This window comes from Labeo rohita, chromosome 7 (genome assembly GCF_022985175.1).
Source record: "Labeo rohita strain BAU-BD-2019 chromosome 7, IGBB_LRoh.1.0, whole genome shotgun sequence".
Lineage (NCBI taxonomy): Eukaryota > Metazoa > Chordata > Actinopteri > Cypriniformes > Cyprinidae > Labeo > Labeo rohita.
Genome location: NC_066875.1, coordinates 45,870,590 through 46,014,768, shown reverse-complemented (window position 1 = coordinate 46,014,768; position 144,179 = coordinate 45,870,590). Strand labels below are relative to the sequence as shown.

At 33.9% G+C, this 144,179-nt stretch overlaps 8 protein-coding genes and 1 non-coding gene across 25 annotated transcripts in view; 3 read left to right on the top strand and 6 right to left on the bottom strand.

The window, feature by feature from the left end:
• The window catches only part of clcn3 (chloride channel 3), a 49,496-nt gene extending 24,678 nt beyond the window's left edge, over nucleotides 1-24,818 (top strand). For 3 of the 6 annotated variants that reach the window (XM_051114503.1, XM_051114504.1, XM_051114505.1), the window contains 13 exons: nucleotides 1,193-1,359; nucleotides 2,778-2,877; nucleotides 5,765-5,952; nucleotides 6,789-6,911; nucleotides 8,762-8,968; nucleotides 9,092-9,172; nucleotides 9,430-9,682; nucleotides 11,329-11,621; nucleotides 12,644-12,830; nucleotides 12,919-13,317; nucleotides 14,895-15,111; nucleotides 18,030-18,105; nucleotides 22,721-24,818. In XM_051114503.1, coding sequence (XP_050970460.1) covers nucleotides 1,193-1,359; nucleotides 2,778-2,877; nucleotides 5,765-5,952; nucleotides 6,789-6,911; nucleotides 8,762-8,968; nucleotides 9,092-9,172; nucleotides 9,430-9,682; nucleotides 11,329-11,621; nucleotides 12,644-12,830; nucleotides 12,919-13,317; nucleotides 14,895-15,111; nucleotides 18,030-18,105; nucleotides 22,721-22,885 — 2,456 coding nt within the window. In that variant the 3' untranslated portion in view covers nucleotides 22,886-24,818. Of the gene's footprint in view, nucleotides 1-1,192; nucleotides 1,360-2,777; nucleotides 2,878-5,764; nucleotides 5,953-6,788; nucleotides 6,912-8,761; nucleotides 8,969-9,091; nucleotides 9,173-9,429; nucleotides 9,683-11,328; nucleotides 11,622-12,643; nucleotides 12,831-12,918; nucleotides 13,318-14,894; nucleotides 15,112-18,029; nucleotides 18,106-20,154; nucleotides 20,201-22,720 lie in introns of all 6 variants that reach the window. The other 3 variants (XM_051114506.1, XM_051114508.1, XM_051114507.1) reach the window with 2 other exon arrangements.
• A 5,858-nt stretch (nucleotides 24,819-30,676) lies between these two features.
• On the bottom strand, nucleotides 30,677-38,862 carry mfap3l (microfibril associated protein 3 like). The gene is made up of 3 exons (XM_051115575.1): nucleotides 38,558-38,862; nucleotides 37,323-37,745; nucleotides 30,677-33,460 (listed from the first exon to the last, which is right to left on the bottom strand). Exons 2-3 carry the CDS (start codon nucleotides 37,642-37,644, stop codon nucleotides 32,574-32,576), a joined length of 1,209 nt encoding a protein of 402 aa, XP_050971532.1. The 5' UTR covers nucleotides 37,645-37,745; nucleotides 38,558-38,862; the 3' UTR covers nucleotides 30,677-32,573.
• A 2,741-nt stretch (nucleotides 38,863-41,603) lies between these two features.
• aadat (aminoadipate aminotransferase) lies at nucleotides 41,604-59,535 on the bottom strand. 5 transcript variants are annotated; one of them, XM_051115779.1, is made up of 15 exons: nucleotides 59,438-59,452; nucleotides 58,016-58,070; nucleotides 57,828-57,898; nucleotides 57,582-57,750; nucleotides 55,690-55,822; nucleotides 53,575-53,649; nucleotides 53,258-53,467; nucleotides 51,089-51,154; nucleotides 50,819-50,901; nucleotides 49,123-49,219; nucleotides 47,582-47,643; nucleotides 47,256-47,320; nucleotides 43,622-43,728; nucleotides 42,900-43,001; nucleotides 41,604-42,256 (listed from the first exon to the last, which is right to left on the bottom strand). In XM_051115779.1, the coding sequence occupies exons 3-15, from the start codon at nucleotides 57,892-57,894 to the stop codon at nucleotides 42,215-42,217; spliced, it is 1,278 nt and encodes a 425-aa protein (XP_050971736.1). In that variant the 5' UTR covers nucleotides 57,895-57,898; nucleotides 58,016-58,070; nucleotides 59,438-59,452; the 3' UTR covers nucleotides 41,604-42,214. The 5 variants fall into 5 exon arrangements, with proteins under 5 accessions (XP_050971736.1, XP_050971735.1, XP_050971733.1 ...); XM_051115778.1 differs by lacking the exon at nucleotides 59,438-59,452 and adding an exon at nucleotides 59,162-59,431; XM_051115776.1 differs by lacking the exons at nucleotides 58,016-58,070; nucleotides 59,438-59,452 and adding an exon at nucleotides 59,457-59,535.
• Nucleotides 59,536-59,932: 397 nt separating this feature from the next.
• On the top strand, nucleotides 59,933-65,064 carry ino80b (INO80 complex subunit B). The gene is made up of 5 exons (XM_051116118.1): nucleotides 59,933-60,288; nucleotides 60,454-60,646; nucleotides 61,950-62,107; nucleotides 62,211-62,383; nucleotides 64,020-65,064. Exons 1-5 carry the CDS (start codon nucleotides 60,246-60,248, stop codon nucleotides 64,482-64,484), a joined length of 1,032 nt encoding a protein of 343 aa, XP_050972075.1. The 5' UTR covers nucleotides 59,933-60,245; the 3' UTR covers nucleotides 64,485-65,064.
• A 2,189-nt stretch (nucleotides 65,065-67,253) lies between these two features.
• On the bottom strand, nucleotides 67,254-100,441 carry intu (inturned planar cell polarity protein). 4 transcript variants are annotated; one of them, XM_051113910.1, is made up of 16 exons: nucleotides 100,054-100,441; nucleotides 96,538-97,106; nucleotides 93,696-93,781; nucleotides 86,382-86,579; nucleotides 81,497-81,615; nucleotides 81,093-81,182; nucleotides 79,272-79,349; nucleotides 79,009-79,192; nucleotides 78,720-78,773; nucleotides 76,695-76,757; nucleotides 74,194-74,412; nucleotides 73,519-74,052; nucleotides 69,181-69,275; nucleotides 68,816-69,005; nucleotides 67,774-67,913; nucleotides 67,254-67,508 (listed from the first exon to the last, which is right to left on the bottom strand). In XM_051113910.1, the coding sequence occupies exons 1-16, from the start codon at nucleotides 100,143-100,145 to the stop codon at nucleotides 67,397-67,399; spliced, it is 2,823 nt and encodes a 940-aa protein (XP_050969867.1). In that variant the 5' UTR covers nucleotides 100,146-100,441; the 3' UTR covers nucleotides 67,254-67,396. The 4 variants fall into 4 exon arrangements, with proteins under 4 accessions (XP_050969867.1, XP_050969865.1, XP_050969868.1 ...); XM_051113908.1 differs by lacking the exon at nucleotides 100,054-100,441 and adding an exon at nucleotides 99,285-99,520; XM_051113911.1 differs by lacking the exon at nucleotides 100,054-100,441 and adding an exon at nucleotides 99,285-99,520 and having other exon boundaries at nucleotides 74,194-74,349.
• A 1,923-nt stretch (nucleotides 100,442-102,364) lies between these two features.
• On the top strand, nucleotides 102,365-102,577 carry LOC127169040 (small nucleolar RNA U3). Its single transcript, XR_007828181.1, has one exon. It is a non-coding gene; the product is annotated as a small nucleolar RNA U3 (small nucleolar RNA).
• A 3,949-nt stretch (nucleotides 102,578-106,526) lies between these two features.
• trmt10b (tRNA methyltransferase 10B) lies at nucleotides 106,527-115,290 on the bottom strand. 5 transcript variants are annotated; one of them, XM_051116173.1, is made up of 10 exons: nucleotides 115,219-115,290; nucleotides 115,071-115,123; nucleotides 114,830-114,967; nucleotides 114,638-114,743; nucleotides 110,603-110,730; nucleotides 110,337-110,501; nucleotides 109,748-109,826; nucleotides 107,227-107,294; nucleotides 107,015-107,138; nucleotides 106,527-106,914 (listed from the first exon to the last, which is right to left on the bottom strand). In XM_051116173.1, exons 3-10 carry the CDS (start codon nucleotides 114,953-114,955, stop codon nucleotides 106,778-106,780), a joined length of 933 nt encoding a protein of 310 aa, XP_050972130.1. In that variant the 5' UTR covers nucleotides 114,956-114,967; nucleotides 115,071-115,123; nucleotides 115,219-115,290; the 3' UTR covers nucleotides 106,527-106,777. The 5 variants fall into 5 exon arrangements, with proteins under 5 accessions (XP_050972130.1, XP_050972131.1, XP_050972129.1 ...); XM_051116174.1 differs by lacking the exon at nucleotides 115,071-115,123 and having other exon boundaries at nucleotides 115,189-115,289; XM_051116172.1 differs by having other exon boundaries at nucleotides 114,830-115,266.
• A 4,241-nt stretch (nucleotides 115,291-119,531) lies between these two features.
• cxcl19 (chemokine (C-X-C motif) ligand 19) lies at nucleotides 119,532-123,023 on the bottom strand. The gene is made up of 3 exons (XM_051114637.1): nucleotides 122,897-123,023; nucleotides 121,398-121,533; nucleotides 119,532-119,965 (listed from the first exon to the last, which is right to left on the bottom strand). Exons 1-3 carry the CDS (start codon nucleotides 122,949-122,951, stop codon nucleotides 119,857-119,859), a joined length of 300 nt encoding a protein of 99 aa, XP_050970594.1. The 5' UTR covers nucleotides 122,952-123,023; the 3' UTR covers nucleotides 119,532-119,856.
• A 10,591-nt stretch (nucleotides 123,024-133,614) lies between these two features.
• cxcl8b.3 (chemokine (C-X-C motif) ligand 8b, duplicate 3) lies at nucleotides 133,615-134,516 on the bottom strand. Its single transcript, XM_051114638.1, has 3 exons — nucleotides 134,338-134,516; nucleotides 134,048-134,186; nucleotides 133,615-133,957 (listed from the first exon to the last, which is right to left on the bottom strand). The coding sequence occupies exons 1-3, from the start codon at nucleotides 134,399-134,401 to the stop codon at nucleotides 133,885-133,887; spliced, it is 276 nt and encodes a 91-aa protein (XP_050970595.1). The 5' UTR covers nucleotides 134,402-134,516; the 3' UTR covers nucleotides 133,615-133,884.
• Nucleotides 134,517-144,179: the final 9,663 nt, after the last annotated feature.

Sequence of the window (144,179 nt, the reverse complement as noted above, 5' to 3'; positions counted from 1 at the left end):
ATGATTGGCGTTTTAAATATTGATATTTTTCTTACAAAAACACATCGATTCGCTACAGGAGACCCCCGGAACCTGTATGAGGCACTTTTTATTATGGATGGATGCACTTTTTTTTTAGACTTTATTAGACTCTGATTGCATTTGTCTGACAGAAGGAAGTCACATACACCTAGGATGCATGGAGGGTGAGTGTTGGGTCCTATCATCAGCCTGTGAGATCGCCGATACATGATATTATCGTGCTAATGTATTTAAATATTTTACATATTTTGTTTCATTGCCCGAAACCAGCTCCAGCATAAGGCTAAAAGCAGCCTAACATTATCAAAGAACATCATCAATGATTAGCCTAGCCTATTCTAGTGCAAGTTTATGCATTTTAAAAAACACTCACGTTATAAGTGAAGCTAACGTTATCTACACTGTATGATGAATAAATTTCTTACCACACAGCACGTTATGGCTCCTACGTGGCAACCGGAGTAGATCGCGGCTTTGGTATGTGTTTCGAGCCCCTGTACTGCACACGTCTGCGGTGCGTTACTACTCTGAATCGGTCACTCTAGTCAATGCTTGTGTTTGTACCCGCCGCGCTGCGGCTCGTTGAAGTGGTTTTCCACGCTGCATCGCTAAAGTTAGGCTAATCCCCCACCTCCTCCCTACCCACCCCCCAACGATTTGAATTTCTGTGGGCGGGATTTAATTTAATGATATTCTAATGGACCGCGTTGTGACATCATTGCATGCGGAAAACAAATGTTGTAGTCCAAAGGAGCCGTTCGTTGTAGTTCTTGGAAAGAGATTTTTTAAAAACAAAATTTCGAGATTTGTAACTTTGTAGATCTTTTTTATGTCCAGAGATACACACCACACACTGACTAAAATTCAAAAAGCATATTAGCACCCCTTTAAAAGTATATCATCTTTTATGTCGAATTCGTAAATAATTATATTTTATAAGCTTTTAAAAATTTCTGATTAAAACAGCAGAATACAAACAAAGCTTAATTAAACATTAGGTGATAGATCAGGAGAAGGGCTTAGAAAGTACGAAATCAGATTTTTAATCAACATCAAATCTCATTGTGAATCAAAAATCGTTCCTGAATCGATTTGAATGTACCCAAAGATTCACACCTACTACGGCTCTTCTGAAAGTGATTTTTTTTTTTTTTTTTTTTTGGCTCATTAGGGTCGAACTACGCCATGTCTAATGGAGGCGGCGGAGGCGGGGCCAGTAGCTCCACCCACCTGTTAGACCTGCTGGAGGAGCCAATCCCAGGTGTGGGAACCTACGATGACTTCCACACCATTGACTGGGTCAGAGAAAAGTGCAAAGACAGAGAACGACACCGCAAGGTAATGCACCAGCTGCTATCTGTGTGCGTATATGGGTATGACAGAAAAATTCACTAGCTTTAAGTACTACATTGTTTGTTTGTGTTTTACTACATTGTTTGTTTGTGTTTATTCATTCATTTTTTAATTTATGGAAACTTGAACTCAATCCTGTTTTTTTTCCCTTTTTTTAAAAACTTTATCAGTTATGTATTTATTCTCTATTATTATTATTGTTGTTGTTGTTGTTGTTTTAAATGATTTATTAACTTAAAACATGAATTTATCTGTGTATTTTTGAACTCCATTTTGTTTTTGTTTTTTTTATTGATTTTTGCTTTGCCACATTGAAATCATCTCTATTTATTTATTTTTTAATTTTTTTATTTACTTTTTTTTTTTTTTTTTTTGGAAATTTAAACTCCATCTTATTTATTTACTTACTATTAGTTTTTTTTAAATATAATGCAATCTATATTTTATGTATTCTTATTTTTTATTTTTTATTTTTTTTATTTATTTAGTAGTTTATATTTGGAAAATTAACGTGATCTATATTTTATGTATTCTTATTTTTATTATTTACTTATTTATTATTAGTTTAATTTTGAATATATAGCGTGAACTATATTTTATGTATTCATATTTTTATTCTTTATTTATTTATTTATTATTAGTTTATTTTTGAAAATATAGCACAATCTATATTTTATGTATACATATTATTATTTATTTATTTATTTATTATTAGTTTATTTTTAAAAATATAACTCCGTCTATATTTTATGTATTCATATTTTTATTATTTATTTATTTATTTATTATTAGTTTATTTTAGAAAATAATGCAATCTATATTTTATGTATTCATATTTTATTTATTTATTTATTATTGGTTTATTTTTGGAAATATAATAATCTATATATTATGTATTCATATTTGTATTATTTATTTTTTTTTTTTTTTTTTTTTTTTTTTTGTTTATTTATTTATTATTTTAGGAAAATTATCGCAATCTATATTTTATGTATTCTTTTTTTTATTATTTATCCTTTTTTTCATTGTGCATTTATTTGCAGAAACTCAATGGACGCAAAAGATGGAATAATAAAAAAGTGCTTCACTACTTTTTCGTAATTCAACAAATATGATCAGTACTATAACTGTAAAATATAGTTTTCTGTAATGATTAACTTCTGTAATGATTTTATTAGTTTGTTACTGGTGCTGGTGCTGCATTAGGCCTATTTTCTAGAGCATGTGTATTCAAGCGTAAAACATTTGAATGGACGTTTTTTTGTGAACTTCCTGCTTGACTGAAAGTGATACTGCGGTTTGCAAACTGACCAGCTGCAGGGATCATGATAGATAGAAACTTAAGATCCTGTATCAGCAAGTTTGTGGATCTCTATTTACTCGTGTTGTGTTTGTCTGTGTAGATAAACAGTAAAAAGAAGGAATCAGCATGGGAATTCACCAAGAGTCTATACGACGCGTGGTCCGGGTGGCTGGTGGTCACGCTAACAGGACTAGCATCGGGTAAACACACACACACACACACACACACACACATTCACTTACTGTTTCTCTTTAGTGGCTGTTCAGACTCACATTCACACGTCAGTCTGCCCACTATAGTTTCTCTCACACACACACACATTGCATGAATAGAAACTGTTTCAAGTTCGTCAGATACTAGTGCAAGCGACACTGTAACACAGAATATAAATTATTAAAAATAATCACTGAATACAGTAAAGCAGTGCAGTGGAGAATCCTAAAGAGTTGCAGAGCAGTTCTGTTCATTCAGTTTAAAAATTAATCTATAAATTCAGTACCCCGATGATCTTTCAAATGACTCATAACCAGAAACCGCTCTGTTAACCAACTGCAGCTATAAAACTAGTTCAGAGGATACTATGTCATTGACATTAACATTCATTCAGTCCTGTTTTTTCATACATAGGGGTTTGGTAAAGTTGTTAGTGTATCCGGGCTGCATTTCTTTAATCACAAATACAGTAAAAACAGAAAAATTCTGAAATATTATTACAACTTGTTTTCTATTTGAATATATGTTAAAATGTAATTTATTGCTGTGATGCAAAGTTGAATTTTTAGCATCATTACTCTAGTTCTTAGTGTCACATGATCCGTAAGAAATCATTCTAATATGCTGATTTACGGCTCAAGAAACATTTATGATTATCTTGTTTTTGTACTTCTGTCTTTATTTTGATCAGTTTAATAAGTCCTTGCTGAATAAAAGTGTTAATTTAAATTTAATTTAAATTTAATTTATTAAAAAAAATCTTACTGATTGGTAACTTTGAACTGTATATTTTACTTTTAACATTTCTTTGAGCATTTTATTACTGAATTTATCATGCATTAATAATAACAGAATATTTATCTTAATAAAACAAACAGTAAAATGTTGAATTAAATGCATGTCTTATTTAGACTGTTTTTTTTAGTTTTTGTAAATATTAGCTTTGAAAATTCACCTACACACAGGAAATAAAATGTTCCTCGACAAACCTCAATATTGCGGACACTTAACACCCACACCCACCCAGACACACACACACACACACATATATATTTGAGCTGTAAGTCACAGTATAATCTTCTGAACACATTATGCTGAACTCTTTATTTCTTAAATCACCCTGAGGTTCAGCATTTGCACTTTTGCTTATTTGTCAGACATTTATTCAAAGCTGCATACAGTAAAACCTACTACAGGAACAATCCCTGCCTCAGAGCAGTTTCACTGTAAGGAAATGTTTTACTTTTACTGAAACAAGTAAAAATGCTTCAGTGAAAACTTGCATAACTAAGAGTTTCCTTACCATATACAACAAAAAACTGTAAATGGTTTAACACTGCATTATATGCCATGTTTTATCATTTGTATTTCTATATATTATTATGGTGGTAATCAGTGCATTTTAATGTAGAAAGCAGATTTTGATCATTTTTACAGGGTTTCTGATGGTGTTTAAAAGTATCAGTTGCTCTTCCACGAATGAAGGCCTAAAAAGTCTTTAAACGGTGCAGAAAGTCTTAAAATTATAAAGTCATGGCATTAAATGTTGCATGTACTGCAAAAAAAAAAAAATATCATTCTTAGTGTTTTGAGTTATTTCCTCATTCTAGTGGTAAGGAGGTATTTAAACCTCAAGCATTTATTTTTTCTTCCTGTAAAATGATTTATTTTCGAATGTTGAAGTGTTGCTGATGCAACACATTGCTTTCCTTAATTTTCTTGGTCTTACAAAAGCCTTAAGAAGCCCTGTTTTGATAGTATACTGATATATGTGACCCTGCACCAGTCTTAAGTAGCACGGGTATATTTGTAGCAACAGCCAACAATACATTGAGTCAAAATGATCGATTTTTCTTTTATGCCAAAAATCATTGGATATCAAGTACAGATCATGTTCCCTTATGATATTTTGTACGTTTTCTACCGTAAACATATCAATAGTCAAATGCATTGCTAAGAACTTCATTTGGACAACTCTAAAGGTCTATTTTGAATTTAGAATTTATTTATTTATTTTTTGCACCATCAGATTCCAGATTTTCAAATAGTTGTATCTCGGCCAAATATTGTCCTATTAAATCTGTTTTATTTTTTTCCAAATTCCGTTTTTTCGGTTTTAGTTTTTCTTGATTCCATTTTTTTCCATTTTAATTTTTCTTGACTCAAATTTATTCAAATTTATTCTTAAAACAGCCTAATGAAATGGGGTTTTTTTTCCCTCTGAAATTCGGTGTGGTCCATTTGTCAGCTATTTTCATTTATCTGTTAATTACTGAAAATTAAGCAAACTTTATTTTTTGGCAAACAAAGGGGATTTACAATTAAAATTAAAAAATGGAAGAAGTGTTATGTGATTATACCCTAAAAAAATAATGTTTGTTTCATTTTAGTAGTAGTAGTTTTCTTTCTGGCACAATGTCTTTAAATTAAACCGGGCTTTTATTTTGACGGGTTGCCGTGAATAGCTTCACAGTTCTGTGTATATATGATATGACTCTAGTTTTACTCAAATGGAATGATCAAATGTTCATGAAGTGACTCTCAGAGCAGTTCTGGAGATGTTTATGTATTTATGTCCTCATTTAGTGAGATGACAGTTGCTGAAATCACAGTGAGCGTCACGTGCGCTTCAGTATGCGTGTAGTAAACAAAACCGTGCGTATGCGCCATTCACAAACACTGAGACACGCAGAACATTCGAGATTCATATTTAAGTAGCATTTTTGCGGCTTATTACATTACATTGAATGAAATGCTGAAATATACTGTTAAAATACTCTAGGTTATTTTTACAGCGTTCCTCAAGGACACAGTGGCTCTACTTTAGTGCATCATGAATTGCATAAACACAGATTTTCTTCGTTGTTCTTTCAGGAGCGCTAGCCGGAGTGATCGACATCGCGGCCGACTGGATGAATGACCTGAAGGAGGGCGTGTGTCTCAGTGCCATGTGGTTTAATCATGAGCAGTGTTGCTGGGACTCCAACGAGACCACCTTCGCCGAGAGAGACAAGTGTCCTCAGTGGAAGACGTGGGCCGAACTCATTCTGGGTCAGGCTGAGGTCAGTGTCTAACTATATATACACTACTGTACAAACCTATTATGTAAGGAATTGATACTTTTTTTATTTAGGATGATCAAAAAAGAAAACATTTATAATGTTACTAAACATGTCTGTTTTTTTAAATAAATGTTTCTTTCAACATTAATAATAATCAGGAATGACTCCTGAGCAGCAAATCAGCATATTAGAATGATTTCTGAAGAATCATGTGACACTGAAGACTGGAGTAATGATGCTGAAAATTCATCTTTACACCACAGAAATAAATTATGTTTCAAAATATAGTCACATAGAAGACAGCTCTTTGAAATTCTAAAAATATTTCACAATATTACAGATTTTTACCTGCCGTAATGGTGAATAGGTGCTTGTTTTAAAACAGGTTTTACCTGATATTTTTTTTCTTTTCATGTGCTTTCCAGTTTTTCTAGTGGCTCATTATTAATGATTTTTATACAACTGGTTGACAATAAGGTTGACAAATCCTGAATTAAATTAATCTTTGAACTGAATTTCAGTTTTAGTTAAAGGTTATTCACTTGTGTGACACTGAAGACTGAAGTAATGATGCTGAAAATTCAGCTTTACATCACTCGAATAAGTTACGTTTTACAATATTTTCATATAGAAAACCGTTATTTTAAATTATAATAATATTTCACTATTTTCCTGTTTTCATTGTATTTTTGATCAAACAAATGCAGCTTTGGTAAACGAAAAGGACTTTTTTCAAGCACATTAAAAAGAATTTTGCACACTATAGTTCACACAGATGAATTCATCATAATGTTTAGTTTTTGCATTAATAATCGCTTTGGTCTTTTGTCATCTAGGGTCCAGGCTCGTATATAATGAACTACTTCATGTTCACGTTTTGGGCGCTGTCCTTCGCCTTCCTGGCTGTGTCTCTGGTGAAGGTGTTTGCGCCGTACGCCTGCGGCTCTGGAATACCTGAGGTAATCCTTAACATCAATAATACAGAACAGACATTGTCTCGAAACAGGTTTTACCTGATATTTTGCGATGAATGTGATTTTTAGGCAACCAGTTTTGCTAGTCGGTCGTTATTGACGTATTGATCATTTTTGTATTATTATTTAAAAACTTACCATAAAAGGCAGGCAGATACTAAAACGAATAGCTTTTATATCACTAACAGAGTCACTGAATATTTGCTGAGTATTTGTGAAACGGTGTGTGGGGGATTACTGAACGCGCTTAAGAGGTCAGGTGACCACTGAGAATGAAGCAGCATTAGCTCTGATTTTGTCACTGTTTCTATGGTTACCAAACGTGTTATGTAAGTTTTACAATAGCTCAGTTTAGTCCAGAGGTTTTGTTCTGTCAAACAAAGAGAAGCCACTTTCCAAGAACAGGGTACAATGGTCATGAATGGAGGTGTGTAACCTTCAGAAAATGTTACTTGTCAACATCAGGTTAAACAATGCATGTTTTATTTATTCAGTGATTTCAATCCATATAACACACACACACATACACACATACACACACACACACACAAACACACACACACATATAGATATATATATATATATATATATATATATATATATATATATATATATATATATATATATATACAGTAGTCAACATTTGAAATGGATCAAAAAAGTTGATCAAAGTTGTTTTAAGACAAGAATGGGTTTTGTTTTGGTTTGAGGACAACTTTGAAAGGTTTTGATCCACTTCAAATGTTGACTACTGTACAGGTGCATCTCAATAAAAAAAAATTTGAACCAATAAAAACTTGAAATAAAAAAAATGAAGTAATAAATATAAATAAATATAAATAAAAAAAATAATAAAAATATAATAAAATAAATACATAAAGTAATAGTAAAATATATATACATATTTAAAAAATATATATTAATAAAAATAATAATCATTAAATAAAAAAAAAACATAAAAACCCACAACAAAATTACTAAAATGTTAACTTCAATTTTAATGGGAAAAAAAAAAAAAAAATTAAAAAATGTTAGTAAAAATGGCATCTCAATGATACAAATATAACACTGGCTATTAAATAACATCAAAATTACATTATTACTTGGGTTACAATCTTGAAGAATGTTTTTGTGTGTGTTAATTGTGTAAATTCATGCATAATAAATATAGGGTCCCACTTTATATTAAGTGGCCTTAACTACTAAGTACTTACATTGAAATGAATCATTTGATAGAATGCACTTATTGTGTATGTACATGTATTTACATTGTACTTTGATTTTAAAAATACCTGCATGTCATTACATCTGTAATTAATTTCTGTGATCATTTATAATTACACTGTTGACCCATCCCTTACACCTTAACCCACCCTTAAACCTACCCATATCACCAGACCTCTTCCTAAACCCACCTCAATAGCAGCAAAAGTGTTTTGCAATACAATATGAACACAATAAGTACATTGTACTTATTTTTGCATGTAATATTTTGTACATAGTAGTTATGGCCACTTAATATAAAGTGGGACCAAATATGGTCAGAAAGGTCAGATCTTTGAGGCCAGTGTTGTAATTTTAAAAAGTTCTTACATCAAACTACTTTTTAGGTTAATGTTCTTTTATATTTTCTTTAAGATTAATTAATCTAATATTTTTAATAGTTATAACAGCTGCAACAAAACATGGGATTTGTGCCTGTAATGCTTTAAAAGTCATGGGACACTCAAATTTTAAGTAGAAAATTCCAGATGATATTTGAGGGTTTATTTGATGGTCATACATACGTTTTGTAATCATACCTGATGTCTTTGTCTGTCTCTTCGATCCTGCAGATCAAAACCATCCTGAGTGGTTTTATCATCCGCGGGTATCTGGGCAAGTGGACTCTGATGATAAAGACCATCACTCTGGTTCTGGCCGTGGCGTCGGGCCTCAGTCTCGGGAAGGAAGGTCCGCTGGTCCACGTTGCCTGCTGCTGCGGCAACATTTTTTCCTACCTCTTCCCCAAATACAGCAAAAACGAGGCCAAGAAACGAGAGGTTAGACATCATTAGTGGGCAAAGCTTCATTCTATTACATAGAAATCTGGATGTTACCTACAAACTCAAGACGTAGATATAAAAGAATGAGTTTTCTGCATTTGTTCGTCTCTATGCTTGTAGGTTTTGTCGGCGGCGTCGGCCGCTGGTGTGTCTGTGGCTTTTGGGGCTCCTATAGGAGGAGTTCTGTTCAGTCTGGAGGAGGTCAGTCTGCATTTATGTGAATAAAAAAATACAGTAAAATTGTGAAATATTATTAGAATTTAAAATAACTGTTTTCTGTTTGAATGTATAGTAAAATGTAATTTATTTCTGTGATGTAAACCTGAATTTTCAGCATCATTACTCTAGTCTCCAGTGTCACATGATCCTTCAGAAATCATTCTGATATGCCGATTTGAAACATTTCTGATTATTATCAAGTTGTGTATGTACTAATGTAATCTGTTTCTGTCTCTCAGGTGAGTTATTATTTCCCTCTGAAGACTCTGTGGCGCTCGTTTTTCGCGGCTCTGGTGGCGGCGTTCGTGCTGCGCTCCATCAACCCGTTCGGGAACAGTCGTCTGGTGCTATTTTACGTGGAGTACCACACGCCCTGGTACCTGTTCGAGCTCTTCCCCTTCATCCTGCTGGGTGTGTTCGGTGGCCTGTGGGGAGCCTTTTTCATCCGGGCCAACATCGCCTGGTGCCGTCGCCGCAAATCCACACGCTTCGGTACGTACATGGTGTTTGCGTTAGTGTCAGTGTGTTAGTGTTGTTCATATGCTATTATGGGTTTTGTTAAGATTTAGTGGCCAATTTATTTACATTTTGTGGCCATATATTTTTTTTAAAAACACAAATAAAGATTTTTTTTTTATTTAATGGCCATAAAATGTAAAAACAAATCTGTAATCCATTTTAATTTATTTTATTTTGTATTTTAACAGATTACAAAATGTATGTATCTGTTAAACAAGTTACATAATTTATGTATTTTATTTATTTACATTTAATGGCCATACAATTTTTAAAAAGTGTAGCTTTTATGTATTTGTGTTTTTAACAAATTCCACATTTGTTATCTTTTATTTATTTTAATATGACCAGAACATTCAGAAAAGGTGTCTTGTTTTTGTTTTTAGCAAACAAATATAACATATTATTTATTACATTTACTTATTATTATTATTATTATTAATATATGTATATATATAGAGAGAGAGAGAAAGAGAGAGTTTTTTAAATAAATATTCTATTTTCTGGTAAATCTTGGCTAAAGTTGTTTTAATTTTTTGTGTTTTTGTCATTTTTATTAGTTTTTGTTTTTCAGAATATATATATATATATACATGTGTGTGTGTATATATATATATATATATATATATATATATATATACATGTATATGTATATACATATATATGTGTGTATATATATATATATATATATATATATATATATATATATATATATATATATATATATATACACATGTATGTGTGTATATATATATATACACATGTATATGTATATGTGTATATATATATATATAAAATTTATTTATTTTGTAGCAAATTGTATTTATTTCCCTGTCAGTTTTTTTTTTTTTAAGTACTTTTTTCAGCTTGACAGAGGACTACAATATTTGTAAAAAATTTCGAAAATGAAAAGGAAAATTATCAGGGTTATTTACGAAAGATAAACATAAAAAAAAACACTGAAATAAAATAAATACATAAAATAATAAAACTATATAGACATATATTTTAATAATAATAAAGTAATAGAATAAAATAGGACTTTTTTTTAAATAATAATTATACAAATAAGAACAAATTGAATAATAATAATAATAATAATAATAATAATAATAATTAATAATAATAAACCCACAACAAAATTGCTAAAATGTTACCTACAATTTAAAACAGAAAAGAGAAAATACAGACATAAAAAATAATTCAAGATATTACTAAAACCTTTGGGTATATCATTTTAGGTATGCAAGATACAGACATGATGTTTTTAACTAACTAACTACTAACTAACTACACTTTAGGTTCATGTTCTTTTATATTTTCTTTAATATTAGTTCAAGGTTAGTTCATCTTTTTTTAAGTTTTCAAGGTTTTATTTTTAGTTTACATTGTTTCATTTTTTTTTTTTAAATAAATTTTATTCATTTCCCAGTTAAAGTTCTTTTTTGTATGTTTGTAGTTAATAACTTTTCTTTTATTATTAAGCTTTAACTTTACTTTAAAGAAAGTTTGATTTTTTTTTTTTTTTTTTTTTTTTTTTTTTTTTTCAATGGTAATAATTTTAGTTTTAGTTTATAATGGCCCTGATTAGCATTTGACCTGAAATATGATCATGTTTTTAGGTAAGTATCCAGTGTTGGAGGTGATCACGGTCGCTGCCATCACGGCCATCGTTGCGTTCCCGAACCCTTACACACGGCAGAACACCAGCGAGCTGATCAAAGAGCTGTTCACGGACTGCGGCCCGCTGGAGTCATCTCAGCTCTGTCAGTACCGCAGCCAGATGAACGGCAGTCAGGCGTATCCGGAGGGATCGGACGCCGCCGCAACCCCGGGCGTCTATTCGGCCATGTGGCAGCTCAGCCTGGCGCTCGTCTTCAAAATCATCATGACCATCTTCACCTTTGGACTCAAGGTCAGAATCCATCAGAATCATGTTACTACCAGTTTTCAGTTGTCCGAACCAGTACTGATGGAATTGTGAAAATTCTTGATAATAATTTCAATGCTACAGTTTTTCAAACAGAAAATAATCAAACGCACTTATTTATTTGAATTATATGCAAAACAAATGTACATTTAGGTTGTGTTTCATGGCTCTGGATGATTTTCTTGATGGCTATTTGTTGTTTTAACAGAAGCTCCTCAGCATCTATGTGCTAAGAACACAAATACAATGAATAAAATAGACATTGTTTTAATTGTATGACCATAAAATGTAAATATAATCTGTAATCTTTCTATTCTGTGTATTTATTTTATTTTGAACAAATTTATTTTATTTTATATTAAATCATGGCCAGGCTGTCATTTATTTATTTATTAGTTTGTGTGTTTGCACAGAATACAGCTTTTTTTTTTTTGTACATTTTATGGCCATGTTTTATGTATTTAAATTTCATGGTTATATGTTTTTTTTTTTATTATTATTATTTATTTTATATTATGTGTGTTTTTAACAAATTACATATTTATTTCTATGATATATTTTATTTGAAATTTTGGCCATAAAAAGTCTTTAGTTTATTTGCATTTTTAACAGATCACAGATTTACTTTTTTTGTTTTTTTGGTCATAAAATTTAAAAGTGTCTATTTTGTTTATTTTATTCATTTTTTATTTATTTTTTCCAGATTACAGATTTGTTTTATGTATTTAATGTATTTAATTTAATATTTAATATTTTATGGTCATACAATTTTTAAAAAGTGTATTTTATTTATATTTATTTATATTACTTCTAAAAGTCACACCAATTATAGTTTGTATCTCCACTTAAAAAACATTGCTGTGTTATTGTTAAAAAAAAAGGCTTTATAATAACAATAAATAATAAAATATAATATAAATTTAATAATAAAAGAATAAAATAAAATTTTAGAAGGCACCGACATTAATTTTCCAGTGATGTTTTGCTTGTGTGTTTGTTGTGGTCAGGTGCCGTCAGGTCTGTTCATCCCCAGTATGGCCATCGGGGCGATCGCGGGGCGAATCGTGGGCATCGCTGTGGAGCAGCTGGCGTATTATCACCACGACTGGTTCCTGTTCAGAGAGTGGTGTGAGGTTGGCGCCGACTGCATCACGCCGGGACTGTACGCCATGGTGGGCGCCGCCGCCTGTCTGGGTGCGTATGCTTGCATGCTTTCAGCTTTCTCTGCATGCTTTTCTCTTTCACAGACTCTGTGTAATGTGTGCGGCTGTGTGGTCTGCAGGCGGCGTGACGCGTATGACGGTGTCTCTGGTGGTCATCGTGTTTGAGCTGACGGGCGGGCTGGAGTACATCGTTCCTCTCATGGCGGCCGTCATGACCAGCAAATGGGTCGGTGATGCTTTCGGAAGGGAGGGAATTTACGAAGCCCACATCCGTCTGAACGGATACCCCTTCCTGGACGCGAAGGAAGAGTTCACGCACACCACGCTGGCACGGGAAGTGATGCGTCCGCGCCGTAACGACACGCCGTTGGCCGTGCTGACGCAGGACGACATGACGCTTGCCGAACTGCAGAACATCATCTCTGAAACGAGTTACAACGGATTCCCCGTCATCGTCTCCAAAGAGTCGCAGAGACTGGTGGGATTCGCACTGCGCAGGGATATAACCATCGCTATCGGTAACTACACTTCACATTTCAGTCTGCTTGATCGCAGTTATTCTCATGTTTCTTATTACTGTGAAAATTACCTTGAAGAAAATTAAGGCTGTTTTAGGACCATTTTTTTCAGTATTTTCTGTCAAAAATTCAGATTACTGCAACATAAAAATATCTTGTTTTCATTCATGCAATGTGAAAAGTAGTATTATAAAAGTGTTGTAGTTTTAACAGTTGAAATTGGCATGAAAATAATTTTCTAAATGCGTTTTAAGTCTCTTGTGTTCACCAAGGCTGCATTTATTTGATCAAAAATACAGTAAAAAATGTAAATATTATTTAAAAAATAAATAAATAAATAAATAAATAATCTAAAAATAATGTTTTAAATGTGTGGCTATAAAATTGAAATAAAATCTGCAATCTTTCTATTACATTTATTTATTTATTTATTTATTGTGGTAATTTCATATTCAATCACATAAATTCAATCATATAAATTTATATTAATAATTTATTTTATTTTAAATCATAGCCATAAAATTTAAAAAACCTCTCTTTTAATTATTATTGTGTGTGTGTGTGTGTGTGCGCGTTTAATACATTTTAAAGTATGTCTGTTTTGTTTTATTTTATTTTAAATCAAATTACAGATTTATTTTATGTATTTGAATTTTATTTATATTATATATTTATTTTATTTTAAATGATTAGAAATGTGGACACAAAAAGTCTATTTTATTTGCATTTTAACAGACTACATATTTCATTTGTTTTATGGCCATACAGTTTAAAAGTGTCTATTTTATTTATTTATTTATTTCCCAGATTACAGATTGATTTAATGTACTCTATAATGTAATATTAAAAGTACTGTTGTCCCACCACATGTCCTATTAGCCATAGTAGACTTACCAGTACCATAAAATGTGTTAAAAACAAAATGAAAGAAACTTTTTTATTTAATGGCCTCAAAATGTAAGTGAAATCTCTAATTTCTCTCATTTTATTTCTTTGCATTTTTAACATATTACAGATTTATTTTATATATTTATTTTTTTTAAATCAAATTACAGACTAATTTTATGTCTTTAAATTTTATGGTCATAAAATGTTAAGAAAGGACTGTACTTATATTATTTGTGTTTTTAACAGATTACATGCTTATTTATGTTATATATTTATCTTATTTGGTATTTTGGCCATGAAAAGTGTTTGTTTTACTTGTAATTTTAACAATTACATATTTAATTTACATTTTATGGCCATAAAATTGAAAAAGTATTTATTTTTATTTCCAGTTTACAGATTTGTTTGATGTACTGCATTATGTAATATTAAAAGTACTGATGTCCCACTATATCAGTCATATCATACGTATCATATGTAAAATCAATCTGTAATCTGCTAAAAATCCAAATAAAATATGGCTAAAATTTCAAGTAAAATAAATATATAATATAAATGGAAATGTAATCTGTTAAAAACCCAAATAATATAAATAAAATACACTTTTTAAAAAATGTATGACCTTGAAATTGAAATACAAATAACAAATAAACGCTTGAGCGATGTTCTTTTGTTTCTGGTCTTTTCAGAAAACGCCCGGCGCAAACAGGAGGGAATAATGCTGAACTCCCGGGTCTATTTTACCCAGCATGCCCCGACCCTCCCGGCCGACAGCCCGCGGCCGCTGAAGCTGCGCAGCATCCTGGACATGAGCCCCTTCACTGTCACCGACCACACGCCCATGGAGATCGTGGTGGACATTTTCCGCAAACTCGGCCTGCGCCAGTGTCTCGTCACGCACAACGGGTGAGTGTCCGCCGGGACCAACCATCCATTCTCTCTCCCTCTTCTGTGTCCTGTGTTTGAACTAACAAACGTCCCGTCAGCAGACACACGCGCACGTCTGCTGATGGGCTTCGCTCGTGACGTCACGCTTCTGAGGATTCACATGCCTCTCATCTGCTAGTCTGAGACCAAACGCACTTTACACGCTCACACAAAGAGCCTTCGCAGGATCCAGTAGGGCTGGATGATATTTTTTCTAAGGCTTTTAATTGTACATGTAAGTTTCCTAAAAGTGTCTTTAAATTAGATTCACAATTTCACACTGCCTCATGATTTGCAAGTATAAACAGTTAGACATAAGTTAATCTTCAGTTAAAATTTTGGATTAATTACTACTTTTATATATTTCTTAGGTTCACCAAGATGGGAATAATAAGTGGCTTCTGAAAATTCAGCTTTGTATCACGGGAATAAATTACATTTTAATGCTTATTAAAATAGAAAACAGTTATTTTAAATTGCAATTATTTTTCATAGTATTACTGCTTTTAATGTATTTTTGATCAAATAAACAGCCTTGGTGAGAAAAGAGACATTTTTCAGACATATTAAAAAATTAAAATGAATCCAAATGTTTGGACAGTGGCTTATTTTATGCAAATCCGTTCAAAGTACTTCAAATCTATGATTAAGCAAGTATTGACTTTTTTCTTATAATTTCTGTACTTATTTTAACAAAAAGGTAAATATAGTTTATATTTATGCATTTACCAGGTGCTTTGGTATATTGGTATATATGCTTTGGCATATTGCCCTGCCTTGTGTTGCACATTCAAAGACTGACAGTCTTCTTTTTTAGTACATTCTAAAAAATTCTTTAGACAAGTTATTTACAGTCTTTACAGTAAGAAAGAGCAAACAAACAAGGTATGAGCCTGATCAAATTTTGCATGGTATGTTTATATCAGGCTTGTGTTTCTCATGGTTGCAGCTAGAGGGAGTTTTAAGGAGTCAAATAAAGCAGTTCCTCTAGAGAGATCCCTGCTGTGTGCAGGATGAACTGTGCAGATGATCAGGTGCACCACCACCAACAACACAAAGACCCCCCACACACACACAAAAAAGCATGTAAAATGCCTTCAAGCAAGATACAAAAACTGGATCATTCAAATGCTTTTGCAACTAATAACGCATAAGAAAATGCAAAATACACATTGCATTAAAATGAAGCAATACAACTTATTTAACACAATTTGTTTTTAAGGAAAATAGCCTACTGAAAATAGCTGTTCGTACTGAATAGTAGCAATGCGCCAAAATGTTTTTGTACTAAATGTGAACAGTTCATCCATGCAAATGTATGTGGTTTATTTTTGTTTTTGAAATAAGTCTCTGCTCACCAAGGCTGTATTTTTTTGGTCAAAAACACAGTAAAAAAACTGTAAAATTGTGGGGTATAGAAAATAACTGTTTTCTATCTGAATATATTTTGAAATGTAATTTATGTGATGCAAAGCAGAATTTCTAACAGCCATTTTACTTTAGCTTTCATTTAACCAAATTTATTTAGTAATCAACACTTAAAAAGAATGAATATAAACATTTACATTTAAGCATTTTAATGATAGAATTATGTTTCTAATTCAGTTTATTCTTGAAACATAAACATTTAAACAGTGGCTGTAGGACTGCAACGATTCCTCAATTTGAATATTCGATTTTAAACAATCCTCGATTGCATTTTGCACGTGTCGAGTAAACGGCAAAATACCAGAAGTGGTGCATTCCACATATTAAACCCTTTTCATAATAAAGCATAATGCTTTTGAGAATTCACAAACGCTACTCGGGTTTAATATACGCATTTATGCACTTCAATTATTTTTGTGCGTTTAGGTTACGTATGTGCATTTCAGAGCGACTCCACAAACTGTTATCATTTACATGTGTGGAGCGTCTCAAACTCCATCTCTGCATGCTGTTGTGAGTTTGGGTTTATTATGACGTTCATCTGCGAACACAACCGGTGTTATTTCATCAGATTTGTAAGGTAAATCATTTATAAGCTTACGCAAACAGGAGAATGCGTCGGCATCTTTCTCAATATGCTAACTGTTCATCGCGATTTCAAAATAAAAGTTTTGATGTCCAAAAATTTAAGAAATAAGTTTCAGGCATTTGTTATAATGCATAATGCACATAAACTCTATTGTTTATAATAGATTTACAATAGAGCAGTTTTGTTCAATAAACCATATGATTACTTGCTTTTGATACCTTATTTGAACTAATTATTATTGCCTCATTGCTATTATATATGCATTTTAAGTCACTTTAAAGGTTATTGTTCACTTAGGTCTATTTTAATTACTACAAAAAATATGTAATTATCCAATTACTCGATTAATCATCAGAACAATGGACAGATTACTCAGTTAACAACATAATCGTTAGTAACAGCCCTAAGTGGCAGTTATAACTTGTTTTCATGACAGAATTATTCAAACATACATTTTAATTTAATTAAACCTTTGGTCTTTGGATTGCAAAAGGACACGCTAATTGAGCCTAGAACTTATTTTGAGTTACAGATAATGGTACCTTCTCCAGAGAAAAAATAATAGCATGACTGCAGAAATGATCAAATAGTTTTTGTTCCTGTACGGTAAAGTCGCTTTCTTCCTAATCCTGATTTAATCATAGAATCATTTTTGTTTCTTACACATGGTGGCGGTTGATATTTACAGTTTGATTCTGTTCAGTTCATTTGTTTAATTGCAACTCAGCACCTGATTATTTTAATGATCTTAGTGAATTTCTGTTCATGTTGCTTCTGTTGTCTTGTTACTCTTATGTTGTTTTAATTTCTATTTGTTTGTACTTGAGTTGTCGGTGTAATTTTTGTTGCTAAGTGATGGTCGTCACGGTGTGTGTTGCAGGATTGTATTGGGCATCATCACAAAGAAGAATATTTTAGAACATCTGGAAGAGCTCAAGCAGCACGTGGAGCCCTTGGTGATTAGCCCCTCCCACGCCCCTCCCACTCTGCCTGTTAGACTCCGCCTCTTAGGAGGGACGCATGAAACTTGAGTGAAAAAAAACAAAAAAAAAGTTCTGGATGATGGTCGCCCTAAAATACCAAAGTCGCAATTTCAGCTAGTTAGAGATTAATAAAATTTACATGTGAATTGGATAAATTTATTCTCATTTCTAATCACTTTCGCTGATGTCTGTGAGAGTTTTTATACCACCTATTTCGAAACCAAATGCAAAAACATACTGTGTGACAAATTTAAATAGCAGTTCTTTTGAGGTGGTGGAAGGGTTCTACATGTGGGGTCCAAACACTGAATAACATGCACCAATTGTGATCAGTAATGCTTATTATAGGAATATTTCACCCAAAGAATGCTAATTTTATAAAAAAAAATGTATCCTCAGGCCATCTAAGATATTTGTTTCATCAGAAAAGACCAGTGGATCCTTTGCAGTGAATGGGTGCCGTCAGAATGAGAGTCCAAACAGCTGATTAAAAACATCACAGTAATCCCCAAGTAATCCACACAACTCCAGTCCATCAGTGAACATCTTGTGAAGTGAAAAGATCCATGTTTGTAAGAAAACAAATGTATCATTAAGGCGTTTAACTTCAAATTGTTGCTTCTGGCTGAAATATGAGTCCATAATCCATTATAACACTTTCTCCGGTGAAAAAGTCCATCTTCTGTTGTCTCTCACATCAAAATCCACTCCCATTTTTGTTTAGAGCTGTTTTCATCTGTAAACAGTGCTTGATCTGTGTGTATTTCTCTCCTGATTCATACAAGATGACTTTTTCATTGGGGGATATTTTACTCGTTTTGAATTGTTTCTTATAAACACACAACTTTTCTCTTCCTAAGATGTTAATTGATGGACTGGAGTGGTGTGGATTACTTGTGGATTATTGTGATGTTTTTATCAGCTGTTTGGACTCTCATTCTGACGGCACCCATTCACTGCAGAGGATCCATTGGTGAGCAAGTCATGTAATGCTACATTTCTCCAAATCTGTTCTGATGAAGAAACTCATCCACATCTTGGAAATTTTCAACAAATTTTCATTTTTGTGTAGGGTTGGGTATCGCTTGAATTTTATCGATTCCAATTCCGCTTATCGATTCCGATTCTTAACGATTGCATAGTTTTCTTTTTTTTTATATAAATAAAATATGATTAATCCTCGTTAAAGTTACAAAAGATATTCAGTCAAGATCAGTGAATGATGACAGGCAGCATGTTTATTAGCAACGAACGCATGCAGATCTGAAAATACTGTTACTCATGCGTTTTCTTTTCTCATTTGTTTACTTTCACTTTCAATTTCGACAAAAACAGCTGTGTTTATGATGATATACTGATGTATGTTTGTGCATATTGGGCGGTAAATGTAACAGAAAAGGCAGATCCTGTTCGGAACAACCTTTTCTGAATGGTTCGAGAACGGACACGGGCCGGGACACGGCTGTTCACTGTACTCACGCTTCACAAACAGTGCACAACTACTTTTCCTTCCTGCGCTTAAATCGCTTAATTTTAAACTTTAAACTCTCATTCAAATGTGAACGCAGGAATTGTTAAGTGGAACCTAAATGCACGTGTCTTATCGAATACCCGAGTTTTTGGAAATTTGGATACCCAACCTTATTTTTGGGTGAACTATTGCTTTAAGAAAGTAGAATGGGGTCAGTATTCATTTCACATTTTGGACCCTGCTTCCAGGACTTTATTCCTCCGCAGACATCACGTTTCTTGTACGATTTGCTTTCACTCAGATTGTTGCTCCTGTCCTCGGCCATCCCTGCAGGGTAGACTAGTCTGTCACATTAGCCGTGGTGTCTTTGAAATGCACCTTTATGTAGCCCTTCCCTTTCAGTTCTGCATTGTGCACGTGTACTCACAAAGCACATCTAATACACATGCCGTGATGTCCTTCATCTGAATTTTATTTCTTTGTTTGTTTTCCTTTTTGTTTATTGCTAAATTCCTCTCGGGGGCGCCTGGTCTGCGTCCGCTGGGCTACAGATCGATGACATCTGACCCCTCGCGCAGCTCCGCCCTTAAACGATTGGCGAGTAACTGTCGTGTGTAGCGGACTATTTTCTCATTCACCAACATATCTATTCATCTCTGTAGTCATAGTAGCTGTTACTAGGATGCTGTGTTGTTACCATGTCGATTTGGTGTGACTCTAGAATCCTAGCACTTGCTGTAGTATGTAGTCAGCAGTTCCTGTCCCCTAAATCAACAGTCCTCACCTGTCTGAAGTTCCACACCCCGTCCTCTTTCAGTTGTCTGATGTTTGACCTTTTCACTTTTCTTCCTGTCGCAAACATCTTGCAGGCATTTCACGAACATTTCACAAAGGTTTGACAATCATTTTACGAGTGTTTCATGCCTCTGGTTTGGATGGACTCTCGCAATTCCAGCTCTCGTCAAAATTGTCACTCCTTTTTTTTTTCTGTGATACAAACTGTCATCAAGCTTAAATCCCTTTTTCAAAAGCAAAATCAAGAGCATATTTAAAGTGAAAAGTTTGAAGAACTACATTCAAAAGTTTATCAAGAGAAATTAGTGTTTGTGTACAGACACCGTATCAATTTAATTTAAAAAGGTGTTGGGGTAAGGCGTTACATAATCACATTGTTTTAGAAGAAACAAGCTGCTAGTCATGCAAGGTATCGCGTTACTTTTTTGAATTCACTCTATAATGCTAAAATAGTTACTTTTATACTTACAAGTAAATAACATACAAAAGTAAGGTATAAGTAACAATGTAGTGTTACTATAGCTTTTTGAACTTTTTCTGTAACATTTTAAGAAGAATGCAACACAACTATACTATTTTAAAAGTTTGTGTAGGGAAATATATTTTTGGGTACAGATGCGGGTAAAGCATTACAAATAACATGTTACATAATTACATTAATTAAGAAGTAATGCACTAGTTAAAAAAGTATTGCATTACTATTTTGAATTCACACTATAATGCCTTCTGTAATGCAGTAATATCGGTCCATTGTACGTGACATTTTGTCAAATACCTGTATTTTTAAAGTTATACAAAAAATGAGTGTTTAGTTACAGATTTTTCATTTAGAAAAACACTTGCGGGTAAAGTGTTACAAATAAGTTACACAATCAGATTGTTGTAGAAGTAACATGCTGCTAGTTACGCAAAGTTTTGCATTACTATTTTGCGTTCACACTATAATGCACAAAAGTTACTTTTGCACACTTAATTAACATACAGAAGTAGGAGAAAAGTTACAATGTTGTGTAACTAATTGTTTTTTTAAACAAAGTAACACCTGCTGTAATGTTGGTACATTGTACATGATGTCATTGAACTACTACATTTTTTAAAGTTAAACAAGAAAAAAGTAGTGTTTGGTTACAGACAACTTTTCCAGTTAGATAAACACTTGTGGGTAAAGCGTTACAAATGACATGTTACATAATCGGATTGTTATAGAAATAACATGCTGCTAGTTACACAAAGTTTTGCATTACTGTTTTGCGTTCACACTATAATGCTCAAGTTGCTTCTATACACACAAATAATTACAAGGAGGTGTAACTTGTAACTAATTGCTTTTTTTAAAAATAATACTTTTAGCAGTAATGTAACACCTATTGTAATGCAGTAGTGTCTGTACATTGCACATGACACTTTGTTGAACATCTATGTTTTGAATGTTTATCAAGAAAATTAGCGTTTAGGTACAGATACCTTATTTAAATATACTGCTATGGGTAAAGTGTTACAAGTAACGTTACACGTTACAAGCAACGTGCTGCTAGTTACACAAAAAAATGAGCACTTTAATGGCCAAGTTACTTTTGTACTAGTAGTTAATACACAGAAGTAGGGCAAAATTAACACTGTGGTTACTTCTTAAAATAGGAGTAATGTAACCACTACTGTAATGCAGGTACATTGCAAAATGCTTAGTCCATGCTACAAGTAAGTGATCTGACTCATTTTTTATGTAACACTTATGTAACACTCATTCTGCTTGACATGATGTCTATGCTGCAAATGAGCTATGCAATATAAAATGATTTTTTTTTTAAAAAATAGTAATGCAATAGTACTTCAAGTAGCGTTCCCCAACACTGTAAACAAATGAAATGCCCAATTTCCATACATCCTTTAAATATGCTCTTGAATTTGTGTTGGAAAAAATAACTTCACTTTCTTGTTCTCCAAGGCCAGAGTGTGTGGATGAGATGGAGGCGTTCACTCACTCTGTTTCACTGCTGTTTCGCAAAACACTTGCTTCTCACTGTGTAGGTGCTGTCGGCTCTTAGAAGTAACGTAGTGTTTCCTACCCTGAGTAACATAGCATAATCTTCCACACTCTCTGCCCTTCTTCAAAGCAGAGACTGTCAGCTGTCTGTTGCCAAGACTGAAGTATGGAGTCGTCAAAACTGGAGCAAAAATTGGATTCAGAGTCAAAACAGCAAAATGCATTTCGTTGGGACTTCTTTGCGAAACTTGGCAACAGAATAAGACGTCAGTCCTCTGTAAAAGTATCAAAGATGCACTAGTAAATTTCTCTACCTCTTCTTCTCTCTCTTTTTATAGGCGCCTCCTTGGTATTATCACAAAAAAAGATATCCTCCGTCATATGGCCCAGATGGCAAACCAAGACCCCGAGTCAATAATGTTCAACTAGCGTCCTCCTCTTCCCGCTACGAGGAAGATGAGAGCGAAGAGGAGGTCCGATTACTGGACAATTCATCCCTCTGACCACACGCCCCTACGGTACCCTAAACCGCCCAAGTACAACACAAAAAAAACACTACGCCAGATGGGAACCCACCCTGGTCGCATCCTCTGGATACTTGCACAAGACTCCAAAACGAGTCTTTCGAGGAAGAGCCTGGCTGCTTGAAAAACTTAAGAGTTTTGGGAGAAGCTCGAATTTCGGGAGAGCCTCAAGTGGAGGAATTTCTCCAAATGCTAACATGCTAAACTAACTCACACGCGCATGCAAAAACACCTAAGACACCTTGCGGGTCCTGCTTATTTGACCTTAGCCTCCTGCCTGAGAAAATGCATCCTGAAGAGGTGAAAGGTCAAGATGAACCGCTCCAAACGCGAGGAGGGACCTTCACCACCGACCGCCGTGACCCCTCACTGCCCCACCACAATCTAAAACGGACTCTATAACATTGTTTACTTGTAGTGTGTGTGAGAGATATAAGATGGTGAACGAGATCGTGTTTAAACGCACCCCAACATTCCAATCGGGATCTGATGCTGTAAAGCTAAAGAATCGTTCAGTGTCCCATACGTAATGGATACGTTGCCCGTGCAAGTGGTTTTTGCGAGCGATCTGCAGGGATCAAGTATTCAGCATTGCGAAATGATCAAACAAACAAGTGTGGGTTTTGTGCTACCTAGCGAAAGGATGTTGGGAGGAGAACAGGGTGAAAATCGTCTTCATTAATCGTCTTCAACCTCAACACTACGACGGCCAGTCTAAACCGCAGTGGGATTGTAGGTATCGAGCCAAACGAGTCTGTCCGACAGGTATTTGAGTGCCCACATTTTATGAAGTTTGTGCTTTTCTTTTGGGAATGAAAAACCAAGACGCTTTTCTTTTTCAGCTGCTATCTATTATATTTAAATGTACTAAGCAACTCCTAATAGTTTGAAAATAAATGTGACTTGACCAACTTTTTTTTTTAACTTTGCAAACGCATAAATGTTCAAGCTGGTGAATGTTGGCTCCAGTGCAGTTTAAAATTGCCATTCTTTGTATGCTCACATTTCATCTCATGTGATATATAACAGTGCTGTTCACCTTCATCTGACTAATCAAATGTTTGATGGTCCTGAAATTATACATTTAACATCTCAAATAGTTTTTTCGCATCTGACAACTATATAACAGGCTAAAGGATAAATCCCACGAAAAATGCGTCTCGTATTTCATCCCCAGCCTATTTGAGAGTTTATATATCTATATATATATATATATATATATATATATATATATATATATATATATATAGATATAGATATATATAGATATAGATATAGATATAGATATAGATGCCAAACGATTCGGCCACGACCTCACTGAAAAAGCGATGAAATGTGACTGTTAGAGATGGTGAGAATGGAAGCTCTAGTTCATTTGTGATTGCTGCTGTTGGCCCCTTCATATTTTTTTTTTTTCCTGAGAAATACATGGAACAGTTTTGCACAAATTTGACACTTGTGGTAACCATTGCTGTGTCCCGTTCTGTATGTTAAACTGCATATTCTAATCTGCCAGCTGCACTACGTCTCTTACATTTAATTTTGAATTACATATTCGCATGTCATTTCTTTTCCGAAACAAGGCCGAAGTGTTGTCTTTTATCTGATTGGTGAAATTCTGTCCTTTCGCTTTTTTTCCATTGGTGACCCGGCATTAGAACCTCCCCCCCGCTGATTGATTGACACTACATGAGCCGGTGTGGGCGGGGCCTGTGTGTTCTCATTAGCAGTCGATGTTCCTCTGTTAATCAATGAAGAAAACAAAATGTTGTTATATATTGATCACATTTTTTTTTTTTATTTATACTAGTGCTAGAGTTGTACAATATGGAGAATTTTATGTATGATTGATGGTTTGATTGTACATTAAAAAACAAATATGTAAAGATTAAATTGTTTTAAATGAAGTGTAGATCCGTTTGCACTGTCTTGCTTTCTCAGACTGCGTAGCATGATGCCAACCATAAGCACAGACATCGAGATGCTGCTCTCAGGTCAGTCAGAGTAAAATGTATGTGTTCCAGTCCAGGAGTATGAAATCCTCAGCTTCAGTGTTTATTAAATGACGTGTCACAGGAAGTTTAATTTGCTGCTGTTATGTTTTTACATGAGTGAAGTGTTTGTTCAGAGGCAGACGGGGAGTGTTTCAGAAACCTGTTCAAAAAGGTCAGTTTGGCGGCGACAGTCATTTAAAAGGTACAGTTGAATAAGGTACAATAGGGCATACAATTTCTTCAGTTTATTGATAACATTAAAAATTAAAAAATAAAATGGTAGGCAAATGATGGATGATCTAATTAAACTGACACTAGTTTCCATACATTTCCAGAACAAAAAATCTGAACATAGTTTTATTTTGTTGACGTATTTAGTGTTAAATGATTTTGCATAAGGGATTTGACGCTTTTTTTTTTTTTTATCACTTCATACACTACCAGTCAAAAGTTTTTGAACAGAAAGTTTTTTTTTTTTAATGTTTTTCAAAGAAGTCTCTCCTGCTCATCAAGCCTGCATTTATTTGACCCGAAGTACATTAAAAACTGGAATATTTTTACTATTTACATTAGCTGTTTTCTATTTGAATATATTTTAAAATGTCATTTATTTTTGTGATTTTAAAGCTGAATTTTTAGCATCGTTACTCCAGTCACATGATCCTTCAGAAATCGTTCTAATATTCTGATTTGCTGCTCCAAAAACATTTATTATTATGTTTCAAAACGGCTGAGTAAAAAAAAATTTTCAGGTTTCTTTGATTAATAGAAAGTTCAGAAAAGTAGCATTTATCTGAAATAGAAATCTTTTGTAACATTATAAATGTATTTATCATCACTTTTTTATCATTTTAAAGCATCCTTGCTAAATAAAATTTAAAAAATAAACAAATAATTTCTGTAATTCCTTTCCCAAAAAAATATAGTTTTTCTCCAAGTTTTTTGGTTTAGTGTATAATGTAAGAACAGCTTTTTATTTCAGATAAATGCTGATCTTTGGATCTTTCTATTCATAAAGAATCCTGAAAAAAAAACATGCTCAACTGTTTTAAATATTGATAATAATAATAAAAACAATAGTAATAATAATAATAATTATAAATATTTCTTGAACAGCAAGTTGGCATATTACAATGATTTCTGAAGGATCATGTGACACTGAAGACTGGAGTAATGATGCTTAAAATTCAGCTTTGATCACAGGAATAAATTACTTTTTAAAATATATTCAAATAGAAAAGTTATTTTAAATAGCAAAAATATTTCACAATTTTACAGTTTTGCTGTCCTTTGGATTAAATGCAAGCTTGTGGAGCAGAAGAGACTTCTTAAAAAACATTAAAAATCTTACTGTTCAAGAACTTGTGACTGGTAGTGTATATCAGAAAAAAAATGCATTTTCACTATTTTTATGAATAAAATGTATAAAAATGATAAATGAACAAAGCAACAAAAACCTATAAAGATGGGAATAAACAAGTTTAGTCTAAGTGCTGCTAAGGCGAAGGAAAAAAATATTTTGAGTAAAAACCACCTTTAAAGTATACATTATAATTGAGATCTACAGACTCAAATAGAGAGTGCAATAAAAAATCACTTAAGAGTTGAGCAGCCTGTTATAAAAAGCCAAACAGCCCAAGTGCATTAAAAATGTTTTTGCTTGTAGTGTCTTGACTTATTATAAAAAGCATAAACATGCTTATATTAGAGATATAGATAAATATTAATAGTAGCACTGGTTAAAAAAAATACAAAATACTACACTACTGTTTGGGGGCAACTAAATGGTCTCTAACCTGCATAAGTTTTCTTACAAACATGAAAAGTGTTAAAGACAGCAGTGGTCTATTTAAGTGACAGCTAATGTTACAATGTAAGCTGAAAAGAAAATTCCCGCTATCTTTTTTTTAAAAAGTTTCATTAATGAATCCATACAGCAGTCAGAGGTTGTACCGTGAGCAAGTGTATGGTTTCTCAGTGTGGTTGCACAGGTCATTAGCGTCAGTGCTAGACTTTCCTGCCTGAGGACAGACTGTCTCGATTCACACGCACACACATCAAAATTTGTTTAATGCGAGACGAACTGCCCAAACCTTCAGAAGGGAAGACACCTCGTGTGATGACAGACAAAAATAAATCAGTTTAAAGCTGGTTTCTCTTCTGCTTGATTGCTGGTTCATTTGAAGATCAGCACATTTTTAATTCTCTCCTTACAGGATCAAATGAATGTGGATCCCATGTTCTTGAATGTGAATAAATATTTTGAGTTTAACTATTTGAGGTCAAATTGAATGCTAAATGTTCACCTTTTTTTTAGCCTTTTAATGGATTCGATTTAAAACTTAAAATGGTTTATGCTTGCTTGCTTACATTCGGTGTCTGTTTCCCAGCAAATGCAAATTGCTCATTTCCATAAGCCAAAAACCTATTAAAGCACATTAACATTTATTTGTAAGCTATAATGAAATTTATAAATTAAATTAATGCTTCACAGTATTTAGTCAAAATTTGAGATGTGTTCATTTGAATTATTTAAACAAACAACAAAAAACAATACAACATCTCCCCGAAATTAATTTTAAATTTGGTAACCAGCTTTTTCCTATGTGGATCAGTACATGAGTATCGTTTTTTTCACCGTCTGGCTGCTCAAAAGGACTCTTCCAGTGTGTTTTTGTCACTGTTCCCAGAGGAAACCTCTTACATTTAAAAGCCTCTCATTTGAATGGGTTTTCAGAAGAGCTTTCAGTCTCTTTTCATCTGCAAATGTTTTGCTCTCTGAACATGTAAATGGAACGTCGCAGTGTTTGTGCAGGTGGAGCTGCAGGCGCTCTGGACAGGGGAAATGATACCACACGCAAGAGGACTGTCTTTCTTTTCTATAGTCTGTCAGTCTATATAAACCTCAGAATGTGTTTTAAGGTAGCCCTTTTTTGACAGCTAATGGTTACTGAAGTCTTTACCACACACTGTAAAAAATAGTTTTAAGTAGACTTAACATTTTTAGTTTAGTCAACTAAAATATTCCAGTTATGATTTAAATTAACATTACGTAACTTTTTTTTTTTTCAGTGCAGTCAGATAAGGCTTTTAATATCTGGATAAAGTCCGTTAACAGTTTTAAATGTATTTATTTATTTATTCAATTTGTAAAAGAGGTTTGATTTGGCAACGTGACATCAATGTTTGATTTTGTTGCACGGAGACACTCCTACCATACTGAAGGCAAAGGTGTCGTTTCTCCCAAGGTTGAATATAAATTGTGTAAAGTGTTCATGTCTTAACAGAATTTACCATTCTAAAAAGTTATTTTAAAAAAATCCTTTCAAACATCTTTGATTTATGTTAAATAGCAAACTTTTTTTTTCCCTTGCATGTAATATTTAAAGGGGTCATCGGCTGCTAAGTTCACTTTTACATGCTGTTTGAACATTAATGTGTGTTGGCAGTGTATGTACAAATCTACCCTGTAATAGTAAAAATCCATGCAGTGGTTTTTAATTAATCTGTGAAAATAATATCCCCTTTTTCAAATCGAGCCGTTCTCAGATGCCTGTCCTTGTTGTGTCACACCCACAGAGGCCGCTCCTATGATAGTTGATTGACATGAGTGTCTTTCATTCATTCGTGATCCAGCTTCACTTACAGCCGAAGTGAGTTTAAGGGTTTTTTTTTTATGAATCTTTGCGATCGCCTTTCCTAATAATGTGCTAGTTAGCAAGTTTAGCAGCTAAATGCAGCTAAAGTAAACAGGCTCGTCACTCCACAGAGAGAAGAGAGGGGCGGGGCGATCAGAGCTCATTAACATTTAAAGCAGCTTCGACCAGAATGGGATGATTTTTGCAGAGCTTATTTTGGCAAGGTAAAAAGGGTGTTGTTTTACACAACCATTAAGAATTTTAAACCAAAGTATATTATAGACTTTTCATTAAGACCCTAAAGAATCATATCAACTTGTGGAAAATGGGCATCTGATGACCCCTTTAAAAGGCAACTTCACAGGTAAACACGTTTGCTAGATAATGCACACAGGAATGATACTCCTCTTTGGAAACTTGCTTTTAGTTTTTAAGACTATAAATTTGTAATACACTGTCTTGTTTGATAAATAAATTATGCAGGCTTTACATTTAAATGATCATGCCTATTGTTAAAAGTCTGTAATGAATTTCAAAATGACAGAAATGTCCACACTTGTTAAAAATGCAAGTTTTGCGGGCGTTTCTTATGAGTCAGATCAAAACTCTCACTGAAGGCATGAGTATGGTTTCTCTCCTGAAGGTCTATGCTCATGGCTTCTGAGGTTTCCAGCTTAAGTGAAAGCTTTGCCACACTGACAGCTTTTACAGTTCCTGATCTCATTGTGTTCAGATTTCTTTACCTGCTTGTGAGTTTTTGAAAAATATATTTGGTGGTGGTATAGAATGGGAAGAGATTTTATTCTTCAAAAATGATTCTTCTTAACTAATAAAGTTGTTAAAGTCTCTATCAAAATTATCCATAATTGCTACCCGGTAAATTACAAACTTGCTCAATTTAATAATAGTATTTCCCCAAATGCTTCTTTTGTCTTTAGTCTGAGGAAACAATCGTTTATTTTGGGACTGTGCTTATTGTAAAGTGTTCTTGACCAATTTTGTTAAAAAATATTTATATCCAAACTTCTGTACCCTTACTTCAACCCTTCTTAATGAAATGTATTATTAATTTATTGCTTTTTCTTGCTAAATAAGTGTACATTTTCAAGAAAACACATTACTTTTTTGTTTTCAGGAAAGATTTTGATATGTATGTAAACTTTTTAAAAAAAATTGTTGTTCTTTTGTTGCATAATAAAAATAAAAATAAATCTTTCACTGAAGATCTAACGTCGTTCTCTGAAACGACTTTCCTTCTCAGCTGACTTTATCATATGTAAGCCCATTTCATGCCTTAAAAGGTCAAAATTATGACATACTTAAGTCATAATGAGCTTAAGTCGAAATTATGACTTTAAAAGTCATAATTACGAGATAAAAAGTTAAAATTGTGACCTTAAAAGTCACAATTATGACTTAAGTCTTCATTTCGACTTTTTATCTCATAATTTCGACTTAATTACGAGATAAAAAGTCGACAATAAGTCGACTTATGACTTAAGTATGTCATAATTTCGACTTTTTCCGTAGTGGAAATGGCTTTCATATTATCATGATGACATGAACAGGAAAAATTCAGATTATACTCTATATTTTACTCCCTTAATTTCAGTGAATGCTGTATGATTTTTATTTTACGACAAATCAAATGTTTCACCTAAATAAAATATATATTAAATTCTACTTGCGACATGAGAGCAAGTAAATAATTGCTCATTTTAATTTGCATTAACTACTGCTTAACATCAGACATTGAAGGACACGTTCACATAATATGCAAATCAATGAGCACTTACCCACACGAACACAATCAAGGCCGAGTTCAATAACGCATTCAGTTCAATACTTTCCAATGCACTCCAAACGTCTGAATAGAAACATTACCGGGTGTTTTATTCAAGCATTTCAACACTTGCATTCCTAACACATTTTGTTTCAGCATGGCTGCTGTAACCTAAAAGCAACTCATGTGAAAGCATATTTCAAAATATACTTTGGGTGGAAAAGACACAAGAAGAAAAGCACTAGACGACTGATCTGCAAAAGATCAACAAGTGCCTACAAAGCGTTATGATGAAATTTTGATGACACAAAAGCTTCTCGAGATCTTGAAAGAATGAAGACCAAGACACAGGGAATCATGGGTACACAGCAGCTTTATTTCACTACTTAAAAAAAAACAGTGTTTCGAAGAGCACCGTGGCCATCGCTTCCTCTGACAATCCTGACCAGGAACATTCGTAAAGACTAGTGCTTAACCTGTTTAGCTAGCTATCAGCAGTGCAGTGGACTGATAGCTTACTCCGGATTTAAAGTCCCAGAAAAGCAAGATCAACATTGAAAAATTCTAAATTGTTTGCGCTAAAACTAAAAGGTGAGCCTTTATAAGCAAAACTATGTATGTCCAGTGTTTCTGGGACATCAGAAGAGATTAATCATTATCATTATTAATGGGGCTCTGTTATAAAGAACTCTTTGCTCAAAAAGACAGGTTAAAATAAAACAAAAACACTCAAAAGAAAGAAACCTAGCTGTGCATTTGAAATCAAAAGTAATACTTACTTTAGTACTACTAGTGAAGTAATAATACTATCATTAATTACAGTAACAGTATAAAGACTCCAGTGGATACTCATCTGAATAAAATGCCTCGAAATCTCAAAAATTTCTACAATGTTATTCAAAGTGTCAACGCCATGTTTACCTGACACAAATGATAAATAACACATAGCAGACAAGATCACACAAACAAAGGTTTTGTCTCTCCGAGTCCAGCATTGAAAACTGATCGACATGCATTCTTCATGCATTAGAAGAGGGAGTGAGATCGTCGAAATTACTGTGCACATCACTATTTTCAAAGATGTTTGATTTCTATTGAATGAAAAATGCACTTCAGCCTCAAACAGTGTTTTACTTTCAGCCAAATGTATTAATCAGTCGTTCGTTCTCATTCATTCGTGAAATGGATCATCCGTAACTACATCCAAGAACTACTACACTGTAAAAAAACAATTTGTTGAGTCAACTTAAAATAATTTGTTACCTGGCTGCCTTCAAAAAATTTAAGTTCAGTCGCCTCAAAAAAAGTTTAGTCAACTTGAAATGTTAAGTTGTACTAAGTGACAACTTAAAATTTTAAGTTGAATCAACTCAATTATATAAGGCAGCTGGGTAACAAGCCCAGTTTTTAAGTTTATCAAAAGTTGACCTAAATTATTTGAGTTGACCTAAAATGTTATAGCAGCAGGGTAAATATTTATTTTAAGTTGACTCAACAAATTGTTTTTTTTTTTTCTTTACGGTGTACTTTCTGTCTGCCGATTAAGACGCAAGATGTGAGCTTTGTATCCCTCAATAGCCCTAGTTTCTGATAATTATGCAAAAAAAAAAAAATAATAATAATCATGGGCAAACCTGGATTTTCTAAATAAATAGAGAACTTCGCCCAAAATACATTCAGCATGAGTATTCATTGTCATGGGAAATATAACTAATAAACAGGTCAATCTTACAAAAGAAACATCAAGGTTATATTTTACCCCAAGAAGAAAAAACATTTTGGGGATTGTTAATTTTTAAGCATATAAGCATCAATTTTTAAGCATATTTGGCCCACAAATTATCATCACTTTAATGCAAAATATATTTCTTTTTTTTTTTTTTTTATTTACTTTTTGTATTATTTACTATTTTAATTTTGTTCTATTTGCTTTTTTAAAATATTTAATATTTTAAATGTGATTTGTACAGTAATAAGAACATTTTATGAATTACAAAAGCTTGAAGGGTTGATGTTATAAAACCTATGAAAAATGGGCTGTTTTATGCAAAACACACTCAATTAATTTTTAAGGTAAAATATGACCCAGGTATTTGAGTTTTGCGAGATTCACCCAAACGCAGCTATTCTTCATCTTTCCTAAGATGACTAATAGAAAGCAACTTCTGAGAAGAAAAAAAAAACAAACAAACCTTGACCTTTTCGTTCCCCAAGAAAATGCATAGCGAGGTCATTATCCTTCCTTCAGGATATTACACATGGCTTTCATAAATGACTTGGGTTTTCTGTGTAGCATCACCCCCTTCCACAGGCTCTGCCTTGTTTTCATTCTCCTCAGACTCCGCCTCCAGAGGCAGCTGAGCCAATGGGGGTGGGGAGGGGACTACTTTGGAAAGAGGCGGAGCTTCCATGTTACAGCATCCTGCTGCAGCTAACGGCGGATGAACCGAAACCTGAATGGCTATGTGTTGAGGCTGCTCGTGAAGCGACGCGTCGTCCGAGTCCGCGGCGGGAGAATCGCTGCGTTCCCTCTCCCTCGCCCGCTCTCGTTCGCGCAGGATGGTAAAAACATCGCCGGAAGCGCCTGCAGCCACTGCACCGTGACTCTCAGGCGCTTGTCGGACGAAAGTGTGTCTCATTTCCTCCACGCCGACAACCTCGAGAATCTCCTCCATGAAGGTGCGGCAGTTCATGATCAGCGGCGGGAGCGGTATGCTTCGTGCTAGCTCTTCGATGTAGCGCGCAAACTCCATTGTTTTGAACTGCGTGACCTTCGCTAGTTCCAGCGTTTTTGCTGAGGTAATGATAGGAATGCGCTTCGCGATCTCGAAGGCCTTTTGGAGCTTTTCCGCACCTTCCGTGCGGAAGAACTCGTTGATGGCCTTTTCGGTTTTCTTCAGGTGGCTGCTCATCATGCAAAGGCGAGTGATGTTCAGAATCATGATGATGGTAAACGTCACCAGACACACCACCATGTAGTACACGCCCATATCTCCAGTGGTGAAGACCACGCGCAGCGTCACCGTGCAGTTGGCCTTGCCGTGAGTGTTGGAGGCCACGCACGTGTATTTGCCACGGTCTGCGAACGTGATACTGGTGATGTTGAGGACGCCACTGTCCAGAATCCACCATTTACCATCTGCAGAAGAAAAAAAAGAGAGAAAAATTACTTACTGGAGACTTGAATGTTTGATTTGTTCATTAAAAACAGGTCGAGCAAACTTGAGTGACTCTGAGTATCACTTCATGAGCATTTTGCTGTTTCTTGTGAGAAACAAACCTACCATCATATCATTACAAACAGAAACTTAAAGGTCTTCACAGCAACCCGTAAAAACAAAAGTTTGGCTTAACTTGAAGAAACTGGCAGAAATATTTTAATTAATGTAATGACACTACTACTACTACTAATAACAATACAATTACTATTAAAACATAATTTTAAGGAATATTCACTAGAAAGATATAAAAACAGCATTTCTGGGAAAAAAAAAAAAAAAAAAAAAGAGGAATCCGGAAAATTAATGGAAAACAGAATTTTGTAAAAATAAGACAAAATATAAAAAGAAAAAGGAAAATAAAAAAAAATGAGTAAACTTTTAATAAACTGCTGTTAAATTGTGCAAGTTTTGTGATCTTAATTAATTAGACATTGTTTTTAGTTATTAAAATTTACAACATTTTTTTCCTCAGAATTGTGTGATAAAAACTTGCAATTCTGATTTTTTCTCAGAATTAAGAGAATTCTAAGAAATAAAGGCAGAATTGCAAGATATAAACTCATGAGTTTATGCACAATTGTTTGCGTACATGACTTTTTGACTTTTCCTCAGAATTAAATTTTTTTTCTTGCAATTGTGACTTTTTTCAGAATTGCGAATTTATATCTAGCACGTCTGATTTTATAACATGCAATTGCAAGTCGGAATTGTAAGACGTAAACATATACAATTTCCCCTCAAAATCTGACTTAACTCGCAATTCAAAGTTTATATCTCACAATTCTGAGGGGGGGGAAAAAAAGTCAGAATTGCAAGAAAAAGTCAAACTTGCCTTATTTTCTCAGAATTGCAAGTTTATATCTCATAATTCAGACTTCATAACTAGCAATTGTGAGTTTATATCAAGCAATTATGAAAAAAAAGTCAGAGCTGCAGGTTTATTGCAGGAGAAAAAAAAAAAAAAAAAAAAAAGTAAGAACTGTGAGATAACATTTATATCTTAATAACATTAAATTTATAATTTATATTTATATATTAATAACATTTTTATTTTGATTCAGTGGTGGAAATGGGCTTCCATAGTTTATTTGTAACAGGCTATATGAAAAAAAAACAAGGAGAAACGTGTGTAGACTTTGCAAACATGGATTCCTGCTCATCAATATCTAGTTTTTCTTACTAGTATTTTCTAAGATCTGAGACCTGACACCATTAACCCATCTGCAAAACTGCTGAAAATACTAACCTGCTATCTTGCAAACAGTTTCATAAAGTCAACCAATTGTGCCAGATCACAATCAAGATGCCAGGACAAATGCGTCCCATTTTTCTATGTAATCTGCATCAGATGTAACACATCGATAACGCAAGAAAGACATTCTGACAATACAACAAAATAAGAAAAAGATGTTCTCACTGAATAAGCTGATGGGGGAGGTTACATGCAAAGTGAAACTGTGATCAAAGGCAAGAATTGAGATGTCCAAATCAGGTTTGGCATAAACAATTTACGACCTTTCCACTAAATAAAGAGCACAGCTGAAGACAACATGACTAGACACATTTCCAAAATAACTAGTGTACGACAGTGCGTGTAAACACCCTTTTTCTAAACATAATTCCTCAAAATGAAAGTACAAAACATGAACAACGCGGCCAAGATTAATCGACTTTGCATAACCCACAGACACATACAGACACTGATCCAGCATCAGTTTTTGTCTTGTTTGTGTAGAAACCCGTAAACCATCTGAAGGACGCACATACATAATGCACAAGCTGCCTGTGTTTAAAGTGCTGATGGGAATTTTTAAACTCTATATGAGTAACTCTTTGGCACTGATCCACCAATGCATTACATATTGGCAGTAACCTGAGATCATTTAATTGGACCTGCACAAAACAATTCAGCAACACATTATGCAAGTAAAGCAAAATCATTTGATCTTTAACTGCTGACTATTAGCTGTTCGTGCAAAAGTCAATAGTACTAAATTAAAATGGACTATTTATTTCCATAATGTAAAATCCTGGTCTTACTGTGAATGAAAAACATGCGGTGATGAATTGAATTAGCTTTCCTTCAGCTGATATAATGTAGGCCAAAGTGCTGCTTATTTTCAGGAGTGCTGGTAGTCTATCAGGAAGTAGTTTTTCCCTCACAACACACTGCAAACAATTCCCGATAGTGAAAATGATGTTCCACTTCACACTTTTTCTCTTTTATATAATCAGCATCACTGAAAAATGGCAGGTTGCAAATGCTTAATATTGATTTAGAAACTAACAACTATATCAACCCATATTGTTTACAACACAAATGATTTAAAGGAATACGTCACTCAAAAATGAATATTCATCCTCAGTTTGCTTCTTCATCAGAACAGACTGTGAGATTCTGGATTACTTGTGGATTATTGTGATGTTTTTATCAGCTGTTTGGACTCTCATTCTGACGGCACCCATTTATTGCAAAGGATCCATTGGTAAGCAAGTGATGTAATGCTACATTTCTCCAAATCTGATGAAGAAACAAACTCATCTACGTCTTGGATGCCCTAAGGATAAGCACCTTTTTAACAAATTTTACTTTTTGGGTGTTGTATTCTTAACACACCCAGTCCAACTCACTTCACAGGCTTAACTGAATAGCAGGAATGTCACTTCAGTTAAAACGTTGTTAGTATTTTTCATTAACTAAGCATGCACGGCACGATCGGTAATCCTCAAAGTCACTCATCAGGAACTCGGAGTGTATAACACTCCAGCTGGGAATTACTGAGTCACGTTTTACATCTCCAGATTTAAAGATCAAATCATTGCATAACGGATTAATCTCAAAAGAGCGGATGTAATAAATAATGGAAAATATCCACTGTGGTCAAGTGTTTTCATATATTTTTTAAAAAATCAGCACAAAACACTATATTAAAGCCTTTGATCACAGAAATAAATTACATTTAAAAGTTTTTACTGTATTTTATACCAAATAAATGCTTCGGTGAGCATTTAAATAATCTTAAAGAGCGCAAACATCTAAATGCTAATGTAAAACATTGAATAGTAATTGTTTTGTCGTACTCACAAACCCTATAGGATACACTAAGTTAGAGCAATGACGAAATTCAGTCATACCTGCCATGTGTAACCCTGGACTACAAAACCAGTCATAAGTCGCACAGGTATATTTGCAGCAATAGCCACAATACGTTGTATGGATCAAAATTATTGACTTCTCTTTTATACCAAAAAATCATTAGGATATTACGTAAAGATCATGTTCCATGAAGATATTTTGTAAATTTCCTACCATAAATATATATATCAAAACTTAATATCTGATTAGTAATGTGCATTGCTAAGAATTTAATTTGGACAACTTTAAAGGTGATTTTCTCAATATTTATTTATTTATTTAATTTTTGCATCCTCAGATTCCAGATTTCCAAATAGTTGTGTCTCATCCACTATCCTATCCTAACAAACCGTACATCAATGTAAAGCTTATTTATTCTGCTTTTAGACAATGTATAAATCTCAACTTTAAAAATAATCGACTCTTATGACTGGTTCATATATACGATTGTAATGGAAGTAAACTCAATTACATGATGTGCACATAATACGGGAACAGTGGATCAGATTAAGTGTAAATGGATTATGCCTACAGAATCAAGTAATAACCCAACAGATCAAAATGTATAAAGTGACCAAGTGTATGCCTAGTGACATGAGAGAATTCTTCGCTGTCTGAAAGTGATTTTTACAAAATAAACATACCACTTCTCGTAGTGTCAAGCAAGTGTCCGTGCGAGTTGAACCACTGGATATTTGGAAAAGGGTCGCCGGTGATGTTACAGTCAATTAAAGCACAGTTTCCCTCACGGGCGATGATCTGGCTAACTTTGGTGAGCACCACGGGAACCGAGCCGCCACCATCTGCCTCGGTCCCGTTCTCTCTTCCGTCTCCGTCCGCCGCTGAGATGTTCAAAGCCTCTGCTGCACAGAAACTAATCATGGACACTAAATAAATGATCACGTATCCGTTCACCCCGTTCATTTTCTCTGGCTTTCGGTAACAACCCTCAGGATAAGATGTCATTCTCCACCGGTCCTCATGTTACAGTCACTGGTTATCTGCAAGCCGACCAGCACAGGGAACACAAACCGCAGGCGCACAAGGTCCTTCCTGCAGATGCATCACTGGAAAGACAAAATAAATTCAAAAACAAATTAATGAAAATATACTTGATTTGTCAGTGACGTAAGGACTTAATTTTGCACACAAAAGCAGTGACTCCTCCTCCTCCTGTGATCTTATCAAACAAGACGTACAAAAATAAGAAATGACTCATATTTGTGAGGCGGAAATTTTAATATAATGGTTAAAAACGTATGCTAATTTGTAACACGTCACATATTTAATCTGTTTGACGTTTCACACATTCAAACCGTTTGGAATCTTAATATTTTTACATTAAAAGAATAAATTAAGAGTTAAAAGGTGCATACATACATGTTGGTATGAGTTACATTAAAACAAATGCTGCATGTATTAGCTCAATGTCATTTTAAAACCTTCAACGCGCAACACATCGACAGATTTTCTAAACATTAACGTATAAACCTACCAAGACAAGGTTTATGTTGTTTGACAGTGATATTCAAACCGTTTTGATGCCCAAATTATATCTGACACGCTAAAATGTGTTAAAAACAGCTCAAGCTAACAGCGGCTAACTAACGTTAGTCATATGACGGGTTACCATCCGCTACGGAAGATATACAAAAGACAGATTTTTTCACATTCAACGGCTTTAACGATTACAACTCAACATTTAGGATTGAAGTATAACACTTTACATTTACATATATTTGAGGTGAACGTAAAAACACAATCGCATAGCCAGACGCTAAACAAGCAGCTAGCCTTACAGCCGCGTTTCCTTTTGTTAAATGTCGCTAAACGGTTACAAATTCGGCAATATTTACACGATTAACATCGTAAGACTTACACCATGATGTTCCCCCGTTGTTATCTCTGGATGTTCGTCCTAAAATGAGAAGTGTCCAAGCTCATTTAAAGCTCTGGATCGCGTGTTTTCTGGCTTTGACTGGACTGTGAGTTAGGACCCAATAATCTCTTGAGAAATTCACGGTCCCCGAAATATTGTGCTGTAAAATACGACAGACAGGAGATAGGGTAAAGCGTTATGTTCGGTCTTTAACCCCTCCTATCATCTCTGCCTATCTGCTTTCTATTCCTCCCCCATCTTTTTTTCCACTCAACTGACCCAGTTTTTCCTGTTAACTGGTTGAGAATTTGAGCTAACATTATCAGCCAGTTTGCTAACTGGTTTTGCATACAGTAAACGTGAAATATTTTTCTTATGAAAGACTACTGTGGTTACAGCAATGGCAGTACTACGGTAAAGTCGTATAATGCTTGTCATCCAAATTGGTTTATTTTCTAGTTAGCCATTTTATTCCTTAACTAGAAAGTTTCCCTTAAAAATACTGTGCTGGTAGCATTTTGGTATCAAATGTAGTCACGTCATACCATTTTAAGTATTTTGGAGAACTGTGTACACTAACAGTCAAAAGATGTTTTTTCACTTTCATCAAGGCTGCATTTATTTGATCCTAAATATGGCAAAAGCAATAATGTGAAATATTTTTACTATTTAAAATAGCTGCTTTCTATTTGAATATATTGTGAAATGTAATTTATTCTTGTGATCAAAGCTGGATTTTCAGCATCATTACTTCAGTCTTCAATCTCACATGATTATTCAGAGCTGTTCAATTTATAATGATTAATATTTAAAAGTGTTTTTTTTTTTAAATAAATTGTAGAAATCAATAGCAGGATGCTTTAAATTGATCAAAAGTGATGATAAAAACGTTTATAATGTTACAAAATATTTCTATTTCAGATAAATGCTGTTCTTCTGAACTTTCTATTCATCAAAGAAACCTGAAAAACAGTTTTCAACATATAATAATAATAATTTTTATTGTAATAATAATCAGAATATTTGAATGATTTCTGAAGGATCATGTGACTGTAATGATGCAAAAAATCAGCTTTGAAATCACAGGAATAAAGTACATTTTAAAATATATTCAGATAGAAAGCAGTTATTTTAAATAGTAAAAATATTTCAAAATTTTACTTTGGATCAAATAAATGCAGGCTTGGTGAGCAGAAGAGTATTCTTTAAAAACATCTTACTGTTCAAAAATAAAACACCATGGTAATCATTCATTGCCATCGTATATTTCAAAGTACAATGTGGTATTACCACTGCGCTGTTGTATTTGCATTCCCTTTGGACACATAAAAACACATTAACCTGTGTTTAAAGCGCATACCATTGTTTTTCAACACAAACAACCCTGTAAAGTCAAGCTAATGTGAATATGCTGTGGTCATGTGTATCCATTTATCTTTCCACCTCTGTCACACTAGATTGCACATTCAGACTTAAGAAATGCAGTTTAAGTATTAACTGCCATTGTTGGTCAACGTTAAACCACAGCACTTTTTACAACCAGCTTGTGACACTAATAACCCCCCAAGAAACTCAAGTACATGCTATTAATCTGGATTTTAAAAGAGTTATGAGTGCATACATACAATCACACCAAGATTTATCACAGCCGTCTAAGTGTGTGTATGTGTGTGTGTCAGCCCTTCATAAACACTTTTAGTGTACACAAAGAATCTGTTGTGTCACTGAAACAACACACACAGTGTGAAATCCAGTGCTCTGATGAATGCGTTCAAAGGTTAAGGACTTGCATTCTGCATTGGTAAAGGCCACAAGTTCCCTTTTGAAAAACGTTAAAACAATGCAATGGGATTTTATGCAATTACAGAGTTGGTTCATCCAAAAATTGTCATCATTCTATGCTTTTTTCCTTATAATAAGGCCCATATTATGGAAGTCAATGGGAGCCGAAAACATTTGGTTGCCAACATTATTCATAATGTCTTTAAAGGGGTCTTCGGATGCCTATTTTCCACAAGTTGATATGATTCTTTAGGGTCTTAATGAAAAGTCTATAACATGCTTTTGGTCAAAATTTCTCAGTGGTAGTGTAAATAACACCTTTTTTACCTTGCCAAAATCAGCTCTGCAAAAATCATCCTGTTCTGGTCTCTTTGTGGAGTGAAGAGCCTGTTTACTTTAGCTGCTAAACTTGCTAACTAGCACGTTATTAGAAAAGGTGATTGCAGAGATTCATAAAAAAAAACCTTATACTCACTTCTGCTGTAAGTGAAGCTGGATCATGAATGATTTAGCGAACATAGACACATTTATGTAGATCGGGAGGCGCATTCCCTTCACAAACAAACGTATCTGCATCTTCAGCAGCTCAGATGTCCAGAGTAAATGATGACCACTATGTTCATTATTGCATCCAGCAACACAACACCTCAGTCGCTCATTCGGGGATATTCTTGTCTAACTTACATCCCTGCTCCTGCATCGAAACAATGGAGGTCGGACTGTTACAGCTGATTTAGGCGGGTCTGAGGTAAGACGCTCATGTCAATCAACTATTGTGGGAGCGGCCTCTGTGGGTGTGTGACGTCTTATCAACAGGCATGTGTGAATGGCTCGATTAGAAAAAGGGAATATTATTTTTACAGATTATTTAGAAACCACTGCATGGATTTTTATCATTATAGGGTAGATTTGTACATACACTGCCAACACACATTAATGTTCAAACTACATGTAAAAGTGAACTTTTCATCCGATGACCCCTTTAAAAAAAGTAAATAATGGCTGAATTTTCATTTTTGGGTGGATCAACCTATCATTGACTTATTGAACCATTTTGTGTCCAAATGGACCAACATCCCAATGACATGCAAGTCCAACGGACTACATACAAAAATATGGGTCAATAAGTCAAATGGTGACTACCATGGACTGTTTTCCCACTTCCAAAAATTGCAGTGTAAATGTATGGTGTATATGGGGATCATTGCAAATATAATTTTTGCATTTAAATCTGCTCCAACAGCAATTCACTATTGCGTTTGAATTAATATGAAAAAAACAGAGATGGATTTAATTTATTGGAGAAATGAGTCTTTACAGTCTGTGATAAGAGTCCATCAGTCAAATGTCATTTTAAAAGATTCTACGTGCAACATATCAGTACATTTACTACTTGTTTGTGCTCAAATCAGCTCAAGTTAACAGCAGCTAACTAGTCATATTACAGGTCACCGTCCATTAAGGAAGACAGAAATCAACAGCTTTAACCTTTACAATTCACCATGAAGTTTTAATATAACGGACTACTTGTGATAAAATACATCCACTTGACCCTGACCTTGAAAATGGTTAAACATTTTAAACATTAAACCAGTTTTAAAATCACATAAAACGTCTCGCTGTAGAGAGCAGCTGCAATTGCACTGTAAACTAACTTCAGTAAACAATACATTCCTTTAGTAGGCCCTAAATAAAGAATCAAAATAGTGTCATTAAACATCATCTCAAGTTTGTTCACCTGACGTGAAAGTATGGGTTCATTGTGCAAACAAGGTGGGACATTCTGTCTATGTGGAAGTGACAGCAGCATTTAATAGATGATACTGAACACTGAAAATATCAGACCCTTGATTCCTCTTCGTGGACATGAGCCGCTCACATGGCGTCCTTGATAAGATCAGCCAGTCTCCTAAAAGCCTGTGGATGAAGAGGAAAGAGCCATAAATGAGAAATGATATACTATTAGTAGGCATAATATAAAACAAGTGTCTGATTTGAAATGCTGTATACACAGTTGAGGTCAAAAGTTTACACCCCCCTTTCAGAGTCTGCAAATCGTTAATTATTTTACCAAATGAAGAGGGATCATACAAAATTCATGTTATTATTTATTTAATACTGACCTGAATAAGATATGTCACATGAAAGATGATTACATGTAGCCCACAAGAGAAAATAATAGTTGAATTTATAAAAATGACCCTGTTCAAAAGTTTACATACACTTGATTCTTAAAGGGGTCCTATTATGCTCTTTTACAAAGTCTTGATTTTGTTTTGGGGGTGTACTAGAACATGCTCTCATGCTTGGTGGTTCGAAAAACACATTATTTTTCACATACTTTACATTATTACAATACATTTCTCCCAGCCTGGCACGAACGGCTCGATTAGTTCCGGGTTTAATGAAAAACGAAATGTGTTGTGATTGGTTAGCTCTCCCACTGCGTTGCGATTGGCAAACAGCTTAGACGGTGTTTCGGTACTGCCACGCCCCCACGTAAGTTCCATGTACAACTGTTAGGGCAGGCTAGATCAAAGTAATTCAAAGTAATTCTTACCTCATCAATCTGCTGAGGTGTTGAGAGAGAAAAAGCAGCTCTAACATACGGACACGGATCTGAGCTGTTGATGTTAAACACTCCTCCAGGAACCAGAAGAACCTACAAACAAACACACAACAAACCTGATTCTAGATAATTATTCAAAGCCCTTTAATAAACACTTGCTCAACTCTCTGATTAGAACTGAGACTTCAGAAGAAACTAAAATCATGTTTACAGGTGTGATTCTGACTGTCAGTGCTCAAACAAACAAAGCAATGTTTTGAAGTCTTACTTCTTATTTATAAGGTGGAATAAGACAGTATTTTAACATAAAAAAAATGTTCAACTTCAAACACTTAAAAGATGCTAGTCACTGAATGTTCAACAGGACTGACTTCTGTCTCAAACAGAAACAGACTCAACTGAATGCGTGTGGGAGGCAAATCATGTGGTGTGTTTTGAGGATCAGGCACTTCAGTTCATTTACATAAACACACACGCACTTACTTACACACACACACACACACACACACACACACACACAATATTCAAACTTTGCTTTGGCAAAAGGCCCCAGCGAACCTGCTGCTTTGTTTAATAAAGCAACAACGACACATACAGATGGCTTACGACTTACAGGAAATCTTTGTAGATAAAGGGAAGTGGTTTCATACAGAAGTGAGTGTGCTTTTGTGTACATGTGAATTACACAGATATGTGTGAATGAGTGTGTGAACCTCTTTCTCTAGCGCCTTCTCCATTATCAGCTGCTGTGTGTCTTTGATGCCCTTGAGTTTAATCCACAGGAACATGCCGGCCATGGGAGGATGCCATTCAGCTACATCTACAAAACACACCAGAGAGAAATTAAAGGAATAGATCAGGCAAAAATGACAATTTGCTGAAAATGTACTCACTCTCAGGCCATCAAAGATATAGATGAGTTTGTTTCTTCATCAGATTCGGAGAAACGTAACATTGCATCACTTGCTCACTAATGGATCACCTGCAGTGAATGGGTGCCGTCAGAATGAGAGTCCAAACAGTCCAAATCTTGAGAAGCCAAATGCTGCATCATTAAAACAAAGATTCACATATAATGTACTCACCCCCTTGTCATCCAAGATGTTCAAGTCTTTCTTTCTTGAGTTGTAAAGAAATTATGTTTTTTGAGGAAAACATTTCAGGATTTTTCTCCATATAATGGACTGATATGGTGCCCCGAGTTTGAACTTCCAAAATACAGTTTAAATGCGGCTTCAAACGATCCCAAATGCGGTTGTAACGCATCAGTAACGATCAGTTATTTTAATAAAAAAAATACAATTTATATACTTTTTAATGTCAAACGCTCATCTTGTCTTACTCTGCCTGGACTGTTTTTGTTCCGGTTCATGACAGTTAGGGTATGTCGAAAAACTCCCATCTCATGTTCTCCCTCAACTTCAAAATCGTCCTATATCGCTGTTTTACCTTTTTTGTTAAGGGTGTTTGATCTTCTTCGGATGTTCACTTTGCAAAGACTGGGTCGGTACTTCTGCAGCGATGTAAGATGATTTTAAAATTATTTTTGAAGTTGAAGGAGAAAATACGATTGGAGTTTTTTGACATACCCTAACTGTCTTGAGCCAGAATACACAGAGTTCAGGGAGAGCAAGACAAGATGAGCATTTGAGATTGAAAAGCATTTAAATTGTATTTTTTTTAATGAAAATAACCGATCGTTTCGCTAGATAAGACACTGCTTCCCTGGCTGGGATCATGTACAACCGCATCTGGGGCACCACATCAGTCCATTATATGGAGAAAAATTAAAAAAAAAAAATTTCTTTACAACTTAAGAAAAAAAAGACTTGAACATCTTGGATGACAAGGGGAGTACATTATATGTGAATCTTTGTTTTGAAAGTGGACTTCTCCTTTAAGAGTTTTTTTTTTTTTTTTTTACTTCAAACTGTTGCTTTCAGTTCAATCTATTATAACACTTCATTCAGGGAAAAAGTTGCCTTCTCTGAATCGGGAGAGAAATATGCACAGTTATAACCACCAATTACAAGCCAAAACAGTCCAAAACAAATATGTTTGTGGATTTTGCTGTGAGAGAGACAACTGGAGGTGGACTTTTTCCACTGGAGGAAGCTTTGTTATGGATTATGGACTTTCATTTTAGCCTTAAAAAGTCGTAATGATGGATTTGTTTCTTACAAGTATGCATCTTTTGGCTTCTCAAGATGTTATTTGATGGACTGGAGTGGTGTGGATTACTTGTGGATTATTGTGATGTTTTTATCAGCTGTTTGGACTCTCATTCTGACGGCACCCATTCACTGCAGAGGATCCATTGTAGTGATGGGTCGTTCTTGAACGATTCGTTCATTTTGAACGAATCTTTAACGTGACTCAGGAAGAACGAATCGTCTCGGGGAGTGATTTGTTCACTCACACGTGCGCAACATCCTATTAGGTTCTGTACTGGAATTAGTTCACCTGTTTCAAGTCTTTGGGTTTTTCGAATCGTTCGCTCATCTTACGGGGCTGTCATGTGATGAACGAACGACTCAAACCCAAAAACGTCAGATAAGAGGTGAGGTGAGCTAATCTTAGACTAAAGACCCAGGTAAACAATGAATAAATCTTTTCTGTTTCTTATAGCATTATAGTTTTGTCTTGTTTGTAGTGTGATCAATGTTTGTGTAAGCAGTAGATGTGTTAGGGAAGTAACATGTAACATTTTAATTATATTTTGCTAAAATTAACGAAATGACCCGAAAAAAGATTCATTCATTTTGCTGAACGAGACTCAAAGGTCCGTGTCGGTAAAATGATCCGAACTTCCCATCACTAATCCATTAGTAAACAAGTGATGCAATGCTGCATTTCTCCAAAATCTATTCTGATGAAGAAACAAACTCATCTACATCTTGAATGACCTGAAGGAACATTTTCAGCATTTTTCTTTTTTGGGTGAACGATCCCTTTAAGGCGAGACACTACAGGTAAATAGGGTAAAAATTAACTAATAATTAATCGCCTTACCCAGTTGATTGATTACATTGATAATTGCAAACATTTTTTGTATTACAAGTTTTTTAAAATGTTAGGTTTAAATATGCAAATAAGGCATTGCTTAATTAAATATGTGCTAATTTGTCAGTTTTAGAATTCTTGTTTAATTTTTTTGACATATTAGAGTCAAATGTTTTCACAGAGGGTATCTCATTTTTGTCACTCCATAATTTAGAAAACAGACAGAACAGACAGAAAATAATATATTTTCACATTTTTGGGGGGATTTAAAATGTTGTATATAATCAAACAAATTATATATGAACAAATCCCTCTGTAAAATCCTTCAGGATATAGACAGGAATAAAAATGTCAAGTCTGGTTTGTGTAAGCGCTTCTAAAGCGGAGATTTATGGCTCAGTGTAGGAGAAAAAAAAAAAAACTAATTTTGAGAAAACGATTGAGGTGTTGTGTTGCTGGACGTAATAATGAACACAGTGGTCCGAACATTCGTGATCCACCTTCACTTACAGCAAAAGTGAGTATAAGGGTTTTTTTTATGAATCTTTGCGATTGCCTTTCCTAATAATGTGCTAGTTAGCAAGGTTAGCGGCTAAATGCGGCTAAAGTAAACAGGCTCATCTTTCCACAGAGAGAAGAGAGGGGCGGGGCAAGCAGAGCTCATTTGCATTTAAAGTAGCCACGACCAGAATGAGATTACTTTTGCAGAGCTTATTTTGGCAAGGTAAAAAGGGTGTTGTTTTACACTACCATTGAGAATTTTTAACCAAAGTATATTAGAGACTTTTCATTAAGACCCTAAAGAATCATATCAACTTGTGGAAAATGGGCATCCGATGACCCCTTTAAAAATATGGATTGTAATTGGAATCTATTGAAATCTAAGTGCTATAAAAGAAACACTTTACAGTATTTTTTGGATGTTTTCTTTCCACTAGTCTGAAAAAAACACTTTATGAAAAACCAAAAAGCCCAAAATCTCAAATCTGACAGGGGCATGTGCTTTTGCCTGCAGTGTCTCCCCTTAAATACTGTAATCTGGACACTCAGATTTAAGAGGAAATTTACTTATTCCAACAAAATCAAAAGCAACTGTGTTCTGCCTTGTGTTTTAGTTCAATACAACATAAGCTTAATAGACGGTGTCTACAGCACACAACCAATTACCACAGAAGATCATTTAGACTCAACTCGCAGTTTGCAATTTTAGCATCAAAAATGATATCAGGTGTTGCACTGGGATAAATGTTGAAAATACAGACTGCTTTTGAAAATGAAGCCCTAAGATTTAATCATTATACATGTTAATATAAAACTAGTGTGCAGTTGAAATGCAAGTCAAACCTTTTAGCCATTTGTCTGCTGAGGAGAGCATGGCGTTTCTCTGAGATCTGTAAAACTCAATCACCCTGAGGAACAAATAAATGTCAACCATACACACACATCTCAACTTAAACTAAACATGTTCACGTATTGAAAAAGAGACAAAGCTGCCCAAAGTTCCAACTGAAGTCTATAAAAAGCTTAAAATGTAGAAAAACATATCGTTATGACGAATAAATTAATTGCACTAAGCACAACCCTGTGTTTATATAATATGTAACAATGCAACAAATTTAGGAATTTAATTAAATTCTTAAAGTCGTGAGAATCATAAATCTCCAGCTCACCCGTCAATGTGCTTGAAAAAACCTTCTTGACCCCAGTTATGGAGCAGCTGAGAGACAATGAGCTGAAAACACAAAGACAGAGAAGAAAATAAAAATAATGTTATGTCATTATACAGCAGATACGCTAATGGGAAACTTGGTTATTTTATTTGGGCTTCAGTTTTTTTCAATTTTTCAAACACATTATTTAGTTAATAAAATAAATATTAGCAATTATTAAAAAATTAAATATTATCCAATATTACGTAATATTTATAAATCATTATTTAATGGCTTTTTGATCTTAATAAAAGAGTATTTAGCAAATCATTCCACCACAAAACAGGAATCAATATTAATGTTACATATTACTTAATGTATTAAATATATATTATTAATAAATTATTAGAATAAATATTATTTAATATTTATTAAACATTATTTAATGACTTAATAGAATAAGAATAGAAAACTATTTTATTTGACCTATTATTTAATATATGAAACAAATATGAATTCATATTAAAATAATAGTCCAATAAATATAACTTAAAATAGTTTAATATTTATTAAACATTATATTTAATTTTAATCTTGAAACAATTAATATAATATTTAATGTAATACAAAATAAAAATTTGTTTTTGTTAAAATACATATTATTTAATTTTATTATTATTAATATTTCTCAACCATTATTTAACAACTTAAAAACTATTTTGCAAATCATCCTACTACAGTAAATACTTTATTACTGCAGAAATAAATATTTATTATTATTTAATATTTATTAAACATTACTGGTAACACTTTACAATAACGTGTCATTTATTAACATTAGTTATGTATTAGTAATATATTAACTAACATGAATGAACAATAATTTTTATTACAGTATTTATTAATCTTTGTTAATGTTAGATAAAAAAAATACAGTCATTAATTGTAAGTTCATGTTAGTTCACAGTGCATTAACTAATGTTAACAAACACAACTTTTGATTTTAATAATGCATTAGTAAATGCTGAAATGAACATTAAGATTAATAAACGCTATAGAAGTATTGTTCATCCTCAGTTCATGTTAACTAATGTAGTTAACTAATGTGAACTAATGAAGCTTATTGTAAAGTGTTACGGCATTATTTAATGACTTGCTTATTATATTGTATTATTATATTATATTGCTTATTATTTAGCAACCCATCCCATGGCAGCAGAAACAGTATGGAGAGTCAGTGTCATCAGTGTTAAAGCACCTGTGAATCTCTCGTTTGTTTTTCTCACTGATCTCTTCTCCTGAGATTCATGCTGTGAGAATAATTAAAGTTCAAATTCATCTGCTCACCGCTGGGAGCTCAAACACACGTACAGCACAAACACTCATGAAATCCACTCCCACAATCTCACAGACACATTTGTGTGCTTTACTGTATGTGTTTAGCAGCATTAAAACCAGAACATAAGGCCTGTTATTTGCGGATTAAGGAAGAACGCTCTGCTGAAGTCAGGAGAGAACAGTGAATGTGAGCGATGAAGCATGAATGTTAGCGGGCGTCCGACCTGTGTGAAGGTGCTGGTGTGCATCGTAGAGGCCTGGACGTGCAGCACCACTCGATCCACCAGCGGCTTCGGGCCAGTGACGAAACCTATCCGTAACCTTATAGTAAAACACAAACACACACAAATGATTAAAAAAATAGCCCAGTTCGACAACAAACAAACAAAAGTATTTTACAATCTGAGAAATGACAAAATATCTTTAACGAGTGATTTCATTTCATGTTACAATATAAAACCTATTGAATTCTACTTAATTGTAGCTTTGCATGAATAACGAATGCAAATAATAAATTATTTATTCATATACATTGGTAATTCATTCTAATCAAACTAATTTATAATAGTGTATGTGTGTATTTTCAAAAAACAGCATTTAATATATATATATATATATATATTAAATGCTGTTTTTATATATATGTATATATACATATATATATTATATATTTATATATATGTAAATTATCCTCCTTCCTCCTCCTTAAAGAATTAAATGCTATTTATACATTTATATATAAGTTATATGTATATTACCTATATTAAAAATTAATTCATGGTACAACAAAAATATTTTGGAAAAATAAATAAATAAAAAAAATACAAACATAATATATATGTAATATAATATATATATAATAAAAATAAAATTTATATAGTAAAAAATATATATATATATATATAATTATATATAATAATTATATACAATTAAATAACTTAACCTATTTACATACATATCATTTTATATCATATCATATATAGTGTATGTATTAAATTATACATGTATAATTTATATGAACATTAATATAATTTAGTTATTAAATTTATTAATATAATTAATATTGTGTGTATACACACACACACACACAAATATATACATATACATACAAATATATACATACATATATATATATATATATATATGAATTAATTACATAGATAAATATAATACATAATAATATAATTAATTTACATATAATTAAAGAACTTATTTATATACATATTTGTATATTTATATCATATATATATATATAGATTTTGTATTAAATTACATACATTTATATAGTTAAAAATGGTAAGTTATGTAAATTACATGTATATTGATTATTTGTGGTACATTTTAAAATGTTAAAATTAGACATAAATAAATATTACATTTTAAATGAATATTCAATTAAATATTACATAATATAATTAATTTTCACATAATTAAATAACTTATATACATATATTTTTAATAACAGATAATTATATTTGAATAATTCAAGGTACAATATAAAATGTATTAAATATTATTTATATAAATTAATAATATTCATATAATTAAGATACAAATATATTATATTTTAATACATTGTCATTAAATTATAATATAAATTATTATTACGTAATAAACTTAGGTAATAAATATATAGCTAATGTAAATATTTGTAGCTAATTATTTATGCTACATTTAAATTTATATATATATATCATGTACTGTACACAATTAAATGGTGCTCCAAATGCCATTCCCGCAAAAAAGCATGGTAATAACAGAAGTGGAAAGATGTAAAGTGAAAGGATTTCCAGTATATCTCAGCACTTCCCCTTACACAAGACTTTCTCACTCCCTGAGGAAAACACACAGGCTTTTCTTCCTCGAGTGTGAGAGCTGCGTCTCATGACAAAACGCTACTGTCCCCTGACAAACACCCACCCTGATGACAGGATCTTAGAGAAGGAATCCGTTCGGAGGACGCGTCCGTCTACGTCTAGGGACAGAAATGTTGGCGCCCACGGCTGGATGACAGCAGAGCAACAGAATGAGAACAGACTGACTTTACTCCGGTTATTATTAAGTGTTATCTTATCACAGCAGCAATACAGAGGCTATCAGAGAGGTCACAATATGACTACTGATACACACTAATCAATCACACAAAACAAACAGATGCTGTGAACAGAGCCATAAATCAGATGAACTTACTTTTTGAAATTGCAGGAAATAATACGGGTCGTCTTCAATGATAAGCATATCATACTTCCTGGCGAGCTGCAAATTAAAAACGCATTAGTAAGCATGTGACATATGTGACATTGCCCGTCTGCCATTGGTCGGGAAAAACAAACGGCTCCGCCCCCAAACTCACCCCATTGGCTTATAACAAACAGCACTATTTACACCTAAACTACAAACATTTACTTTTCTTTTTTACAATGAAAACGTTTTAACATTTAAAAATAATAGAACAGAATAGGAAAATAGAACTAATTAGTGTTTATAATAATAACGTTTATTATTATGGTTTTTGATTTAGTTTAGTATTATTTATATATTTATATTATCATATTTATTTTTATATTTTCAGTTTTTATTTTAGTTAAATTAATGAGCTTTTAGATTAATATTTTCAGTTTTTGTTTTAGTTTAGTATTATTTATATACTTACATATATTAATATTTTGAATTCACTTTTATTTTTAGTTTTAGTTTTCATTTTAGTGTAGTATTATTTATATACTAATATAGTGTATGCATAAAAATTATGAATTGGCTTTTCTATATATATTTTTAGTTTTTGGTTTAGTATTTTTATATACTATTATAGTATATATTTATAGTTTTCATTTTTCATTTTTTTGATTTTTAATATTTTAAATGTTTGTTTCAGTTTAGTATTATTTATATACCTGCATATCATATTTATACAATATTTTAAATACACTTTTCTTTTTATATTTTCATGTCAGTTTAGTATTATAGTAATAGTAAAGTGTGTGCATAAATATTATAAATTAGCTTTTAGATTAATATTTTCAGTTTTTGTTTTAGTTTAGTATTATTTATATACTAGTATATGTATACACAATATTATGGTTAATATTAATAATAATAAATATTACGTTTAGCATTATTTACATATTATTATAGTATATTCATAGTTTTCATTTTTCTGTGTTAATATTTAATTTAGTATTATTAATAATTTAGTATTATTTATAGGCTATACTTGCATATTATATTTATACAATATTTATTTTACATTTTACTTCCCTTTAATTTTTTATTTTCAGTTTTCATTTATGTTTATAATTATTTGTATACTAGCAAAGTGTATGCATAAATATTATTAATTACGTTTTTTAATTAATATTTTCAGTTTTTTTTACGTTTAGTATTATTTCTATACTAGCATAGTGTATAAAAATATTCTGAATTAGCTTTTCTATTAATATTTCAGTTTTTGTTTTAGGTTAAGTTTTTTTTATATACTAGTATAGCATATATTTATATTCTGAATTAACTTTTGTATTCATATTTTTAGTTTTTATTTTGGTATTATTTATACACCAAGCATATAATCATATTTTGAAATATGATATGGTTTTTTATCATCTTTTATTTCTGTTTTAGTTATTTTAGTACATCAAGTTAAACTAAATAAAAGTGAGAAATAAAAGCTGAAGCAAGCTGAAATAAACTATTTTAAAGTATATATACAATTTTATTTCAGTTATTTTGCTTATTTCAAGTAACAAAAATGTTTATTTGCTTTTTGACAATTAAATTTTTTTATTATTTATATGATATTATAGTATTTATTAATATTGTCAGTTGTCTTTTATTTTCATTTTTTTCAAATTTTTTTTTTATTTCAGTTTTAAATTTAGTCATTTCAGTACATCTACAGTATTTACATTTATGCATTTGGAGATGTTTTTTTTTAGTATTATTTATGCACTAGTATAGAATACATTAATATTTCAAATTAAGATTCATTTTAAGATTTTCAGTTTTTATTTCAGTGTAAGTAATATGTTATGTGCTTTTGTAATCTTAATTAATTTTGGGGATTTTTTCTACATTTTCTTTAGTTTAGCTGTAGTAATTTTGGTATGTCAACTTCAATGTATTATTTTATTAATTGCCAAGGCAACATTTCCTATTTTCAATTACATTTTTAAAATGATTATTTATTTTTGTAATTTATTTCAGCTTTATATTTATAACATAATAAAAACAAAACACATCTGAATGTCCTTGTAAGGTTTTACATGGAGCATTTAGGCCACGCTAAAGCCATATGCAAGCACACAAATGCAGAATTGAATGCTGTACATCATATATGTGCACTGAGGAATAAACTCTGCTTACCTCATAGACTTCTTGTTTCCTCTCATAGGTCATGGACGCTCCGGTGGGATTGCCTCCGTTCGGGATGGTGTACAGGACTCTCGGGACGGTGCTTCCTGCTTTCTGTGCATCTGCCGGATCCCACCGCGCCAGAACCTTCCTCAGGTCTGCAGGGATCATGCCGTGCTGGTCGCTCGGCACATTAATGATGTTACAGCCCAGCGGCTGCAGCTGTTGATGAAATAGTTGGTAATGTTTACGTTAAATGGGTGGAGAGAAAGAGAGAGAGAGAGAGATCACAGGTAAAACATGGTGATGATGGAAAAAGTGCTTCATACGGCTGCCAGCGTTCCTGAGTACGTGGGAGCGTCGAGAAGGACGTTGTCTCCAGAACTGACCAGCATCTCAAATATCTGATGAACAGAGGAAAGAGGAAAATTAAGATTTGATTTTGTTTGAAATGAGGGCACAAAATTCTATATGCATAATACTAATAATATCATGCATAATTCTCACTTTACAAACATCAGGAACAGAGCAATATATTAGATGCAGTATTATTTTGGTAACACTTTACAGTTAGGTGTCATTTGTTAACATACATCATCCTTTACATACATCATTTGTTAACTAACATAATGTTAGTATCAACTAACATTAACAAACAACAAACAATACGTGTATTAAACCACTTATTCATTTTTGTTAACGTCAGTAAATAAAAATAGTCGTTCTTTGTTTGTTAATGTTCACAGTGCATTAACTAATGTAAACAAACACAACTTGTGATTTTAATAATGCATTAAAAAATGCTGAAATTAACATTAACTAAGATCATAATAAAGGCTGTAGAAGTATTGTTCATTATTAGTTCATGTTAACTAATGTAGTTAACTAATGTTAGCAAATGAACCTTATTGTAAAGTCTTACCATTACTTTAGTATCAATGAGATGCTATTATAGTTATTATTATTTTGAATTAGTTTATATTTTATCTAAATTTTTATTTTTTTAAATTTCTCATTATTTTTTTTTTTTTTTTTTTAAATATGATAATATGGTTTTTATTATGCTCTATTTCTGTTTTAGTTATTTTAGTATATTAAGTTAAACTAAATAAAAGTGAGAAATAAAAGCTAAAGCAAGCTGAATAAAATATTATATATTAAAATTAAAATATAATAAGAATATATACAATTTTATTTCAGTTAATGCTTATTTTTAAGTAACAAAATGTTTATTTTCTGTTTTACAGTTTTAGTTTTAGATTTATTTTAAATTTACATCCATGTCATTTTATTAACATAATTAAAATTGATTAAATCAAATTAAAACTGAAATTAAAATAAAAAAAAATGTGAAAATAAAAGCTAACTCAATATATATAGCTTTAGTTAGCTTTTAATTTTAATTTCAGTTTTAATTTTAGCAATTTCAGTACATTTACAGTTTTTTTAGCCCATTAAAGGATTCTTGTTTGATCTCTTCAAGAATTGTTTACAAATTATCATATAACTGCCCATTTTTATTCCTTTAGAAAACAAAATCAAAATGTATGTTTTATTTCAGTATTATTTATATACTATTATAGTATTTATTCATATTATAAATTATAGCGTTTATTTTAAATTATAGTATTTTTTTAATATATATTTTGCTTTATTTGTATACTTTCAGTTTTTGTTTTAATTTTAGTTCATTTTATCTTTATTAAAGTTTTCTTCTATATATATAGCTTTACTTTATTTAATCTCAGTTTTAGTAATTTCTGTACATCTACAGTTTTTATAATGGTTTTAATTTTCATTTATGCATTTGGAGCATAAATGAAAAAATATGCATTTTTTTTGTAGCCCATTAAAGGATCCTTTAGTTCGATCTCTTTAGGATTTGTTTACAAATGATCAAATAACTCTCATTTTTATTCCTTTAGAAAATAAAATTTAAAATGTATACATTTTATTTCAGTATTATTTATATACTATTATAGTATTTATTCATATTTTGAATTACAAGTATTTATTTTAAATTATAGTATTTTTTAATATTTTGTTTTATTTGAATACTTTCAGTTTTTTATTTGTGTTCATTTGAATTTTATTAAAAAAAATTCTATATCGCTTTATTTAATTTCAGTTTTAGTTTCAGTCATTTTCATATGCCAAGTTCAACTTATTTTAATTCTCATTTTAATTTCAAGTAGCAAAAATGTTTTTATTGTTTTAGTTTTATTTTATGTTTATGCATCTGACAGATGCAATGGACTCAAAGTACACATTCTATCAGTTCTTGCTTTCCCTCAGTTAGCTACAATAGCCCTAACCAGGGATGCATATATAATATGCCCGGGACCATATTATTATTAGGCATAAGCAGCTCTTTAAAATCTGTCCGATTAGGCCCAGACTGAAAGCAGCTGATGTCATGTGTGCTGTTAACGGTGTGGATGTACTTTGCAGAGCCCCTCCTGACTGCCGGTGGTGACACACATCTCCATCTGTCCTCTCTCTGGACTGTAGCCGGCGGTGGGAGGATTGTGGAGGTTTTTCTGAAAATCCTTCATCCAGGAGATCAGCTCAGGAATACTGCGAGCACACGCACACACAATACAAAGATTTTTCAACGTTAAATAAAAGGGATTTTCAGCGATAATAGCTTCATTTATTATAAAGAGATGTCGCCGATTCACCGATTCGATTCGAGTATTTGATTTTTAAAAATCGTAGATGTTATTTTGCCCACGTCGACTACCCGGCAAAATACCGGAAGTGGACTGTTTTCCAAGGCTGTGATATATAATAAACCCATTTAAAAATCATAATTAAGCATAATTGTGAATTCACAAGCGCTACAATTCAATTAACCCTCTGGCTGTGTTCAGATTCCTGTCACACTTGTGGTGTTCCCAGTCAAAAATGACCGGACTCCTAACAATTACTTATAAATCTGTCATTATGCTATATTATCACCAAATATTGGATTCAATCTTTTTGTCAGCTTGTTTTCTTTCATTTAGGACTGGTTTTGTGTTTCCATTTGCATCCGATTAATCGTAGGCCTCATTTATCCGAGAGTAGGCACCTCATTTTTTGAGTGAAAAAATAATTTTTTATGAATAATTTTCACAATATGAGATAAAAAATTATGAAAATTTCTCACACTAGTGTGCTTTAATGTTTAATCAGGAAGTTTGCTGTTAAATGCTTTTATTTTGTACGAAATTGCAAAAAGCCACACTTGTGGTGTTCCCGGTCAAAAATGACCGGACTCCAAACAATTGCTTATAAATCTGTAAATATGCTATATTATCACCAAATATTGGATTCAATCTTTTCATCAACTTGATTGCTTTCATTTAGGACTGGTTTCGTGTTTCTATTTGCATCCGATTAATCGTAGGCCTCATTTTTCTGAGAGAAGGTACCTCATTTTTTGAGTGAAAAAAATATTTTTTATGAATAATTTTCACAATATGAAATAAAAAATTATAAAAATTTGCATGGTTTCTCACACTAATGTGCTTTAATGTTTAATCAGGAAGTTTGCTTTTAAATGCTTTTATTTTGTACAAAATTGCAAAAAGTCACACTTGTGGTGTTCCCGGTCAAAAATGACCAGACTCCAAACAATTGCTTATAAATCTGTCATTATGCTTTATTATCACCAAATATTGGATTCAATCTTTTTGTCAACTTGTTTTCTTTCATTTAGGACTGGTTTTGTGTTTCCATTTGCATCTGATTAATCGTAGGCCTCATTTTTCTGAGAGAAGGTACCTCATTTTTTGAGTGAAAAAAATAATTTATGAATAATTTTCATAATATGAAATAAAAAATTATGAAATTTGCACTGTTTCTCACACTAGTGTGCTTTAATGTTTAATCAGGAAGTTTGCTTTTAAATGCTTTTATTTTGTTCAAAATTGCAAAAAGTCACACAGACTCCAAACAGCTGGTTATAAATCTGTCATTGTGCTATATTATCACCAAATATTGGATTCAATCTTTTTGTCAACTTGTTTTCTTTCATTTAGGACTGGTTTTGTGTTTCCATTTGGATCTGATTAATCAAATTTTTATTTCATTTTTATTAGGTTTCACTACATTTTTACTCTTTTAGTTTAGTTGTAATTTATACTTTTTTATGGTACACTACTGAATGGCAAAGTTGCAAGCTTTAAAAAAAATGTTCTTAAGTAAAACTGTTGATTTTTTGTGTGAATTTTGTGGGAAAAATCATTTAGATTAATCAATTAATCAATAAATTAGTCAACAGATTAATCCATATAAAAAGAGTTGTTAGTGGCAGCCCTACACCAAAACCACAGTGTATATTGTTTGATACCCGGATGAGCCGGAGTACTGCAGCGCTCTCTTCATCAGCGTCTCGTCCAGCACCACCGCATCTCCTCCCTTCACTTTAATGCTGGCCGACTGGAACGGGAAGGTGTTGGGATTGGGAGCTCCACCGGCCAGAGAGATCAGAGACGGAGGAGATCGCTGCTGAAGCTCCGCTGAATCAGAACAACACCACAAATCAGGCCAAGTCGTGGGTTATAAACAGTGATATAATAATATCAATCAGACTCACTCAGTATGCGAATAGGTGAAGGTTTTCTAGCCGCGCTCACAGCTGTCAGAAAGCGAGCGTAATTCATCCTTCTGATGGGGCAATTTGCAAATAAGACATTAGGATAGGTGATTTCTAATTTCTGTGCATCTGCATTATAGGCTTGGTTATAAACTTTCAGAGAAAGAATGACAATGGAGTTTATCCACCTTTTTCTTCAATGTGGAAAAAAGCCTATGGGTGAGACTTCCAGTTCATTAGCCGCTATAGTGAAATAATAAGAAGAATAATGAAGAGCAGTAAACGGTAAAACTGTTTGCACTACAAACCAGCGTGGTAATACATTAAATGCATTAAAATAATATGGTAAGACACGCCAATTTACAATATCAAGCAGCAAAACAATCCGTTTTGTACAGGCAAAAATATCTAGACGCGGATGAAGTTAGACCCATAAAATTTACAAACTCTTACAGGAAGAAAAAGGTGGATAATTTCATAATTTGGAAGTAACATTAATGGGATTTTAATGGTATTATTCAGATTTACTAGATATAATAATATAATTAATCGCTTAGAAGTCGGTTCCAAATTATGATATGCATTTTTAAAAAGAAAAGGAAAAAAGAAAGTTAATGCTGCACATTCATAAATAAATTATTACATAGTTTGGTAATGAAATTCCAGAGATGAATGGTTATTTAAAAATAAATAAAATAAAACAAATTAAAAATAAATAAATAAAATACACCCCTCCCCCAAAATATTCATAAATAGACAAAACAACAGTTAGTAAATACATAAATAAACACACACATAAGTAAGTTCCAGAGGACGAACGCCAGTAATAATTCATATTAAATTCTGTGAGATCTTTTAACAATATTATCCAGATTTACTGGATTGAATAGTATGATTATTGAACAAACTAGTGCAATTCAATCATAAATAAATGTATAATAAATAAAGGATCTTTGATAGGGAAAAAAAAGACAAAAATGGGAATGTTGCACATATAAATACACAAAGCAAAGTGATTAATTGTGCAACAGAAAGCATGCACAGAACATAAATTTGCTTTTCGTGCAATCTTAAATACTAAGCCCTTTACTGACGACTTCTAAACATGAGCTTTAGACAATAAAAGATTATTGTTTGACTTCATTTTTATAAATATGTTGTCTTTTAGACAACAAAAATGAATTTAAAATATTGCACATATGCACATATAAACCAATCAAATAAAAGTAATTAGTTGTGCGACAGAAAGCATGAGCCAAGTTTTTGATTATGCAAGTTGAGCTCAGTTAAAAATAAAAAAAAAATCGTGTCCAACAGGTTTTTAAATTAATTACCTGGTTACGATCTCGTTTGTTAAACGACTTAACATTAATTTTAAGAGTGAATCACATGTACATATAAAACATGATTTACTGCCATGCTCCTCAGGCACGATTGTTGTCTCGCCTGCAGTTCAACTCAGCCAAACGTCAACACAAATCAAACGCACATGACGTTTGTGTAACATACTCAAATCAAAACAGTCAGCATCCATATACATCAATAGATAATATGAATCATCAAAAGAACGTCAAAATTTGCGAAACACGGGCACATTTTCACAGCCTAACCTCTAAAGAAACCACTGACCCGTAACTTCCTGTACCACTGACCGTCTCTCGCAATGCTTTCTGGATCGTGTAGTCCTCTTTGAGACACTAGCAAACAGTTGTTCTTGTCCATTCTTTCTAGAATTTTATATTCGCCAAACGTGTATTCGTTTGCGTTTGTTAATTACAGATGCATGCTAGAGATTAAAAAGAAAACCAGACCTGTTTGGTCACCCGCTTGTTCAATTAATCACAAACGAAGGTGGTTGGCCCAGCCTGAGCGGCGTTGAGAAAAGTAACAGCGAACACATGACATCAAAATCACCACAGTAAATACTAGATAACTAATAAAATAAGATAATTATACTGCGTTCACATAATATTACGTCATTTACAATTAGCTAAAACTAGTTGTTTTGGAAATTAGCAGCTCCTAAATTTGCTGTTTTGTTCAAATTTATGAAACGTGACAGCTCTGTTATGACGAGATGTGACGTGAACTACATTATCCACAATGCTTTGCCGCGAGGAAGCGTATTTGTAAACAATGCTAAAAAGCTAAGGGAGAAAAATTGAGATAGTTACGAGAGGCTTGGCTATATTACTGATGTGTCGTAGTTGATATTTCGTTTTAATACTGGAGGTATTACTTTTTTCAGAGGTTTAGTTTATTAACAGAACGCTTTTATGTAGTAAACGGGCGATTCGCACATGCATTAGCACGTTTGCTTTCATCTGATCTGTTCTGCTGTTTGAGAAATAGAGTCGTATATGTATTCAACATGATTATTGTAATACTTAATTAAGGTCAAGCTCATTTTACGTGTCCATGGGGAAACGGAAAGACATGATTCACCCCAGATTTCTAGCTGGTAAGTCTCATTTATAGAGATTTTCTTCCACCACGTGTCTTTTTGAGAATTGTAAGCATATGTACTGACTTTATTGTTAACCATAACCTTGAGTTCATTTATTCCCAGTTTTTTAATAAGCTGCAACTCTCATAATGTGTGTGGTCGTTGATGTTTGCGCTGTAGGAAACGGGGATGATTATAACGTGCACAAGAAGAAACACAAAAAGCACAAGAAGCACAAAAAGAAGCACCATCGCGATGATGGCCACAGTTTCTCCTCTGAGGCGCTGGAGTCAGACTCCGGGATGCTGCTGCTTAAACCTCCTCAACTCAAGCTCAAGATCAAACTAGGAGGTCAAACTCTGGGCACCAAGAGGTCAGTCATTTAGCCTGATTGTCAACAATATGAACATGAGCTTTTTGACCGCTTAATATCAATAAATTTACTTTATAACAATACATGTGACATCTTACTGAATAATAACCAGAACAAATTGTACTCTTGTGCTGTAGATAATAATATAACAGACAACAAATGAATGCATATGTTCTTTATATTGTTATTTTCTTGGACTTATTGAATAAGAAAAAAAAAGACAAATACACTACCAGTCAAAAGTTTTAGAACAGTAAGATTTTTAATGTGTTTAAAGAAGTCTCTTCTGCCCACCAAGCCTGCATTTATTTGATTAAAAATACCAAAAAAGCATAGAAAGAAATATTTTTGCTATTTAAAATAACTCATTTTTATTTGAATATATTTTAAAATGTAATTTATTCCTGTGTTCAAAGCTGAATTTTCAGCATCATTACCCCAGTCTTCAGTGTCACATGATCCTTCAGAAATCATTCTAATATGCTGATTTGCTTTTCAAGAAACATTTTTGTTTCTTATTAACATTATTATCAGTATTCAAAACACTTGAGTAAATGTTTTTCAGGATTCTTTGATAAATAGAAAGATCTTAAGATAAGCTTTTATCTGAAATAAAAGGCTTTTGTAACATTATACACTATACCATTCAAAATCTCTGTATAATTTTTTTATAGGAAAGAAATGATAGAAAATAATATTTTTGTTTAGCAAGGATGCTTTAAATTGATCAAAAGTGATGATAAAGACATTTATAATGTTAAAAAATTGCTATTTCAGATAAGTTCTTCTGAACTTTCTACTCATCAAAGAAAACTAAAAAAAAAATCTAGCTGTTTTCAACATAAAAATAATAATAATGTTTTTTGAGCAGCAAATCAGAATATTAGAATGATTTCTGAAGGATCATGTGACTGGAGTAATGATGCTAAATAATCAGCTTTTAAATCACAGCAATAAATTACATTTCAAAATATATTCAAATAGAAAATAGTTGTTTTAAACTAAAAATATTTCAAAATGTTACTGTTTTTGCTGTGCTTTGGATCAAATAAATGAGCAGAAGAGACTTCTTTAAAAAAAACATTAAAAATCTTACTGCTCAAAAACTTTTGACTGATAGTGTATATTATAGAAAAATCAATCAATTATCCAAATAAATGATGACAATGTTTATTTTTGAGTGAATTAGGCTGTAACCAAACATTTTTAGGGTCAAGCTGATTCAAAAAGTATAACATTGTCCCTATAATGAGTGTAATGTAAGTCACCTTTGATAAAGCATTCACTATATGTCTCGTTTCAGTGTGCCCACATTCACTGTCATCCCCGACTCTCTGCGCTCAGTGTCGCCTCTGAACGTAGAGAGTGATGATGACGATGACGACGACGATGATGACGACGACTCTGATGATGACGTGCCGTCAGAGGGAGTTCCTATAGAGCAGTACAGAGCCTGGCTGGGTGACTGAACCGTTTGACATTGCAAAAACAATGACTTTTTTTATTTCAGTGATTTGAAGCCAGTGTTAATATGCATGTGTTTTTTTTTTGTTGGTAATACCAGATGAAGACAGTAACCTGGACCCGTCTCCTGTGCCGGACATGGACACCGACTCGCTGCTGGGAGGCCCGATGGATGAGGAGGAGCGATGGCTGGACGCGCTGGAGAAAGGAGAGCTGGATGATAACGGGGAGCTGAAGAAAGAGATCGACGAGTCTATGCTCACAGCCAGACAGGTGCCATATAAAACACACACTGTCAACTATCATACAACATACATAAAGCAAAAACACAATCCAACTGGACACAGACCTTGCCTTAAAGGGATAGTTTACCCAAAAATGGTCATGTTACTCTCAAAATGGCCTTCTGTGCCTTGACTGTGGTAGTACCCTTGCTGTCTTTGCAGGGTCAGAAAGCTCTCGGATTTCATCATAAATATCTTAAATTGTGTTCTGAAGATGAACGAAGGTCTTACGGGTTTGGAATGAGTAATTAAATTTTTTTATTTTTTAATATTTTTATATTTAATTAAAAAACTGAAATAAATTAAACCTAAATAGTAATATTTAAAATTAAAGTAATAACACTTACAAATGTAATTAATATTAATATTTAACTATAAAATGAAAATTCAAAGCATAACATTTTTAAAATAATTCAAATATTAATAAAATGTTAAAATATATATAAAAAACTGATTTTTTAAAATATACAAACATATTAAAAATATGAATAAAAAATATATTAAACAAATAATATTAAAATAACACCATCATGATCCGTAAATTTATATAGTACTGTAAAAGAAAACGGAAAGTATAAAATTTTAATTACTGAAAATATAAAAAAATAATGAAATATTAAAATGTAAAAAAAATATGTTAAAATATACAACAATATTAAAAATATTAATAAAAACTATAAGTATCTAAATAACATGTAAATAACACCACCATAGTTATAGTGATCCATAGTTATATAATACTGTAAAAGAAAACTGAAAGCATACAATTTTAAAATAATAAAAATGCTAATAAAATATTAAAATGTTAAAAATAATATATTTGAAAATATACAAAAATATTAATAAAAACTATAATAATTATATAAATATTAAAATAACACCAGCATGATCCATACATTTATATAGTACTGTAAAAGAAAGAAGTATAACATTTTAATAATAAAATATTAAAATGTTAAAAGTAATATATTAAATAATATACAAAAATATTAAAATATTAAAAACATTAATAAAATCTATAAGAATTACACAGTACTGTTCAAAAGTTTTTATTAAGTGAGCTTTTTTTTCAAGAAATTAAATATTTTAATTAGCAAAGACACATAATAATCAAAAACGATAGTAAAGACATTTATAATGTCACTAATGATTTCCATTTCAAATAAATGCTGTTCTTTTGAAATTTTTATTCATCAAACAATCCTGAAAAATAAAATGAATCATGAGTTCCTTGAAACTATTCAGCAGCACAATATTTTCAAAATTGATAATAATAATAATAATAAATGTTTCTTGAACAGCAAATCAGCATATTAGAATGATTTCTGAAGGATCATGTGACACTGAAGACTGGAGTAATGACGCTGAAAATTCATCTTTGATCACTGGAATAAATTACGTTTTACAGTATATTCACATGGAAACAGCTATTTTGAATTCTAATAATATTTCACAATTTTACAGTATTTAACCATATTTATTTATCAAATTAATCCAGCCTTGGTGCGCAAAAGAGACTTGAACAATACTGCACGTGTTATCACACAAAATTGATTTGATTGGTGACTTTAATTGAAGTACCTAAGGTACCTGTGAGTAACAAAGTTTCTTCTCCGTCTGAACAGAAAGCACTCCTACATAAGCAGCAGAGCCAGCCTTTACTGGAGCTCCCAATGGGATACAAAGAGAAGGAGCTGACGGCCGAGATGATGCAGAAACGTGAGGAGCGCGCCCGCAAGAGACGCCTTCAGGCCGCCAAGAAAGCAGAGGAGAACAAGAACCAGACCATTGAGAGACTGACCAAAACCAGCAAGGCCAAAATCAAGAGCATGAAGGAGCGCAAGTCTAAGCAGGCTCAGCTGCCCATGGTGAGGTACAGCAGTAACGCTCAGGGAGCTGCCGTCTCCTACCCCGCCGGGATCCCCGTCCCGACGCCCGCGACCCCTCGAGCGCCTCCTCCCGCGCCCGTGAGCTGCGGCGTGTCGGGATGCTCCAACCTGAAAAAATACTCCTGCTCCAAGACGGGGACTCCACTGTGCAGTCTGGAGTGCTACAGGAAGAACCTGATGCTGGTGCAGGAAGTCGCTTAAAGCGGCGTTTGTCAACGGTGTGTTTAAATATAACAGGTTAATGCAATTATGTTGAGCAAAGTGAAAGTTCTTGGAGTAATCGGTGTAAAATCATGCTGAAGTTGTATTCATTTTGTGCTTTCGAAGCGTAACTCATGAAACATACGCAGTAACACTTTACAGTATGGTTTAATTTGATAAAATTACATTTTCTAAACTAACAGTGAACAGCTTTTTACTGCTATTATTAATCTGAGGGCTGTCAAGAGATCAATTGTGATTAATCGCGATTAATTGCATACAAAATAAAAGTTTGCGTTTGCCTAATATATGTGTGTGTACTGTGTGCAGTTATTATGTATATATAAATACAAACACATTCATGTATATATTTAAGAAATATTTAGTATATGTATATTTAGTATAATAAGTATGTATTTATTTTCATTTTTATATAATTTATATTATATATAAATAAAAATATTTTGTACATAAATAACATTATCTTAAATATATACATTAATTTGTGTGTATTTTTTATATATATATAATTACACACAATACACACGCATACATTACGCAAACTCAATTTTTTTATTTTGTATGCAATTAATCGTTTGACAGCCCTAAAATAAATATATTTTATATTATATTATAAAGTATTGTATAGTAATATTTTATAATATTGTAAAAATATACAAATTTTATAAATGCTGTAAAAGTATTTTCGTTTTAATTTATATGTATTGTTAATAGTGTTGTCAAACGATTAATCACAATTAATCGCTTTCAAAATAGTTTTTCTTTATGTAATATACATGTGTGTACTGTGTATATGTATATTTATGTATTTATTTATATATAAATACACACACACACACGTATATATTTAAAAAACATTTTTTGTTTATATGTTAAATAATATATAATTATATGAATATATATATACATGTAAATATTTTCAAAATATATACTGTATATGTGCATATATATATATATATATATATATATATATATATATATATATATACATAATAAATATACACAGTACGCGCATATATTCTGTAAACAAAAACTTTTTTGGATGCGAATAATCATGATTAATCATTTGACAGCACTAACCGTTAACAAATTGAATTTGTTGTAAAGTGTTGCTCAAATTTCTTATTTTTAAATTAAATACAGTGACAATTAAAAATGACACATTTACAAAGGAATTCATGACTCATGAGAATACCCTTTGTGTAAACAGTTATTAAAACTACTTTGCATGTAAATCATTCTGTAAAAACATTGTTGCATTGAATTTGATTATTATAATGTTTTATAACGTTCATTTTTGTGTTTAATGAATCAAACTCATTATGCAACTTATTGTTGAAACTATCCTGAAATAAGAAGGCAGCCTTATTTTTTTATTATTGTAAAAAGACTTAAATAAAGAACAGCTAAAGTAAATCTGCTTTCATTTATTTGATAAATGAAACATTTTTTGAACAATGTATTACAAAGTTTTAACTTAGGATAACATGAAGTTCCACATCTTTAATAAAATACAAAAGCATTTTCATTTCATAAAGTTCAGAAGTGTTGTTAAGGCTTTGGTCATAAACGCTGCTTAGAAAATGTCAAAAGAAAAATCATTTCATGATCAGTTTTTCTGCTGCGAGTGTTCATGAGCCTGTAGCTTGTGCTCGATGAAGAAACCCAGCGTAGTTTGAGGTATTAAAGTTGTGTTTTCACCATTGTCTGATTCATCAGACCGTTTCATTAGTTTATTGCTACAGAATAAAACCCTTCAAAGTTTAAGCACACAACAACAAATGATTAAAACAAGAATAACTATTTTATCTCAAAGGAATAGTTCATCCAAAAAAAAGACAGATTTGTTGTAAATGTACTCATTCTCAGGTCATCCAAGATGTAGATGAGTTTGTTTCTTCATCAGATTTGAAGAAATGTAGCATCACTTGCTCACCAGTGAATGGGTGCCGTCAGAATGAGAGTCCAAACAGCTGATAAAAACAGCACAATAATCCACAACTAATACACACGACACCTGTCCATCAGGTAACACCTTGTGAAGTGAAAAGTGGAAATCCATTGTAAGAAATCCATCAAGAAATTTTTAACCATCATTTTTAGCCAAATGTCATATTGTCTGAACCAGGAGAGAAATATGCACAGATCAAGCATTGTTTACAAGCAAAAACAATCCAGAATATTTATAAACAAATATGTGTGTGGATTTTGATGTGAGAGGACACCAGAAGATGGACTTATAAAAACATTATAAAACATTAATGTTATAAAACATTACTATATTAAAATTGAATGCAACAATGTTTTTTTTTACAGAATGATTTACACACAAAGTAGTTTTAACAACTGTTTACACAGAAATGTATTCTCATGATTCGTGAATTTCTTTGTGAATGTGTCATTTTAATTGAAATTCAGTCATACTGAATTTAATTTAAAAAGCTGAAGAAATTTCACCTACACTTTACAACAAATTCAGTTTGTTTTTCACTGGAGGAAGTGTTATTATGGATTATGGACTCATATTTTAGCCAGAAGTGATGGTTTAAAGTTAGAAGCTTTTGTCTTCTCAAGACATTAATTGATGGACTGGAGTGGTGTGGATTACTTGTGGATTATCGTGATGTTTTTATCAGCTGTTTGGACTCTCATTCTGACGGCACCCATTCACTGGTGAGCAAGTGATGCTACATTTCTCCAAATCTGATGAAGAAACAAACTCATCTACATCTTGGATGGCCTGAGGGTGAGTACGTTTTCAGCAAATGTTCATTTTTGGCTAAACTATTTCTTTAAGCATGAACCAGTAGTTTTCTGTCCAGTCGATAGTGGATTTACCTCCCAAAAAGCCTGTCATAGAGCAGACTGTGCAGTCTCACAGTGTGCTTGTGTTACACGGCCAAGCCGAACGACAGCCGGAAGGCCATTTCCACAGGAACTTCAGCTACGGAGTCATGGAAGCACACGTAAAACTCCTGAGGAACAGGTTCGAGAAGCATCCGCCTGGAACGAAAACAAGAGATTGCAAATCAGAGGTGAGAAACATGATGCTGTGATGTTTTCCTGCTGTATGCATTTTGACCTCTCACATAATTAAGCTAACTTATGTTTTGCATTCACAGACAGGTGCATCATGGGAGGATGTTTCACTCCTGAGTGCTTGGATTGACTTTGTAATAGAAAATGGTGCATGTGAACACAGAGGCAAAAAGCCGAATGATGGGATTTGATGAGCTCAGTACTGTAAGAACAGCTGTCAAACACGTACCCTATAACCCAGTAGGTCATGGTGGGCGCTGGTTTCTTCTGATCGGTCCAGTTTTCCGGTTTGCACTGAAACAAAACTCCATGTTCTTTGACCGGACCCAAACCTCGAGAGCTCTGCGGCCGCTCCGTCCCTTTGCGATCCTTAAAATACATTTATACATACGTGAGATGATGAAAATGTGCCAATATTACTATAACAGAGAAATCCTAGGGCTATGTTAACTTATTAATTATCTATGTTTAATGTTCTTTAACAGACTGGCTGGAATACACTATGACTATTACAAATTATTTTATTAAATTCATATGAACTAACTGAAATAAGTATCAACTAATAAAAATGACAAAAGCACATAAAAAAAAAAAAAAAAAAAACTAATAAAATTAAATAAAATACTATAATAATTTATAAATAATACTAAAACAGCACTGAGCCACGTTTATCAGAATTTTTTTAATTAAAATAATATTTTTTTAATATTCCTAATTCTAATAAAAGTTGTTTGCAGTTGCAATTATCAAGTTAAAAATAGCTCAAATATCACCTATAAGCAAAACACTATGGAGCGTAAAATGGAGGATGTTACTGATCATTTTATTAATTTTAAAATAAAAATTTTACTTTTAAAAGAACAAATACATAGAAATTTAAATTAAGTATTAAACATTTAAATAAATGTTAAATAATTTTAAATGCAAATTTTAAAATTTAAACGAAAAAAAATACTATTTTTTATTATTTGAATATTTCAATGCACTACTGTTAAACTGTTTGGTCTCATATGCTAGACTTTCTATTTTTTATTACAGTTTAAAAGTAATATCATAAAATTATTACAATTTAAAATAAGTGTTTTCTGATTGAATATACTGTAAAATATAATTTATTCCTGTGATCAAAGCTGCATTTTCAACATCATTACTCCAGTCTTCAGTATCACATGATCCTTCAGAAATCATTCTAATATGCTGTTTTGCTGCTCAGGTGTTTCACTATCAGATGTACTGTGTGTATCGTGTGGGTGTGAGGTGAGGTGTGTTACCCGTGAGGGGAGGCTCTGCTGGAAGGCCTGTCGAATGGACAGACAGCAGTGGTAGAAATTCTGGATGAGCTGTGGGTGGATGGAGCCGCTCAGATGATTCATCTCTCTGTGTGTGGGAGCGATGAAGATGCCCTGCACCGTCTCCATCAGCACGTAATGGAACAACGTGTTCTCAGCGCCCGCCGTCAGCCTGTTAACACACACGAACACATACGATAACGGTCATCGTCTGAACAGCACTCACATGGCGTGAGGTCAAACCACTCAATCTGTTACCTGATGAGTAAGCGGACATTAAGACATTTAGAGTGAATTACGGTACACTTGTGACAAACCAGTCCATATGAGTGCATAGATGGACTCACTTGAGGACGTTGTGCATCTCCTCAGTTTCTCTGTCAGTCAGACTTTTCCTCAACGACCCCAAATAGAAAGGGTTTGGGTGCTTTAACCTGGGAATCTGACAGAAAACATACAAAGACAGGAAAAATTTACACTAAGATTACAGTTTGTGCTGTGTACAAAATATGAATGGTGTTATTGTTAAAATAAAATAAAATAAAATAAAAAATGACTGGATTTCAGTTTGTTCTGGACTATACAAAATATTATGGAAGTGTTATTGAATTTGGAATGTAAAAGGAAAAACTAATAAAAATAAAATAAAATAAAATAAAATAAAACAAAATAAAATAAAATAAAAAAATGACTGGATTTCAGTTTATTCTGGACTATACAAAATATTATGGAAGTGTTATTGAATTTGGAACGTAAAAGGAAAAACTAATAAAAATAAAATAAAATAAAATAAAACAAAATAAAATAAAAAAATGACTGGATTTCAGTTTGTTCTGGACTATACAAAATATTATGAAAGTGTTATTGAATTTGGAATGTAAAAGGAAAACCTAATAAAAATAAAATAAAATAAAATAAAATAAAATAAAAAAAATTTCAGTTTGTTCTGGACTATACAAAATATGGAAGTGTTATCTAATTTGGAATGTAAAAGGAAAACCTAATAAAAATAAAATAAAATAAAATAAAATAAAAAATGACTGGATTTCAGTTTATTCTGGACTATACAAAATATTATGGAAGTGTTATTGAATTTGGAATGTAAAAGGAAAACCTAATAAAAATAAAATAAAATAAAATAAAAAATGACTGGATTTCAGTTTGTTCTGGACTATGCAAAATATTATGGAAGTGTTATTGAATTTGGAATGTAAAAGGAAAACTTAATAAAAATAAAATAAAATAAAATAAAATAAAATAAAATAAAAAAAAAATGACTGGATTTCAGTTTGTTCTGGACTATACAAAATATTATGGAAGTGTTATTGAACTTGGAATGTAAAAGGAAAACCTAATAAAAATAAAATAAAATGAAATAAAATAAAACAAAATAAAATAAAATAAAATAAAAAAATGATTGAATTTTAGTTTGTTCTGGACTATACAAAATATTATGAAAGTGTTATTGAATTTGGAATGTAAAAGGAAAACCTAATAAAAATAAAATAAAATAAAATAAAATAAAAAAATGACTGGATTTCAGTTTGTTCTGGACTATACAAAATATTATGGAAGTGTTATTGAATTTGGAATGTAAAAGGAAAACCTAATAAAAACAAAATAAAATAAAATAAAATAAAATAAAATAAAATAAAAAATGACTGGATTTCAGTTTGTTCCAGACTATGCTAAATATTATGGAAGTGTTATTGAATTTGGAATGTAAAAGGAAAACCTAATAAAAATAAAATAAAATAAAATAAAATAAAATAAAAAATGACTGGATTTCAGTTTGTTCTGGACTATACAAAATATTATGGAAGTGTTATTGAACTTGGAATGTAAAAGGAAAACCTAATAAAAATAAAATAAAATAAAATAAAATAAAATAAAATAAAATAAAAAATGACTGGATTTCAGTTTGTTCTGGACTATGCAAAATATTATGGAAGTGTTATTGAATTTGGAATGTAAAAGGAAAACCTAAAAAAAAAAAAAAAAAAAAGACTGGATTACAGTCTGTGCTGGACTATACAAAATATTACTGAAGAGTTATTGTTACTGAAGTACATTTAAATCCCGAATATAAAACAAAGGCCTAGACTTCAAATAAAAATAAATAAAAAATAAATAAAAATTACAAAATAAAATAAAATAAAATAATATGATTGGATAACAGTTTGTGCTGCAATGTAAAAGAAAAAGCCCAATAAAATAAAATAAAATAAATTATTGAAGCGCATTTAATTCCAGAATATAAAAGAAAACGCCTAGACTTAAAATGAAAATGAATAAATAATAAATAAAAATTACAAAATAAAATAAATAAAATAAAATAAAATAAAATAAAATAAAATAAAATAAAATAAAATAAAATAAAATAAATGGTTGGTTTACATATAAAATATTACTGTTTGTGTTATTGACGTGCATTTAAATTTGGAACTTAAAAGAAAAACCCTTAACCTAATAAAATAAAACAAAATAATCAAGAAACTAAAAACAAAACAGCCTGTATCTATTGTTATATATTATATATTGCTGTATAACACAATATCTTCAGTTGTCTAAATATTCTCTTTTTGTTCAAGCTCTAAGCTACCGGAAAAAGAAAAGGCCTAAACTTTCAAATAAAATCAATAATGAAATTGACAATAAAGCAGCACAAGCCAGTTTTCATAGTGATATATTTTGGGCTGAACTTTATCTGACTTGTTCCCTTTCTGCTGTGCTCTGCTACCGTCTGCTGCTCTGACCTTCAGTCTTGAGGACTCGATAAATGTGATGAAAGCTAGTTTCCATGCGTTTGCTTAAGCTTGTCTCTCTCTATGAGAATTTATGAGCCTGAAAGGTTCATCCAGGACGTCCCTTCTGTAAGTTATGTGCCGTCAGCTGAATTCAGATGGATGTGATTTATAACGGCAGTTCCTGATGCTGCTATATAAGACGACGTTCTGGCAGATACTCAGAGGATGTGCTCAATAACAGACGGCCTGATCATAATTCATACGCAGCGCTGATATATACGCTCTGACATCTTGCTGCTGGAAAAATCAAATAATATTAGGTAGATGTCACTCCTGTTTTTCTGAAAGTCATTATGGGAAAGTACAAAGCAAGTGTTTTATGTCAGCACTTTCTATAGAAGCTGAGCCAAATTTTTAACCTGGAAGTCAAACTTTAGTTGGAGCAATGAAAGACTAAGAGAGTGTTTAAAAAATGTTTAAATCCAATCACTATTTTTGTGATTCAGTTTGGTGATGCTAGTGGTGCAGAAAATACACGATTCACATTTAATTTAAACAGATGTACACATAGATAATAATATATATATATATATATATATATATATATATTTAAATCTGCATATAAAATAAATACTACCATGAAATATTCCCACAATTGAACTTCAACTAAAAATTAAAACTAAAAATTAAACTAATTTATTAATTTATTTAATTTTTAACCTGATTTCAATAATATAGTAAAATATACTACTATAAGATATAAAAACATGGATAAATTGATTTTAGTACAATAAATACTACTATAAAATATTTCTACAGCTGAACTTCAATTATGATGTAAAATTAACTTTGTAATTTTAATAATACACTACAATATTTACTATAAATGATATCTGCATTAATAAATATATTTATAAAATCTGAATAAATTAATTTTCATTACAATAAATACTACCATGAAATATTGTACAATTAAACTACAATTGTGAAGTAAAATTAGCTATATATATTTATAACAATATATATATATATATATATATATATATATATATATATATTATATAGTTAATACATATATATTAATTATATATGCTATAAAAACTTGCATATATATATATATATCTTATAATTTAAATAATATAGTAAAATATATAGTATAAATAATATCTGCATAAATACATATATTTAAAAAAACATGCATAAATTGATTTCAGTACAATAAATACTACCAAAAAATATATGTACAGCTGAACTTCAGTGACGTAAAATTTACTTTGTAATTTTAATAATGCATTATAATATTTATAATGCATTATTAAAATTGCATTAATAGATAAAATATAAAATCTGAAATAATACATTTTCAGTACGATAAATACTACCATAAAATATTCTAAAATTAAACTTCAATTGTGAAGTAAAATTTAAAAAAATTCAAAAATACACCAAAAAGTTAATATAAATCATATCTGCATAAATAAATATATTTTAAAAATCTGCATAAATTGATTTGAGTTCAATAAATACTACCATGAAATATTTCTACAGCCGAACTTTGCTTATGCCGTAAAATTTACTTTGTAATTTAAATAATACACCATAATATTTACTATAAATAATATCTACATTAATAAATATATTTATAAAATCTGAATAAATTAATTTTAGTACAATAAATACTACCATGAAATATTTCCATTGTGAAGAAAAATTAATTAAAATACAAAAATACACCATAATATTTACTATAAATCATATCTACATAAATAAATATATTATATTACTTCAGTACAATAAATACATGAAATATTCCCACAGTTTAAATAATATACTAATATATATATATATATATATATATATATATAATCTAAATAATGTACTCTGAATATTTTTCTGCATTACATAGGTTACTGATTATTTTATATATAAGAGAAACACCTTGAAAAATCCTGCGCTGCCCAAGCTGCCGTCTGACCCTCCCGACCCAAGAGAGTCTCTGCGTGTGCCACTAGAGGGCGTCCGGCGCAATGTGTCCGGTGTGGCATGAGGACTCAGACCTGAAGTAAAGGACGGCGTCCCGTCGGTGTGACCCTCGCTGCCACTGTCAGACAGACTCCTCTGTGGACTCGGCCTCCGTCCTCTCAGACTCGCCGACCCCGCCTCCCCAAACAGGCTCCGCCCAATCCCGCTCGGCGACGGGGGTTTGATGGCTGCAGTCAGACGGTTTAGGATCGGCGAGCTGCCGATGCCGTCTTGTCGGTCCCGCCCACCGGCAGGCAGGAACCAATCGGCACAGGATAGGCAGGGAGTGGGCGGAGCCGAGAGCCGCTCCTCAATGGCGGCGTCCAGACTCTCCAGCTGAAGGAGCGTGGCTTTGACTTGATCCACATAGACGCAGTCAGGACCAGTAGATCCCAGAGCGGGTGAAGCGCAACCACCGGCCTCCAGCAACACACACTGCATGAAGTGCCTCTGAAAACATGTTGTCATACATTAGGTGTGCATTAATACTGAGCTCAAACCATTTTAATCTGCAAGTAATCTAAATTTTGTGGATACTGTGAAATTTTTATTATTTTTAAATAGAAAGTTGAAAAGAACAGCATCTCTCACTAGGCCCACTATGAGCAGGAAATGTCGTCCAAGCGGTTCGCAGTATCCAGGATGTGCTGTGGTGTTGTTTTGGGTTCTCCGCTGTGGAAACACCTCCCTCCACACCACCAGCTGCCCCACACGCTGCTCAGACGCCAGCGGCAGCAGACAGTAATGCTGACAGTACAAACACACGTCCAGAAGGTCTTCTTTAGGCAGATGGTTTGCTATGAGATATCCCTGCCAGACAGACAAATACAGATCTCTATTCCTGACCTTCTGTACTTCAAAAATGAGTGTGATAATGAAAATAAACAGTGCTAACTGTGGAAGTCCGTTTCTGCCACTGATTAAAATTAAAAAAAAGTAATTGCAACTTTTTCTCTCACATTTCTGACTTATTTTCTCACAATTGAGAGTTTACATGTCAAGATTTTTTTTTAAAATTGCGAGATTTAAACTCACAGTTGTGAGATATAAAGTCAGAACTGGGTGATATAAAGTTGCAACTGCATGTCACAACATCAGAATTGCGAGATAAATTCACAATTCTGACTTTTAGCAATTTACTTTTTTCTTGCTATTGCTAATTTATACCTTGCAATTCAGATTTTTTTCTCACAACTGACTTTTTCACAATTGCAAGTTTATATCTCGAAATTCTGACTTTTTTGTTGAAGTAAAATTAACTTTATAATTTAAATAATATATTATAATATTTATGCTATAAAAACCTGCATAAATAAATTATATATGTGTGTGTGTGTGTGCGCAATCTGCATTAATTAATTTCCGTACAATAAATACTACCATGAAATATTCCTACAGTTGAACTTCAACTGTGAAATAAAATTAAACTTATAATTTAAATAATATAGTAAAATATATACTATAAATAATATCTGCATAAATACATATATTTAAAAAACATGCATAAATTGATTTCAGTACGATAAATACTAAAATAAAATAAATGTACAGCTGAACTTCAATTATGACGTAAAATTTATTTTGTAATTTTAATAATACATTATAATATTTACTATAAATAATATCTGCATTAATAGATACATTTATAAAGTAAATATAAATATTGTGAAGTTAAATTCAAAAATTGTGAAGTTAAATTCAATTTACTATATTAAATTTACTATAAATAATATCTGCAACTGACTTTTTTACAATTGCAAGTTTATATCTCGCATTTCTGACTTTTTTCTTGAAATTCTGACTTTACGAGTTCATATCTAGCAATTCCTATTTTTTTGCAATTGCAACTTTATATTTCGCAATTCTGACTTTTTTCTCACAATTACAACTTTATATCTCGCAATTCCATTTTTTTCTTGCAATTCTGACTTTTTTCTCGTAAATGCAAGTTTCTATCACAATTCTGACATTTTTCTTGTAATTATGACTTTTTACTCGTAATTACGAGTTCATATCTTGAAATTCGGACTTTTCTCGCAATTTTGACTTTTTTTGTAATTACGAGTTTATATCTTACATTTCTTTTTTTGCAATTGCAACTTTATATTGCACAATTTTGACTTTTGTTGTTACAACTATGACTTTTTTCTCGTAATTACGAGTTTTTATTTCGCAATTCTGACTTTTTTCTTGCAATTCTGACTTTTTTCTTGCAATTCTGACTTTTTTCTCGTACTTACAAGTTTATATCTCAATTGCAAAAAAAAGATAAGAATAGTGAGATATAAACCTGTAATTATCAGAGAAATGTCAGAATTGTGATATAAACTTAATTGTGAGAAAAAAGTCAGAACTGCAAGAAAAAAAAAGTTTATATCTTGCAATTCTGACTTTTTTCTCGCAATTAAGACTTTTCTCTACATAATTACGAGTTTATATCTAGAAATTCTTATTTTTTCACAATTGCAAATTTATATTTCACAATTTTGACTTTTTTATCGTAATTACGACTTTATATTTCGCAATTCTGACTTTTTTCTCACAATTACAACTTTATATCTTGCAATTATCTCGCAATTTTTCTCACATTTGAGAGTTTCTGCAATTCTGCTTTCTTTTGTCAGAATTGTACGATACAAACTCGCAATTGCAAGGTATAGAGTCCAATTTTATACGTTTATAATATGAGAATGTTGGTAACCAAACAGTTGACGGTAGCCATTGATATGGGAAAAAAATACTACAGTAGTTGATACTATAGAACAGGGTTGGAATCATTTCTTGTGTGAACTGTCCCTTTAAGGAGGAGCAACAGATGAAGACTTAACTAATCAATCCTCTTCACATTATCATTCATAATTAAAAGAGTCTCATCAGCTGACAGCTGCATTCACAAGAAGCAGCACGTCGCCCTTCTGTCAGATTCGTTTCAAAGATTAAACCTGAATGAGACTCCATTTACAAGCATGTTTAAATTTCAGTAACTTACTGACAGCAGGTGTGTAGCGCTTTCTACAGCAACATGCGATGCTCCTTGATTCACAATGAATGTTAACATGATAACATACAGCTGTAGGACGTTCAACACTCACCTTGTAAAACAGACAGGAGCCCAAAATGACATACAGACGCCTCATGCCGTAGAAATCCTCAGACTGAACAATGAGAGAACAGAGAAAGTGTTATTTTATACCAGTGTAACTTCATTATCACTGTTATATTATCATAGGTATGCTATATTATTATAATATAGTATTATTGATTTTAGATTTAGCTACCCTGCTTAGTATTGTACATTTATAATGAGAAAAACTGTTTGTTTTCCTCTGACGTCACCAAGACCTTCATGTTAAAATGGTTATAAATGCATTTAAAAGTATTTCCATACAGATTTTAAAGAATACTCTGAAAATATAATGACCTTCAAACTGTATTTTAAAAAATGTATTATTATTTTTTTTAAATATACAGTTTGCATTTAAATTCTGTAGCAGTTTTTACATTGTGTCCACCACAACAGTGCTATTTTGGTATTATTTATGTACTATTAAAATATTTAATATTTTGAATTAGTTAAGTTTTATATGTATTTCAGTTTCCATTTTAATTTCAGTTTATGTTATATATATTTAAATCTAAAATTTAGCATTATTTGTATACTATTAATGTATTTATTAATATTTTTATTTATTTTATATTTTTCATTTTATTCATTTTTTTTTGCAAACACACAGATTTATATATATTTGTTTATATTTGTATATACTATTAATGTATTTTTAATATTTTAAACTAGCTTTTATTTTATTATTTTTTATTTTAGCTTTCTTCTATTTTTTTTTTTAATTTTAGTTTAAATTTTGGTTATTTTTTAATGTGTTTGTGAATTTGTATTTATTAGTGCTGTGCAACGATTAATCGCATCCAAAATAAAAGTTTTTGTTTACATAATATATGTGTGTGTACTATGTATTTATTTATTATGTATATATAAATACACACACAAGCATGGATATATTTAAGAAAAATATGTTACGTTTATATATGAAATATGTTTATAAATAATATTACTTGTATCAATAAAAATATATCAATGTAAATACATGTAATGAAAATACATACTGTATGTGTGTTTTTTTATATATACATTATAAATATAGACAGTATACACACATATATTTAATGTAAACAAAAACCTTTATTTTGGATGCGATTAATCGCGATTAATCATTGCATAGCACTTTTATTTAGCTTTTAATTTTTCCAGTTCTAATTATTGTAGTATTAATGTATTTATTAATATTTTTATTTATTTTATATTTTTCATTTTATTAATTTTTTTGTAAACACACAGATTTAAATTTTAGCGATATGTATATACTATTAATGTATTTTTAATATTTTAAACTAGCTTTTATTTTATTATTTTTTATTTTAGCTTTTTTCTATTTTTTAAATTATTTTAGTTTAAATTTTGGTGATTTTTTCATGTGTTTGCGAATTCTTATTTATTAGTGCTGTGCAACGATTAATCGCATCCAAAATAAAAGTGTTTGTTTACATAATATATCTGTGTGTAGTGTATATTTATTTATTATGTATATATAAATACACACACAAGCATGGATATATTTAAGAAATATATGTTACTTTTAATACTAAACTTTTATTTTGGATGTGATTAATCGCGATTAATCATTGCATAGCACTTTTATTTAGTTTTTAATTTTTCCAGTTTTAATTAGTACTATAATTGTAGTACTTCAGTCTTAAATGTATTTTGAATCTTATTTTAAATCTGTTTCAATCTTAAATCTATAAATCAATTAGTTGCCAAAGCAAGAGCTATAAATTGTTTTTATATTTTTATGTTTTCATTTAATATTTACATATAATTTAGTTTCAGCTTTATTTAAAGTTATTTAAATAATGGTTATATTACCAAAAAGTGTTTTAATAGTTTTATTTTTACTTAAAAATTAGAGCACGGTACCATATACAGTATCTCAAAACACAACCTGACATCAAATCATCAAATGACATACTGATTTTAATTCTTTCAGTTATACATTTATCATAATAAAACTGGGTTATCTGAGCTCAATAACTTTTCTTACCATGTCACCAAAATCTGACGACTCAAAGTCTGAGAGCACAGTGTCCACATCAACCTGGAGAAACAGTCAAAACATAAACACCTGAGATCATGTTGTTTATTAATATTACACCCATATTGTACCAGTTTCATGAGGATGTTCACCAAAAAACAGCAGCATATGGATTTGAACAGCATGAAAGTGAGTAAATGCTGACAGAATTGGTTGAAATCTTACTTTAAACGAACGCATGAAACACTGTGAGGCATTTGATTACATTCAGAGCTCATGCATCATTTAGTAATCGCACCTTTATGTCTGCTGGTAAAGTGAGCCAGCGGACGGCCGGCAGCCCGTCTAAGAACAGACTCCCTGAGATGTCGGGGGTGGGCGGTCTGGAGCTGTCAATCAAACGCGACGGCTGGATGAGCTGCTGAAAGAAGAGGCAGAAGAAATGATCCAGACGAGGAGCGTTCTCCTCCTCACAGAAGCAGCTGAAGAGAGAGACAGAGTTTGTACAGTCACCATCTGCACACATAACACTCTTGAGAAATTACATATACACACGCATACCTGTCAAGAGATCCGTACATGACCTTAAGCGTTCGGACGACTCCTTCAATCACAGTCTGCAGATACAACAGAGGAACCCTGCGGGACAGACAGAAAATAAACTGAGAAACAAACACTTAAACAAAGTCTATAATTTACCCTAAAATGAAAATATTAATGCAAATAAAATGACAAAAACAATGCTAAAATCTACAAATAAAATAAGAGATGGAAAGGTGAGAACTAATACTTCAAATAAAATACAATATATTATTATTATTAACAATAATAATAATAATAATAATAATAATAATAATAATAATATTATTATTATTATTAACAACAACAATAATAGTAATAATAATAATAATATTTATTATTATTATTATTATTATAAAAGTTGTTTTATTATATATTATTATTATTATTATTGTTATTGTTATTATTATTATTATTATTATTATTATTATATTTAATCATTTAAAATGAACCCAAAGGCATAACATTTAAAATAGAAATATCTAAAAATATATTTCTGATGCTTTTATATTAATAAATATAATAATAAAAATAATATAAAAACAAATAATATGAATAACAAATAATATGATAATATGAAAACAAATAGAAAATTTGTTAATAAAATTATTTAGTAAATCAAATTATTAGTAGTAGTATTATTAAAGTTGTTTTGTTATTATTATTATTATTATTATCATTATTATTTAATCCCCATTTAAAATAAAACCAAAGGCATAAAATCAAAAAAAAAAAAAAAATCTAAAACTATATTTTTGATGTTTTTATATTAATAAATATAATAATAAAAATAATATGAAATAAAAAAAAACATGACAACAAATAAAAGAACAAAAGAATTGTGAATTAAAACAATACTTAAGCTAGAAATAAACTAAAGGGTGGAAAAACCTACAATGAAAATAAAAATGTGACAACATTAAAATTATTTACTAAATTTAATTATTATTATTATTATTATTATTATTAAAGTTGTTTTGTTATAAATTATTATTATTATTATTATTTAATCCCCATTTAAAATAAAACCAAAGGGATAAAAAAAAAAAACCAGAAATATCTAAAGCTATATTTCTGATGTTTTTATATTAATGAATAATATAAAAATAAAAAAAATAACATGAAAACAGATAAAATACAAAAATTGTGAATTAAAAACAATACTAAAGCTAGAAATAAAGGGTGGAAAAGAACTACAGTGAAACAAAAACTTTAACTTTAACTTTAAAAAAAAAATAATAATATATATATATATATATATATATATATATTTTTTTTTTTTTTTTTTTTTTGAAAAAGAAGAAGCAGGATATATTGTTTATATAACTAGGAACATGTAAAATGGCCGTCTTTCATAAGTTTGTCTTTTACGAAAAACACATGGACAGTTTTCTATATAGTATTTCGGATTACTTGAGAGACTCTAAATTACATGACAAGCAGTGGATTGTGGCACATCCTGAGAGACGTCATTCCTCTGTCATTCTTCATTGTGGAGCAACAAACATCTAAACTTATGAACAAGCTGAACATCTGGGATTACTGAGATTATTGATTATTATTGAGAAGTAGGATGACGTCAAAGATCATGTATCATCACATGAGCTGATTATAAAGATCAATACCAATTACAATCACTGGAGCTATTCTCTAGTTTACAGATACTGATTTGCAGATGGGATGATTATAGAGATTACTGTTTAGTTTTGGGAGCTGAGCTGATTATAATGACACTTATTATAGTTATTATCTAAATTACAGTGGCCCCTTGGCAGACGGGATGATTGCAGAAATGAGAAATACCTGTTGGCAGGTACAGCGATCACCAGCAGATTGGATCCTTCCTTCCAGTAGCCCACATGAACCAACTGCTGCTGGAGCCACAGAGATGAGCTACCGACACAAACACACACGATATACGGCATTAACTACTTTTTAACATTGATAATAAACACAAATGTCTCTTGAGCAGCAAATCGCCTTATTAGAATGATTTCTGAAGGATCATGTGACACTGAAGACTGGAGTAATGATGCTGAAAATTCAGCTTTGCATCACAGGAATAAATTACATTTTAGCAGATATTCATATAGAAAACAAGTTATTTAAATTGCAATAATATTTAACAGTTTTAAAGCATTTTTTTAACAAATAAATGCAGTCTTTGGTGAGCATAAGAGATAAATATTGATATAAAAAGCCCTCACCTGACTATCTGTCCTCCTGTGACATTCTCCAGCATGTCACAGAGCGTCAGGAAAATGCCTCTCACCGATTTCAGCTGAACTGCAGCTTCAGACGCCGGATATTGGTACAAAATCTCCTGCTGTAAAGAGGAAAGTCTGTTATGGCATATACGCATGATCATGCTGTCATATAAAAAAAATTATTTTATTTGAGATCATTTTGCTTAAATGGAGGATAAAATTGTCCCCCTAACATCACAAGATAATATTAATAAATATATTTGAAAATAAATATCTTAGATATCTTAGAGAATAAATATCTGTCAAAATAATTTAAAAAAAAACTAAAGTGTGAGCATTCACTCACCAGAAAATTAATTATTTTTAAAATGAAGTATTTTTCTAATTAAATTCTGATGATACGTTCATATTAATGCCATCCAAGCACATCCTACAGAATATATAAATAATATAACAACAAAATAAATATATAAATAAAAATAAAATTGTTTAAGAAGCTTGAATTGTTCATTCATAGGAGCATGTATTAAATAAATTAAATATTTGTATTAAAATATATTAATGCAATAATAAATATATAAATATATAAATAATTAAAAATAAAACAAAAACTTCTTGCAGAAGCATAGATTGTGGCTTTTGTAGATTATGAGCATGTACAAGGAAATTGGGTAATTCAAAAATAAAATAAAATAAAATAAAATAAAATAAAATAATAAATATTACATTTTTGAAGAAGCATGAATTGTGATTTCAAAACATTACAAACATGTATTAAATAAATCAGGTAAAATAAAATAAGATTGTTTAAGAAGCTTGGTAAAATAAAATAAAATAAAAAATAAAATAAAATAAAATAAAATAAAATAAAATAAAATAAAATAAAATAAAATAAAATAAAATAAAACATGAACTTTCTGAAGAAGCATCGACTGTTTATAAGACTATGAGCATGTACTAAGTAAACTCGGTAATTATAAAATAAAATAAAATAAAATAAAATAAAATAAAGGGTAGGAAGCTTGCATTGTGCATAAGATTAGGGGGTAAGTAAACTGTAAAATAATAATAATAATAATAATAATAATAATATTAAAAATAAAATTTTGTTCATAAGATTAGGAACATGCCTTAAGTAAATTGTAAAAAATAAAAAAAAATAAAAAATAAAATAAAATAAAATAAAATTGTTTAAGAAGCTTGAATTGTTCATAAGATTAGAAACGTGTTACGTAAATTGTGTAAAATAAAAAATATATAAAATAAAATAAAAATAAAAATAAAATAAAACAAAACGAACTTTTTAAAGAAGCATGGGTTGTTTGTAAGACTGTGAGCATGTACCAAGTAAACTGGGTATTAAAAAATAAAATAAAATAAAATAAAATAGTTTAAGAAGTTTGAATTGTTGATAAGATTAGAATTAATGTGTTAATTAATTTGTGTAAAATAAAATAAAAATAAAATAAAATAACAACATTAACTTTTTTTAAAAAAGCATGGAGTGTTCATAAGAGACTATTAGCATTTACATGGGTAAATAAATAAATAAAAAATAAAAAATAAAATAAAATCACTTTTTGGAAGAAGCATGAATTAAGTAATAAGGCCAGGAGTATGTATTAAGTAAACTGGGTAAATTAAAACGTAAAATAAAATATATATATATAAAAAAAAAAAAAGTTGTTTATATAACTGGGAATACGTAAATGGTCCAACTTTCATAAGTTGAGTTCCTTTTTTACGAAACACATCGACTTTGAACTACGAGTAGCTCACAGCTCATAACTTTGCCAAAACCCACATCTATTCCCATGAGGAGCCGCTATTGTTCTTATGTGCAAACCGCAGCAGCATGAGATGGTTGAGGTTTGTCTGCAGGAGAGAATGAAGGGGAGGGACGGTTCCTTTGTCGTTTTGATTAGTATGCAGAGCAGGAACGATTCAACCTGGCAATGCTTTCAGACCGCGAGCATATGAGTTTGTGTGACAAATGAAGTTCTCATATCCTCCTTCAAACCCTCACACACACACACACACACACACACACACACACACACGTATCTCTTATCTCCTCAGCATATTCCTTACACTCTAAACACTCAAGTCAGCGTTCAGAGGTGGTCAATGCTGTCATTTTGGCTTGACGGCAGCTCTGCGGCCTGCGGTTTGAGCACCGCAGCGCATAAAAACACACATTATAAACGCTCAAACTCACATTAGAGCTCGGCGCGGTATCAATCACGGCAGACAGAGAAAGGTTTTTAAGTGAGTCAGAGTGCAAATGCTTCCACTGAGAGCAATGCTGAGAGATTTAATGCCGTAAATCAACCGCTCTGAACTTTCAGCACCTGGACGATGCATTTACAAAAGCCGTTTCGATGTGTTCAAAACTCAGGGCTGACAGGAGCTGTTTGTAGGCCAAAAACACAATTGAAATCTTTGTAGAGGGTGTAAATCTGTGTAAGACTAGGTCAGAGTTTCTCATTCCTGCAGAGTTTAGTTTAATGTGATCCAACACACCTGGCTGCAATTTTCATGCAAACTCAAAGACTCTGATGAGTTGATTCGAGTGTGTTTAGTGTTATTAGTTGGATCTAAACTTCACAGGAACTGGCTCTGCGGGACCAGGAGTCATTAACCTTATCGTTAAATAAACTGACCTTACACTGAAATAAAGCTGAAATAAAATGTAAATGCTAACAACATTTTAATTTTCTTTTTAGTTTACGTTAGTACTAAAATGACTCAAAATAGATAAAACAACAAACTAAAACTTAATCTGAAATGAAAAAAATTAAATAAAAATAGTAATATTTAAATAGAACAAAAAGTAATACAAATGACAAAACAACATGACAAAATCGCTAAAACTTAAACTGAAATTAAGTTGAAAACTGAAAATATAAAAATAAAAGCCAAATCTAAATAATAATAAAAACTATAATAGTAAATAAATAACACTAACATATCACTTCACTGTACCAGGTGAATCTCTACTGTCAAAAACGGCATATTTGAGTAAAATAAATAAATTAATCAATTAAAAAAACAAATAAAATAAAATCCAAAGTAAAAAAAATTAAATAATATTTAGCATAATGAAAATTAAGCTAGTTCATACTGATTTTAATTTTAAAATCACATTGTAATTTACACTGTTTTACACTGTTTTACACCATGTACGCAATGTTTTAATTCTAAATAATATTTAGAATAAAAAAACAAAGCAAATTTATGCTGATTGTAATAACAAAAATAATTGTAAATTACAATATAACGTTTTATAATATTTATATAATTTAATATTTTATTATAAATAATTTCTAAATAAATAAATAAATATATAAGTATCCAAAGACAAAATAATAATAATAATAATAATAATATTAAGCATAAAGAAAATTAAGCTAGTTCATACTGATTTTAATTTTAAAATAACACTGTAATTTACACATAATTTCAAGAATATTACAAGAATAATGAAAATTTGGGGGAAATAAATTATAAATAATATTAAGCATAAAAAAACAAAGCTAATTTATACTTATTTTAATAACAAAAATAACTGCAATTTACAATATAATGTTTTATTATATTTTTATAAATTAACACTTTAATTTTTTTAATAATTTATAAATATTTATAAAAAAACAATTAAATAAAAAAACTCAGCTAGTGTATAGTGATTTTAATTTTAAAATCACATTGTAATTTACACATAATTTCAAAAATATTACAAGAATAATTAAAATTTGGGGGTCATAAATTATAAATATTATTTAGCATAAAAAAACAAAGTTAATTTATGCTGATTTTAATAACAAAAATAACTAACCTACAAAATAATGTTTTATAATATTTATATAATTTAATATTTTAACTGTATAAATAAATAAAGGCAACAATTTTTTGTTTATAATATTTAGAATAAAGAAAAATAAGCTAGTTCATACTGATTTTAATTTTAAAATCACATTTTAATTAACACTACACCTAATTTCAAGAATATTAGAAGAATAATGAATATTTGGGGGAAATAAATTATGAATAATATTCAGCATTAAAAAAAGAAAGTTAAAAAATTATTGTATTTTACAATATGTTTTATAATATTATTATAATTTTATATTATATAAATATATAAACTATAAATATTTAAATATTTATTTAAATAACTTATTTTACAAATAATTTCTGAAAATGATAAAGAACATTGTAATTTACAATAAATGTAATACTTTACAATATTTTAACATTCCTATATCTTTTTAATAATATAATATAAATTTATTTTAAATTTGCTATATATATATATATATATATATATTTATAATTTATTGGGAAATGTGTTTAACTGCCATTAAAATAACTGTACAATACAATACAAAAAAAAAAACACTAATGGCCGTTTAAAATACATCTTATTTACTATATGCAAATTACATTTTTGCATTACCAAAAATCGTGACTAATTCACATTTTGCTTCTCTTTATGAATTGAGCAGAAAGAAAAAAGAAAACTTTCCAAAGTCCTCCCGAGTGTTTTTTTTTCTCTCTGAGGGGAACGCGGCGTCTGCCTGTGAATTATTCAGGCAGACGCAGGCAAACGTCTCGCTCTCTTCTCCCGTTTCCTCACGTCACGCTGACGGCGCTATAAACGCGAGCCGAGCGTCAGTGGCACAGCAGAGCCATTCATGCTTATTCCTGGCAGCTCGCCACGGACCGATTTAACGGGGGAAACTCTTTTGGACGGTGAAATCATGTTAATGGATTAAGCATTGAAAAAAACCACACGCAGCTGCTTTAGTTTTGCCCAGTTCTTACAAGCTGAAAATGAGTTCTGTAATGCAATCAATGGGGAGAAGGTTTTGAAGAGACTGACCTCGTCCTGCGGCGAATCCGAGTCCAGTTTGAGCGAGAGGTACATGACTATGTGTGGGACGTGTGCGATGGACATCTGGAGCTCGACTGTGTCCTCGCCCCACAGCAGCCGCACCAGCTGACTGACTGCGGGAGCCGCTTTCGCTCTCGAGTCTGGACCCATCCCGACAGGACAGACCGTCTCCAGAGTTAACCTCACCTGAAAAACATGCACAAACAACCTGAAATAAATATCAACAACACAACCATATCAAGCTGCTTACACTAAGAAAAGTCTATAAAAATAGGGCTCAGAGTAATAATTATTAATATTATATCATATATTAATATGTATATTATATTATATTTAATAGCATATTATAATATTATAATTAATATTATATTATGTATTATTTAATAATATTTTACAGTATTAAATATCCATATAATATATAAAATGTTGTTTTCATTTGGGGTGTTTCAATCTAAAGATTTAACAACAGAAATTAGACCTAATACTTAATTTATTTCATTAAATAATAAACTAATTAAAACTCATTAATTATATATTTTACAAATTTTACAATATATTATTTTATAATATTTTTTTCTGTATTACATCATATATATATTATACAACACAAATACCTTTTACAGTAATTTACATACAGTATTTACAATATAATATTTTAGAAAATTTTTATTTTATAACAATATTTATATTTAATTTAGCAATTTATTATAATATTTACTGTACACACACACACAAAATACCTATTACAGTACTTTGCATGAACTTAAGAAATAAGAAAAATTAAGGTAGAATTATTTAGTCATTGTGATTTATAATATAATATTTTAGATTTTTTTTTTATTTTAGAACAATATTATTTAATTGAGCAATTTATTATTATGTTTACTGTACACACACACAAACACACAAACAAAATACCTATTTCAGTTATTTATATAAACTTAATAAATAAGAAAAATTAAGCTAAAATGATTTTTAATCTGTGATTTACAATATAATATTTTATAAAAGATTTTATAACAATATTAACATTTAACTGAGCAATTTATTATCATTTTTACTGTACAAACACACACAAACAAAGTACCTATTTCAGTTATTTACATAAACAAATAAGAAAAAATAAGCTAAAATTATTTTTTTACTCATAGTGATTTACAATATAATATTTTAGAATATTTTTATTTTATAACAATATTAATATTTAATTGAGCAATGTATTATTACTTTTACTGTATTACATAAATGATTATTAAAATTTATATTATATAATATATATATAAAATTTATAGATAATTTCCTGACAGAACATTTCCAGCATGATCAAATATATAAACAAAACGTCTGTTTTTCTACAATTTCTTTTCTCACATTGTGAGAAACTGTTAATTTCAGTATGAACAGTGGAGAGATGACCAGAAAAGATGGTTCATTGAAATCCCCAAATTCACTTTATCATCACATCATTTTACACATTCGCCAACAACATATTTTTCCCTCTGCACCGAGGTCAAGCAAAATTACACTTAAAATTAGGGTGCACGGCGCAGCTGTATAATAATGGTTGTTAATGCCAGGGTTGTTTTACTTGGCAAAGATAAATATAAATTTTATTTTTTGTCCAACAGCCTGACATTAACCTTAACTGATGTAAATAACCTCAGAAAGGCTAAATGATGACGCTCTAAAGAGATGCGGTTGTGTAAAAAGAGACTCTCACTGTGCTCTACCACAGGTTGTTTCAGAAACATAAACCGTTGCGCAGTAATAGCGTGCCAATCCTCCAGGTCTGAACTATTTCTATCTGATTTTCCACATGCAAAGTTATTTTGATGGCATAAAAGCAAGAGAACTTGTTTTGAACCTAAATACCTCATCCAAATGAATCACTGACCGTAAAACCCAAACTTTTAAACAGCAGTGTAGTTTTAAAGAAATTACTACTTCTATTCAGAAAGGATGCATTAATCCAATCAAAAGTGACAGTAAAGACGTTTATAACGTTAGAAAATATTTCTATTTCAAATAAACAGTTTTCAGCAGCAAATCAGCATATTAGAATGATTTCTGAAGGATCGTGTGGCACTGAAGACTGGAGTAATGATGCTGAAAATTCAGCTTTGCATCACAGGAATAAATTACGTTTTAACATGTATTAACATAGAAAAGGGTTATTTGAAATTTGAATAATATTTCACAATTTTACTGCTTTTACTGCACTCTTTAATCAAATAAATGCAGCCTTGGTGAGCAGAAGACCCGAAATTGCATATGACTTAAACATGTAGCTCCAAAGTCAGCCACATATTGCTGCTAAAAACAAATCTTAACTTTCTAAAATTGTACAGATCATAAAAAGCATACACTCAGACATCAAGGAGAGCAGCAGCTCACAGAAAGCGGCGCGTTCACTCCCACGCGGCTGTTTAACATGCAGAGCCGAGCTCACGAGTGTCTGCTGACCGCAAACAGCTGGCCTGCAGCGCTGAGCTCGAGGACGGCGAGCGGGAAAACCGCAGCAGCCTGTTATTAGAGCGTGTGGAGGACTGCAACTTCCACAGCGACCTCACATTCACATCACAAATTTCATTTGTAAGTCGCTTTGGATAAAAGTGTCTGCTAAATGAATAAATGTAAATGTAGGTATGATGTCATCACACATTAGGGCCAAATCTAGGAGGTTAAGCTTGACTGGGCAACACTTTGAAGAGCTTTTATTACATTGGCCTTTCTACAGAACTGGTGCAAAGTCAGAGTTGGGAAAAATGTCTTTTTCCACAAATGTTGTATGTATGCAAATTGTATAATATCCAAGGTACACATTTCTAGTAATTGTGCAGTTAATTCTCATATTGTATTTTCAGAAAGGTCTGGAATATTTGTGACCCTGGACCACAAAACCAGTCATAAGGGTCAATTTTATGAAATAAAAGAGATTTATACACTGCCTGAAAGCTGAATAAAATTGATGTATGGTTTGTTAGGATAGGGCCATATTTAGCCGAGATACAACTATTTGAAAATCTGGAATCTGAGGGTGCACAAAAATCTAAATATTGAGAAAATCACCTTTAAAGTTGTCCAGATGAAGTTCCTAGCAATGCATATTACTAATCAAAAATTACGGTTTGATATATTTACAATAGGAAATTTACAAAATAACTTCACAGAACACGATTCTTACGAAATATCCTAATGATTTTTGGCATAAAAGAAAAGTCGATCATTTTGATCCATACAATGTATTTTTGGCTATTGCTACAATTATTCCCGTGCTACTTAAGACTGGTTTTGTGGTCCAGGGTCACAGTTGTCCTCTCCTCAAATTCGTCATTACCAAAACATAGTAATAATTATTTAATAAGAATGGTTATACTGGCCTGCTAAGATTTTGCTTACATCTACATTGTAAATATATATTTTTTGCTATTTTATTAACATTTTTCAGAGGTAAATCAATAACAATTACAATTTTAACAATATTCCAAGTGTTATTTATGAGATTTGTTGTATTCTGAATTCTTTGTAAAAGGCAAAAAGTTGTTCATACTGACTTCAAAGTTAAGGATTCATTAGTTTGAATATACATTGGATCAAAAACTATCATAACATCTTAGTTGATAATTCAGTATACTTTATTTTTGATGAAACATCCCATGTTTCGGCAGTGACAGTAATGATTTGGTAGCAACCACATCACATTACAAAATTTTAACCCGTATACTGAAACATACTAAAATACAAAAAATTGCATAACTGTACTAAAATTTTGTTTATTTCCCCGATATAAAGAAGTTTGTGTTCCATTTTGTCACTACTGATGACATTTCGGTTGTGACTGTTTCTGTAGTGACAATTTTATGGGATTACACCCAAAAATGTGACGTTTCGGTAATCTGTTTTATATTTTATGTTTTTCCAAATTCCGTTTTATTTTTTTCCAAATTCCATTTTTTTACGAATTCCATTTTTTTGACAGTAAAGTTAAAGTGTGCAGAAAAAAAACAGTAAAATTGTGAAATATTATTACAATTTAAAATAACTATTTTCTATGTGAATATATATTAAAATGTAATTTATTCAAGGGATCAAAGTAGAATTTTCAGCATAATTTCTCCTTCAGAAATCATTCTAATATGCTGATTTCTAAACACTGTTGAAACTAAAACATTTACATCAGGCTTGTTTAATAAATAGAAAGTTCAAAAGAACAGAATTTATTTAAACAGTAATAAATAAAATTTATAGATAATTTCTATATATAATTATTTCTATATATATTTATTTAGATAATTTTTCTAAATAAATAGATAAATCTGACCCTGCATTGGTGTCAGTGTCCAAAGAAAGGCCGCTGCCAGTGGACATGATGGTTTTGTTCCTGTGGTTTAGTAACTCTTACGTTCGTTCTTGACATTGAAAGTCACGCAACTCTTACCTTATAATTTCATAAATCACCAGGCGAAGCGAAGTTCGTTTTAAAATCTTGGCAAGCCTTTTGAAACCTCACGAGAGCACAGTTCCTCTACCCTAATATCATAATAGCCCCGTCTGTCCTTTTTTGTCCTACGGTGTAATTTGCTATGGGTTCTCGTCCTTTAATCACTTTCTCCCTCTGTCCTCTCCGCAGGATAATGGCTCTTTTCCTGTGGCCTACACAAACAAGCGTTACCGTAACCGCCGTCGCTGCCGGGGCGACGCGACTCTGTAATTTCAACATTCCGTCCTCTTTCAGGCGACTGAGTGAACAGAACCAGCTTGAGAAGTGATCAGATTCTGAGCATTCTCAGAAAGAAGAGACGTCTAGCTATGGTCAAAGAAAACACGGCTGTAGAGCGTCAGCATTTGACTGAACTCAGCATCTTCTGTGAGTGATGCTTGCTTGTGAGAAACGCACTTTTAAAATGGTTCTTTATTGGGATTTATGATTCCAGGAAGAACCTTTAACAAACTTTCCACTGCACAGAAGGTTCTTAATAGTGAAATGGTGTTCCTGTAGTGCTGTGCAATGATTAATCGCGATTAATCGCATCCAAAATAAAAGTTTTTGTGAACATAATATATGTGTGTACTGTGTATATTTATGATGTACATATAAATACACACACATATATTATGTAAACAAAAACTTATTTTGGATGCGATTAATCGTTGCCCAGCACTATTCTTCACATTATTTAAATGCTCTTCACACACACAAAAACGCTTCTTTTAATATTTCTTTGAGGAAACAAAGATGGTTCTTCTATGGTATCGCTAAGAAAACCCCACTTCAGAACATTTATTTTTAGGAGTGTACTGCAAAAATTGGTCTTTTTGGACTTTTTGTTTAAAAATAGCTTTAAAAAAAGAATAAAACTGCCTAAAAACACTATATAAGATTTTTTCAGAACATCTTTAACACATTGAAGATGTTGCATTTCTGCAAGTTAAAAAGAAGTTTCCTTTGCTCACCAAGGCTGCATTTATTTGAGAAAAAAAACAGTAATATTTTGAAATATTACTACAATTTAAAATAACCTATATTGTTTGTGAACATATTGTAAGTTAACCATGTTATTAACATGGTAATCATGTTACAAACATGCTAACAAAGTGCTAGTAACTTGCTAATCATGCTAAAAACATGCTAGCAACATGTTAGCAACTTGCTTATCATGCTAGCAACAAGCCAGTAACTTGCTAATCATGCTAGAAACATGCTAGCAACATGCTATTAACATGTTAATTATGTTAGAAACATGCTAACAAAGTGCTAGTAACTTCCTAATAATGCTAGAACACATGGCAACAGCTTGCTAATCATGCCAGCAACATGCCAGTAACTTGCTAATCATGCTAGAAACATGCTAATCATGCTATCAACACGCTAGTAACATGCTAGTCATGTTATAAACATGTTAGCAATACGCTAATCATGCTAAAAACATGTTAACAACATGCCAGTGACTTGTTAATCATGCCAGAAACATTCTAGCAACATGCTAATTATGCTTACAGCATGCTAATAACATGCGACTTATTTTATAAACATGTTAGTAACATGCTAATCATTCTAGAAACATGCTAGTAACATGTAAGTCATGTTATAAACATGCTAACTACATGTTAATCATGCTAGCAACATGTTAGTAACTTGCTAATTAAAAGAAACAAGAAACATTTCTGATTATTATTCTGATTGTTTATTAGTTAAAGTCTCCATGATGTCTAGGGCTCATGTCTCTCCATTAACGTAAGGAAAAACATCTTAAAATCAGTTGCTTATAGAAACATAACACATCTCTCATTCATGACCATAGCATGAATGGTGCGGGACAAGTTGTGTGCCAAATTTTAATAGCTTGGGTTCAGATCACTAATGCTTTAAACATGCAATTCTACATAAAAAAAAAGTTCTACACGACAGCTTAAATGCTTTTATTTTCAATCACCCGTTGAGCTGAGTTTAAAGCTAATTTCCAAAGTGCCTTCAAACTTCACACAGCTTCTGGGTTTGGGGTTTAGATGAAATGTTTTGGGTTGAAATCAATCAACATTTGGCCATGAATGGAAATGTACGACTTTACCAACATTTTGCAATATACAACAACAACCTCACCAACCCAAAGCGCTCAGCTGCAGCTTACGACATCAGGAAACTATCACGGCATAATGCACACTGACAGTCCATTTGTCTTGTTTATGACAAGATTACCGCCAATATTTCAGCAAGCACGTTTTACCAAATTAGGCTTAACTCTTAACAATTCGTACAGTCATTTGTTAATGTAAAAAATATTGCTAGTCTGGAAGGTTTTCGGGAAAAGAATAAAATCAGTCAGGCCAAGCGTTTACTCGCAAGCCCGAGAGGCACAAACCAGAAACCAAAACCACTTTTAGAAAGTGCTCATCTGAAAAGATTATGTCTTGTTAAAAAAAACACTAACTCTCATTTCAAGCCAATTAAGTCAAATTAATCCCTTAAAAACAGACCTCAGTTCCCAAAACGTAGAGCTGACCTGATGTGCCCTCAGAGTTTGTGAGTTTATGGGAGGTCTGCGGGCAGGAAAACTGAGTGTTCGTCTTACAAGCGGTGAAAAGCATCTGAGATTTTTCTCAGCTTTCATCCTTATATGTACCTCAGGGTTGAACTGTTTGAACTGCTGCAGACGACTACAGAGCAAAATAATCATTTTGAGCCGTACATTGTTCACTGTTCGAACTTCAAAAAGAACTTTGGCTCTGTTTCAATGTTTCAAGCATTTAGACTTAGAAAGATGCTCATTTGTAGGTTAAAGACACAAAAACACAGAAACCTACCTGTGTGGGGCCCGGGATACAGGACAAAACTCTCTCAATGTTTTCTGTAGTAACGTCCACATCGTCCACAGCAACCAGGGCATCACCTAGAGCAAACATGAAAAACGAACATCTGCAACTTGTCGCGTGTTTCTCCAGAGTGCAAACAGCTTAGGAAAATTGTATGTCTATCACAAGATAAAGACAAATGAACATCAAACAGCACCTCCACCTGCCTTTGGTAGATCTGCACACTCTTCCCTTTGCGGCATGCAAAGATTTCCTTCAGTTATTTCAGATAAACGGCCTAATTGCTTTAGTATGGACGGGCGTTTGAGAAACAATCGTAAAAAGCTGCTGGGGAAAGAGTTTTCGGGGTGGTGTAACCCATTTGGAATTTCTTTGGTCTGTCTCGGGTAGAAAAAGACTGCGGGTTCCCCTTGAATGTCGTTTTAGGACATCAACAGAAAAACATTCACTGTAAATATACAGCACAATTGAAAAAACAGCTTCCAATCGTATGATTTCATTACCAAATGTGCTGGGAACATAAAACTAGAGTGTTTAACAGGCAGTTAGTATGAGAGAGAATGTGAGTAAAAGCAACCACAACACTAAGCTCCAACTTGACTTAACAGTTTAATTATGTTAATCAGAAGAAAATGTGGCACTTGTCTGTGAAAAACTCACCAGGTGTTTTGAATGTAACTTCATATTTTTTAACAAGCTCTTTCTTTCTTTCTTTAGTTGAAAAGAAATCAAGGTTTTTGAGGAAAACATTCTAGGTTTTTTCTCTATATAGTGGACTTCAATGGGAGCCAAAGCGTTAAAGGTCGAAATTGCAGTTTCAATGCAGCTTCAAGGGCTCTACACGATCCTAATTGAGACTCGTCTTGCACTAGCTCGACTTCATGCATTACAAAGTCACGCTGGAAAAGTCACGTGTGACGTAGGCAGAAGTACCGGCCCAGTGTTTACAAAGCGAACATGCAAAAAAGTCAAATGCCCTTTAAAAAAAAGGTAAAACAACAATGTTGAGAAAATACGTTTTTCGCCATAACCTACTTTTTTGAAATACACAGAATATATAATGTGTGAAGTTGAGAATGAGCATTTGTGGTTAAACAGTATAAACATTTTTAGTTTAATTTTTTTTTTTTTTTAGAAAATGACCAATCGTTTCACTACATAAGACCCTTATTCCTCGGCTGGGATCGTGTAGAGCCCATTGAAGCTGCATTGAAACTGCAATTTCGACCTTCAACACGTTGGCCCCCATTTAAATCCATGGGGAAAAACCTGGGAATCTTGGAACATTTTTCTTAAAAACCTTAATTTTTTTTTGACTGAAGACAGAAAGACATGAACATTTTGGATGACATGGGGGTGAGTAAACTATCAGGAAATTTTTATTCTGGAAGTGAACTAATCCTTTAATGAACTGGTCTGAGCAACACCCATTTGTACAAACTGGTGTGTATCTGCTAAACGCAATGCCCTAGCGCAATGGAACTTGAAACATGCAGACAACAGGACATTCTGACGACACACACCAAATTTCGTCCAATTCCACCCATAGGGGGTGCTAAAATTGAAAAACTAGTGGTGGGCGCATTTAAAAACAGTGCTTTATAAAGCTTTGAAACCTTTGCAACTAATTTATTTTGCAGTGCATATCAAAATTTGAATATGATACGATTTTAAGCAAAAAAAAAAAAGCTTTGTTATGTCATAACCTTTGTGAAAAGTTTCAAAATTTCAATGGTTCGACACTAGAGGCAATTACAGTACACCCATGTACTGTAACCATGTGTCCAACCATGTGTCTATGGTTTTTACCTAACCTTGGATCAGTTTAATAAATTTGTGGATAATGACACATTTTTATAATAAAGCAAGCGTAGTAGTTAACAGCTGTGAAGTTTTTGTTGCATTTACACAGCTCTGACCAACATAAGTAACTCAATATATGAGCACTTTAAAACAATAAATAATTTTGCAAAGTAATTGATTCAGAGAGATTTGGAACTATCATGTACTTTTCTAAGCTGTTTCATCAAGCCTAACTTAAGTATCCTTATTATCAGTAGAGATTTCAGACTGTTAACTTTGCAGTACAAACACATATTGTCTGTTGTATAATCTACAGTCCAACCAAAAATGATTCAGACACCAAATACATATACTTTTATATTTTACTAGTGGGTGCAGGACACTATAGTTCATGTGTAATATGTCACAAACAAACTGTGACATATTATACCCAAAATATCTTCATACATTGGACTACCATAATTATTTAATTACTCAAAAATAATAATTCAATTATTAAGTGTGTTTTTCTTTAATTGCTAATGTGACCTTTTTACACCACAGACTGAACAAAATTAGGCATTGCTTGGTAATTGGTCAACAAAGTATTGATAGTTGTGTAAATATTGTCATACTAACAGTTCGAATTTTTGGTTGTTTGTAATCCATTACATACCTTTCTATCAAAGTCATCTGACATTATTAAGATGAATTTGTTCTGACACAGTTTAACTGAGTTCTTGTCATATTTTATACCATTTTCTAAACTATAACAAATAAACTGTGATAATGTGAAAAATGTTGAAGGTGTCTGAATAAATTTTGGTTTGACTGGATTTGTCTACATGAGTTATTTATGCTCAGACCCCAATAATCACTACTTGTGGCTATACTTTAAATGTAATGACATTTTACAATTTTTCCTGTATTTATGATCAAATAAAAGCAGCCTTGGTGAGCAGAAGAGACTCTTGAACAACAGCATAAGCCTTTAACTAAAAATACTAGTGAAATTCTTTAACCGATCCACTCCTTGTCTAGCTGCGCTTACCGATAAGGATTTCCGCACACTTGCTAGCAGGACTGTGTGGGACCAGGCCATGGATGATGAGTTTTCCCGCTCTTTTCCCTGCATTTCCACCTGGACGGTGCACGACACCCAGCAAGGCCTCTAACAGACCGCCTCTCTCAGGAGACGGAGGCAAGGCACTACCGAGACGTTTGGGGTTCAGATACACACACACGTCCTTCAGACGCTGCTGCTGGACCACGACTCCAGGCCGCTGGCCCGCTTGATTCTTCAAGATAGAAGTGGGACGTTGGGAAGACGCTGCGTCTTTTCCATCAGCATTTTTTCTTTGAGACGGTCGCCGCTTTCGCCTCAGAATCTTGGTGAACTTCTTGAGTTTTGCTTCAGATTTGCTGCCAGAGGCCGCTTGCTTTTTGCCATTGTCTGTGAGAATTTCCGCCTCTTTTTCACTGAAGCGGACGTGATTTGTGGCAGCGGAATGATTGGCAGAGACTTGGGCCAGCAGAGCTTCTTCCTCTCCCTCACTCAGCTCCAGATAGAAGAGTTCACCATTCTTCTGGACGTCATCCAGCCATTCCGGCTCCAGGTCACTGTGCCATAAAACAATGAGTAAATTAGAGCATGGAATTTTGCTAAAATCTACTCTTTCACACTGTGGATTAATAAGAACTAATTAAACTAATGCAATCAACTCCATAAATCGACTATAGAGATTGGCTATAGGTTTTACTGTAGCATTATTTTTATATTATCACACACTATATTTACACAATGTTTTTTTTTTTTTTTTTTGAAGTTGTAAATAAAACAAAGATTACTGGTGTACATTTTGCAAGAAAATACCAAAAATTCAAAATGTTATGTATAATTCAATGTGTTTTTTGTGTGTGTGTGTGTGTGTATATATATATATATATATATATATATATACACACATATACATATATATATATTTTAGTGTAGAGTTTAATATTTTGAATTTATGTAATATGTTCAGTTTTTATTTAAATTTGAATTTTAAAGTTTTGTTATGTGCTTCAAAATTTCATGTATAACTCAATGTGTTTCTTTGTTGGAGACTGAAAATTGTTTAATTTTTTGTATTAATATTTTTGATTGAATATTTTCAGTTTCCATTTAAATTTAAATGTTTTTTAGTTTTGTTATGTGCTTTAGTCATTTTTATTAGTTTTTTAATATTTCTATTTAGTTCCATTTATTTTTATTTCAATTTTATTAATTGTAGTACTTCATGTTAAGCTTATTTTATTTCTGTTAGCCAAGGCAACATTTTGTTTTCTTTGAAGTTTCTCATCTAATATTTGTATTTTATGTTATTAATTGAGCCTTATTTCAATTAATGAACATGTTTTTTATTAATATTATATTATAATATTATTATTTAGTTTTTGTTAACAATAACATCATAGGACATTAACTTTTCAGCATCACAATTCTAGGGTCAAATTTAGCTAAAAAGCATATGTTAGATGAGTTAAGGGGTTGTCATTTACTTTAAACATTTTACAGATGTACACATACACATACAAATATATGTGAGCCTGGATCACAAAACCAGTCGTAAGGGTCATTTTTCCAAAATTGAGATTTATACATGATATGAAAGCTGAATAAATAAGCTTTTCATTGAGGTATAGTTTGTTAGGATAGACCAATATTTGGCCGAGATACAACTATTTAAAAATCAGGAATCTGAGGGTGCAAAAAAATCAAAATATTGAGAAAATCACCTTTAAAGTTCTTCAAATAATGTTCTTAACAATGACTATTACTAATCAAAAATTAAGTTTTCATACATTTACAGTAAGAATTTTACAAAATATCTTAATGGAACATGATCTTTACTTAATTTCCTAATGAGTTTTGCCATAAAAGAAAAATCAATAATTTTGACCCATACAATGTATTTTTGGCTATTGCTACAAATATACCCCAGCGACTTAAGACTGGTTTTGTGGTCCAGGGTCACATATTTAAAATGATTAGTCCATGTATTTGGAGAACATTTTGAAATTTAAAGTAGTTTAAGATAAAGTACAGCAAATGATCAACTACTCACAAACACAGTGTTCTGGACAAGAAGACATTTGTCGTTTCTATGTGTATGAAAATATCGCAGTCTCTCAGCACCAACAAGGAAGCAATAGAGTGTCTTGAAACACAAACTAAACGCTACATAAGCAATGAGTCAGAATGCTGCGGGGAAAGCCACACATCCTAAAGCTTTGAAACCAAACCCTCTCCTTCATTCCACAAAAACTCAAGTCAATATTCAGCCAGACATTATGTTTTCTTCTCCATTTCTAAATTAAGCCACACTACTCCGGTGGTTAGCTCTTGGCAACCACGTTCATAAATTCACTAAAGATGGGGAATAGCATATAATTATTTATGATGGCTGACTTTCCAAATTGGAAACAGAAAATCCCCTTAAAAATGGGAGAGGGCAGAGAATGGACAGAGAAGTCTATTTCCCCTTTTCATGAGCCTCTCCTTCTAAATGTGGGTCAGAAGAGACCACTCAGCTGAAATTAACCAAGCCAGCTATAATACATCACCTCTGTATTAATAAAACAAATCTATGTTTACAAACATACAAGCATACATGTATAAGAACGCAGCCAAACTGACAACGATGTAAATAACAAAACGAAAGTTTTATATTGAAGCATACATCAAGAAGATATCTAATTAGCAATCCAATTATTACTAATGACAGTGTTTTTGATTTTGTTGATGTTTCTTACTCGGAGTAATCTGAGTCTGAGTAACTGTAACTTGATGCATCAGAATCAGTTTCGCTCCCTCCTTCGTCCTCCTTAGTTTCGCGTTTGTCGGACTCAAAATCCGTCTCGCTTCCATCTTTTAAGTGTCTAGAAGCCATCAGCGCATTTTTTCTACACGGTAAACTTTGCTCGCTTGTATTTACATCTATTTCAAGAGACGCATTCTTATTTTGAACGGCAACATTGTATTGCCATGTTATCCGCATACGGGTCTCGTCCACAGTCCACGTGACGCATTTCTCAAATAGCGATTGGTAAAGTCGAGTCGTTTCTATAGCAACACGGAAGCTTTTGTTGAACAGCGTGGAAAGTTGTTACGTTACGCATTAAGAGAAACGACAGCAAGAGAATCGCCTCGTCAACTTAAGAATTGTTTGATAGTGTATTAATTAGTATATTTAATAAATAAATAAATAAATATAATAAGAATTGAATAGTAAACATTATTAGAGTTTCGCTGTAAGACGTTTATAATGACATCTAACGCGTGTAAATACATTAGCGATTAGTGTCATATTGATAGAAAATTAGATTTAAAACCGTAATTGCTTATTTTAAAAACATTTAATATGTTTGGACTGGGGTGGCCCTCAAAAACCGCACGAGGTCTTTAAATCCCCTCCGGCATGCGAGAAAAAGCTGCTCGGCCTTCAACAATTCAACTTTGTCGCTGAGAAAAGCAACAAACAAACAAACAACACTTAATATATTATCAACTACTCCTACTAACCTGTAAAGAAGCACGCTCCGTATAGAATCAAAATCCTCCAAGTTATTAGAGAAAGACTGAAAAGATCTTCCATCCGAGCAATTATTAAACATTATTTATGCTTCATACTTAAAACAAACTGTTTCGTCGTTATTAGTAAATTAGCACATTGTCCATCCGACTATTAAATTCCTCAGTGTTTTGAATATATTAGCGACTCAATGCAGAAATGTCATGGATTTGGTAGGTTTTCTCTTTGAAAGACAGCTGTTATTATCCAAAGTGTTTCGGAGCTCCGTTTATGGCGCGACCAGACGACGGCGAATCTAGTTTCTTTGTGAAGAAGTATGCGGTCTTGAGTATTTCTCCAGACTGCGACAGACAGAGACTGACTGACTGACTGGGTCGATGCTCGTCAAAGGCTCATTCTCATGGCAAATGGAGCATGTGCTTGTGTGTTTGAGAGAGAGAGAGAGAGAGAGAGAGAGAGAGAGAGAGAGAGATGATGCATCTAATATAAAGCCTAAGCTGCACAAAATAAACGTATCGTTTACCTGTTTAAACGTTTAAGCTGCGTAAAAAGTCTGCTGCAATTCATAAAGACTTCATATAATATCCATCACATATCCTCAGTCTGTCTGGCATGAAATGTAAAACATATGTGGGCATCAGAGCTTGTTACCAAAAGTCACACGTTATATATATCAGCTGTCTCATAACTTCTCAAATCCTAGATCATAATAACGATCATCATACAAACGTGATCCTGTGCTCTGAAACTATTCAAAGATTAAAACAGACATCTGTCATTTAGATTTTGATCCCTGGACATGCTACATATTTAAGTGTTCCTGGCCAACATATTTACGTATATTTAGAACTTTCAGAACTTAGAATTATATTTTAAAATGTATAACTTTTTTAGAATCTAAAACAGTAATTACTTGTTAAATTCTAAAAAAGTTCTAAATTCTGAAGATTTTTCAGGACGAAGGGAATTCTCTGAGTAATCCACTATAATTCGAATTCTAGCATACTTTTTTCGCCATATCGACCACAAAACCAGTCTTAAGTAGCACAAGGTATTTTGGAAGCAATAGCCAACAATACATTATATGGGTCAAAATTATCTATTTTTCTTTTTATACCAAAAAACATTAGAATATTAAGTAAAAATCATGTTCCATGAAGATATTTTGTTAATTTCCCACTGTAAATATATCAAAACTTAATTTTAGATTAGTAATATGCATTGCTAAGAACTTCATTTGGAAGTTTCCTCAATATTTTGATTTATTGCAGCCTCAGATTCCAGATTTCAAATAGTTGTATCTCAGCCTAGATGATGTATAAATCTTATTTGTGACCCTGGACCATAAAACCAGTCAGGGTCAGTTTTTGAAATTGGGATTTATGCATCATCATGATAAGCTTTCCATTGATGTACGATTTGTTAAGATAGGACAATATTTGGCAGAGATACAACTATTTGAAAATCTGGAATCTGAAAAAAAAAAACAACAATCTCAAAATATTGACAAAAATTGCATATTACTAATCAAAAAGTTTTGATATATTTACTAATTCATCAACCCTCTGGACATGATTAGTACAGCACACTAAACTCCTAGTGGTTGAAATAAGTAACCGCAGGTTGATTTCCATCCCGGAACGATGCTTGAAGTCGTGTTGCATGACAGGACTTTGTTATCTGAAGCACCAACACATGCATAAAATATTTATATGTTTGCTTTAAAATTTAGATATACTCATATGTATTACACTTTTCAAATGTAGACTTATTAACCTTAACGTACTTAGTTTAACACACATGACAAATAAAGCCTGCTCACCACGAAAAGGAAGGTTGACACCGAGGAGGATTGTGGGTAATGGCATTATGTGCAACTTAAGTTTTATGTTTTACATTCTTTATTGAACAAAATAACATTTAAATCAGATACAAAGTGCTTAAACATATAGTAGTGAATGTATTGCCACAAAAAGTGAAGGGTTGACGGAATTCACTACATTAAGTTTAAGTCACCGCTGCTTCATCGGACAATACTGAAGTCAGGTTTAACTTTGAGGATTTTATCACATAAATCCATTTATATCATTATACATTGAATGTGTGTAGTCGTTAAGTATGGGTTGTGGTCTTGCTTTTTTTTTTTTAAATATATATATGGATACGGCCGTCTAAAACGATAAGTGTGGCGCGTTGTTTTTATCATCGGACTAAAGTCGCAGCGGTGACGTCATCGTTCACTACCGTCATTGAGCCTCCTGTTCACTTTGATGGGGTGCCCGCTGAGAGGTTTGTGAAGTTAAGACTATACTTTCAGGGATCATTTCTATAGTTCTTGACTAGGAAATGTGTTTCGAAAGTGTTGCGTCTCCCAAACCACGATGATGAGTGATAGTGCACTTCTCTGAGCGTGAATCGGATAGTGGTCTGTGATTTCGTCACGGTTGTCTATCATTGATGAACGTTCATTGGTTCTCTTCGAATCTATGAGGAGAAGTGCATGGTCAGAGTGGTTCTGTTATTTCATTGTTGAAAATAAAGGGTTTTTTGAGCTTATAGTGAGTGTAAAAAAATATGTAATCATTTTATTGGAGTACTTCATTTTTTTTTTTATTTGTGAGTTGATAATATAAATAATAGGTTCCAAATAAGATAGTGTTTGTGAAGCACTGAAAATACTACACTTTAGCGCCACCTGTTGGTTGAAGTTGCGTAATTACAATTAAAAACTCCTAGAGTTGAAAATAGTGGTGTAGTATTTCTATAGACCAAATATCTATTTGTAAACATTCGGGATACGCGCGCAGCAGGGTTGCAGAAAACCTGGGAGAGTTCGTAGATTGTAGATGTATTGTGTAGATTATACTGACAAGATGTCGTTTTCAGAATGTTATTCGCGATTTTATTAAAAGAGCTTGTCACCCAGCGATAAGCACTGTTATTCAACGAAACTGACGTTATATAGTGGGACAGTCTTACAGATCCGAAACAGGGATGAGGTTTTTTTGCAGGCGGTTAAAGTGGCAGTCTATGGAGCTATGGAATAAAAGAATAAAAAAAGGTTTAATCTGACTTTATATTTCAAAATTTAAACTTTATTTTCGCAATTACGATATTATATCCCACAACTCCAGAGGAAACGCAACTCGTCATTCTCTCTCAGAGTTTATATCCCACACTTCTGGCTTTTTTCCCCCTCAGAATGAACAAACTCACTAGTTTTGTTAAATCGAGTTATAAAGTCCGCATTAAACTTGCACTTATGAGGAACAAAAGTCAGAATGTGAGATAAAAAAAAAAAAAAATGTTATGTAAAAATGTTAATAGTAATAGGTTTAAATAATATTTCATGCTGTAACTGTAGGGCTAATACAATACGTCCCCTATAAACAGCATATGTGAATATTATATAGACCTATTGTTTAAATCAAATTTATGCTTTAAAAGTACAGCAATCATAGTTTTCAACCATAGTATGTCCGTTTAAATGTCTGCGTTTAGTTTCAAATGGCGTCTTTGACTACAGTATTCTATAAAAAAAATTATTTGCATTCCGATTTTCACATCAAAAGGCACAAAATATTTTTTTATTGTATTCCATGGATTTTAGGCGTTTGCCTCCACTTGTTATCAGTGTTTTTTTTTGTTTTTTTTGCAACCACTATGTGCACGCAACTGCAAGTGACGTCACTTTGACGTCTATACTCCATAGACTCAACGTCTATTGTTATCTGAAATAATTAAATCCCATTAAACATGAAGATTCTATAAAAATGTGTTTAAGTTTGCTTTGCGTGTTCTTAGACAGGGATTAGTAAACTAGGCCAATCAGAAGAGATTAATTATCATTCTCCTTAATGAATTATACACATTAAGTAGTACAATTTAATTAGTGAAAAAATGAACTTGCATTATAAAACTGATCTGAAGTCAGTTAAAACTAATTAGACACTTGTTCATGGGTTCACCAGATCTATTTTCACCTTGGATTTTTAGATAAATCTGTTTGACAACATACATTTAGGTACAATTGTATAAACTGTTAATTTATGCTTTTAAAAACCATTAGACAAAAATGATTCTAAATGCACACAATCCTTTTAGGTGGCAAACCAGTAGTTTTCATTGGGAAGTATCATACATGAATATCTTGGGCATGTGTTCACTACTCCTTTTTTTTTTTTTTTTTTTTTTTTTTTTTTAAATCACAGTATATGTTATAAGACCTTCATTTTGAAGGGATACATGAGTCCAGATGTTTAAATAGTTCACCCAAAATGAACATTTGCTGAAAATTCACAACAGTTTGAAGTTAAACACATCTTAATGATGGATTTGTTTCTTACAAACATGCAACGTTGGGTTTCACAAGATGTTAATTGATGGTTTGGAGAGGTGTGGGTTACTTGTGAATTATTGTGATGTTTTTATCAGCTGTTTGGATTCTGGCGCACCCATTCACTGCAGAGGATCCAACAAAGCATACAATGTTACATTTCTCCAACTCTGCTTTCATGAAGAAACAAACTCATCCACATCTTGGACAGCCTGAAGGTGCGTACATTTTCAGAAAATTAAATTTCTGAGTGAACTACTACTTTAAATAAGAATGATTTACAACAGGCTTTGGTTAAGGTTCCAGAAAACGATATATTGTGCAGTTATAAATATCAGCCGATAGGCTGCGCTAATGCTCAAGTACTGACCAAAACACGGTTTTAGTCAAGAATGGCTATTACAAAGATACAGGCCTAATTTAATGTTCTTAATGTACTCAAGTAAATTATATATATAGGGTACAACAGAGCTAAAGGCACACCCTAAGAAAAAAATGTCCTTTTTTTACTGCGGCCAAAGTGTATGATTGCAGAAAAATACATAGGTTTGTATTGAACATTTATGGAGTAACAAATTTAGTGTGAAAATAAATCATACAAGTCATTAATTTTGTTTAAAAATACTTGATCAAAACAATCACTTTAACAAAGTTTGTACTATTTTCTGCTTATTTTGATAATTTTTATTCAATAAATATACTTTTATTAAAATATATTACTATAAAACATTTTAAAATACATAAACTTATTTTAAAATGTAGATTCTGAAAGCACTGAATGAGATCTCACAGTAACTTAATATAGATTTACAGTAGTAACAACAAATTATATATTATATATGATATGATAATAATAGTACGTTTTTAAATATGATGGTTTCATTATAAACATGGTGATTATCACTAAGATGGACACCCAACATAATATATGACCATCTGAATCTAACAATGTCATGTCAACAAATGGAAAAGTCAGCCTTCTATTAAATATCATGTTAATTATTGTGCCTTTTAGCCCCAATAGCAGGTGAGCTTTTTACCCCAAATACCATACCATACATATTCTTTCATTATTTAAAAAAGGCTGCTTTAATTATCTTAAACAAAACTGAAAATCATTGAGTAGACCTTTGTCTCTAGATATATTCAAGAATTTTACCGATTCTCATTTGCTACTTAAATGTACATTAAAGCACAGAAGCAACTTTGCGCTGCTGCCCGCGATCGTGTCAAAGGTCAGGCTAATTTGCACGTCTATCTTGAAAAGCGGATGTTTTGGAAAGTGCTACGCCACGTTTTTTTTCTGCCATGTAGTGGTTTATCAAAGGCGCCGTTAGCCCCGTTGTACCCTATATATATATATATATATATATATATATATATATATATATATATATATATATATATATATATATAACTGCCTATATATCTGACATTAAAAAACAGCATTTTTTGACAAAGATTAAAGGAGAAGTCCACTTCCAGAACAACAATTCACAGATAATGTAATCACCCCCTTGTCATCCAAGATGTTCATGTCTTTCTTCAGTCATAAAAAATAAGTGTTTTTTGAGGAAAACATTTCAGCATTTTTCTCCATATAATGGACTGATATGGTGCCCTGATCTTGAACTTCCAAAATGCAGTTTAAATGCCGCTTCAAACGATCCCAGCTGAGGAAGAAGGGTCTTATCTAATGAAACGATTGGTTATTTTCATAAAAAAAAAAAAAAAAAAAAAAAAAAAAAATACAGTTTAAATACTTTTTAATCTTAAACGCTTGTCTTGTCTTGCTCTCCCTGAACTCTGTGTATTCTGGCTCAAGATAGTCATAGTATGTCGAAAAACTCCAATTGTATTTTCTCCCTCAACTTCAAAAATCATTTCAAAATCATCCTACATCACCGCAGAAGTACCGACCCACCTTTTGCAAAGTGAACATGCAAAGGAGATCAAACACCCTTAACAAAAAAGGTAAAACAATTAAAAATTTGGGATCGTTTGAAGCCACATTTACACTGCATTTTTGAAGTTCAAAATCGGGGCACCATATCAGTTGTTTGTTAGCATTGTCCTTGTCACATAAAAAACATTAATACAGTAAAAAAGGGGGTAGAGACATTGTAGTGTAAATATTAGTTATCCAATGGCTTTAATGCTGACAAGATATCCATCAGTTCAGTATTTTGACTGTTTGTGCAGATACTTTTCCTGAGATAACAGAATTACAGCATTTCAAAATAAAACGTAATACAAAAGTTGCAGTAAAGCATTTTGAATATTACTAATTCAAGTTACTTCAGTCAGACAAAGTTATCTAATATAGATGATTTTAAAACACTGTCATAGGCTCAAGGCCTTATAAACTCTGGGAATGTCTACAGCTCCTCTGGAGGGTTTATTATGTCTGTAGACACTGCTGATGCCACCATGTAACCTTTTCCTGGAGGTATTCCAGCGGTAAGCGCTTTAATCCAATCTTTAGTGTCACGAAAAGTCAGCAGTATTTCAAACACTGAAACAACAAAAAATGCTTATAACACACTCAGTTTCACTACAGGATGAGGAGGAGTATGGTTGCGGTATGTTAAATCTGAGTCAGAATAATTCATCACCTTGGTTGATGGCTAGGATTTTGGAGTGGAAGTTTTTGGGGTTTGGTCTCTTTACCATGTACTCGTCAATCGGCAGCCGCGCCGTGCGAATGCCGAGCTCTTTCGCCCTCGTGTAGCTTATTTTCTTAAAGAATACGGCATAAAATCACTATAAAATCTCTCATTAATGTATCTTTAATAAATTATGGCATAAACACAAGTATGAGTCTCACCTTTTGTATGGTTTCATCCACTAAACCTCCAAGGATATAAACTTTATCTTCCTCCACATACTCTAAAGCTAAAAGGGAAACAGAAACATTTACGCAGAACTAAAATGAAAGAAATAAACCATAGTAAGTTAATTATTGTAGGATTCATATAAACTTTATCTTAACTTTACAACTTAACCTTAACTCTCAACCAGTTTTAATTTCACATCTGATTTATTAATATTTGGAGCTTGATAAAGTTACTAAAACTGAAATAAAGTTATATAAAAATGATTAAAAAAATTTACACACACACACACACACATATATATATATATATATATATATATATATATAATAATTTTTTTATAAAAATGCCACAAACACAAACATTTTTGCCAACTGAAACCATTTGCACCAATGAATCATACACAATAAAACCAGGACCGTGCACGATAAAAAGAAAATAGGGTGATTTTTCATTTCATGTTGACTTTTAACTAGGGATGCACCGAATATTAGGCCACCGAAAATTTCCGGCCGACAATGGCCCAAAAGTGCATTTTCGGCCGAAAGATTTTTACCACAGAAACAACACGGCCGAAACAGTATATTGTGATGACGCAAACAAAAAACGCGGCCTGCAGTGTGTCTGCGGTGTGAGGTTGAGATGGACCACGGAGTGAAAACAATGAAAAGTACACTCTTAGAGTCTGTCAGCACACGTTTCACTGAGATCTATTCGGATCCTCTGCACTTCATCGCGACTGTACTTGATCCGCGTTATAAAGATCATTACTTGGATGCGGAAATAAAGCAGCGCGCACGAGAAATGATCCAGACCGCGATGCATGCGGAGAACCCGCGGGGAGACGGAGAGGGAGCAGCGCACAGCGCAGGAGAAGGTGATCAGAGCGCAGAAAAAAAAAAAAAAAAAAAAAAAAAAATTCACAGCCGCTTGCCTGACCTGGCAAAGATGGCATGCGAGTACTTGTCTGCTCCGTGCACAAGCACTGACAGCGAGAGACTCTTCAGTGCAGCAGCTCATGTTCTCGATGAGAAGAGGAACAGACTTCACTGTGATAAAGCAGAGAAACTACTCTTCATCAAGAAAAACCTGCCACTTTACCTCAAGAAGTAGAATGGGCTTGTCTAGTGTTTAAATATTTATTATCCACTTTGCACATCTGCAATTCTTGGTGCATTTGTTGTTGTTAAAGTTCTACAGTTAACATATGGGCTATGGCAGTCTTTGTGTTGATACACTATTATGTTGTAGGCCTACAGAGAAAATGTTGTATCTTTAAGCAGTTGCACTTGTTCTGAATGCACTTTCTTGTAGTACTACAGAGAAAATTTAAAATGCACTTGACTTAAATGCACTTTGTTTTTATGAGAGAACATATTTAATTTTACAACCTTTCAGCAGGCCAGAAGGCCTGTACATTATTAATGTACACATGAGTGCGGTTAAGTTAAACATTTTATTTTATATTGTGCATTGTTGCAATGTGCTAAATAAATATTTTCATATTTTGTAATTGATTTATTCTTTAAAACTTTATAAATTTAAAACAATAAAACAATATTCTAAAACAATATTAATTTATGCAATTGCAATGCCTTGATTTTAGTAAGGTTAGAACACAGTCATAGCCATAAATGCAATGGTACTAATAATTGGCATAATTTCTTTTGGTGTTTCGGTTTTCGGCCTTGGTTTCCTCGGTTTTGGTTTTTGGTTTCGGCCAAAAATTTTCATTTCGGTGCATCCCTACTTTTAACTCTTAGTTCTTAAAGGAGAAGTCCACTTCCAAAACAAAGATTCCCATATAATGTACTCACCCCCTTGTCATCCAAGATGTTCAAGTCTTTCTTTCTTCAGTTGTAAAGAAATTATGTTTTTGGAGGAAAACATTTCAGCATTTTTCTCTATATAACAGACTGATATGGTGTTATATAGAGAAAAAACTCCCATCTCATGTTCTCCCTCAACTTCAAAATCGCCCTATATCGCTGTTTTACCTTTTTTGTTAAGGGCATTTGATCTTCTTTGCATGTTCACTTTGTAAAGACTGGGTCAGTACTTCTGCAGCGATGTACAATGATTTTGACATTATTTTTGAAGCTGACTGAGAAAATACGATCTGAGTTTTTCTACATACTCTAACTGTCTTGAGCCAGAATACACAAAGTTCAAGGAGAGCAAGACAAGATGAGTGTTTGAGAATAAAAAGTATATAAATTGTACTATTTGGCAGATAAGACCCTTCTTCCTCAGCTGGGATCGTTTACAACCGCATTTGGGATTGTTTGAAGCCGCATTTAAACTGCATTTTGGATATTCAAACTCGGGGCACCATAGCAGTCCATTATATGGAGAAAAATCCTGTAATGCTTTCCTCAAAAAACATAATTTCTTTACGACTGAAGAAAGACATGAACATCTTGGATGACAAGGGGGCAAGTACATTACATGTGAATCTTTGTTTTGGAAGTGGACTTCTCCTTTAATGCAATATAGAATAGGTGCGATATGAACCTTCACTTGCATCTGGGGTTAAATATATCACATCTTCAGAGGGAAACAGATGAAACCAGCTCTCCTCAGTCACATCAATCTATGAGATATAGAGACACAATAATCAAAATCAGTTGCCGTATATATCTATGATTCTGTTTTTGTTTTTAAAAGTTTTTAAGGGGGTGATCGGATGCCCATTTTCCACAAGCTGATATGATTCTTTAGGATCTTAATGAAAACTCTATAATATACTTTGGTTAAAAATTCTCAAAAACACCCCCAACAGTCAATATTCTTGTCTAACTTACATCCCTGCTTCAGCATCGAAACAATGGAGGTCGGACTGTTACAGCTGATGTAAGGCGGGTCTAAGGTAAGATGCTCATGTCAATCAACTGCTGTGGGAGTGGCCTCTGTGAATAGCTTGATTTGAAAAAAGGGAATATTATTTTTACAGATTAATTAAAAACCACTGCATGGATTTTTACCATTATAGGGTAGATGTGCACATATACTGCCAACACACATTAATGTTCAAACAACATTAAAAAGTGAACTTTGCATCCGATGACCTCTTTAAAATCAAGTTCAGACAATTCTTGCTAACCAAATAATTAGTGAAGCCGTCATTCATCCGGACACATTCTTTATACAGCAGACTGTCCTCTCTTAACTCCGTCAGAAAAATGCGGAATGGCTGTAAGGCTTTCTTGTTGCATCCATAGAGGCGCCTGATCTGACATGCAAGACGGCTGATTTCCTGTGAGAAAAACTGAATAAATAAAAACTCACTCTGTTTATCAAGCAAGTAGGGTCAGGTATCAACCTGCCAGACTTCCGAAGATAATGTTGTGCTTGTTTAGTAAATCTCACTTTGGGAGAAAGGCAGTCAGTCATGCTGAGATCAACACACAGGCGCAGTCCTGCTCCTCTGGCCTCCTCTAGTCTCTCTTTGGTAATCGCTTTAATGACACGTTTACTGAGTTGCGGCTCAGTCGCACCTGCCAGATAGACATCTAATCAGTTGGAAAGCAGTTTTGCTTCCAGATTGTAATACAATATACACCACTGTTCAAAAATTTGGAGTCATTTGGGGTCACCAAGGATGCATTTACTTTATAATACAGTAAAAACAGTAAAATATTATTACAATATATGTTATATATGTTAAAATGTCATTTATTCCTTTGATGCAAAGCTGAATTTTCAGCATTATTACTTCAGTCTTCAGTGTCACATGATTCTTCAAAAATCATTCTAATATGCAGATTTGCTGCTTGAGAGACATTTTCATCAATGTGGAAAACAGATGTTGCTTCATGTTCCCCCCCCAGGGTTCTTTAATAATTAGCAAGTTCTAAAGAACAGCAATTATTTGTCAAGGAAGTCTGCAACATCATTAAATGATTAGATCACTTACAGAATGATAATTTACATGTCATCCAAGATGTTCATTTCTTTCTTCAGTCGAAAAAAAAAAAATATATATATTTTTTTGAGGAAATCATTCCAGGATTTTTCTCCATATAGTGGACTTCAATGGGAGTCAATGGGTTGAAGGTCATAACTGCAGTTTCAATGCAGCTTCAAAGGTCTCTACACAATCCCAGCCGACTAATAAGGGTCTTCTCTAGCAAAATGATCAGTCATTTTCTAAAAATACTCATGCTCATTTTGCTCTAGCTCTGCTTGCACATGCACACAGTTAGTGCTACGGCAGAAAACTCCATCTCATTTTCTCCTCCAACTTGTTGCTTTACCTTTTTTGTAAAGGGTGTTTTACTTTCATCGCACATTCTCTTTGTAAACACCGGGTAAGTATTTCCGCCTATTTCACGTGTGAGGTCGAATTAGTGCAAGATGAGCATTTGTGGTTAAAAAGTATATAAAATTTTAAACTCTTTCAGAAAATGACCAATCGTTTCATTAGATAAGACCCTTATTCCTCAGCTGGGATCATGTAGAGACCTTTGAAGCTGCACTGAAACTGCACTTTTGACCTTCAACTCATTGGCTCCCACTGAAGTCCACTATATGAAGAAAAATCCTGGAATGTTTTCCTCAAAAACCTTTATTTCTTTTCGAATGAATTAAAGGAGAAGTCCACATCCAGAATAACAATTCACAAATAATTTACTCACCCCCTTGTCATCCAAGATGTTTATGTCTTTCTGTCTTCAGTCGTGAAGAAATTATGGTTTTTGAGGAAAACATTTCAGGATTTTTCTTCATATAATGGACTTCATTGGTGCCCCGATTTTGAACTTCTAAAATGTAGTTTAAATGCAGCTTCAAAGGGCTCTAAACGATCCCAGCCGAGGAAGAAGGGTCTTATCTAGCGAAACAATCAGTATTTTTTTTATTTTTTTTTTTGGGAAAATAAAAATTTGTATACTTTTTAAGCACAAAAGCTTGTGTAGCACAGGCTCTGGAATGCTCGTTTATCACGCTACGCACTATTGAATCACGTTGAAAGGTCACGCGGAACGTAGGCGGAACTACAGACCCAGTGTTTACAAAGCAAACACACAAAGACTAAGAAACTGCAAGTCAAACGCTGTTTACAAACAAAAATGTACAACTTCATTTTGAAGTTGTAGGAGAAAATAAGATGGAGTTTTTTGCCATACTCTACCTTTTTTAACTGGAGAACACAGACAATGAACTTACACATGATTCGTAGTCGGGAAGTTTGGATCATTTTACAGACTCTGACCTTTGAGTTTCGTTTGAGTCATTTTGTTCATTTTAACAAAACATAAGTAAAATGTTACGCGTTACTTCCCTAACACATCTACTGTAGACAGAAGCAGTAACTAAATCAACATACTGTCATCTTAAAAACACTGCAAGAATTTCCAGGCAAGACTTGGAGAAACTTGTTCATGCCTTTATCACAAGCAGGGTGGGCTATTGTTATGCTCTCCTCACTGGCCTTCCAAAGAAGACCATTAGACAGCTGCAGCTCATCCAGAACACTGCTGCCAGGATTCTGACTAGAACCAGAAAATCTGAGCATATCACACCAGTCCTCAGGTCCCTACACTGGCTTCCAGTTATATATTAAGAATTGATTTTAAAGTACTTTTACTCATTTATAAATCACTCAATGGCTAAGACCTAAATACATTGCTGATATGCTCACTGAATATAAACCTAACAGACCACTCAGATCATTAGGATCAAGTCAGTTAGAAATACCAAGGGTTCACTCAAAACAAGGGGAATCCACTTTCAGCTATTATGCTGCCCACAGTTGGAATCAGCTTCCAGAAGAGATCAAATGTGCTAAAACATTAGCTACATTTAAATCTAGACTCAAAACTCATCTGTTTAGCTGTGCATTTACTGAATGAGCACTGTGCTACATCCGAATTGATTGCATTATGTATAATCCTTTTCTATTTTTACTGTTTTAAATTTATATCAATTTTTAATCATTTTAAAAGTTTTTATTTTTTTTGTTTTATTGTTGTGATCATTGTTTTTATGATTACTCTACTTCATTTTTTGTGATTATTGTTTTTATTATTGTTTTTATGACTATTCTACTTCCTGTTATGTAAAGCACTTTGAATTACCTTTGTGTATGAAATGTGCTATATAAATAAACTTGCCTTGCCTTGCTGCTTACACAAACGGTGATCCCACTACAAACAAGACAAAACTGTAATGCTAAAAGAAACAGAAAAGATTAATTCATTGTTTACCTGGGTCTTTAGTCTATGATTAGCTCAACTCACCTCTTATCTGACAAGCTTTTGGATTTAAGTCGTTCGTTCATCACGTGACAGCCCCATAAGATGAACGAACGACTCAAAAAACCCGAAGACTCAAAAAAGGTGAACTAATTCCAGTACAGAACCTAATAGGATGTTGCGCATGCGTAACTGAAAGAATCACTCCCTGAGACGACTCGTTCTTCCCGAGTCACATTAAAGATTCGTTCAAAATGAACAAATTGTTCAAGAACGACCCATTACTAATTCGTAGCATCGTGGACGCGCATCCCAGAGCCTGTGCTACACGAGCTTTTGTGCTTAAAAAGTATACAAATTTTTATTTTTCGGAAAAAAACGACCAATCGTTTCGCTAGATAAGACCCTTCTTCCTCAGCTGGGATCATTTAAAACCCTTTTGAAGCTGCATTATATGTCCATTAAGTCCATTATATGGAGAAAAATCCTGAAATTCTTTCCTCAAAACCAGAATTTCTTCACAACTGAAGACAGAAAGACATGAACATCTTGGATGACAAGGGGGTGAGTAAATTATTTCTAAACTGTTGTTCTGGAAGTGGACTTCTCCTTTAAGAAAGACATGAACATCTTGGATGACATGGGGTTGATTAAATTATCAGGAATGTTTTATTCTGGAAGTAAACGAATTACCCCAGACCACAAAAACAGGGTCAGTTTTTTCAAAACTGAGAATTGTACATCATCTGAAAGCTGAATAAAGTAGCTTTCCATTGATGTATGATTATGAAAATATTTGTTTGAGATACAACTATTTAAAAATCTGGAATCTGAGGGTACAAAATAATCAAAGTTATTACTAATCAAAAATTAAGCTGATATATTTATGGTAGGAAATCTGCTAAATATTTTCATGGAACATGATCTTTACTTAATATCCTAATGATTTCTGGCATTAAAAAAAAATGCAATAATTTTGACCCGTACAATGTATTTTTGGCAATTGCTACAAATATACCCGTGCTACTTAAGACTGGTTTCGTGGATCAGGGTCACATATATTTAAATAAAATAAATAACCACAAATAAAATTTAACACAAAACCATGAATTTCGTTATTTTTATCTTTAAAATTGCAATATAGGCATACAAATGGGACATGTACTTCACTGTAAGATAGTCAGGTAACATGCAATAAACACCAGATTACCTTTATTTTGTCTGCTGAGCTTCTTTCTTTCTTTCTCCTCTTTTCTTTTGCTTTTTTTTGCCTCCAGTCTCCTCTCCCAGTTCCGCTGCTTGCGCATGACATTTTTCTACAGAAACAGTAAAACAGTCAACATACTGGGAAACAAATTTCTTTCCGTGTTATGACTCACAGTCAAGATTAAAGTCGCCTTACAGAGAACGCGGTTTCCTCTCGGCCACACAAGGGATCCAGCTCCACATCAATACCCAGGAAGTCCAATAAATCTGCGGCTTCGTTTACTTTTGACACAGTACTTTCTGCACAACAGCTGTCTTCCATTTGATTTTATGTCTAAAGCGGGATAGTTAAATAGTCTCCACAAAGCACCGAAAAGCACATCAAAATGTTTCAAATATAAATGTGTCACGATAAAATGGGGACCACGGATACTGACAAATTGAAAGTAAGCTTGATGTTACGCTGATAAAGATCGTCTCCGACGACAAACTGAAAGAGGGAGCAAAGAACAACTGTTATACTTTAGATTTATAAACATGTAAAAATACATCTACCTCAAAAAGCTTTTATAAAACGACACAAACAGCACAGCCGTTAGGTGAATCTCCACAACTCTTGCAGCTCGGGCGCACTGCGATGACGTAACTACCACGCTGTCGCTGCTACTGTACTACCTATTGCTCTGGAACATCCTTTTGATAGGGTGAACTCAGACAAAATGGGACACTTTTCGTAAAACATATAATTTAGATACCTAGATGTTTTCTTTATTATTTTTGTAAAAAGGCCCAGCTATAATATTTCAATTTGAATACAGTTCATATAAAATGTTACTTGCAAGATATATACCAATAGATCATCTGAGGTCATGTACTCCAGACAAATTTCTTTTCAGGTAAAGTGGGCCATCCCTTATTTATCAAAAATTATTCTGCTGTGGTATTGGTTGCTCTTGTTTTCTTTTTTCCTTAATTGCTGTTTTTCTTAATTATTGTGTTGTACCATGGTGTAAACTGAATGTTCAAATTAAGCATTAAAAACTTTATTGCGCATCAACTGTTTTGCTGAATTTTCTTTGGGATTGTGTACAATTTAATAGAAGATGACAAATGTGACCCTGGACCACAAAACCAGTCATTAGGGTAGGTTTTTTGAAAATGATTAATTTATCAATCTCACTAAATAAATAATCTTGACAAAAAACATACTGTTGGAAAGGTCTAAGTCTCAGGATTTTATATTTGGTGGTATTTTGTGATAGAAGTAAAATTGTCAAAAATTTAGACATTTGTGACATAAAAATGCATTTTAAAAAAGTCGTTAGAGTTTGGATGGCAGCCGGTGGCTGTTTGTGGTATAACGCCCTAAACAAACTTTCACAGGAACCTCAATTTTTTTCATGTCAACTTCAAATTTGGAACATAAGCTATTTAGACATGAGGCTTCAATTTCATATCAAATTTTGAGTAAAACCTGTTATGTAAAATATGTATTTTATATAAAATAAAATAAAAATTGTACAGTGCATTTTCTTTTTAGTAAATTTAAACTTCTATAACTTATCAATAATTTATTATTTTGAAAATTTTTAAAGACTGTCTTCTTTAAAAGAGACCAACCTCACACGTGTATTCCAAAGTGTTCATGAATTACAATTTAAATTTGGATAGTGCACTTTAATGCCTATTTTTAAAAAACTTTTTGAAAATCTGGAAACTGGAAATATTGAGAAAATTGCCTTTAAGTTTGTCCAAAGGAAGTTCTTAGCAATGCATATTATTGCATACTACTAAAAAATTGATATATTTACAGTAGAAAATTTCCAAAATATCTTCATGGAACATGATCTTTACTTAATTTCCTAATGGTTTTTGGCATAAAAGAAAAATCAATAATTTTGACCCATACAATGTATTGTTAGCTATTGTTACAAATATACTCGTGCTACGTAAGGCTGGTTTTGTAGTCCAGGGTCACAAATACAGTATATCTGTTATACATATACACTATATTGCCAAAAATATTCGCTCACCCATCCAATAATAATAATCGGAATCAGGTGTTCCAATCACTTCCATGGCCACAGGTGTATAAAATCAAGCACCTAGGCATGCAGACTGTTTTTACAAACATTTGTGAAAGAAGTCCAGTCGTGAAATTTCCTCGCTCCTAAATATTCCACAGTCAACTATCAGCTGTATTATAAGAACGTGGAAGCGTTTGGGAATGACAGCAACTCAGCCACGAAGTGGCAGGCCACGTAAACTGACGGAGCGGGGTCAGCGGATGCTGAGGCGCATAGTGCGAAGAGGTCGCCAACTTTCTGCACAGTCAATCGCTACAGACCTCCAAACTTCATGCGGCCTTCAGATTAGCTCAAGAACAGTGCACAGAGAGCTTCATGGAATGGGTTTCCATGGCCGAGCAGCTGCATCCAAGCCATACATCACCAAGTGCAATGCAAAGCGTCGGATGCAGTGGTGTAAAGCACGCCGCCACTGGACTCTAGAGCAGTGGAGACGCATTCTCTGGAGTGACGAATCGCGCTTCTCCATTTGGCAATCTGATGGACGAGTCTGGGTTTGACAGTTGCTAGGAGAACGGTACTTGTCTGACTGCATTGTGCCAAGTGTAAAGTTTGGTGGAGGGGGGATTATGGTGTGGGGTTGTTTTTCAGGAGATGGGCTTGGCCCCTTAGTTCCAGTGAAAGGAACTCTGGATGCTTCAGCATACCAAGACATTTTGGACAATTTCATGCTCCCAACTTTGTGGGAACAGTTTGGAGCTGGCCCATTCCTCTTCCAACATGACTGTGCACCAGTGCACAAAGCAAGGTCCATAAAGACATGGATGACAGAGTCTGGTGTGGATGAACTTGACTGGCCTGCACAGAGTCCTGACCTCAACCCGATAGAACACCTTTGGGATGAATAAAAGCGGAGACTGAGAGCCAGGCCTTTTCGTCCAACACCAGTGTGTGACCTCACAAATGCGCTTCTGGAAGAATGGTCAAAAATTCCCATAAACACACTCCTCAATCTGGTGGACAGTCTTCCCAGAAGAGTTGAAGCTGTTATAGCTGCAAAGGGTGGACCGCTGTCATATTGAATGGATTAGTAATGGGATGTCAGTTAAGTTCATATGCTAGTCAAGGCAGGTGAGAGAATACTTTTGGCAAAATAGTGTATATGTATAATTAATTGAAAATTGACCTCAACTGCACCTTTACAAGAACAGTCAATAAATTCAGTATGGTTTTATATAATATAATTTATATACATTCTTATTTTATTTTTGTGCTATTTCATATATTTGTTTTTGAGCATCTACTTTTGGATTTTGCATCGTTATTGCGCTCCGGGTGTCCTGAATTCGAATCCCGGCTCGTGGACCTTTCCCACACCTCTCTCTCTTTCTCTCTCTCCCCTACTTAGTTTCCTGTCACTACTATACTGTCCTATCCAGAAAATGCCTAAAATAAATCTTTAAAATGTTTATTATTATTATTATTACTAGCCTACATCAACACAGCAAATGAACATGCATCATATTGGTCTTTCACCAAATTTCATAATCGCTGCAACAAATTTAGTATCCAAAAGTCGATGTTTAATGTTTTCTGGTCATTAAATCATGCATATTCACTTCTACCTGTCTAGTAAAAAGTAAAAAAATAAAACACACTCACACACATTTGAAAGAAATACGTCAGATGGATTTAGAGGCTTTTGCATCTGAACTCTTCATATATATATATATATATATATATATAGTGTTGATGTTTATATGTTATATATATTATTTTCTCTTATATATATGTATATTACTTTTACAACTATTTTACACATTCTTTTTGCTATATTTGTACCTTGTTATGCATTTTATTGTAGCATTTACAGAATGAGTTCCACATTTACGTGTATTATTTTACCAGAAGCTCTTATGATCCAAAGTGATTTACAAGACAAAGAGCAACTACAGCATAAGTACTTCATAATCATAAAGAGATTATAACATCAATGCGTTACAGTGCAAACCCTCATAAAAATTCCAGACAGGGTTGTTGAGTTGTAGAGACATTTATGATAATTATGATAAGTGTCTTTCTTGAGAAATCCCAGTGTCTGAACGTGACAAAGGAAGTTTTTATCTGTTTGATTGTTTGAAATAAAAAAAAAAAAAAAAAAAAAAACCCCTCATTCACACCAGCCAGCATAACTACAAACCAGCATCAGATGAGTGTCACCCATTCAGACAAGGAGGTCTTGACAACAGTATTTCTTGTTGTCTAGTTGCTTCTATTGTCGTCATTTGTAAGTCACTTTGGAAAAAGCATTTGCTAAATGACTACATGTAAACGTAATAGAATAAACAAACAACGCTGACAGAAAGCATATCTGATTTTAGTTTTGTGTGAATGGGACGCTGTGGGATGTGGTTGCATTTTTCAGTGTGCGGAAACACTCATATCTGCCAAATGAACTATTATCTTCACATGCAAATGCAATCAAACTGATAACGTGAAAATCATTTTTGTGACTCAACTGCTTCCCGCTTCTATGAATCAAAATGATCAGCATTACTTTCTCATGAGCAATAAGTACAGATAAGATGCAAGTCTGTTATCAGTAGTGTCTGTGGACAGTTTTATCCTACATTTTTGGTATTCATATTAGTTTATGAAATTTCCTTCTCAGAGGCATGTCTGCTGTTATTGTGCTTAACAAAATCCCAACACGGCAAGTGAATTTCTTCAGAAAGCGGACACTGAATATGTTTTCATTAAAACAGATTTAGTCCATCTGGACTGGGCTGCATTGTGAAGTGTAGCACACAAGAAAAACTGCAAATGTTTTCTTGTGAAAATGTCACTCATTTACAAGGAAACTGAGCATAATTGATTTTTACAAAAAAACAAATTTATTTCAAAACATCTTCCATACATTCCACGTTTTTTCATTAAACTGCAATTACAGCAACATGAAAGACTATGATAGTATAAAATGAAGACAATGAATCATTCAGTGTACAAGAAGGTATGTGTAGTGTAGCAGATACATTTTAGTTTATCTTGAAATAGGACAAATGTTTTAATCAAAACTCAAAAACAAACAAAAGATGTCAGTGACCGTAAAACTAGTATAAACAAGGGCTAAATCTCTTCTAGAGAATCCTGTGAGTAGTGAGAATCAAAGAAATATTAGTTACAACATAAACATTCTCTACTCTGTTTTGGCCACTCGCTCCTTTTTCTCAATGAAGAGAATGAGTTTTTTAACCCATGGTGTCCTGGGATTCAAACAGATACTCTCTCCACTTGACAAGCCAGCACTGAAATATAAAAAAAAAATGATATGTAGAAGGTACAATATCGTTGAAACGTTTGAAATCACTAAAAAGTATGAATACTTTTATTCAGCAAGGATGCACTGAATTATGCAAAGGTGTCATTTATAATGGTACAAAAGATTTACATTTTAATAAATTATGTTCTTTCGAATTTTTTCATCCTGAAAAAATGAATATTAGGCAGCACAACTGTTTTCAACATTGGTAATTGTTAGATTATATTGCACTCTCTGCCAAATATTACTGTGAGTTTTCCTGTTTCTTTCTCCTTCTTATCTACTTCTTCTCCCAAAATTGTTTTACTTCTATATGGCACATCTTTTGTTTTGTATGATGCACATATGTAACGCCACCCCCAGACAATGGATCTATATAATCTAATTGTGGGAGAGAATAAACTTGGAAGAAGTTTGTGAACATACAATTGGCTTCATGTTCATAATTCTTCCCATGGGCCCATGCAAGGACTGAGAATAGTCGGACGGCATCAAAAGATAAAGAGCTGTGGTATTTATTAACAATAATAATAAGAAATGCTTACTGCATTTCATTAATGCTTAATGCATCAGCATATTAGAATGATTTCGATTGCACCTTATGTTTCCCTTAAGAGAGGACACAGCCATTTGTAAATTTAATGTGTGGAGTCCGGTCTCATCTGCTTCCAGCTATTTTCAGCTGTACAAAACAGCTTGTTTTGCTGCTTGATATTGCAAACTGGTGTGTGTTTCCATATTATTTTAATGTGTTCAGTTTAATTATAAACACAATGGTGCCAACCAACACGTTCTTACTCCAAACTCGTCACATATTGACGCTTTGTCAGGACTCCTTGGTGTCACTTTTTGATGGACAGGGTACCCCTTTAGTGTCACTTTTGGACGTACAGGGTCCTCCATTGCTTTTAGTTGTTTGCATTATTCATCACATTTAATGGTTTTCATGCATTTACAAAAACAGAAATCATTTTATATAAATTTCTACTTTTATTTTGTAGCACCTAACCCCACCCTTACCCCTAAACCTGCCCACTTCTGAACAATATAAAACATGTAACAGGCAAATAAATCATGACAATAAAATTCCCAATGCCTTTCGCATCAGCGACTTGACCCTAAAGGTTTCTTATTTAAATCAATTGAGGACCCTGCACTTCGACAAATGACAGTAAAGGGGTACCCTGTGCTTCTGAAAGTGACGCTAAGGGGTCCTGGAGTTGGCAGTGAGAATGAATCTCACACATTACCAGAAAACAGCTTACTTTCACATTGAAAAATAAGGTGAATAATGTGGGCTAAAGTAAAAACACATTCTCTGACGTTTATATTCATAATGACCGTAATTTTGATTCACCTCTCAGTTATGATGGCAGAAACTACAGAAAGACACGTGACTGGTCTGAGGAAATACTTACACCACCTCAGTAGTCTTGCAGTGCGGGCCTCTTGGCAGGATCACCACGCGTCGCAGGTTCTCCTGAGGGATGATACGTGACTCCAGTTTCAGACACACGCAGCGGCTGTTGTAACCCGCACCGAGAGGTTGCACGCCTGATCGTGAAAGGAATGACACAATCGTAAGTCGGCTAAAAAAGTGTGTCCGGCAATTACACAACTGTTAAACTGACATATGATTTAATGGTCTTGTGCAAACAGAGATTTGTAAAGTATTAGCGTGCAACAGGTTTTAAGGAAATTTGAAGCAAGGTCATCACGGTTCCACAGAAGATGCTGAAATGTAGATGATGCAACCTACATGCACTCACATGAGAGTCACACGCATTTGAATACATTTTTTTGCCTTGAAATACCAGTTTTAAAGTCGCTGTAGCAATGGTTGCTTTCAAGGCACTGTGAGTCTTTTGTTTTATATCAGTGCTCCGAAGCACTGCCGCTAGTGGACGATCTCTGTGAATCCGTTATTTGTTTATTTATTTATTACCTTATCTTGGGCCAATTTGATAAATTTGTAGACATTTCAATGATACATTTGTACATTAAAAAGTAAATAGTTACTAGTTTCTTATCAGCCTGTTAGAAGTTACCCACGGTCCCGGTAAGCGGGTACGAAATTCGGCAAAAAGGGCGGATTGCTTTACGTCAGCAACAAATGCACGCGTCCACTATACTGATAGATTTATAACATTAAATTCCACTCAAATAACTGTACTGCGATTCTAGTTCACAAATCCGATATTTTCACCATATCCGATTTTTTGGCCCGCCTGTTTACATTCACTCACGACTGGTAAGCTATTCCCTAATAAAGGCTAATTCCCGCCCAAAGTGATGGTCAGTGATCGCTAGCAAACGCTTTTGAATAGCCATGCTATTAAAATTATTTATATAATTCAGGTCTAGCGGCCATTGGGCTATTATTTCCCAGCATGGATGTTTCGCAGTACAAAATATGAACGAACGGATAAAGACGGGAAAATAACGACAATTTAACGGTCATTTGTTATTTTATCTACAGGTCGTTAAAGGTAGCGCCAAGATGATATTTATTCAAATAAATTTAACGCGAGGGAGAGAAAGAAAGAGAAAGATCGCGAGTGTGAATCTTGCCAACAAGTTAAGTTGATGGTTTAATAAACCGCCGTTTTCATTGCTGATAAATATAATGTAGCTTAGCGGAAAAAAATCGGATCTCGTCCAGATTTTACAGATTTACACGTGTCCAACAAATTCCGATCTGGTAAGATGTGAGCAAAAATTAAGATTTTTTTGTGCCAGTGTAAATGCAGCCTCAGTTAAAATAAATAAATACAAATTAAAAATTGAATATTTGTCCTACTGACTGATGGCCAGTGGAATTGATTTCGATTAGGTACAGTATTACCAAATCAGCTAATTACTAGAAGGCTATTTTGAGCTATAAATATAATAAGCAGATAGTAAACATGAATCTTACCATCGGACAGAACGATGCTGGCTCCAATAACGGTTAAGATCAGGAAGGCGTTCATGATTGCTGAAGCTTCTGCAGTTGATTTCTGTGTAGAAAATCTGAAGATCTGATGCTGTTACTTGGACTGTTGTATGGCTTTATATATTATGATTTCAAAGGCCTCGTGATTTACAAAGTAGTGATTTTTTTTTCACTTCCCCAATCGTTATGTGTGTGTTTGTGACTGCCTGTGAAGGCTAATGTGTAAATATGTGGTTTGGATCTGTTCACATGTTCATCAGCCGTGTGTCATCTGGACACATCTCATGTTAAGCTGGGTTACCACGTCCAAAATCCCCATGGAGTCTAGACTGTTTTAACCCAAAAGATATACGTCAAGTGCATGATTTGGGTTTGACTGCTTACCACAATGGGATTTTTTAATAGCCCAAATATATGCAACATTAATCAAATAATTATTTAGAATAAAATGTAAAATTATATGTATTTTAAATACTAAATAGTTATGTAAATGGTAATATAAATGTTAATTAACCCAGTTAATAACTTAATATTAGCACTTGTCACTTGATTAATATTTATTACTTTACATTTAAGCATTTAGCAGATCTTTGATGAGTTATTGATCTGATTACTCATAAACTGATACAGATTAAATATTATTATAATATAGTATTTACATTTGATACTCCGACTGTTTCTCAGTGATAGCACAAAAACCCAGTATCACATGAATAATTGTTCAGATTTGCCAAGATCTAAAAGTTTGCAGTTAAAAGTCCAAAATCTCAAACATTTCTGATCTAGTTCTTCCCAAATTAAATCGTCTGAACTGTGCATTAATTTTAAAACTCTTAGGATGACAGCTGTTGGCTTGCTTGTGTTTGGTATTTATTTCTGCATAATTTTAAACTTTTGAGGCACAGTGGTTTAATATTAACTGAGAATTTTCTCATCCACCTCATTTCTTATTGCAAGTCGTTTTCTGTGAACGTGCAAGATGTCTGGTTCATTAGCTGCTGTAGTTCAATAACGAGAAGAATAACAAAGTGCAGTAAACAATAAAACTGTTTGGACTGCAAACCAGTGTGTTCATAATAAAGACAATACATTAAAACAATATGGTAAGACAAACGCAATATAAAGTGGCAAAACAAGCTGTTTAGTACAAATAAAAATAGCTGGAAGTGAATGACCCCGGAAGCCAGAACCATTGAATTTACAAATGGCCATTCTCACTCTTACTGAAAATATAAAGTGTATAGAGCTATAAAAGAGCAATAAACTCAGGGTATGTGTGTTTGTGTGTATGAATTGTTTGCACAGTCTGTTGTGCTGCCAAAAGTGTGACATTCACTGACCTCAATCATGACAGGAACATCCCAGACTGCTGATTCATTTCTTCAGTAAAATACACACAACAATAAACGTCTACAATATCTGTCTATATATAATAAATAGGTCATTAACAAACATAATATAATGTTTAACAGACCAAAAGCTAATATTCACATAGCTAAAAAAAATGAGATAAAATGTTAATGTTTAATGTACTTATAAAACATTGTCTAATGATTAACTGATCAATATTTCTTGAAAACTGAAATGTTTACCAATGGTGTTACTCTGATTTGAGTATTTTATACTCAAAAATTTGAGGATGTTACTAAAAATCCTCAAATGATTTTGACAGATGGTTTACTATGATTAAAAGCTTCATTAACTAATTAAATCATTAACAAACATTATATAATGCTTAATGGATCATTAGTTAATGTTTACAAATGCCAATAAATGTGCAATTCATACAATCATGTACAATTAATCTATGATTTTAACAGAAATTATACAATGATTACAAGTTTATTTGTTAATGTACTTTTGAATGCTAACAAACGTCACAAATTGTCACACCCCATTGGACTGTTTGTGTTGGTTTCTCCCTCTGTTGCCCATATTTGGTCCTTCCTGTTCCTGTCCTCATCAAGTCATTAGTAAATCACCCACACCTGTCTGTGTATCTTTACCCTGTCTTTATAAGTTGGTCTCAGTTTAGTGTTCGTTGTCCGATCTCAATGTTATGTTGGTGTGTGTTTTCCTGCCCTTCATGTCTGGATATACCTATTGTGGATTATATTAAAGACTTGTCGTTGTATTTCGCCTTCCTTACACAGGACCATGACAGAAGATCGGACCACAAAAATAGTTTAGCGGTGTGTTTCCCTGCATTTTGTTTTTTATCAGTTTTTTTTCTTTTTCATTTATGGACATGACATCCATCAACATTGTCCCTAGGAGGGGCAACACAATTCTGGATGGATATACGGTTTTCATTTTCCAAAATGGACAGCATATAGAGGAATATGTGGAGGAGTTCCTTGATGCTTGCCATCTTGCCAGCTGCCATGACGTCTGCCTAATGGAGGGATTTTGGTGTGGTCTGGAGGATGACATCCGCTTCGTCATGCCCAGGGAAGATCCGCACTGGACCCTAAAGGATTACATCAATTTTGCGCTGTGGGTATAGGGGTCCACACTCACAGCGGATGCAGTCTGTGACATCAACGTCCAGCCACACCTCACAGACGTCTGGCAGCATGTCCCAGAGCCCAGCCAACCACCACCCCGACTCGCGAAGCATGAGCCCGAGCCCCCCGCGGATGGAGAGCCAGAGCCCGATGTGACAGCCATCGCCAAAGGGAGCGACAGTGCAAAGGATTGCCATGGAGCCTGAGCCTATCCCTTCCGACCAGGTGCAAGAGCCGGCTACAGCGCCCGTGATGGTGGATATTACTGTGGAGCATGAGGGGGCTATGGAAAGCCCCACCCCTACACCACTGCTGAGGGTGAGCAAGCGCAAGACTCTGGGGACAAAAAAGCAACGTGGAACAGGACTTGACCGATTTCTATGGGGATGTATATGAAGACATGACTCCTCCTCCTTCCTCCTCTGAACTAACGGTCTGCCCTGGACTATCTACCTGCCTGGATTTCCCACCCACCCTCCCTCTCCTGTCTCCTCCTATCAGTCCTGCTGCCTCAGCTCTGCCACCGCTGTCTCCTGGCAGCCCCTCTGCTCACCTTCAGCTCACCATCTGTGTGGTGGGCTCACCACGGGTCTGCCAGTCTCCATCTGCATCATGGCTGGAGGATTCCTCGTCTCCACCTCCAGCCTCTGAGTCCTGGACTCTGCCTCGGCCCTCTGACCCAGCGGCTCCACCCCGGCTCCCAGCTTCCTCGTCTCCGCTGTCAGTAAATCACCCACACCTCCACCCCGGCTCCCAGATTCCTCGTCTCTACCGTCAGTAAATCACCCACACCTGTCTGTGTATCTTTACCCTGTCTTTATAAGTTGATCTCAGTTTAGTGTTGGTTGTCTGATCTCAGTGTTATGTTGGTGTGTGTTTTCCTGCCTTTCATGTCTGGATTTACCTATTGTTGATTATATTATAGACTTCTTGTTGTATTTCGCCTTTCGCCTTTGTATTGTGCCTTCCTTACACATGATCGTGACGAAAATGTGTAATTAAATTAGTTACTTTTGAAAATGTTAATGATTACAAAGGGGGTTACATCTGAATTTGTTCACATACACATACAGATTCAATTGATTTCTTTCCATTGTGACTGCTCTAAAATGAGACACCAATGTCAATCGACTGCACCTTGTCGCTCCGTCCCACCGGCTCCGTTGGGCTCCTCCCTCCCTCCAGCTCTGCCGCGGACCTCCGGATCCTCAGTGTCGCCCAGGATCATTGGCTCTCTGTCTCCACCTCCACCTGCTCCGTCTCCATCGGTCAGCCCCCTGGAGTTGTCAGTCTTTCCTCCCTCCGTCGGCTCCGCCGTGGGCTACTATCATGGCCGTGGCCTGGGTCTTGCCAGTCTCCTCCTGCTCTGGGTCCCTTCTGTGTCTTCCCTGGCTCCTCCCTTCGCCTGATCCGCCCTGGACTCTGTTCATCGTCCTCCTCCTGGGTATCCATCCTCCGTTGAAGCCTCCTCCTATACAGACTTCCTGTGTCCATCCCTTCTTTTTTTCTGTGGCTATGGTTGGTTTCTCCCTCTGTTGCCCATATTTGGTCCTTCCAGTTCCTGTCCTTGTCAAGTCATTAGTAAATCACCCACACCTATCTGTGTATCATTACCCTGTCTTTATAAGTTGGTCTTGGTTTAGTGTTGGTTGTCTGATCTCAATGTTATGTTGGTGTGTGTTTTCCTGCCCTTCATGTCTGGATTTACCTATTGTGGATTATATTATAGACTTGTTGTTGTATTTCGCCTTTCGCCTTTGTATTGTGCCTTCCTTACACGACCGTGACGCATCACCCAGTCTTTTTTTTTTTTTTTTTTTACGTTTTCAAATATTGTTGAAAAAAAGCTTGATTAACAATTTTAAGCACTTTACAAACTGTTCATGTTACCATATTATTCATTAACTCAGTCTGTCAGGGACATATATGGGCCATTCCACAGAATGGGTGCCATTTCTGTCCCTAGGACATAACATGTACAAATATGCAGTGTTGGGAAGTGACTAGTTACATGTAACGGAATTACGTAACTGAATTACAAAATAAATGTAACTGTAATTGGTTACAGTTACTGAGAAAAAAATATGTAATTAAATTAGTTACTTTTGAAAATGTTAATGATTACAAAAGGGGGTTACATCTGAAATTGTTCACATACACACACCCACATACAGATTCAACTGATTTCTTTCCATTGTGACTGCTCTAAAATGAGACACCAATGTCAATCGACTGCACCTTGTCGCTCCGTCCCACCGGCTCTGTTGGGCTCCTCCCTCCCTCCAGCTCCCCCACGGACCTCTGGATCCTCAGTGTCGCCCAGGATCATTGGCTCTCCGTCTCCACCTCGGGGTCCACCTCCACCTGCTCTGTCTCCATCGGTCAGCCCCCTGGAGTTGTCAGTCTTTCCTCCCTCTGTCGGCTCCGCCGTGGGCTACTGTCATGGCCGCGGCGTACTATCATGGCTGCGGCCTGGGTCTTGCCAGTCTCCTCCTGCTCTGGGTCCCTTCTGTGTCTTCCCTGGCTCCTCCCTCTGCCTGATCTGCCCTGGACTCTGTTCATCGTCCTCCTCCCGGGTATCCGTCCTCTGCTGAAGCCTCCTCCTATACAGACTTCCTGTGTCCATCCCTTCTTTTTTTCTGTGGCTATGGTTGGTTTCTCCCTCTGTTGCCCATATTTGGTCCTTCCAGTTCCTGTCCTCGTCAAGTCATTAGTAAATCACCCACACCTGTCTGTGTATCATTACCCTGTCTTTATAAGTTGGTCTCAGTTTAGTGTTGGTTGTCTGATCTCATAGTTATGTTAAACATAGGTGTGTGTTTTCCTGCCCTTCATGTCTGGATTTACCTATTGCAGTGTTGGGAAGTGACTGAATTACATAACTGAATTACAAAATAAATGTAACTGTAATTGGTTACAGTTACTGAGAAAAAATGTGTAATTAAATTAGTTTTGAAAATGTTGTGTACATTTTGGGCCTTTTTTTTTTTTTTTTTTTTTTAGAAAAAATGAATCTATCTACAGAAGTCTATGGAACGCAAAAACTTTAAAGCTCATATATAAAAAGTGCTCAGAATGCAGATGGAACCTTATAATTCTAAGGAGATGACATGCTTATTCTTAAATGTTTTATTTCCTATTTGGGCATATACTTTATTTATTTATTTATTTATTTAGTTATTTTCCAAGGCACTGATCCCAGTGTTTCCTGTCATATTTATGCAAACATTTGATTTCAAAACCAGTATCATAGCTATTAAACTATTTCTTATGATTTCAAATCTGTATTTAACCTCAGAATGATCTCAAAGTAAATAATAACTTTAATACTTTACTAACTTTACTAGTAAGTCTGAATTTGTGTGGCTGTGCTTTAAATTAAATTACTTCATGGCTCTGTGGAATCCTTGATTCTGATTGGTCAGTCATGACATTCCAAGATATGTTATTCCCCGATAACAGCTGGTAAAAGCTAATAACACAGACTCATCCGGACTCATCAGATTTATCATAAGTCGGCGCTATACGCTTGATAGTTTTTCTTGGTGTAAGCTTTGCATTTGGTTAGCTAATAAAATATTAAAACTCAATATTAACAATTAAATAATGTGTACAATTTCTTAATTCTGTCAACTTGCCACTTTCTAATACTGATTTCTTCATGGAAGCTTTGCGTTCAAAGACCATTGTTTTGTGTCTAATTATTTACTTTTGTCGCAAGCAGCTGTGTTATATACACTACCGTTCAAAAGTTTGGGGTCAGTACATTTTTATTGTTTCTTTTTTTTTTGTTTTTTTTTTTTAAGAAATTAATACTTTTATTCACCAAGGATGTATTAAGTTAATAATTAAAAGTTTATTAAAAGTTAATAATAAATAATTTACATTGTTATAAAATATTTATATTTTGAATAAACACTGTACTTTTTAAACTTGTTATTCATGAAAGAATCCTGAAAAAAAAAATATTTGGCAGCAGAACTGTTGATATTATCCAACATTGATCATTCTAATAATAAATCTGCATATTAGAATGTTTTCTGAAGGATCATGTGACACTTAAGACTGGAGTAACAGCTGATAAAAATTCAGCTTTTCATCACAGGAATAAATTCTATTTTAAAGTATGTTAAAATAAAAAACATTATTTTATATTGTAAAAACATTTTGCAATATTACTGTTTTTTTCTATATTTTTAATCAAATAAATGCAGCCTTGATGAGCATAAGAGACTTCTTTAAAGACTATTACAAGTCTTACTGACCCCAAACTTTTGAACGGTAGTGTATGTCGGATCATATACACTCAGCCAGTTGTTATTGCAAAATAAAGATGTATATTAGCCCTTACTAATTCTAATCTTAATTCAAGCACTAAAGGATTTTGAAAGTCTGACAGTAATCAGTGATGAGTGCTACTGTAAGGTTAACTCTGCTTGGTTTAAATGTTTCGGAATGATTAACAGTTGAAAATTAGAAAAGTAATCAAATGTAATAAGTTACATTACTTTTATAAAGTAATTGAAAAGTTACATTTTAAACAGAGTGTCCTGAACATGAATCCAACTGCAAATTTTAAATTTTAAAGTATTAAAAATGACCTAAAACACTAAAAATTTATGCATGTCCCCAGTGTCTACAGCTACATTTTAACATGAAATATGTTTAAAATCCTTCAGAAATTATTTTTCTTTTGCATTTTTGTGTATTTCAAAATAAAGTATAATAGTTTAGATAAAATACACATTTTAGTCTTGTCCCCAGGTTTTCACTCAGCCCTACCCCTCTACCCTAAAACATAACCCTAACAAAAACCTCTGCAGACCACTAGATTTAAATAAAAACATGATTTGGCCTTTTTTTTAGCAGTGAGATCAGTTTACTGTATCAGTGCAAGCATTAATACCTGGCAGTCAAAGCTATATACTAATATAATGGATATTCATTCCTGTTACCCAGTTTCATTCCTGTTACTAAATAGTTTTTTCTTTAAAAAAATAAAGTTAAACCACTATTTTTTTTTTATTAAGTTTCGTCCATCATTTGTCCCATTGTTTAATAAACTGCATCACAAAAAAATAAGTTTGAGGTTTGAGTCACCTTTAAAATGAAAAAATGGGTTTGTTTACTTTAGAAAAACACACCCTGTGTAGATAAACTGATTTTTTTTAATGATAAATACTATTTTTTTTTGACCATGAAACCAACACTCTCTTTAAAATAAACACCTGCCTGCGGGGAAAATGAAGGAATTTGTTGACATATTTTTTAACGTTTTTTAAAAGATGTAAGAGCTTTGGTAACAGGACTGGGAAAAATCCATTCATCTTTCTTTAAAAATTAAAAAAAAAATTAAAGTTATCTGAGATGGACCAATACAGATTTCGAATAGTGTATTATTATATTCCATCTGGAAAGAAGCTAGAAAATGAATTAATCATTTTTAATTAATCACTTATTAATCATTTGTTCATGTTTTGCAGTACCCAATTTAAAGCAGAAACTATTCATCATTTGCTGTAACAAAGTTAGTTTATAAACAGTGTTTATCTAAATGCTTGCTAAGACATTCCTAGCAGTGAGTTATCTTATGTGAGTCATGTAAGTAATATGTTTTATATTTTGCAATATACAGTTCTCATTTTACACCACACTGCATGTTCTATAGCTTTGTAAATCACTTCAATGTGTGCCAACAGCAGCAAAAGTGTTGTACAAAGAGCTGTTAAGATTTTCAAGAAGTGCATATGAATTAAACGTTTAATGACATTTGTAAGCATTTTAATTGACATGAAATAATGCTCTGTTAATCATTAGGTAATGTAGGTAAAGTTTATTAGTAAACACTAACAAGTAGATCATCTTATGTTTTCAGAATCTGAATATTTATTAATTTATGTATTAAGCAATAATAATGATATTAATGAAGGTTATTGTAAAGTGTTACCCAAATGTCAGCTTTTATTTACCAGGATTTCTGCAGGGCTTAGCCAGTCAAATTTATGACTTTTTATGACCTTTTTATGACCATTATGATTTAAATTTATGACCTACACGAATTATGAAAATAAAAAGTTTTATTATTTAAAGGTTACATTTTTTTTAGTGTCAAGAACACAGGAACAAAACTTGCAATTGTAAACTGGAACATTGTAAATTGTAACATTGTAACATTGAAAAATGTCACAATTATTTTACGGTATTACTTTGACTAAAAGTCAGTCATTCAGTCAGCGTCTACATTTTTCTCAGTTCGTCCCCTTTAATTGCGCTTTCCTCCTCAACCTTTTTCAGCTCAGCCAGTTTTTCCCTGCTTGCCCGCCTGAGAGCGTTTGATTTTGAAAGGAGCTGGGCCATCCTTGCAGACCTTTTGCAGCAGTTTTATGCTTTTCTGACTTGGCATGCGACTTTAAGGATTGTATGCCTAAACTAGCCAGCTCCAACGCCTTCTTACACAGTGTGCAATAGGCTTGATGCCGATTGTTTACGACGGGCTTAAGCCAAAAACTAAAAGCACCGTCTTGGAGCCATAGCTCGTTAAATGTACACTTTCCCATTTTTTTATATAATTAAACTAAACAGTTAACGTTAAACTAAGCAACAACTTACAGTGACGAGCTGAGGAGACGAACAGTAGGCGACGTTTGAGAGTTGGAAATTTTTTATTTTTTTTTTTTTTTCATTCCCACAAGTCTGTTTGCTGTACTGCCACGTGACATGGACCTTGTAGTTCTGGAACGCTGTGTTACCACACAGATTCCTCAGAAAGAACTACAAGCGGCGAAACGAATGAATGCCGCCGCCAGCAGTGGGAAGGCGACGGTTGAACCAATGAATGAAAAATCATATCAATTTAAGACGTAGCTAAATGTAATTTATGACCTGGCTAAATGTAATTTAGGACCTTATATGGAAAATCCGGACGTTTTTATGACTTTTTATGACCTAAAATCCTTATTATTAAATTTATGACATTTTATGACTTTTTATGACTCCGCGGAAACCCTGTTTACAGCAAATGTCTTAACGTGCAAATATCTGTATTAACATAAAAAGTTCAACAACTGAGACATAAACAGAACAAGTTTTACAAAGATCTGTTAAACAGGCCAGAACAATGAGTGCCTAAACAAGAGGAAAGTGAATATCAAATGTCGCAATGAGTATCTTGAGTATCTTTCCACCGCCTGCTTTTAGTATTCAGCGTGTTACTTGCTGTTTCTTTGTAAGCATTTGTGAAAATTAATAGTAGTTGTGACTTACAATCACCATTTGTGCACCTTGTTTAGCAGTAATTTACAGAAGTGACAGAATGGCATTAACAAAAGGAAGTGTTTCTCCTCCCTTTTAAAATGTTATTCTCTAATGATATTCCACTTTATTTTACTGTCCTACTGTATGCTAAGATAAATGATAGTTGCATTTTATTATTTGGTCCATTTTTTGGTCCTTACCCTAAAGAAAGTGTGCAGTATGTGTTGCAAGTAGCTCTTAATCTGTGGAAAAAAAATTCCAAAAATGCTCTAATAAATAGTTTCTGCATGCTGTGAGATTAAACAGAGCAGCAGTCTTATTACAGTTCACGAGAGAAGCACACATCCCGAATTAATCATATTATTGGGAAAGATAAATCTGCCAAAAAATACACAAAGAAAAAATGTCAGCATTAGTTCAGAGGTGCATGAATGCATGAAAAAGTAACTAAATCAAAAAACCTCACGACAAGTTACAGCACAGGTGCATTTATCACTCAGATGTTACGCCATGACTTCCATGCTGGAGAAAAGCATTTGATGAAGAGACATTTGGTGCAGAGGTACATTTAGCATTTACTGTATGTACTATTATGCACTTCAGAGAACAGATCAGTGCAAGTAAGACGCATCTTGCATCATTTATTTTGTATTATGAAATAGGACATGAGCAAAAAATAATCTCACAACTTTTTTTTTCATGCTTAAGCAATAGTTTACCACAAAATAAACAGCATGATCATTTACTCATATCACTAAACCCATATGAACTTCCTTCTTCTGTGAAATTGATTTATTTTTAATGCAATTTTTTCTATTATAGCTATAAAAAATAAAACAAATCAGTGCTTTGATATTCAGTCATGCTGCAGATGTTTAAATCTAATTTAAAATCATTTAAAATATTTACAAAAATAAAACAGGAAAGAACTTTTTTTTAAATAAATCTTTATTTTATTTTCTGCATTACAAGATGTTCCATATTCATGCAAAGTGTTAATAAGCAATGTTGCTTTCAGCCAAAATGATAATACAAAATTTTCTGCCATGCAGATGTTAAATTCGCCTTGGCAAAATGTGATTCTCTAATGAGAGAATGCATCCAAACAGTTTGCATTTTACAATTTTACAGAAATACACAGAAAAAAATGTGTGCTACAACATTCAGTAAGAAAAATCATTGCATGTGCATGCAAACACAGATGGGAAATTAGCTCCTGATGATCTTTTGCACCCACTCATCATTGGGATTGAGGCAGGTCTGTCCGTTTTTCAGAGTGGCACTGTGTGAGACAAAGAAAGTTTGTTGGGCACTTTCTGGTCTTTAAAAGCATGTCTGCATTGCACTAATCTTTGGTTTACATAACACTTACATAATCTCCATTTTTTTGCATTGTGGTCCAGCAGGAATCTTTTGTACTTTCTGGATTAGTTTAGGATTAATTTGTTTTCCCGAATGCATTTTAACACACTGGCAGCGAAGGTGTGGGATCGGCAGTCTGGCGGCGATGACTGAATGAAACGAGACAGAAATAAGGCTATTAGCACCTTGTAAACACTCTTGCAATATTTATGTAGCACATATTCACATTTTAAAAAACTTAAACACATACAATATAATAAAAAACAACAGATGTTATCAGTTGCATTCGGAAATGCTTACCTTCTGTTGTTGACAGCAGTGTCATGCAGGTCAGAAAAACAAAGGCTGCTGCGGTGAACTTCATCGTTGTGAAATTTCCAACTGAGTGATTAATGCATTAGCATATAAAGAGTAAATTGTTAGATGTTTCATCGAGCACTTGACTTGTCTGACTTTGTATGGTGTTTGTGCATACTTTGGCAGGACATTCTCTTATAAAGAACCCCACTGCTGACATCACACTTAAAACCGATTGAGCAACAGGTCCTCCTTCACTGAACCCAGATTCCAGCGAAGGAACCCAAGAGCTTATTTTTGCAAACGCTTACTGTTGATATATTATTCACAGTTTGACAAGCATTTTGAACCAGAAATGAGGTAAGGTAGGGCTTCCCAAAAGGGGCACTTAATTTGATGAGAAGCCAATAACATGTCATAAAAATGTAAGATTTATAGCTAGAAAAGCACTGTAACTACGAAGACGACTAGATCAAAGTTGGACATAGATGAATGAAAACAGAATATGCAAATGTAGTGACAAACCAGTTAAACATGTTTAAGCAAATGCATGCTGAGGCGATCCTGTGGTGCTTACAGGGCACTGGCAAATGCAAACAAGCTCATTAATTTGGACAGCATCTCATTCTGCATTCACACATATGTGCAACTATGTCTGGAGCAGAGAAAGCCAGAAAAGGTAGAAAAAAAAATCTTGCATACAACTCTTTCCAGATGTTTAAAGGGTTCATGAACTGCCTTTGTTTTATTATGTTGCACTGTTCTCTGAGGTCCATATATAATACTATCAAGTTTTTTACTTTCAAAAACATCATTTTCTGTCCTGTTTGGAACCCACTCATGGGAACGCTATGTTTGAACAGGTGATTGTTGACTTGGAAGTAAACATCCACTGATTGGCTAACAGTTGAAAAATGCAAAAAGTACTCACACTTGCATGGTGCAACATCACTGTTGGATTCAATATAGTTTACACTGCATTATCTTTGTTTCAATCTTTCTGTCAAACTGTGCCTTGTTTGTAAACATATCCACTGTAAAATGAAGTGAACAAAGGACCAAGGTCTTACTGACGCAGTCTGGACGCAGTCTCTAAAGTTCATCCACTCTTTCCTAATTGTGGGATCAGAAGGAAGGCAATGCAAAATCTGTGTTTATCCAGAGACATCTTTATCGTTTGACTTCTGTGTTTGCCTCAGCTTATCTATTAAAGCTGATCAATAGAAATGCACTTGTGCTGAATTGGAAAGTCAAACGCAACTTCTAGTTTTTATTTGTACGGCTAATAAACCCTAGTAAAAAAGTAATAGATTTAAAGTGCATTTAAATGCAATGCATCGCTTGAGGCTTACAGATATATAAATTGTAATTAAACTTTATTTAGAGGGATAATTCCATATAAGTTTTTATACCCATGTGAGGTCTCCCTTAAAGTTTTTAAAGCATTGTCTTTATTTTTTTAGTGCATGCTTTTCCATAGTCTGATAAGTGCTGTGTTCAGGCTTGTCACATCCATAACACTACATATTCCTCATAAACAGACACATCAAAATAAAGTAGCAATTATATGGTCTGTGAAGAGCCATCGCTTCTCTGTTTGTTGGGTATTATTGCATCTGGTTTGTGCATTTTAATTTGCAGAAATCCTACAAAGTATGTAGTCTCTCAAAAACGATGTCCTTTTTTCAGTAACCCATGATTATTTCCCTTTTTGAACATAGAAAACTTGTGCATAGACTGATATTTTTCTGGTGTTTAGACTCTATTAAAAAGGGTTTATTAAAATATAAACAGATGGTTTGGTATATTGGTAACATATACATTCTCTAAGCAAAATGTCACATTCATAATGCTGGATTTGTCCAGAGTACTTCTTGTGCACAGTGCACATTTATTAATATTAATAGGTAAAATAGGTTTTAATGTCACTATTGATGAGGACTGTATGATCCTTAAATAATATTGGTCTTTAAATGCAAAATATTTAAAGTGTACCTAAAGTATACTTGCAATAGTTTCACTTTTGCACAATCAAATATACATAAGTATATGTTTAGTTGGACTTCAAGCTTGGTATAATTAAAGTACGATTGTAAGGTATTTTTATTAAGTGCATAATATGTAAATGTATTTGTAGCACGCTTAGCATTTAATTTATGTATTATAAATATAGTTTAGTATATTTATTTTTTCACTGGGGAAGACATTCTAATGTCATTTATACTGCACTATAGTAAAGTAATTGCACAGGAAGATGTTACCACCTGCTGGGCATTGCTGCCTGTCGCACCTCCTCCAGTGCCCATGGGTCAGCTGCAGGGTCATCAGCCAGAAACCACCATTCACCAACGTTTCGCTCCTTTAATTCTGGAACGTCTCCTGGTGGCGGAGCAGTGACAGGGACGTCTCCCTGTCACCCCCTGCAGCTGATAGCTGTTCTCCCTGCGACTGTTGTCTGGGGTTAGGTGTTCTTCCCACAACACCTATCTTTCCTCCTCAGCCAGAGCCAAAAGCTACCTTTCTCTGCCTCCTCTGCCAGATCCTTTGTTGCCCTCCTTAGCTTCCCTCTGGTCACTCCTGCTTCCCTCAAGAGGCGTATGGTTGACAACCCAAGGAAGCCTCGGCATCCGACCTCCACTGGGTAGCTGGTAGTCTTCCAGCCAGCCTCCCGGCACTCAACAGCGAGCTCTGAGTACTTGGCCTTCTTCCGTTCGAAGGCAGCCTCAATCCCCTCCTCCAATGGTACAGTGAGCTCAATGAGGTGCACCGATCTTGCCTTGGTTGACCACACCACTATGTCTGGCCGGAGAGATGTGGTGGTTATCTCCGTGGGGAACCGGAGCTGCCTGTCCAGGTCAACCCTCATGTTCCACTCCTGGTTAGGGGAGAAGAGCCTTGCTGTTTCTCTTGACCTAGTGCTTCTCCTTACCCCTCCTTCCGACACAAAGATGGTGGAGTCTTCTGCTGATGGTGGTTGTTTGCTATCCTGTCGACACTCAAGTCAAGTCAAGTCAAGTCACCTTTATTTATATACCGCCTTTAACAATACAGAATTGTGACAAGGCGGCTGTACAGTATTAAATAGGAAACAGTACATCAACAATGCCAAAGGCAACATTAAACACTCACATTATAGGTAAAGGTAGTTAATCAAAAACAATAAAATAAAATGCAATATTGTGTTAAGAGAAAGTGTCCCCAACTAAGCAAGCCAGAGGCGACAGCGGCAAGGAACCAAAACTCCATCGGTGACAAATGGAGAAAAAAACCTTGGGAGAAACCAGGCTCAGTCGGGGGCCAGTTGTCCTCTGGCCAAAGTTCCCGTGGTCTTGTGCCGACAGCCGTCTAGGTGATGTGGTCTTTAATGTGGATCCGTCTCTGGGGCTCATCTAGTTGATGTGGACTCCGCTGACATTCAGGGCTGTAGAGGTCGTCTCTAGGTGCTGATCCACCGTCTGGGCTGGGTTCGGACTGGATCCGGGGGACTGCAGTGACTGCACTCCTCCAGTACTTCGGCTAGCTTTCTCAGGACCTGGTCGTGGCACCATCTGTAGCGTCCCTGTGAGAGAGCGATCTTGCAGCCTGACAAGATGTGCTGGAGACTTGCGTTGGGGGCATTGCAGAGTGCACAGGATTCTTCGCTCCCAAACCACTGGTGGAGGTTCCTAGGGCAGGGAAGCGTGTCGTAGGTTGAACGAATGAGGAAGCTAAGTCTTGCCTGTGGGATCTTCCACACATCTGTCCAACTGATGTTCCGATTTATGATTCCCTCCCAGGTTGTCCAGCTTCCTTGTCGACCCTGCGACACGGCCTTGATTTTGTAGCGATCCTCCTCCATCCTCGTCACCTCTGCTACCACCATCTCCTTCCTCTGCTTGCGATTGGCCTTGGACCAAAAGCGTGGCATCGCTCCCCATCCTAGCCCTGCTCTTCCTGCCTGAACTCTACCCATGACCTCCTGGTGTTTTAGCCGACTAACAGCTTGATCGACCTCGGTTTGGGCATTCCACTTACGGCCCGTAGGAACCTTGGCATTTGTGTTCCTTACTGACTCGTCTGTGGACTCCCTCAGCTCGAGAACCAACCTGGTCTTTTCTTGCATATCCATCTAACTTACGGTTGATGAGGGAATCTCACTCATTTTCAGGGGCCACATTATCCTCCTGTAGAGTGTGAACTGGTAGCACCAGACCTTAAATTTCCCAGGGAGTTGGCTTTGATCGATCCTTGCCAATCCGTCAGAAAGCTGCTTCATGACGGTTTTCCCCATCTGTTTGTCAGATAGATCTGCAGTGTACTGCCTCCCCAGGCTTTTGATGGGTTGCTCTGATAGGAGTGGGATTTTTTTCTCCTCCAACGACAAAGATGGTATTGTCATTTCTGACTCCTCCCCTGAGGGACAAGCTCTGAGACTTAGAGGGCTTGATCTTCATTCTTGCCCATGACATCAATTCGTCCATTCTCTTCAGCAGTCTTGATGTACATGCTGCTGTCTGAAGGAGGCTAGTGACATCATCCATGTAACTCCTCAGTGGGGGAAGCCTCTTACCAGTTGGGAGTTTAATCCCCCCAACCATTTGCCTTGCCCCAATGAGGATTATCTCAAAGGCTGCTACGAACAGTATTGGAGAGATGGTACACCCCATCGCAATTCCTACTTCGAGCCGCTGCCACCCGGTGGTGAAATCCTGAAGGGAAAAACACATCTGCAGGTTACTAAAGTACTGTGCTACTAGGTTCTTGACGCAGGTGGGCATGTGGAAGAATTCCGTGGCATAGTTGACCAACTGATGTGGTACTGATCCGTATGCATTGGCAAGGTCAAGCCAGATGACATGCAGATCGGTCTTCTCCCGCTTGGCCTTCTGGATCTGGTCCCAGATCATAGTGGAGTGCTCCACACATCCTGGGAAACCTGGAACTCCTGCCTTCTGGCAGTTAGTGTCAACATAGCCGTTTTCAAGCAGGTAGTTGGTCATCCTCCTGGCTAACACTGAGAAGAAGATCTTTCCTTCTACATTCAGTAGAGCAATGCTTCGGAACTGGCTAATTTCTTTGGAGTTCGTTTCCTTGGGGATGAAGACTGCTACCGCTCTTTGCCACTCAGATGGAATGATTTGCTTCTTCCAGACAGTTCTCATCAGATACCATAAAAGCTCTAGTACTTTAGGGCAGTTCTTATAGAGCTTGTAGGGGACCCCATTGGGCCCAGGTGCAGAAGAGGACCTTACCTTCTCCACGACTTGCCTGACTTCGCTGAGCTTGGGGGGCATGATGTTAAATTCAGCTGTTGGCTTTGCAGGCTGGGGTACGTATCCTGGAGTTCCTAGATATATTGTCTATTATAATATACAATTATGAATTAAAATAATAATAACAATAGCTATTTACAATGTTATAATTGATAAGAAGTGAACATGTGCACTGTAAACCATAAGTACTTAGCAGAACTCAAAATTTGAAGTAATCAACAAACTCAAAGATTAGGTTAGAAAAATTATACATTTTGATGTGGTTTACCTGTCACAATTTCATTGCATGGACATCCTAACTCAAATCTTTTGCAGTTAACAGAGTTGCATGTGATAGTAACTAGAAACTATTACTATACACTTATATTGTAACGAAGACGCTGAGGCGGCGTTAGAATCCAAATGCGGAACTTTAATAATCACAGCAGCAAACATAAACGTATAAACAGGCAGAGGGTCAAAACCAAAAGCAGTCCAATAGCAACCAAAACAACAGGGGTAATCCAGATAGCAATAGTCAAAAGGCAGATGAGGGTCAAACCTTGAAAACAGTCCACACAGGCAAACAATCCAAACAGGGGTGATCCGTAAACTCAGAAATCCATAAACAAAGCAAAAACAGCAACAGGTAATCCAACAGAGTAATGTACAACGCTCGGTAAGGCAGGTTAACTGGCAATACTTCGCGAAGTATAGAGCACATGGTCAGTCTTTAAATAGTGTCAAACAGGAAGTAACAGTAGAAGCAGCAGAGGGAGCGTGCAGGCAGTTCTAGGGTGAGGGCTCCCTCTGCTGGCTTGGCGTTACAGAATCCCCCCCCCAGGAGCGACTCCTGGCGCTCAAAACAACAGTCCAGGTGGGTGGGGGAACAGAGGAAAAACAGGGGGTGGGACGGAGGGCCAGGTCCATGTAGAGCAGGTGGGCCTGGATCATGGAGCAGGGACAGACAGTGAAGCACTGGAGGACCTGGATCGTGGAGCAGGGACAGACAGTGAAGCACTGGAGGACCTGGACTGTGGAGCTGTGGCAGACAGTGGAACCTTGGAGGACCAGGGCCATGGAGCTGTGACAGACGGTGGAACCTTGGAGGACCTGGGCCGTGGAGCAGTAGCAGACCGTGAAGTACTGGAGGGCCTGGGCCGTGAAGCTGTGGCAGACAGTGGAACCTAGGTGGGGCAGGCAGAGCAGGCAGAACAGGAAGCCATGGTGAGGCAGGCAGAGCAGGCAGAGCAGGGAGCCATGGCGAGGCAGGCAGAGCAGGCATAACAGGGAGCCATTGCAGGGCAGGCAGAACAGGCAGAGCAAACAGGAGCAGAGATATCCACAGTGGGACCAATGACATGCATAGCAGAGCGGTGTGTACTTGAATGATTACTTTGGTCTTCTTGATTGCGACATGGCAGGTAGAGAGTTCATCGTGGAACGCCGCCCCCATAGGAGGATCTACAGCTTGCGCTGACACCTCTGGGGGCATGGGCGCAGATGCTTGGGCAGGTGTGGCAGGGAAGTTATAAATGGCCTTCCTGGCCGTGACAGGACAGGCAGAGAGTCCTTGGGGAAACGCCGCCCCTTTAGGAGGTTCTGCAGCCAGAGCTGCTGCTTCTGGGGGCATTGGCGCCGACTCTTTGACAGAAGAGGCCTCTGGCGTAGACTCGTGGACAGGCGAGGCCTCTGGCGTAGACTCGTGGACAGGCGGGGCCTCGGGAGCAGACTCGTGGACAGGCGAGGCCTCGGGAGCAGACTCGTGGACAGGCGAGGCCTCGGGAGCAGACTCGTGGACAGGCGAGGCCTCGGGAGCAGACTCGTGGACAGGCGAGGCCTCTGGAGCAGACTTGTGGACCGATAAGGCCTCTGGAGCAGACTCATGGACAGACGAGGCCTCTGGAGCACAGTGTGCAGACCACACACTGAAGATGGCTACGGCCATTACAGGCAGCACAGCAGATAATGGGGTGTCTGTTGACCTTGAGGGTGCTGATGATATGGGCTTGTGGCTTGGGAGCGTGGGCTCTGCGTGGCTTGGGAGCGTGGGCTCTGCGTGGCTTGGGAGCGTGGGCTCTGCGGGGTCAGCTGATACGTGAGGTGGCTTGAGAAGGTCAGAGGGGGCCTGGTGAGATTCTGGTAGAATAACAGTTTTATGACTTGACTCAGGGAGGCCTGCCGTGGCCGGACTTGACTCAGGAGCAACAGCAGTAACCTGACTTGGTTCATGGAGATCAACTGTGGTGTGGCTTGGTTCAGGGAGATCAGCTGTGGCTTGACTTGGTTCGGGAATAACAGCAGCAACTTGACTTGGCTCATGAAGATCTGCTGTAACTTGGCTTGGTTCATGAACAATAGCTGTAACTTGACTGGACTTCGGAAGAGCAGCTCTGACCTGACTTGACACAGGAAACACAGCTTTAACGTGACTTGATGCTGGAACAACAGCTGCAGCTTGACTTGACTGTGGAACAACAGCCGTGACCTGACTGGACTCGGAAACTTGACTTGACTCAGGAAACGCAGCTGTAACTTGACTTGACTTGGAAACTTGACTTGACTCAGGGGACGCAGCTGCAACTTGACTTGACTTGGAAACTTGACTTGACTCAGGGGACGCAGCTGCAACTTGACTTGACTTGGAAACTTGACTTGACTCGGGAAACACAGCTGCAACATAACTTGACTCAGGAACAACATGGCTTGGCTCAGGAACAACATGACTTGGCTCAGGAACAACATGGCTTGGCTCAGGAACAACATGGCTTGGCTCAGGAACGACAGCTGTAACTTGGCTTGACTCGTGGGGCACAGCTGTGACTTGGCTTGACTCGTGGGGAACAGCTGTGACTTGGCTTGACTCGTGGGGAACAGTTGTGACTTGGTTTGACTCGTGGGGAACAGCTGTGACTTGGCTTGACTCGTGGGGAACAGCTGTGACTTGGCTTGATTCATGGGGAACAACTGTGTCCTTGCTTGACTCATGGAGAACAACAGCTGTATCTTGGCTTGGCTCGTGGAACACAGCTGTGACTTGGCTTGGTTCATGGGGAACAGCTGTGGCCTTGCTTGACTCTGTTGCTTGACTTGACTCTGTTGCTTGACTTGACTCTGCTGCGTGATCGGGCTCTGTAGCTTGACCGGGCTCTGTAGCTTGACCGGGCTCAAGAACAGTAGCAGTAATCTTGCTTGGCTCGGGGGTGGCAGCTGTGACTTTACTTGGCTCAGGAAACGCAGCTGCGAATTGACTTGACACAGCTGCAACTTGACTGGAACCAGGGGTAGCTGCCATTTTAGCTGCCCATACAGCCATGAGGGGTGAGTCCAGTATGTGTGCCATCATGTGGTGTGACTTGGAGACAGCGACCATCTTATGGAGTGGCTCTGGGATGGCGGCCATCTTGTGAACTGGCTCTGGAATGGCGGCCATCTTGTGAACAGGTTTGGGGATGGTGGCCATCTTGTGGACTGGCTCTGGGATGGCGGCCATCTTGTGGACTGGCTTGGGGAAGGCGGCCATCTTGTGGACTGGCTCTGGAATGGCGGCCATCTTGTGAACAGGTTTGGGGATGGCGGCCATCTTGTGGACTGGCTCGGGGATGGCGGCCATGACGTGAGCAGGCCCTGGAGCGGCAGGCATGGTGTGAGCAGGCCCTGGAGCGGCAGGCATGGCGTGAGCAGGCTTTGGCTTTGCAGGCATGACGTGAACAGGCTTTGGCTTGGTGGATGTGGCCTGAGCAGGCTTTGGCTTGGCAGGCATGACGTGAACCGGTTGTGGTCTGGCAGATGTGGAGTGAACAGGCTGTAACTTGGCAGACGAGACGCTAGCAGACTTGGTTTGAGGGGGTTCTGGCACAATGGTGACAATACCAGACATGAAGGTTGGGGTGTGAAGGGTCTCTGGTTTGTTTGATATGACGTGAGCTGGTTGTGGTGTGGTGGTTACTGCGGGATTGCGGGGTCCCTCGTCCGCAATCCCCACAGTAAATGTGGATCCACTTAACAGCAGGGCATGATCAATATATCTCTCCAGTGACCAATGAATTTTCCCTCCAGGTAGCCACGAACGAATGGGATCATTCAAACCCACCCGAAAAATGTCCTTCAGTGCCACGTCATTAAAATCAACAAGGTAACACAGTCCACAAAATTCCTCTACATATTCCTCTATAGCCTTGTCCCCTTGACGAAGGCAGAGGAGACGAGATACTGCTGGGTTCATGTTGGCTGATCGTTTCCGCTGGATTCTTGGTAGGCGAAGTATTCTGTAACGAGGACGCTGAGGCGGCGTTAGAATCCAAATGCGGAACTTTAATAATCACAGCAGCAAACATAAACGTATAAACAGGCAGAGGGTCGAAACCAAAAGCAGTCCAATAGCAACCAAAACAACAGGGGTAATCCAGATAGCAATAGTCAAAAGGCAGATGAGGGTCAAACCTTGAAAACAGTCCACACAGGCAAACAATCCAAACAGGGGTGATCCGTAAACTCAGAAATCCATAAACAAAGCAAAAACAGCAACAGGTAATCCAACAGAGTAATGTACAACGCTCGGTAAGGCAGGTTAACTGGCAATACTTCGCGAAGTATAGAGCACATGGTCAGTCT

What these genes read in the sequence shown, in the direction of transcription:
- mfap3l (XM_051115575.1), bottom strand. Translation starts at nt 37,644, where the DNA reads ATGACATCTTATCCTGAGGGTTGTTACCGAAAGCCAGAGAAAATGAAC. An exon ending in GCTTGACACTACGAGAAGTG is followed by an intron (nt 33,461 to 37,322) that starts GTATGTTTATTT and finishes TTTCTTCTGCAG; the next exon opens with ATGGTAAATGGTGGATTCTG.
- trmt10b (XM_051116173.1), bottom strand. Translation starts at nt 114,955, where the DNA reads ATGGAAGACAGCTGTTGTGCAGAAAGTACTGTGTCAAAAGTAAACGAA. An exon ending in GAGAGGAAACCGCGTTCTCT is followed by an intron (nt 114,744 to 114,829) that starts GTAAGGCGACTT and finishes CTGTTTCTGTAG; the next exon opens with AAAAATGTCATGCGCAAGCA. An exon ending in AATCCTAGCCATCAACCAAG is followed by an intron (nt 106,915 to 107,014) that starts GTGATGAATTAT and finishes TTGTTGTTTCAG; the next exon opens with TGTTTGAAATACTGCTGACT.
- aadat (XM_051115774.1), bottom strand. Translation starts at nt 59,196, where the DNA reads ATGTTAAGTCGTTTAACAAACGAGATCGTAACCAG. An exon ending in ACAAACGAGATCGTAACCAG is followed by an intron (nt 57,899 to 59,161) that starts GTAATTAATTTA and finishes TTGCCCCATCAG; the next exon opens with AAGGATGAATTACGCTCGCT. An exon ending in CAGTACTCCGGCTCATCCGG is followed by an intron (nt 55,823 to 57,581) that starts GTATCAAACAAT and finishes GTGTGCTCGCAG; the next exon opens with TATTCCTGAGCTGATCTCCT.
- cxcl8b.3 (XM_051114638.1), bottom strand. Translation starts at nt 134,401, where the DNA reads ATGAAGTTCACCGCAGCAGCCTTTGTTTTTCTGACCTGCATGACACTG. An exon ending in ACTGCTGTCAACAACAGAAG is followed by an intron (nt 134,187 to 134,337) that starts GTAAGCATTTCC and finishes CGTTTCATTCAG; the next exon opens with TCATCGCCGCCAGACTGCCG. An exon ending in TGCAAAAAAATGGAGATTAT is followed by an intron (nt 133,958 to 134,047) that starts GTAAGTGTTATG and finishes TGTCTCACACAG; the next exon opens with TGCCACTCTGAAAAACGGAC.
- cxcl19 (XM_051114637.1), bottom strand. Translation starts at nt 122,951, where the DNA reads ATGAACGCCTTCCTGATCTTAACCGTTATTGGAGCCAGCATCGTTCTG. An exon ending in CAGCATCGTTCTGTCCGATG is followed by an intron (nt 121,534 to 122,896) that starts GTAAGATTCATG and finishes TTTCACGATCAG; the next exon opens with GCGTGCAACCTCTCGGTGCG. An exon ending in TGCAAGACTACTGAGGTGGT is followed by an intron (nt 119,966 to 121,397) that starts GTAAGTATTTCC and finishes TTTATATTTCAG; the next exon opens with TGCTGGCTTGTCAAGTGGAG.
- ino80b (XM_051116118.1), top strand. Translation starts at nt 60,246, where the DNA reads ATGGGGAAACGGAAAGACATGATTCACCCCAGATTTCTAGCTG. An exon ending in GCAGTACAGAGCCTGGCTGG is followed by an intron (nt 62,108 to 62,210) that starts GTGACTGAACCG and finishes TGGTAATACCAG; the next exon opens with ATGAAGACAGTAACCTGGAC. An exon ending in CTATGCTCACAGCCAGACAG is followed by an intron (nt 62,384 to 64,019) that starts GTGCCATATAAA and finishes CCGTCTGAACAG; the next exon opens with AAAGCACTCCTACATAAGCA.
- intu (XM_051113908.1), bottom strand. Translation starts at nt 99,421, where the DNA reads ATGGCTTCTAGACACTTAAAAGATGGAAGCGAGACGGATTTTGAGTCC. An exon ending in GTATCCCGGGCCCCACACAG is followed by an intron (nt 86,580 to 93,695) that starts GTAGGTTTCTGT and finishes CATGTTTTTCAG; the next exon opens with GTGAGGTTAACTCTGGAGAC. An exon ending in TCCTGCTCATAGTGGGCCTA is followed by an intron (nt 74,053 to 74,193) that starts GTGAGAGATGCT and finishes ACATGTTTTCAG; the next exon opens with AGGCACTTCATGCAGTGTGT.